At 45.6% G+C, this 122,075-nt stretch overlaps 4 protein-coding genes across 7 annotated transcripts in view; 3 read left to right on the top strand and 1 right to left on the bottom strand.

Annotated features, from left to right (window-relative positions):
- Positions 1-2,284: 2,284 nt before the first annotated feature.
- Positions 2,285-95,747, bottom strand: LOC135903178 (3-beta-hydroxysteroid sulfotransferase-like). The gene is made up of 3 exons (XM_065433580.2): positions 95,327-95,747; positions 9,717-9,826; positions 2,285-3,259 (listed from the first exon to the last, which is right to left on the bottom strand). Exon 3 carries the CDS (start codon positions 3,257-3,259, stop codon positions 2,285-2,287), a length of 975 nt encoding a protein of 324 aa, XP_065289652.1. The 5' UTR covers positions 9,717-9,826; positions 95,327-95,747.
- On the top strand, positions 48,708-49,667 carry LOC135903180 (3-beta-hydroxysteroid sulfotransferase-like). The gene has a single exon (XM_065433582.1). It carries the CDS (start codon positions 48,708-48,710, stop codon positions 49,665-49,667), a length of 960 nt encoding a protein of 319 aa, XP_065289654.1.
- Positions 53,073-89,727, top strand: LOC135903245 (3-alpha-hydroxysteroid sulfotransferase-like). Of its 3 annotated transcripts, none has more exons than XM_070532896.1 (3): positions 53,073-53,371; positions 88,182-88,367; positions 88,519-89,727. In XM_070532896.1, the coding sequence occupies exons 2-3, from the start codon at positions 88,294-88,296 to the stop codon at positions 89,483-89,485; spliced, it is 1,041 nt and encodes a 346-aa protein (XP_070388997.1). In that variant the 5' UTR covers positions 53,073-53,371; positions 88,182-88,293; the 3' UTR covers positions 89,486-89,727. The 3 variants fall into 3 exon arrangements, with proteins under 3 accessions (XP_070388997.1, XP_065289735.1, XP_065289736.1); XM_065433663.2 differs by lacking the exon at positions 53,073-53,371 and adding an exon at positions 85,439-85,604; XM_065433664.2 differs by lacking the exons at positions 53,073-53,371; positions 88,182-88,367 and adding an exon at positions 85,441-85,604 and having other exon boundaries at positions 88,519-89,725.
- A 23,080-nt stretch (positions 95,748-118,827) lies between the features above and the next one.
- LOC135903246 (3-beta-hydroxysteroid sulfotransferase-like) overlaps positions 118,828-122,075 on the top strand; it is a 4,271-nt gene continuing 1,023 nt past the window's right edge. Inside the window, exons 1-2 of one of the 2 annotated variants that reach the window (XM_065433667.2) lie at positions 118,828-119,002; positions 121,920-122,075. The exon at positions 121,920-122,075 is cut by the window's right edge and continues 1,023 nt beyond it. In XM_065433667.2, coding sequence (XP_065289739.1) covers positions 118,959-119,002; positions 121,920-122,075 — 200 coding nt within the window. In that variant the 5' untranslated portion in view covers positions 118,828-118,958. Of the gene's footprint in view, positions 119,003-121,598; positions 121,769-121,919 lie in introns of those variants that run through there. The other variant, XM_065433666.2, reaches the window with a different exon arrangement.

Here is a 122,075-nt window from a genome sequence, read left to right as displayed (position 1 = left end):
GAGCTAAATCTCACAATCCAACCTTTGGACATAAAACGGACCCACCAGCTTGGTAATTTCAATACTGAAAAGAACAGCCCTATTATTGTAGAGTTCGCGCACGTCAAAACCAAGGAACAGGTTCTTTCAAACACAAAACACTTTACGGGTACAATTCACAGCGTATCGGAAGACTACTCCCGTAACACTCGTATTGGCCGTAAAAACCTCATAGATTACGCTAAAAGTCAACAACAAAAAATTTACCCTTCGACATTACCGGATGGCAATCGGTACCATGACGTACACAATCGATCACGTATCGCAATCAGTGTTACCTCGAACGCCGTTGCTATCATCAAAACACACCCAAAAAACACTCCCAACTTGCTCTCAGTCCTTTACACTAACATTAGAAGCCTCCTGCCTAAACGCGATGCTCTATCTAGCCTAATCAACACCACCGAAAGCAATGTAGTCGTACTAACAGATACCTGGTTAAATGAGAACATAACGGATAGCGAAGTACAGACCGCATTCCGCAACTGTGATGTCTTGCGCTGCGATCGCATGGGTCAACGAGGCGGTGGCGTTCTCATAGCAACACACCGCAGCCTGAAATTTCATGTTATTGACTCTCCCATCGAAATATTATTCACCTGTTCTAAAGCCTCATTTCGGCCGACAGTAATCTGCGCTTGCTATCGTGCTCCAGACAATGATGCTTCGTTTATCCTTCCTTCCACAATGCATTCCACAATGCACAATCCACAAAAACAACTTGCCGCAGGTGGGGAACGATCCCAAATTCAGCGGCAAGTTGTTTTCTCATGCGCTCTCATTTCCATTAATTTATTGTTTCTGTATTTCATTTATTAAGCACAAATAATTTCCCCTATGCTGTCCTTGGTGTCAGTGGTGGTTGGCTTCTTATGATATGTCTAATAAAAATCGAGCCCCTCGGTTAACCCACTTTATTCACGTTTTTACCCGGTCTATGCCATAATTCAAACATCAAACACTTGCGCGCTTTGCTGAGATTTTGCCAACTTAAAATACATGCTCTAGCAGTGCCCCGCCTTACGGGCCGACGAAGACGTTACGTCGTCCAAGTGGGAGGCTGCGCTACGCAGTCCCGATTTTGAAGCTCAACTATAGGCAGTCCAACGGGACCGCGCCATGGTGGAAAGGCTAGGCCTTTCTGTCCTGACGTGGCAGCGGCCCGCTACGTGCTAGTGCACGTTCCGATGGACCTGAATAATGTTTTCTGTTCTGTGCCATTCTCTTAAGAGGAAGCTTTAGCTCGGGCCCAACTCCGATGCGGCCTATTGAAACACATGTAAAATGCAAAAACGCTCTTCTTATATAACTCCTCGACAGATTTTGATGAAATTTGTTGCATTTGAGAGACGAAGTTAAATTCTAGTGACGGTTGGAAGCGGAATTGACATTTAGGTCCTCAATTCTGTAAAAGAAAACATTTTAGACGCACGTAGTTTATAAACTAACAGCTCTGCATCAAGAACAAATATTGCAGTTTTGTAATTTTGTAACCGGTATTCAGTCGATCACTCAAAGCGGACAAATTCGATTTGTCAATTTATAGGTTACGTGAATTTGTTACGTTGTGTAGAATGGTTCTGCAAAAGTCGCATTTATGTATTACTGAACTTTTTTATATTAATGTGTAACATATCAACTTTGTCCGCTTTGATGTAGTATCAAATGCAATTCATAGAATTGTGATAAAATTTTTTCTTGCTGAGCTACAGTTGTACACTTTCTAGTTTCGTTTGCTGAAACTTTTCGTTTTTTTGCCAATTTTTTATCAAGAATTGGAAACCTAAGTGAAAAATTCGAAACCAACAGTCACTAGATTTTAACTTTGTTTTTCTTTTAAATGCAGCAAACCTCGTCAAATTTGGTGCAGCGATTGCTGAGAAAAAGGAATTCTACTTTTATATGTATTTAGATAGGAGCACCCGAGCTAAAGCTTCCTTTTAATGTATTCTCCCTTCTTCCTTTCCTCAGTGCTACTTACCTACCTGAATTTAGCCCTGGTTTGACATTCCTTCCTTTGATTTGGGCCATTTTCTCTGTCTTCGCCACTGCACAATACTCACAAAAAATAAACACTACATACGACATAAAGTTCCCAATGTGTGCCAATCATTCGAGGTAGACACAGCTATCTTCATTCCTTAAGAACCGAATGACTTTGCCCATCAAAATGAACTTGAGCAGCGAAATGAATTATTTATTTCTACTTCAAATTCCTCACCATGTGATTGAATAGTTTCTTTACTCAGTTCCAACTTGAAGACACCCTACAAGCTTCGGCACGGAAGTCTTTCCACAGGTCCATGAAGCAAGACGTCTTCTCTAGCTCAATAATTCTCGCTTCCATTCGTCGAAGTAATTCGGGTGTGAAGTACTCTTTCCAGCCACCAACCTTCGCGCTTCTGACGTAGGCGAACTGAGTTTTATCGCCCCCGCAGCCCTCCTCGCAAGTGACCTTCCCTCGCAACGGAGACAGTCTCAACTCAGGGTGCCAATCGCTGCCGAGGTCAACCACTACTACGCTCCTCATATGCGCCGGCGTTGAGCTCTGAAGCACCTTCTTCAGCAGCTCTTCGTCTTGCTCTAGGACCCGTCCGTAGCCTTCACCCACGAAATACGCCAGCCTGAGCACGACGTCTCGAGTGTTTTTCTTGAGTTCCTCGTAGGTAAGGAATAGTAAGTTCGGTTGATTGCGCAACGCATATCCCGCCGCCACATGCTCGAAGTAGTCACCGTACCCAAAGTTCCCGCTGAGAAAAGCGTCTACTAATTCTTCGAAGGTGCCATCTTGAAAATCATAGTAGCTTATTCTGGTCGCCATATTGTAGAACGACACGCACACGTCCCAAGGGTTGCGAGCCAAGTAAACGTACTTGCCTTCATCGTTGACACGTTCCATGGGCAAGGGCAAATGCGTCGAGAATGATCTTAGTGGGTAGGGCGACTTCCAGTTTTTGTTGTTCATATAGTCGATGAAACGCCAGCCGTCGCAGAATTCCCGGCAGTCATTCATTGGCTCGCCTCGCCTTAAAATCAGCTGGGTGATGTACTGAATCCAGCTGGTTCCACTCTTGGGGAACGTGCATTGCACGATATCTCCTTCTTTAGCTCGGAACTTCAAGTTTTCTCTGAGGGTGCCGGGGTCTACATCGATGCACCTTGGCACACCGTCTATCATCTGAAAAGCTGGTGTTCGACGTTGCGTTGTCCTGACAGACATCTGGAAAACAGAGCATAATATGTTTGCAGACGACCGGATGCAGCTTTTGTTTTGCGGAAGTTAAAGAGATAGTTGCAGACGTTGAGAACTGAGTTATACTATCACAATAATTTGCACCATTTGGGGCCTATGTTGCCCTAGAACGATAGTCTTAATCATTATGCGTGCATTCATGTTTATTTAGCTTTGCGTTGTGACTACTTTAGGATCAGTAACGGTATGTCAGTATCGGCATAACATAAAGCATTCCTGATAGAAACGTTTGAAATACAGGCAGTGCATGCACGATTGATAACAATATTTTTTTGGAACCAGACAATCCCCAATGTCCGCATAGAAAACTTAGTGTCGTGGGAACATTCAGTATATTCGTATACCTCTGATACCAGAAAAAAAATTTCGTCATAATCCACCTCACGATGACTGTCGACTTTATTATGATTAACATTTAAGCACTGCAGCGACACACTGCGTTGATTAAAACATCATTATTTCGAATCTGTGGAGGGCGGAGATAGTATGCTAGGAATGCTAATCTCATAACGCGCACGTGCCCAGGAGACCCTCACAGACCGAATTATGTACACCTGCAGACACTAAACAGAAAGCACCAGTAAACGTGGCATCCCAATCGCAACCAGTTCTGTCTCACTGACACTGTAAATTTGCGGTTCAGCCTATCTGACTTCGATCGAACTACTACGCCACTGCATAAGTGTCGATTAGAGCGCAGCTCTTAAGCGCCATTTCCTGCGGCGAGCATCGGCGTCGGCGTAACCGAGCGAACGAGTACAGCGAAAGGTGAAAGCGAACGTGGAGCGCAGCGGGAGGACGAAAGAGGCGAGGAGAAAATCCGAAAGGAGAGTACAGCACAATCAGGAGGCGGAAAGCTGAGGGGGGTATGGCAAAAAGGGCGATGAGGAATTTGTACTGCCGGCACGATTAGGCATGCAGACAACGCAGAAACGAAGCCCCGGCGTCGCTTCAGACCCCGCGCGCATACTCTACTTAGCTTGCGGTGCCGCCACCGCCGTCGCCACCGCTCTCAGAGAATGCGCTCCGCACGAGCGACGCGTTCCTGTGTAGACGCTTCCTTTATGAATAATGAGCGATGTAACCGCTGGAAATGCTTCGTCTCAGACTGATGCTAAACGAGCTGTCCAAACAGAGGCTCAGCGCCACCGCCGAGAGCACATTGTCCTTCAGAAGCAAATTTCTTGCCGTAATTTTTCGCGAATTCGAAACGCCTAAACAGCTGCTCTCGAAATTCGGGTTAGGGAGTAGCGTAATCGTAGGCCAAATTTTTTTCAATCCCCAAAGTTGTTCTTAAACTGATGCGTCTGGCAACAGCGCTGCAGCAAGGGATACGAGTAGGGGAGAAGGAATGAGTGTGGCGACCGTGCTGCAGCAATGGAGACAGATAGGGAGATTGTGAAAGAGTGTGGCAACGGTGCGTGTGCCATGGCTTGCGTTTCCATTGTTATAACGTCACGCGTACCTGAGGAGGCGCTGCGGCTGCATCAGCGCTTGCGGAAGGCACACGGGTGATACTGCGATCGCGGCGGCGCTTGTGTCGCCGTTATGTGAAGTCATATGAAAAAAGAAATGAATAGCACAACGCATGCAGCCCATGTATGCACGTTAAACAGCTTCGCTGGTAATCCGTCCCCATATGAATGTTGTCTTCCCACGACTCTTTTCTTTGTCAGCTGGAAGAACACGCGTTCCCACTTTCATCACTTGAATATGTATACGGTCGCAGCAAGTCGCTAGAGCTTAGGAAGGAAGAAAAACAGCAATACAAAATTGGGGGGCCATGAGGCTAACAATTATATCACATTGAAATCTTGCTGAATTAATTTTATGTTTAGAGCAGCGCTGCTGCCATTGTGGCGTCATGTGCAAGCAAGTACTCTCAGACTGTGAGGAAATGTTTACACCTTGTGCGGATTATTTTGTCCCTCAACAAGAAGCGACACTGTGCGTGTATTACAGTTCACACTTTGCGCATTGAACGCTTTGTCAGCGGTTCGCGGCGTGTAATTATGGCGACCGCATCATTAAAGCAAGGAAACACACGAAATACACACACACACACGCGCGCACACACACACACACACACACACACACACACACACACACACACACATATATATATATATATATATATATATATATATATATATATATATATATATCGTCACAGGTGGTTTTAGTTAGGCCAAAAGATACGCTCCAACAGGTGTATATATTTCTAAGGGTGTACGCAAGGACAACATTTTCAGACTTTGCGTCTTACCATGTGCCGGAATACATTTAACACGAAAGTATATTTATTACTGCGGGCTAGTCTGGAAAATCATATAATCTACGTGAGTCGCGTTTTAATCACACCATGCGAATTCCCAACCATCCTCCGCATATTGCGCTACTTTGCTGTTTTGTGAAGGGCTTGGAGCATCAAGGGCGACGGTCACAACGTCCCACCAGCTGGTGATGTCACCCGCGCATCATATCACGGGCGGGCGCCCTGGACAGCGGCCAGCGCGCGCTTTCTAGTTCGGACTCACGCGCACCGTGCGATGAAGCAACTACACCTGACTCCCTAGTTCGCTCCCCCAATGATATATCGACAAATTGACAAATTACACAACAATCTACCGCAAACAGCATGCTATAGTCATCACCTCCCTCCCCCCCCCCCACCCGCCTGTATTTCACAATATCAGAGGTAGGATCAGAGGTCAGACGCCTTTGACAACTCCAGGCAAACACCTTTCCCCCACCTCATCTACCCCACTCGGTTCACGGACACCACCGAGGTTTACAACCTCACCGATGACGTTTCACGCCGCAGTGGAGTGTTCTGTTGCCATCTTCTCTCACTCCCCACCCTCGCCGTGGAGCAGTGGTAAACTCACTTAGTGGCAAATACATCGAGGGTAGAGCATACCACATATTTGAAGCTGCTTGATGATTCTGAGCCACAATGATTTGTAACTTTACCGAAAGAAGTAGCCCTAGACCACGTATCACCACGTGAGTGATCGCTAAAGAGAAACACTATTTATTTATTTATTTTATTTATTTATTTACCCTCAGGGCCTTTCGGCATTAGAGAGGGGAGTGGGTTATACAACAAATAAGGAGGAAACAAATCATGAGCTTATACACAATATTTGCTAATTATACAATGTTAGCTGTAAGTATGATAAATGCAGTAATAGAGCTTGACATATAAAAGTAACATTAAACAAGAAAAAGGAAAACACCAGGAGCAGTTCGTACAAATGTTTGCTATTATATATTGTTAGCTAGTGCTTTTCGAAAATGATCATTGTTATTAATGGAAACAATGTCAGAAGGAAGTTCATTCCAATCTTTCGACGTAAGTGGCAAAAATGAGTGTAAAAAGTGTGTCGTATTACATGTACCAATTCTAACTTTATGATGATGATCTGTACGGTGAGATAAGTAGTATGGTTGCGATACGAATTTTGGGTGAAGTGTAGGGTGGTGATATAGCTTATGAAAAAATGAAAGGCGGGAAATTTTTCGACGTGTTGCTAGCGGTTGAAGACCCAGATTCGATTTCATAGAAGAAACGCTCGCACCACGGTAGTAATTCCATAGAATAAAAGGAGTGGCGTTGTTTTGGATGAGTTCAAGGGAATGTATTAGGTTTTCGTGGTAGGGGTCCCATATAGCTCCAGCGTACTCTAATTTTGGCCGTAACAGGGTTTTATAAAGTAGTAATTTTAAAGGAGTGGGAGCATGAGAAAAGTTACGGCGTAAGTATCCCATCAAGCGGTTAGCTTGAATAATTATGTATTCGACATGATGATTCCATGTTAATTTAGATGTTATATGTAGGCCTAAATACTTATATGAGTTAGTAGATTCTAAAGCAACGTTATTCAAGTAGTACACAGGCAGATTATCGTTAGATCGGGATACTCTCAGAAATTTGCATTTGTTAATGTTCGGTTCCATTCGCCACAATCGGCACCATTTGCTGACGTTATTGAGATCGGCCTGAAGCAGGGAGATGTCGTGTTCGTTAGTTATTTCTCTGAGGATTACACAGTTATCTGCAAATAAATGTACGTCAGAGGTTATTGCTGAAGGTAAGTCATTAATGTAGATAAGGAATAATAGAGGGCCCAGGACGGAACCTTCGGGCACACCGGACTGAACGTCGCTATGAGATGAGTCATGGCCATTAGCTGTTACGAACTGAGAACGGTTAGCGAGAAATGACGCAATCCATTTGAGAACTTTATGATCGAGGTTTAATTTGCTTAGTTTATAAAGTAAAAGTTTATGACACACTTTGTCAAAGGCTTTCGAAAAATCTAAAAAGATGCAATCGGCAAGAGAAGAACAGTCGAGTATTTGGTGTAGTTTGTGAGTAAATGTTAATAATTGTGATTCACATGAAAATGATTTTCGAAAACCATGTTGTGATGACGAAAAAAATGAATTAGATTCAAGAAAATCCGCAATTTTAGCAAAAATAATGTGTTCTAGCAGTTTGCAGCAGGTACTGGTTAATGATATCGGGCGATAATTTGTAGGTGATGTTTTGCTGCCAGATTTGTGCAAAGGAATTATTTTTCCTATTTTCCATTCTGATGGAACAGTAGATGTGTTGAGTGATTGTTGAAATATTTTGGGTAGTTTAATGGAACTATAAGTGCAGGTGTTTTTCAGAAATTTAGCACTGATGTTATCAAAGCCGGGTGACGAATCCATCTTCAATGAGTCTATTAGTCGCATTACTCCGGGAACTTCAACAGTCACTGGAGGCATAGTTAAGAAATTATAGTCATTCAAGATAGGTATTTCAATATCAACTGTGCACGAGAAATTTTTAACAAAGTTATTATTCAGGAGAGTTGCGCATAGGTTTTTCGGAACAGGGTTACAGAGCCAGTGTTAAGAGTGATAGAATCATCGGAAGGTGGATGTATGACACGCCAAAATTTTTTTACGTTAGTTATCAGCATAGATGGTAATGTGGTTGATAAGAATGTTTCTTTAGCGCTTTTGAGTGGGGCTACATAGGTGTTAGATGCTAATGTGTAGGCTTTCCAACGTGAGTCAGTGGGTGATTGCTTCGCGGAACGATACAGTCGTCTTTTTTTGTTGGATAGTCGTTTTAAATGATTATTGTACCAAGGCGCGCGCGGATTGCATGTTATAGTACGGGTTGGGATGTGTTTATTGATTAAGCGATTTACCTCTGCCGAAAACATGTTCCAGTTTGACTGCACACTACGATTTTCAAAATAACTCATGAATATGTTAAGAAATAGACTGAGTTCATTATTTATTGCTTCGAAGTTAGCTCTCTTATAGTCTCTAATTATTTTTTTAGTCCTCGGAAGTTTCACAAACGCAGTATTAAAATGAATATTTAGCAATAAGTGGTCACTGAGACCCGGTAAGTAATGGATGGCAGAGGCATAATCGGGACGATTGGTTAGGGTCAAATCGAGAATGTTTGCGGAAGTGGATGTTAATCTCGTGCTTGTGTGACTAATTGAGTTAATGAAAATGTAGTACAAATACCTAAGAAATCTTTTGAATCAGAAGAAGAAGATAATAAGTTAGGTAGATCACTGTTCCAAACTATATTAGGAAAATTAAATTGACCAAATAAGAAAAGAGGTGCAGAAGGAAACATTGTCGTAATGGTACTAATGATATCATGCAATTCATTGGTAAATGCGGGTGACGAGGAAGGTGGACGATAGCAAACGCCTAAAATTACCTTTTGATGGTTCAGAGTTGCTGTAGCCCACACTGATTCTAGATTGGTGCTGATGTGAATGGGTGACGATGGGATGCATTTCGAAAGGGCAAGAAGTACGCCGCCACCACGGCGCTTTGTTCGGTCACAGCGGTATATCGTGAATTGTTTGTTATCATGAAACAGTTCTGAGTCTTGAATGTCATTCGAGAGCCATGTTTCAGTTAAAGCTATTATATGGGCTGAACACGTGCCAATTGCGGATGATAATGAGTCACGGTTTTTCAGAACACTTCTGATGTTAGTATAAAGGATGCTGACTTGATTATTTTGCACATGCCCACTGCCCCTCACGTGTCCCTAAGTAGGAGCGTGTTGCGAGGCAGCTGAAACATGGTTTAGGCCGACGTTGCGTCTTGGCATTTCCTGAATACTATTCGAGTTAGAGTGGTACATGTAGCATTTGTTGTTTAGTAGCAGTTTCTTGTGGCTGAATTTAAACTGTGGCGAGTCTGGTTGTGATTTCGCAAACTCAATTAGTTTTTTACGGGCAAGTCGAGTTGCGGGTGAAAAGTCCTCATTAACTGCAATGTTGTTAGGTCTTAACTGCGGGCGTGATGAAAGTACCGATTCTTTCGCTTTGTAGTTAGATTAAACTAGATTAGTTTCGACTGACAAAATAGTAATCCAATCTTTACTTACAATGACGCTGGTTCAGCAGTTCTTCTGCGGCAGTGAAGGATGACGTGTGACGGCCTCATCGATTTCAAATATAAATGCAACGCAAGTTCTCTCGGAGCCGAGAATTGGATCTGAAACATAGTGATCAATGCTTATAATCAGAAGTTGGTTTGCATAAATGCTTTCGAATAGAACAGCTGATATATATTAGACACTAATTCGTGTTTATGTTGTATTTTTTTTACGTCGTGGTATAGCGGCTCGATTTTAGAATTAAGCTACGAGTTAGTGCGGCTGTAGCGGTGAAAGCTGACACGGTGATGCTGCAATGCCTCTGCGTGGGCGTCATCACTGATATGTTTATTTAGAACCTAATTATTACTTATTGATCCTAAAATAAAATTCACCTGGTGTATACCCAATTGAAATGTGCAACTTATTACCACGAATATTTAGCCAATAATTATTCATTGTTGTTTCTTATTTCGCATTGTACCGCCAACGTTGGAGGCTTGCCAGAGGTTCGTATGGCTGTGGCATTGAAAGCTGATGGTATTGTCTGGCAATGACACTAGCGTGAAAGTCCCGCAGTAGCCGCAGAGCAGAACGTCATTGATTAATTATCAAAAGAACCACATACATACACATATTAAACACTTCCAAAGTGCCTGAGAAATCGCTTTAAAGCTCGCTCCCTTTGAGACATCAGTTAATCAGTCTTCTTGACTGTCTTCACATATATTGATAGACATTGATAGACATTGATAGATTCGAGTGCCTGTGTCCACCTCGCCCTCTGTCATGCTGCCGCCAATCGCTATCCATGGTCTCCACTTGAATCGGCACTCTCCCCAGCAAGACCAGTTTGGGTTCCTTAGTGTGAGGTTTTATGAGACGTTTTAGCATGGAAACGATATCGAAATGCGGCTGCCGAGGCCGGGATTTGATCGTGAGTCCTCGAGCTTAGCAGCGCTACGCCCCAGCCACCACGCCGGGTCTAGGCAGACTTGTCATCTTTCTATGCCAAACGCGATTTCGCTTGCCTCAACTTAGACGCTTCTTAAAGGGCATCGCGAACGCGGAACTTTTCCTACAAGATATAATAACCCTTCGCTAGGCTATGTAAAGTGCCGCTGATGTCATCGTAGATAGGCAAAATGAACGAAAGCCACTCAGAAACAGTCATAAATAAAGGTTGCGTAGCATTCATTGGCTACGTACGCGGGTTCATCTACTGCTGCGTTGCGTTCGTCCTCTCCTTTCGTATCCCGAAAGCCCGCAACACCCTCTAGCTTTGAATACGTAAATATTCTGGGAAGACACAAACTTCTGTCCCCTACTTGTGTGCGCACAAACATCACGTACCGTATTTTGACAGAAAGAACCCAGGTACCGACAAACATCCGCCTAAAGCCCACAGAGTTACCAAAGCCCAAACTGTTAGTTAGTTAGTTAGTTAGTTAGTTAGTTAGTTAATTAGTTAGGTAAATGGGGTTTAATGGCGCAAAAGCAGCTAAGGCTATGCTGCGCCAAACACGCGGTGTTTTAAAATCCAGTTTGTGAAGGAAAAGGCTGGGTTAGTAATCTATATTTTATGTAAAAACCCAGTGTCGTGTAGAAATTTGTGGACGTCACATAATGGGACTAGCGGATCATCACCTAAAATCTGAGCAGGGTGTAAAGGTATGTGTAGTTGATATCATTTGTGCAAAAGTGTTCGTCTGTGTGTTTCAGTCTGCGTACATGTGAGTAATATGTGCATAACTGTTAGTGGCTGTTGACATTTCTCGCATGTTGGCGTGTCTTCTTTCGTAAGTAAGTAGTTGTGTGTGAGGTGTGTGTGCCCAATGCATGGCCGGCATAAAACTACTTCGATGAACCGCTCTTGATGATAACACGACTTCCACTCGCCAACTATGGGTTTCGTGAGATGTAGCTTGTCGGCACAACGGTCCCATTCGCGTTGCCATTTTACCGTGAAGGCTTTTCTAATTGCATGGATGCTATCATTATATGGGAGTGTCGTGTTTGTAATATCTTTGTGCGCTGCCATCAATGTACATCTATCAGCTGCTTCGTTAGCTGGTATCCCAACATGGCTTGGGACCCAGCAGAAACGAATTGACCTCCCGTATTCGTTAAGCACCAACATGTTTAAAATGTCTCCTATCAGGAGTTCACACTCAGATTTCAGATGTAGAGCTTTCAGTGTACTTAAGGAATAGGTGTATATGACTGTGTTTTTGTGCTTGCCAGTGACAATCTTTTTAACTGCAACCCATACAGCATAAACTTCAGCAGTGAAAACAGAAGCATGTGTTGGTAGACGGACACTTGTTTCCCAATTTTCTGTTACGGCCCCTACACCCACGTGTTCTTTTGTTTTGGAGCCATCCGTGTAGATTTCCATGTGATTTTGATACTTGTCTTGAAGAGCACGGAATTCTTGCATGATGTGTTCGTGTGGAGTGTTTCTTTTCTTTAAATGTGTTAATGTCCCGTCGCACAACTGCGTGAAATTGTACCATGGCGCCAACCGTTGTGGTTTCTTGGCGACCTGGAGGACTTCGTGGGGGATGTCATAATCCTGACAGTATTTCTCATACCGCAGGAGAAGTGGTCTAATCATGTTTGGTATATTTGTGTAGTGTAAGCGTGAGTTGCACTGTGTGACGAAGTTGTAGCATATGTGTTGCGGTGATGACTGAATTCTGAGAAGGTAAGAGAATGTTAATAATGCTCTGCGCTGCTGTAATGATGGTTCGTTACACTCAACATATAAACTTTGAATGGGTGACGTTCTGTAGGCACCACTTGCCAGTCGCAATCCAAGGTTATGTACTGGATCAAGGAGTTGGACGTAGGACTGCCTGGCTGAGCCGTAAACCACGGAGCCGTAGTCTAAAAGGCTACGCACAAGAGACCGGTAAATACGTAAAAGACAGGTTCGGTCGGAACCCCAGTGCTTATGAGACAGAACTTTTAGGATATTCAATGCTTTATTTTTAGTGTTTTAATGTGGGCTAGGAAGTTTAGTTTTTTATCAAAGATTACTCCCAAGAATTTATATTCCTGTTTTACCGGCAGTGCGACATTATTCAATTTTAGAAGCGGGTCTAAGTACAATCCTCGTTTTTGCGAGAATAGCACTGTAACGGTTTTTTGAGTAGAGAAGCGGAAGCCATTTTTCTCAGCACACTCGGTTAGTTTATTTATTGTTATCTGGAGCTGTCTTTCACATGTTTGTAAGGTTGATGCGTGGCACGCTATTTGCAGATCATCCACATATATGGAGTGCATAACAGAGGGGGGGATGACTGTTAACAGAGTGTTGTACTTAGTACGCATCCTTGTGGCACTCCATTTTCCTGGATGAATATACGTGACAGCGTCGTTCCTAACCGCACCTGGAATGTTCGATCCGACATGAAATCGGCTAGACATTTGAGCATTTTACCTCGGATTCCTAAATCTGCTAAGTCCCTTAAGATACCAAACCTCCAAGTTGTGTCGTAGGCCTTTTCTAAATCAAAGAAAACAGTGAGACAATATTGTTTGTGTAGAAAGGCCGCACGTATTTCGTCTTCGAGCCGGACTAGGTGATCTGCTGTGGAGCAACCTTTCTTGTATCCACATTGATGGTTATCTAGCATGTTCTCTGTTTCAAGGAGGTATGTCAGTCTTATGTTGATGATGGCTTCATAGGACTTTGCAAGACAACTTGTGAGTGCTATGGGTCTATAACTGGTTGCTGTTGTGGGAGGTTTTCCAGCTTTCAAGAACGGAATTATGATAGCTTTCTTCCACTCTTTCGGCATTTTTCCCGTTTCCCAGATTTTATTAAAAAAACGAAGCAAGGATTCAACTGCATTAGGAGATAGATGAGCTCAGAGTAGCCAAAAGAAAATATTATGAATTAAGAATAGCTGAAGCCGGCACAGATACAAAACGGCAGTGGAATGTAATAAATTCCTTCTTGAACCGAAGCCATAAGGCTAAACCAATAAATACGCTTCATTCATCAGACGGCACGTATGAACAAGCAGATGAAATCGCGAACGCATTTAATGAGTTCTTTTGTGACCATTCCTCTGATCATACCACTGATAATCAACTATCATTTCAACGATGCTTACAATCATTGTACCTATTTCCAACTGGCCCAGATGAAATAATTAATATCATACAAGATTTAAAGGTTACAGGAGCAGGTCTGGACGAAATCAGCTCTATTAATATTAAATTAGTAGCTCATCTTATCGCTCGCCCGTTATCACATGTTATCAATTTAATCTTTAAGACTGGAGTATTTCCTAGTCAACTGAAAAAAGCAAAAATTATTCCAGTATTTAAAAAGGGTGACCGCTCCTACATTTCTAATTATCGCCCTATTGCAATTCTTCCTTTCTGTAGCAAGATTATCGAAAAAGGTCTTGAAAAACGCTTAACTAAGTACTTCTCAAAATTTAACATTCTTTCGCCAAATCAATTCGACTTCAGTGTAGGATCCTCGACTGATTGTGCTATACTTTCTTTCACGGATAAAATAAAAGGCGCTATAGATGCCGGTTTCTACGCAGGATCAATTTTTATCGACTTATCCAAAGCATTTGAATCAATAAACCACGTCATCTTACTTACTAAACTACGAGCAGTAGGCATCGATGGCCCAGCATTAGCACTTATAAAAAGTTACCTAACAGATAGAAAACAAGCTGTGTATTTTAGTTCCTCACTTTCTAATTTCAGAATAACCAATAAAGGGGTTCCGCAGGGGTCTGTACTTGGCCCGCTACTATTCCTGCTTTATATAAATGATTTACCCGGTTGTTTAACAGAAACTGAGGCCTTTCTTTACGCCGATGACACTACATTACTTGCTACCGATCGTTCACTAACTTCCCTGACTATTAAGCTAAACACTGATCTGAAAAATATTTTAACGTGGTGCCAGCTTAACTCGCTAAGCATAAATCCTACCAAAACGTCTTTTATGCTTTTTCATTCGAATCACAGGACACCAGAGTTCATTCCCACTGTCAACCTAAACTCTCTTAACATCAGTGCAGTTAATGAATGCTCATTTCTTGGAATAATTCTTGACTCAAACTTAAAATTTACGAAGCATATCGCCTATTTAAAGCGCAAAATTTCTCCCGGTATTAGAATTTTACTTAAATCTAGATATTATTTTAGCAAACCAACATTGCTGACCTTGTATTATTCTTTTATTCACAGCCATCTTAATTATTGCATTACAGCATGGGGTAACACATATCCAACTCATATAGCACCACTACAGCATTTGCAGAATCAAGCCATCCGGATATTGTCATTCAGCTCATTCAACTGCAGTGCTTCTGATATGCTTTTCAACCACAGAATACTTTCAGTAAAAAATATTGTTAAATATAAATTAGCCATAACGTTATTTAAGGTAATACGTAATTCTTCTCCAGTAAATATATTTTCTACGGCTACTTTGGTTAACTTGAACCGCACAAGGTTTGCAGCTAACAACAATTTCTTATTACCACTAATACATACTAATTATGGAAAACAATCTGGATACTTCGCAGCAGTATCCACTTGGAACAGCCTCCCATTAAATGTCAAGGACTCTTCTTCTTTGAGTTCCTTCAAGAAAACATTATTCACTTTCCTACTAGATAGCCAAAATAATCCACATATCTAAGCTATTCACCTCACTCCTGCTCATTTCCTTGCCGGTTTTTTTCTTTTTTCTTTAGTTTTCTTATTCTCTCATTTATAGCCTTTATAAGTATTTTGGTTTGTTATGTTGCGAATGCCCTAAACTACTGTTTTATTTGTACGACTAGCTATTGACTTCATGTTACTTTACAGTTTGTACTTATACTTTGAATATTCTTCATCACTGTGACTACTGTATTGCTGTTTTATGCCTTGTATTTTCTTTAATGTATATATTTTCTGTCAGGAGGTCCCCTTTCAGCCACATGCTCTGGGACCTCCTTCTGTATACTTATGTAAACATGTATGTCTCCTCCTTATTAAAGAAATAAACTGAACTGAACTGAGCATCGCGTAATGTACTCTGTCCGGACCGGGTGCTGTTTTCTTGTCAGTTGTTAGTACTATATTGATTTCCGCTAGTGTTAAAGCGGCATTATACGGTCTTTCTGAACTTCCTGTGGTCGGAAGCTTTAGTTTTCCTGCTTATTGCTTATGTTTTAGAAATTCAGCTGAATAGTTTACCGAGCTTGATATATTATGGAAGTGTTGTCCTAATATGTCTGCTTGTTCGTCTATATTTGTTTGCGTGCCTGGAGGTGATAGTATGGGGATAGTGTAAGAAGCGTAGTCGCCTCTAAACTTGCGAACCTGATCCCACATTCGTTTGGATGTTATTGAACTATTTATAGACGAGACGTAATTTTTTCAGGACTGTCTTTCGGCTTGTCTGCGTGTGTACCTGGCTTTCGCTTTTGCTTTTTTGAAGGAGAGTAGATTGTCTTGTGTTGGGTATCGCCGAAAGATACCCCACGCTTTGTTTTGTTGTTTTTTTGTTTGTGTACATTCCTTCGTCCACCAGGATTTCAGGTTTTTTCTTAATAAGCCAGAGGATTGTGGGATTGTTTCCGCTGTTGCAGCAAGTATACAGGCGGTGATCTTATCATTCATTTCATCTATGGTTAGCTCATCTGATATGTTATCCAGACTGGCCTTTTCACTAAAGACAGGCCAGTCTGCTAGGTGGAGTTTCTAACGGGGTGGTCTTAATGGTATGGTAGGAGAAGGAGATTTTTTTTAATAATAGCAGGCATATGGTCACTACCGTAGGGGTTGTCAATAACACTCCATTGGAAATCGTCAAAGAGAGATGGAGAGCATAGTGCCAGATCTAAGCAACTCATAGCGCCTGTGCTTGGGGAGTAGTAAGTTGCCGCACCGGTGTTTAAAAGGCATATGTTATTTGTTAGAATAAAATCTTCAAGCGTTTGACCCCTGGTGTCAGTTGGTTGACTACCCCGCAACGTGTTATGTGAATTAAAATCACCGGCTAATAAAAATGGTTCGGGTAGCTGGTTTAAAATTAACTCTAGGTCTCTTACGGTAAAATGTAAATGCGGCGGAATGTATACTGAGCAAATGGTGATGGTTTTGTGAGCTAAAACGGTGACAGCAACGGCTTCTATGTGAGTGTTAATGGGAACTTCTCTGGCTGCTATACCAACTGGCAGGACAATGGCTACACCACCTGACAGCCGGTTCGCCTGAGTACGGTCGCGCCGTACAACAGTAAAACCTTTCAAAATGTTTTTGTGTTTTTCGCCTAGGTTTGTTTCCTGTATGATGATGATGATGTGTGGTTTTTTGTGGCGCAAGGGCCAGATTTGGCCAAAGAGCGCCATGACAAGTGGTAGTGTTAACGATGTATTATGGGAGATGTGACTTGGCTGTAAAGTGGCCTAAAAATAGTCGCTGTAAAGTGCTTAAAATCTGAGTGCTATAAAATTATGGTGATGACTAATGACGGATACTATGTACATTAAAATCCATCGTAAAAGAATGATGCAAAATAGAAAATATATAAGATTCTAAAATTCACTAGAGCACCACTGCCTCGTTAGAGCCCTTGAGACACAAGGGCCTAGAGGCATGTGCTACATAAAAGAAATTATCACAGCGGCATCCTCTGGAAAGAGGAGACGCTATGAGTGTGTGGGGCTTATAACATGTAATACAACATCTTTCAGGAAGCCCAGGACTGCGCTGGAGTCAAACAGCGGTTCTGGGCCTAGTAACATTACTGGATGAAGGGGGATGCGCTGCCGATATGCTAAGGGAAAATGCTTCTTTCTTTCATGTTCGGCTTCCCGACACTCCAGGAGGACGTGGAGGACGGTCAGCCTCTCCCCGCATCTACCACAGGTTGGAGGCTCATTTCCGGTGAGTAAAAAGTTATGTGTGCCAAATGTGTGTCCTATTCTTAGACGACAGAATAGGACATCTGTCCGGCGTGATTTTGTTACTGAAGGCCAGAATCCTAACTGTGGCTTTATCACGTGGAGCTTATTATTTGTTTCCGCGTCCCATAGCCGTTGCCACTGGTTCCGTAGTTTCCTCCGTAAGAAGGGCTTCAGGTCTGTGACAGGAACTGCAGCGGTGGGATTAGCAGAATGCGATGTAACTGACGTGGCCATCTGGTCCGCAAGAACGTTACCTTCGATGCCCCTATGACCTGGCACCCAGCATATGATGACATGCTGATTACCTATATACGCTTTACACAGAGCAGAATAAAGTTCGTTAAAACTGGATTTTTGTGGTTAGAGAAAGCCATCAAGGCCTTCACAACACTAAGGGAATCCGTATATATGACTGCTTTCTGGAGTTTTGATTTCCTTATATGCTTCACAGCCGACAGTAGTGCGTAAGCCTCAGCCGTAAAGATACTAGTTTCCGCATGCAGTACATCGGTTTCCGAGAAGGATGGCCCGACGGCTGCATAGGACACCCCGTCGTGTGACTTCGATGCGTCTGTGTAGAACTCCGTGCAGGAGTGTTTGTGCTGGAGTTCCCGGAAATGCATCTGGATTTCAATCTCTGGAGCGTTTTTTGTAACTTCCATGAAAGATGTATCGCATTGTATCAACTGCCACTCCCAAGGAGGTAGCAGCTTGGCTGGATGCATTAGGCGAAGTTCGAGGATTGGAACATGCATTTCATGACTAAGCTCCCTCACACGCAGCGAGAAAGGCTGTCTTACGGAAGGACGATGACGAAATAGTGTAGCATATGTCATATCATTAATTGTGTTAAAACAGAGATGTTCGGGATTAGAGTGGACTTTCAAAAAATATGTTTGGCTGATGTATGTTCTCTGGATATGAAGTGACCACTCATTCGATTCTGCATATAAACTTTGTACGGGACTCGTTCTGAAAGCTCCTGTGGCTAACCGGATGCCCAGATGGTGAACAGGGTCTAGCATCTTTAGTGCGCTCGGGGCGGCAGAGTGATAAATGACGGCACCGTAGTCGAGTCGTGATCGAATGAGGCTTTTATATAGATTCATTAAACACTTCCTGTCACTACCCCACGTAGTCTGGGAAAGAAGTTTCATTATGTTCATTGTTTTCAGACATTTTTCTTTAAGATGTTTAATGTGGGGGACGAAAGTGAGTCTGTAGTCAAGTATGACACCTAGAAATTTATGTTCTTTGTTTACAGGTATCTGTTGTCCACAGACTTCCAAGCAGGGATCCGGAACTAGGCCTCTCTTCCTTGTGAACAAAACACAAGAACTCTTATGAGGATTGATTTTGAATCCATTTTTCTCAGCCCACCCTGACACCTTGTTCAAACCATGCTGTACCTGTCTCTCGCACACTGCGAGATTACAGGATTTGAAACCGATTTGAATGTCGTCCACATAGACTGAATACAAAATGGCCGGTGGTAAGGAAGCATGAAGTGTTGTCATCTTAACAATAAAGAGTGTGCAACTGAGCACGCCACCCTGGGGTACACCGGTTTCTTGTGCAAAAGGACGTGACAGCACATTGCCTACTTTCACCCGGAAGGTACGATTGGACAAGTAGCTTTTTATTATGTTTAGCATATTACCATGAATGCCGATTTCTGACAAATCTTTCAAGATTCCGTAGCGCCAGGTCGTATCGTACGCCTTCTCCATATCGAGGAATATCGATAAGAAGAACTGTTTGTGTACAAACGCGTCACGAATATGTCCTTCAATACGTACAAGATGGTCGGTTGTGCAGCGCCCTTCTCGGAAGCCACACTGAAAGGGATCAAGCATTTTGTTTTGTTCAAGGGAATGGATGAGTCGCCGATTTATCATTTTTTCAAATACCTTACACATGCAGCTTGTGAGGGCTATCGGGCGGTAACTTGCCACTGAAGAAGGGTCTTTCCCTTGTTTCAAAACAGGGACCACAACAGCTTCTTTCCATGCTGTTGGAAGGTACCCTGCGTCCCACATAGTGTTGAAAAGTGTAAGTAGTGTTTCTTGCGTGTCATTGTGTAAGTTTTTGAGCATTTCATACATGATTCTATCGGATCCCGGTGAGGAGCTTTTGCATGCGCTCAAGGCAGCTTTCAATTCGGCAATACTAAAAGGGCAATTGTACGGTTGATTCTGTCGGTATTTATTGATGAGGGGCTTGCATTCTTCTATTTGTTTATATTTTAGGAAGGATTGCGAATAATGTTTTGAGCTTGATACACTCTCAAAGTGCTCCCCAAGTGAGTCGGCCTGATCTTTCAGTGTATCGCCCTGTGTATTTACTAGAGGGAGTGAATATGTTTGTCGCCCTCGAATCCTATTAACCCTGTTCCAGGCTTTGGCCTCATCTCTGAACGAGTTAATACTCGATAAAAATTTGTGCCAGCTTTCTCTTCTGGCCTGCCGGCGGGTTCTCCTACCTTGGGATTTTATTTTTTTAAAGTTGATAAGATTCTCAGCGGTGGGAGAAGCTCGCAGCAACCCCCACGCCCTGTTCTGATTCTTACGGGCGGTTCGACACTCGCTGTTCCACCACGGTACACGTGGTTTGCATGCCAAACCACTTACTTCGGGTATGCAATGTGATGCGGCATCTATTATGAATGCTGTAAGATAATCCACAGCAGCATCAATTTCTAAAGAAGACAGGTCAGCCCATGTGATGCTAGAGAGAGTTCGAAATTTCTGCCAGTCGGCTGTGTCTATCTTCCACCTAGGAGCTTGTGGAGGATATTCGTTTTCTTTGGATGTTCTTATTAGTATGGGGAAGTGGTCGCTCCCGTAAGGATTTTCCATAACTTCCCATTCGAGTTCAGGCAATATACACGGGGAAACTAGACTGAGGTCAATGGATGAAAATGTTCGGTTGGCGAGAGAATAATATGTGGGTGCCTTCTTATTCAGCAGGCATGTACCAGAAGAGAAGAGGAACTGTTCAACAAGACGACCTCGCGCATCTATACGAGAGTCGCCCCAAAGGCTGTTGTGCGCATTGAAATCCCCAAGTACAACGTACGGTTCTGGCAATTCATCTATGAAGGACTGAAATTCATGTTTGCTTAGTTTGTAGTGTGGAGGTATATAAATCGAGCAAATAGTGATAAGTTTGTTTAGCAAAACAATTCGAACCGCCACTGCTTCAAGGGCCGTTCGTAGCTGTAAATGTTGACATGCTATGCTCTTTTGGATTACAATTGCAACACCTCCCGATGATGCGATTGCATCATCGCGATCTTTGCGAAAAGTAACATGCTGTCGGAGAAAGTTTGTGTGTTGTGATTTGAGGTGTGTTTCCTGTAGACACAGCACTTTTGGATTGTGTTTGTGTATAATCTCTTGCACATCATCAAGGTTCCTAAGAAGACCTCTGACGTTCCACTGTATGATTTGTGTATCCATATTTAAAGTAAGTTGGTGCTGTGTGTACGGAAACTGAAAGATGTCTTAGATTACAGAGCTCTTTCGAGGCCCTGTAATCGGGGTTTTGCCCTTTCTGGAGCGTTCGAGGGAGCCTCGCCGCTCCTTAGGCGCTTGGCGCGCCGTGAGGAAAGGTGTAGTGTCCATTGCCTCGTGTGAGGCGCCGGACACGTGCTCTTGCGAGCGAGAAGTTACTAGAGAGGGTCCCGCCTTGGAGGGCAAGACCCCTGCGCCCACCAGCCCGGAGGTCGATGAGGCTCCCTGAGGGATTTGGCTGCGCCGGCTGTTGCCAGCGCAGGAAGGGGCCGGGGAGGCCGGGGCAACCTCGGCTGCGCCAACCTTCGGGGTCGATGATCCCTCATTCAGGGTTGACGGAGCAGCGCTAGCTGCAACCGCCGTGGGGGCAGATGGCGTAGCTGCCGACTCACTGCCTGTGGGTCGGACAGCCGCCGGAGGCCGTTGTGACGCTGCCCCCTGACGCGCCACTTCGGCAAAGCTTTTCTTTGGCAAGTATGCTACCCGCCTGCGTGCCTCTTTGAATGATATGTTTTCCTTTACTTTGATTGTGACTATGTCTTTCTCTTTTTTCCAGGACGGGCACGACCGCGAGTATGCGGCGTGCTCGCCTTCACAGTTTACACAATGGAGAGTGTTCACGCAAGCTTCAGAAGTATGTTCGTGTGCACTGCACTTCGCACAGGTTTGACGGCCTCGGCAGCTCTGCGAACTGTGACCGAAGCGTTGGCATTTGAAACATCTAAGCGGATTTGGCACATATGGCCTAACACGGAGCTTGATGTACCCGGCCTCTACAGACTCGGGCAGAATACTTGAGCCGAAAGTCAATATAAGGTGTTTGGTCTTGATTTCTTTGCTGTCACGCCTGATCTTAATTCTTTTAACATTGATAACGTTCTGGTCACTGAAGCCCTCCAAGAGTTCATCCTCCGTGAGCTCCAGCAAGTCATCGTCCGAGACAACACCGCGGCTTGTGTTCATGGTACGGTGCGGGGTTACTGTTATTTGGGTCTCGCCAAATGCGACAAGTTTCGGCAGCTTTTCATACTGCTTCTGGTTTTGGAGCTCCAAAAGGAGATCGCCACTTGACATTCTCGACACCTTATATCCTGTACCGAAAACTTCGGTCAAAGACTTGGATACAAGGAACGGTGAAATGGATCGCACTAGTTTGTCTGGCTTTTCTGAGTGAATGACGTGAAATCGAGGAAAGTTGTGGACTTGTCGTCCGAAAAATTGAAAGAGCTCTTCGGTGCGCCCTCGTTTCTGAGGGCGATCAGGAAGTTTGGGAAAAGAGGTTTCCATGAAAATGTATAAAAATTCGGCAACAGCGCCGACCACCCACCACGGAGCCCAACGAGGGGACGCGGCAGAGCTTGCACGCAAGTCTGCACGACGCCAGCCGTACGCCGCCACTATAACCAAATATGGTGTACCCAAGGTTGGATAACCACACAGGGTTAACCCTTGCCGCCGAGGAGAATGAAGTAAATGGAAGAGAGGAGAAGACAGGAAAGGTAAAAAAGTAAGAGATAAAGACAAAGATTCGAGAGGAAGAGATAGGAAGAGGCGACTGCCGATTTCCCCCGGGTGGGTCAGTCCGGGGGTGCCGTCTATGTGAAGCAGAGGCCAAAGGGGTGTGTTGCCTCCGCCGGGGGGCCTTAAAGGTCCAAACACCCGGCATCGGCTCAACCCCCAGGATCCCCTTTTCCCCAGACACGGCTAAGCCGCGCACGGCTACACGCGGGAGGGTCCAACCCTCGTGTGCTCGGGTCCGTGGTGTCGCCACACACCAAACGCCTGCTGACGCAGACGCCCCTGCGGGGTTGTTTCCTGTAAGCACAGGGCTACAGGAGAGAAGTTTATTAATATGTCTTTAATGTCACATAAGTTGTGTAAAAGCCCTCTACAATTCCAGTGGATACTAAAAGCCATTTTAAAATGGAAAGATAAGAAATAGCATTACGGAAAAATAAAGAGGTGTGGTATAAGTGACATGGATCTAAAAAGGCTAATACAAATGAGCGATAACCTTTAGGTTAACGCTTTCTTATTTTGAGTTGTAATCAAAGAAGTAATCAGAAGTAATCAGAAGAATAAGAATGGGCTGGGGTGCGTTTGGCAGGCATTCTCAGATTATGAACAGCAGGTTGCCATTATCCCTCAAGAGAAAAGTGTACATTAGCTGTGTCTTACCAGTACTCACCTACGGGGCAAAAACCTGGAGGCTTACGAAAAGGGTTATACTCAATTTGAGGACGACGCAACGAGCTATGGAAAGAAGAATGATAGGTGTAACGTTAAGGGATAAGAAAAGAGCAGATTGGGTGAGGGAACAAACGCGAGTTAATGACATCTTAGTTGAAATCAAGAAAAAGAAATGGACATGGGCAGGACATGTAATGAGGAGGGAAGATAACCAATGGTCATTAAGGGTTAAAGACTGGATCCCAAGGGAAGGGAAGCGTAGCAGGGGACGGCAGAAAGTTAGGTGGGCGGATGAGATTAAGAAATTTGCAGGGACGGCATGGCCACAATTAGTACATGACCGGGGTTGCTGGAGAAATATGGGAGAGGCCTTTGCCCTGTAGTGGGCGTAACCAGGCTGATGATGATGATGATGATTTTGAGTTGTTATTGGGATTTTGTCCCTCTTACCGCGCTCGAGAGAGCGCCTATCCTACGGTGTCAATGACACCGGAGTTTTTGTGTCGACTTCCATCGCTCTCTCTGAGGCGCTGGAGGACCGAGAGTTAGGCGCCGAGACACGTGCCTCGGGCCATGCGGTTCGTTTGATTTTAGGGCCCTGCGGGGCTGGTGTCTGCAGGGCCGTCGAAGAGGTTGGAGCAGTACTGACTGCTTCCACCACGGGGGCGGGAGGAGTCACTGCGGCACCACTGCGCGTGGGCTCGGAGGACTCCGGAGGCCTCTGTGACGCTGCCCCCGCCTGCGTCACTTCGGCATAACTTCTTCGGGGAAGGTACGACAGTCTTTTTCTGGCTTCGGAGAACGAGATTTTTTCTTTAACAGTTAGTGCAATGACTTGTTTTTCTTTTTTCCAGCAAGGGGTGAACTCCCTTGCAGTTAACACAATGTGGCGAAGAAGTGGAATTCTCTGATTGGTAGTCGTTGGAGCTGCATTTAGCACAACTTGTTTGTCCTCAGCATGCATGTGAAGCATGTCCAAATCTTTGGCACTTAAAACACCGTCTGGGATTCGGGATATACGGTCTCACATTGACTTTGACATAACCTGCATCGAGTGAAGTAGGCATTACGCTTGTTGCGAAGGTGAGTATAACATGTTTAGTGGGGATTTCTTGATCGTTTCTTCGGATTACTATTCTTTGTACTTTGGTGACATTTTGTTCCTGGAAACCTTCCAGCAGTTCCTCGTCGTTTAAACCAATAATGTCTTCTTCAGATATTACTCCCTTGCTTGTATTAAGTGTTCTGTGGGCTGAAACAGTTACTGTCGCTTCGCCAATACTGGTAAGTTCAGAGAGCTTATCTGCTTGATCTTTGTTATTCAGTTCTAGGAAGAGATCCCCGCTAGACATTTTGGATGCTTTGTATGTTGGTCCGATTTTGTCTTTCAGACACTTCGCCACCAGGAAAGGAGAGAGTTTCATTACCGGAATGTTGCTTTCACTATGCACTACATAGTACTTTGGAAATGTTGAGGCGTTGCTTTGAAAGGAAAATTGAAATGGTACTTCGGTGCGGCATCTCTTCAAACGCCGATCATAAACAACAGAGGCTTGCGCTGCCATAGGAAAAGGTGTATGTTCGGCAACAGCGCCGACCACCCGCCACGGAGCGCAAAGAGGGGCTCCGTGGTGGGCGCCTGCACGACGCCTGCAAGCCTGCACGACGCCAGCCGTACGGCATCACTATAACCCAATATGGTGTACCCAAGGTAGGATATCCACACAAGGTTAACCCTTGCCGCCGTGGAGAAAGGAAGTAAATGGAAGAGAGAAGAAGACAGGAAAGATGTAAAGTGAGAGATAAAGACTAAGGTTTGAGAAGAGAGAGACAGGAAAAGGCGACTGCCGATTTCCCCCGGGTGGGTCTAGTGTTCCTGTATATGTTCCCGCAGGGAGCAGAGTTGCGCATAGGTCCGCCGTCGTGATCCAGCTCTGCAGCGAAGCCCCTCCTCGGGCGCGCAGGAGCCAAATGCCGCGCGGTGTTCCGCCTTTTTCTCTAGTGGTCGCGAGCTACAAGCGCCACTTGTTCGCAGGCGCTTAGCAAAGGGCACTTCTTAATACAGGCTACGCTCGAATGAGTCATTCATGCAGTCGGAGGGGGTGGGATTCCAACCAACCGAAACTTTGTATGTACCTATGTAAACACGCATTACAAACACACACATGAACGTACAAATAGGGGGTATGACCGCCTTCGATTCCCCCAAATAAGATACTCCCGTGGCTCGAACAGCTCCAACGTTCGCTCGCAAACGCGCAGTACGTTGCCACAAAAGGCGGTGCAATGATTTTCAGCATGCATATCAAGTTGTCTTATTATTGTCAGAAAGCAAGAAATGTTTTAAAGAGTGTTTAAAACTTCACACACGTAAGCTGGACACTTAGCGAATTTCGGCTACCGAAACCAGTCGATTAATGACCGTCGCCAAGAGAGCAGAGCTATCGTGCCTGCAGTTATGTCAGTGACCGTTAACTGAGCGTCATTTATCACTAACCATCGTTCACAACAGTTGCGCGTTTTCGATACATGCGGTGCAGACACAGATTTAAGCGCATTTCAAATGTTCACATGCGTACATTTTAAGCAAAGCTTACTTTTACGATTCATTCATACCGCAGACTAATCAGCTATATAGTAGCAGCAAATCTGCAAGTAGAAAAAGATTCAAGATGCAAGAGCTTCTAGATTAAATTTATTTCATACAAGGGAATGCATGAACGGCTGCTGGCAGCAGGCCAAGTGTGCTGGTTCTTGGAACCTTGGGGGCAGAATTCAAAGAAAATGGAAAGGCAACAAGCTATTAAGAGTAATAACAGGTTATTTTTATTGCACTAATCACATCAAGATAGCAAACTTGCACAGTAATTATTCACACAGTGCAGACTGTAATCTGACAACACATTTTTGGCATCGTACTGACACAATACAAGTGCCAGTACGATGTGTTTCGTATCACTTCACCAAGGTCCTTGACTTCACATCGTCGAATACCGTACCTGAAACCCGCAGCTGCTCCTCTCAACGCCCGATCGACGGTCCGCTGATTGCAATGGCGATGGCACTGACGGAAACGACTAGTTCGCATGAGTCGGCGATGCGCCCGTAAAGTTGTCTTCGCAGCGGCGCGGATCATTTGACGTCATTTTTCGCGCTCGGCCAATAGCTGTGCGAGCGGCGCCGGAAAAGGTATGCGCAACTCTGCTCCCTGCGGGAGCGTATACAGGAACACTAGGTGGGTCAGTCCGGGGGTGCCATCTATGTGAAGCCGAGGCCGAAGAGGTGTGTTGCCTCCGGCGGGGGGCCTTAAAGGTCCAAACACCCAGCTTCGGCTCAACCACCAGGATCCCCTTTCCCCCAGACACGGCTAAGCCGCGCACGGCGACACGCGGGAGGGTCCAACCCTCGTGTGCTCGGGTACGTGGTGGCGCAACACACCAAACGCCTGCTGACGCAGACGCCCCTGCGGGGAAAGCCCAAACTATTGTTAAAAATTTCTCTATGCGCAACCGGCGCACTTGACATCCATGGACAATACGCAGCGCTTACAGAATCGCAGTTAGAATGGAGGTGACAGCCAGCGCAGGCATGGTACGTGCGGAAGACGCAAGCAGTCATAAAATAATGTTTGCAAAATAGAGAAGCTTCTGAACAAAACGCGCTGGAACGCAGACGCGGGCGTCGGCGGGTCCCTTATACGAGAGAAAAGGCACTAGAACAACCGGAACCCCTTACGAAGGAGGGGAGTCCCTCAGAGTGTGCGTGAGGTTTTTGGTGTTGCTTATCTCTTAAAATATGGTAGTCCTGGTCTCAAGGGAACAGTATAGACTTCATATGGAATTATTGCAAAAAATGTTACCCACTAGATGAGAGTTCTCCAGTGGGGAGATGGTGCTCCAATTTTTTTCTTAGGGCTTCACACAGGGTCAGACACAGCGAATTCTACTCAGCCGGGCTCATTAAGACTCCTACTCACTAAAGTTCTGCTCAACCGGCCGCACTCTGACCCAGGCGCCCGAGAATTGTAATCAGCAGAGTTTACTCGAACTCACTCCCAACAATATAGTATCTAGTTTGAGTCTGAGTGTGTCAGCCCATGAGTGTTTTGCCGTCCTATGGCTTTCAGCACGCAAAGGTGAGTGTCAGGGGCGTCAGTATAAAAACATGAGCGACTAAGAACTGTAAATTTAATACAGACAATAATTAGCCAGCCGCGCCGCCAACATCTTACGAGAAGGCGAGTACCGGGACCATCCTGAGACGCGTATAGTCATCTGGACTCCAGCACATACGGGTTTAGAAGGAAAGGAGGCCGCTGATGCCTCAGCCCGCGCGCTCCACCACCGGGCGTCGCTTCCACACCCACCGTCTCAGGATCTAGAACCAAATCTGTACATTGCTTTCCGCGTAATCACTCAGCTCTACCTATCCACTCACGGTCGCTTTAAACCCCCCGCTAAAGCTTTGACCAAGGCAGAGGAGCGCTGGTTCCTCCGTCTCTATACTAACATGGTACTGTGCCCGGCAGTACTACAGTACTTTAACCCTGCTTTCTCTGGGGAGTGCCCACTCTGTGGTTACGCGTTCAAGGACGTTTTCCACATGGTGTGTGCTTGCCCCTCTAACCCAGCTTACCCTCATCTTTCCCGCCACCCACACGAGAGAGGTGGGAGGCTGCCCTCCTCGGCTGCTCTAGCTTAGAGAGCCAAACAGCTCTCGTGCCCAGGGCCCGAGCCACCACGGAGGCCTCAGGAGACACGGACTAGGGACCCCTCCTGGATTTTGTAAGGGGCCGGCTCTTAAGGTCGTCCTCAACTCTCTCTGTAAATAAGTGAAATAGATGTTTACCACCACCACCACCATCCCTACGCATCCGGGCGGCAGCAACGTGTATCTTGTTTTGAGCGCTGAGGAGAGCCCGCTTGGTGTCGAGTTGCAACTTGCAGTGCGCGCCGTAGATAGAGGCGCGGTGCGCATGTGGAGATCGCGTTCGGAGAACGTCGTCTTAAGAACATCGAGTCTGCAAGCCGCCATCGGTCATTATTTTTGCACGAGGAAAAAAATTAAAGGGTGCTGCGGTACGCGGTGTTGGGACACCAGCACCCGAGCCTCCTGCTGGCTAGAAACGCCGCTGAGGTTCGAGATAGCCTCAATAAATCGTGCGTGCTTGGCGTGTTTGCTGAGGCCACCACTGACCACTTGGAAATAGGAGGGGGAGACGAAGCTGTTAGAAGAGGGAAAACAGGGTTGTTTTCCGATGCATTTACTTTTGAGAGTAAGGCCAACCCTTTGGGTTACGGCTTAAGCGGACTTTCAACTCTCATTGACAACTGCTTCTGTGGGATGGGCTAACGGTCCTACCGCCCTTTTAATTGTCTCTTTTATCTATAACAATTGAGACGAGTCTATAGGCTGTAGGGTGCTATAACGTAAAACTATTCGAATTCTGTAATCAGCCCTCTGCAATTGTCCAAAAACTTTTTTGGACCATCCCTACTTCACCTGTCTGTCACGCGACGTCGCGAAAACCGCAATAGCTCCCCATCTGATATGCATTGATTATGACACACTGATTATGCATGATTTCACCGAAAAAAGAAAAATAGTTATTTCTGAGTCGACGCAATTTTGCCATTAGCCCCCAGCTATTCGTCAAAAGTTTTCGAACTGCAGCCATTTCACCTGCCTGTCACGCGACGTCATAAAACCGCAAAAGCTCATGGCCTCAAAGTGACGTGTACGCATTAAAGATGCGTTGATATGCCGAACGAAATTAATTTTCCTTCTGAATAGCCGCAGGCTGCCCCGTTCCGAAAGGAACAAAAGATGGCTGCCGCCGGTCGCTCAGGCGCTGGCTACTCGCACCTGCCGGAGAGCATGGATTTATTTGCTTAGAATAAAACTGCTTGCGTGGCCGTGTAACATTTTCGGGAAATTTCGGCAGGTTTACGACCTCAATCTGTCAACTCGTCTTTGATGAGGATCCGTTTTAGCGTCATTCTTAGGCTTCCTTTGCATGCCGTAGGGATTCTCGCCCAGCCACCGCAAGCAAAGTAAGGAAAAACGGACCAATAGCCGGCGCCGGCGCCACCTTCTTCATTCGGTTATCGACTTTTAGCGCAGTGGCTCGGCCCTGTCGAATTCCTCTGCACTTCAGCGTGCTCCTCGCCTCTCCTCAGCCAATTAGATAAGAGAAGCCGCTCAGTGTAGGCAATGTTATTCATTTTTCAGGCAAACAAAAGTGACCTCCTATGAACAAGGAGAGCATTTCATTGGTCTGTTCAGACAACCCTGGGGATGACTGCCCGGTGCTTACGTTGGCGGTTACGCGAGTTTGACGTCAGGGGATTGAAATAAAAACATAATGGAATAGTTTTACGTTATAGAGCCCGTAATCATTAACTAAACCTGATGTACCAGTAAGATTCCCTGCGACGCAACGCTAGTCTGAGCCGTAACCACTTAGTGGTAGAAGACTGAGACTTGGTGGGTCGTATGTAGTGACAGTTGTCCTAGGCTCTAACTTAAGAAAAATAGAAGAGTAAGGCGCTGTTTACTTGTGTGTTTTGAATCAGTGTTCTTTTGCTAACTCTGCATTTGACTATGCAAATATTTTCGTTGCAATATATTTTCAAGTTTTTTTGCTTCCAACCTTCCTCATTCTTCTTCAACGCCGATAATCACCTTGAAGAGGCTTTGCTCGACTTCAAGGAGAAAAGAACAAACTTAACTTTCCGTAGCAGTCCCATGTGCCGTGTTGTTAGCATAGAAGTGTCCCTGGGTGTTTCCTTCGTGCGTCTGGCTAACCTGCCCCACATTTCAGCCATACAATGCACATTGCTCGTTCTATGTCCGATAGATAAATTGAGTGTTGTGCAATACTGGTGAATCCTCAGCCCTATTGCGAAACATCAAACGATATACACACAGAACAAGAGCGAACTTTAGGCCCTTTCCACTTTTGTTTGCATGCGGAACTTTTCGTAGAACTGAAACTGAAGTTAGCAAATCAGAAACGAAAGCGCTAGGCGACAGAAGCAGCCTATAGCGTTGCCATTTTCAACGCTCGAAACTAAGACATGTCCATCTTCGCGGTTACCGACCCGTCTTTCTATGCCAAGCATTCCTCGGGTCTACCCACTTCTTAGCGCGTATCTCAGCCTATCATTGTTACATGTGACGCAGTTCGTGGATGCTGTGCGTTCCTCAGTCCTAAGTCGGGAGACTCTAGGTGTACGTGGGACGTTTGTGGTAAGCACAAAGCAATCCACGCCTCCCAGATAGCGACGAAAATGTAGGATGGCGGCATAAATGGCAAGCAGTTCTCGGTCGTAAGTGCTGTAGCGCTCTTCTGAAAGGATGATGATGATGATGATGTGTGGTGTTTTGTGGCGCAAGGGCCAAGTTTGGCCAAAGAGCGCCATCACACGTGGTAATGGTGATGATGTATTATGGAAGATGTGACGTGGCTGTAAAGTGGCCTAAAAATATTCGCTGTAAACTGCGTAAAATCTACGTACTATAAAATTATGGCGATGACTAATGACGAATACTATGAACATTAAAATCCATCGTACAAGAATGATGCAAAATATAAAATGTATAAGATGGTACAATTACTTGGAGCACTGCTGCCTCGCCAGAGCCCTTGAAAACAAGGGTCTAGAGGCATGTGCTATACCAAGGAGCTATCACAGCGGCGTCCTCTGAAGAGAGGACCCGCTATGAACATGTAGGGCTAAAAACATGCAAGACAACATCTTTCAGAAAATTTAGGACTGCGTTGGTGTCAAATAAAGGTTCTTGGCCGAGTAACATAACAGGATGAAGTGGGATGCGCTGCCGGTAGGTTAAGGGAAAATGTTTCTTTCTTTCATATTCGGCTTCCCGACACTCCAGGAGGACGTGGAGGACGGTCAGCCTCTCCCCGCGTCTACCGCAGGTTGGAGGATCATTTTCAGTGAGTAAATAGTTATGCGTGCCAAATGTGTGTCCTATTCTCAGACGACAGAATAGGACATCCGTTCGGCGTGATTTTGTTACAGAGGGCCAGAATCCTAACTGTGGCTTTATCACGTGGAGCTTATTATTTGTTTCCGCGTCCCATAGACGTTGCCAGTGGTTGCGTAGTTTCCTCCGTAAGAAGGGCTTCAGATCTGTGACAGGAACTGCAGCGGTGGGATTAGCAGAATGACATGCAACTGACGTGGCCATCTGGTCTGCCAGAACATTACCTTCGATGGCCCTATGACCTGGCACCCAGCATATAATCACATACTGGTTAGATGCATATGCTTCACATAAGACGGAATAGAGTTCAATTATAACAGGATTTTTGTGCTTGCAGAACGATATCAAAGCCTTCACAACACTTAGGGAGTCCGTATATATAACTGATTTTTTGAGTTTTGATTTCCTTATATGCTTCACGGTCGACAATATTGCGTAGGCCTCAGCCGTGAAGATACTAGTTTCCGGATGCAGTACGTCGGATTCCGAGAAGGATGGCCCGACGGCTGCATAGGACACCCCGTCATGTGACTTCGATGCGTCTGTGTAGAACTCCGTGCAGGAGTGTTTGTGCTGGAGTTCCCGAAGATGCATTTGGATTTCAATATCTGGAGCGTGCTTTGTAACTTGAACGAAAGATGTGTCGCATTGTATCAGCTGCCACTCTCAAGGAGGTAGCAGCTTGGCTGGATGCATTAGGGGGAGCTCTAGGAGTGGGACATGCATTTGATCACTAAGCTCCCTCACACGCAGCGAGAAAGGCTGTCTTACGGAGGGACGATTGCGAAAGAGTGTAGCATATGTCATGTGATTAATGGTATTAAAACAGGGATGTTGTGGATTTGAGTGGACTTTCAGAAAATATGTTTGGCTAATGTATGTTCTCTGCAGATGAAGTGACCACTCATTTGATTCTACATATAAACTTTGTATGGGACTCGTTCTGAAAGCGCCTGTGGCCAGTCGGATTCCTAGATGGTGGACCGGATCTAGCATCTTTAGCGCGCTCGGGGCTGCAGAATGATAGATCACGGCACCATAGTCTAATCGTGATCGAATGAGGCTCTTATAGATATTCATTAGACACTTCCTGTCACTACCCCACGTAGTCTGGGATAGAAGTTTCATTAGATTCATTGTTTTCAGACATTTTTGTTTAAGATATTTAATGTGGGGGACGAAAGTGAGTCTGTAGTCAAGCATGACACCCAGAAATTTGTGTTCTTTGTTTACAGGTATCTGCTGTCCACGCAGTTCTATGCAAGGATCTGGGATAAGTCCTCTCTTTCTTGTAAAAAGAACACAAGAGCTTTTGTTAGGATTGATCCTAAATCCATTCCTGTCTGCCCACGTTGACAATTTGTTCAGGCCATGCTGTACCTGTCTCTCGCAGACTGCGAGGTTACAAGATTTGAAAGTTATTTGAATGTCGTCTACGTAGACAGAGTAAAAGATGGCGGGTGGTAGTGAAGCACGAAGCGTGTTCATCTTCACGATAAAGAGGGTGCAGCTGAGCACGCCTCCTTGGGGTACACCCGTTTCTTGCGTAAAAGGACGTCAGAGTGTATTGCCGACTTTTACCCGGAAGATACGATTTGACAGATAGCTTTTGATTATATTAAACATATTACCGTGGATGCCCATTTCTGACAGGTCTCTTAGGATTCCGTAACGCCACGTTGTGTCATACGCCTTTTCCATATCGAGAAATATCGATAGGAAGAACTGTTTATGTACAAATGCGTCCCGGATATTCCCTTCAACACGCACGAGATGATCGGTTGTGGAGCGCCCTTCTCGGAAGCCGCACTGATAAGGATCAAGCATTTTGCTCTGTTCAAGGAAATGAATGAGTCGCCGATTTATCATTTTTTTCGAACACCTTACAAATGCAGCTTGTGAGGGCTATCGGGCGGTAACTTGCCACCGAGGAAGGATCTTTGCCTTGTTTCAAAACAGGGACTACAATGGCTTCCTTCCACGCGGTTGGAAGGTACCCTGCATCCCAGATGGTGTTGAAAAGTGTAAGTAGTGTAAGTTGCGTGTCATTATGTAAGTTTTTGAGCATTTCATATAAGATTCTATCAGATCCTGGTGCGGAACTCTTGCATGCGCTCAAGGCCGCTTTCAACTCGGCAGCACTAAATTGGCAATTATAGGGTTCATTCTGTCGACATTTATTGATGAGTGGCTTGCATTCTTCTATTTCTTTATATTTCAGGAATGATTGCGAATAATGGTTGGAGCTTGATACACTCTCAAAGTGCTCCCCAAGTGAGTCTGCTTGTTCAAGCAGGGTATCGCCTTGTGGGTTTACCAGGGGGAGTGAATAAGTTTGTCGTCCTCTTATCCTGTTAACCCTGTTCCAGACTTTCGATTCCTCTGTATAAGAGTTGATGCCCGATAAAAACTTTTGCCAGCTTTCTCTTCTGGCCTGCCGGCGGGTTCGCCTGCCTTGTGATTTTACTTTTTTAAAGTTAATAAGATTCTCCGCAGTGGGGGAGGCGCGTAGCAACCCCCACGCTTTGTTCTGATTTTTACGTGCGATCCTACAATCGTCGTTCCACCACGGGACACGCCGTTTGCAGGACAGACCATTTACTTGTGATATACATTTAGATGCGGCATCTATTATGAAGGCTGTAAAATATTCGACAGCAGCGTCAATTTCTAGCGAGGACATGTCATCCCACGAAATACAAGATAGAGTTCGAAATTTTTCCCAGTCGGCAGTGTCAATTTTCCACCTAGGAGCCTGTGGTGGATATTCCTTTTCTTCGGGTGTTCTAAGCAGTATTGGGAAGTGGTCGCTTCCGTAAGGATTGTTGTTAACTTGCCATTCGAGTTCAGACAGTAGTGACGGGGAGACTAGGCTAAGATCTATTGAAGAAAATGTTCTGTTTGCAAGAGAATAGTATGTCGCTTCCTTCTTATTCAGTAGACAAGCGCCAGAAGAGAAAAGGAACTGTTCAACAAGACGTCCTCGCGCATCTATACGAGGGTCGCCCCAAAGGTCGTTGTGTGCATTGAAGTCGCCAAGAACCAGATAAGGTTCTGGCAATTCATCTATAAAGGACTTAAATTCATGTTTAGTTAATTTGTAATGTGGGGGTATATAAAGCGAGCAAATAGTGATGAGTTTGTTTAGCAGAACAGCTCGCACCGCCACTGCCTCAAGGGGCGTACGTAGCTGTAAAGATTGACATGCTATACTTTTATGAGTGAGAATCGCCACACCACCCGATGATGCAACGGCATCATCGCGATCTTTGCGAAACGTAACATACGTACGGAGAAAGTTTGTGTGTTTGGATTTTAAGTGTGTTTCCTGTAAACACAGCACTTTTGGATTGTGTTTATGGATAAGTTCTTGAACATCATCAAGATTCCTAAGTAGACCTCTGACGTTCCATTGAATTATTTGTGTATCCATATTGGGAGTTAATAGGTGCTGTGTATACAGAAACAGAAGTGGTGATTATGGAAATTACAGTGATTAAATTACAGAGCCCTTTCGAGGCCCTGTAACGGGAGTTTTGCTCTTTCTGGAGCGTTCGAGGGAGCCTCGCCGCTCCTTAGGCGCTTGGCGCGCCGTGGGGATAGTTGTAGTGTCCATTGCCTCTTGTGAGGCGCCGGACACGTGCTCTTGCGAGCGAGAGGTTATCAGGGAGAGTCCCGCCTTGGAGGGCAAGACTGCTGCGCCCACCAGCCCGGAGGTCGTTGGGGCTCCCTGGGGGATTTGGCTGCGCCGGCCGTTGCCAGCGCTGGAAGGGACCTGGGAGGTTGAGGCAGCCTCCGCTGCGCCCACCTTCGGGATCGATGGTCCCTTCTCCACGGTTGACGGAGCAGCGCTAGCTGCAACCGCCGTAGGGGCAGACGGCGTAACTGCCGACTCACTGCATGTGGGTCGGACAGCCGCCGGAAGCCGTTGTGACGCTGCCCCCTGACGCGCCACTTCGGCAAAGCTTTTCTTGGGCAGGTATGAAACCCGCCTGCGTGCCTCTTTGAAAGTGATAGTTTCCTTGACTTTGATTGTAACAATTTCCTTTTCCTTCTTCCAGGATGGGCACGATCGCGAGTACGCGGCGTGCTCCCCATCGCAGTTTACACAGCGGAGAGCGTTCTCACAGGTTTCGGTGGTGTGTTCTTTGGCACTGCATTTAGCACAAGTTTGGCGGCCTCGGCAGCTCTGCGAGCTGTGGCCGAAGCGCTGGCATTTGAAACATCGGAGCGGATTAGGCACGTAAGGCCTGACACGGAGCTTTATGTACCCGGCCTCGATCGAGTCGGGCAGGACACTTGAATTGAAAGTGAGAATTAGGTGTTTGGTTGATATTTCTTTACCATCGCGCCTCATCTTTATTCTTTTCACATTAACCACATTTTGCTCATTGAAGCCCTCTAGGAGCTCTGCCTCCGTCAGCTGAAGCAGGTCATCATCTGAGACAACGCCGCGTGAAGTGTTCATAGTGCGGTGCGGAGTCACTGTCACTTGGACGTCCCCAAATGACACGAGACTGGATAACTTCTCAAATTGTTTCAGATTCTGGAGCTCCAAGAGGAGATCTCCACTTGCCATCCTTGTTGCCTTGTAACCTTGACCAAGAGCCTCAGTTAAGGACTTTGAAACTAGAAATGGGGAGATTGTGCGTACTTGTGTGTCTGACTTTTCCGAGTGAATAACATGAAATCGTGGGAAGTTGGGTCTTTCACGACCAAAGAACTTGAAAACATCTTCGGTGCGCCCTCTTTTCTGAGGGCGATCAAGGAGGGGTGGGAAGGAATTTGCCATAGGAGAACTTAGTTTTCGGCAATAACGCCAGCCACCCACCATGGAGTCCTACAAGGGGACGCTACAGGGACTGTAAGAACAGGTCCTGTAAACGCCAGCCGTACGTCATCACTATAACCAAATATGAAATAACCTAGATTGGCTAATCACACAAGGTTAACCCTTGCTGCCTGGAAAATTTAGAAGTAAGCGGAAGGAAGGAGAAGACAGGAAAGATGAAAAGTGAGAGAAAGACGAAGGCTCGAGGGAGAGAGAGACAGGAAAAGGCAACTACCGATTTCCCCCGGGTGGGTCAGTCCGGAGGTGCCGTCTATGTGAAGCAGAGGCCAAAGGGGTGTGTTGCCTCCGCCGGGGGGCCATAAAGGTCCAATCACCCAGCATCAGCTCAACCCCCAGGATCCCCCTTTCCCCAGACACGGCTAAGCCGCGCACGGCTACACGCGGGAGGGTCCAACCCTCGTGTGCTCGGGTCCGTGGTGTCGCAACACACCAAACGCCTGCTGACGCAGACGCCCCTGCGGGGTCTTCTGAAAGGGTCAGCTTTCACGAGAACTAAGTTGCCAGGCACAAGACTCCATTGCTCAGCTGCTGTAGAACTGCGTCGTAGGGCACGTTTCAGGCATTGATAATGATGCACAGAGGTACGCTTGACTGCGAATACACAATCGAAGCAACGTTTGCCAAAGCCTCCTTGACTTGATGGAAAGCGTTGCATTCTTCGTCAGTCCAAGTAAGAGCTCCCGCTACTCCCTCCGCAGTTGCTAATAGCCTGCGTAGAGGGTGCAAAATAGCCGCGCACTGAGGTACAGAACCGGGTAGAAGGTCACAGGTCCAAGGAACTCGCGGAGCTACCGCATAATGTTAGCTCGCGGGATATGCCGCACAGCTTTCAGCTTTCCGGGGTGTGGTGCGAATTTGGGCAATCGGTATGGTATGGCCTAGGAAGGTCAGCTCGCGCAGTCCAAGCTTGGACTTTGCTGCATTAACTACAATGTCATGTGCACAGAGACGTCAAAAAACGGTTCGCATGTGTTCCTCGATTTCGTATGGAGTGGCGATACAAATACGATCATTCAGGTTTATTAAGGATTATTTAAGTCTGCCTAGTCAATAATACTGCGTAATTTATACATACGTCAACATACATTCTCGCATCGACCACTCAAATTCCTCTGTCTCCTCTGTCTCCTCTATCTCCTCATTCTCCCTTCCAACCTGGGTTGGGCCGTTGCCTTGGGAGGCGAAAGCTCGAACCTGTTATTGGGTGGCCTCATTGCCGGGGAGCGAGAAATGGGTTGTAGCCCAATGTATTTGGTATTTGGTCAAGAATGTTATTAGCAAGTTGGAAATGCGCCCTTTAATCTATTTGCGAATAGCGGATTTACAGTCGCTTATAATGAATGCACTGGGAGCGTTGGTTATTGGCCAAGGAGATGGCCACCTCTTCCGCATCCTCCCTATTAGTAGTTTTGAGAGAAACTCCCGGTATTGTTTGCCCTGCATAGTTTACCACCCCAACTGAAAATCCATCGGGCTCTTAAACGTACGCTGCTTTCCTATTAGTTGCAGGGAAATCCACAGCTTAGCTAAGCTCAATACTTGAGTAATATCGCATATAAATTAAAAGGCCAGTCGTAGCTCAGGCAGAGGTCCCGTACTGTACGTTGATCCTGGCAAATGAATGTTGATATAAAGGCGGGCCTTATATTGGTGTAAAAAAGTGACAGAACTGCCATAGCGGTTGTGTGCAGCTGTCTGGCCTGCTGGTTACCATCGACCAAGAAAGGGCACTGCGCAGCACGATGTCAGGTTACAATCCTCTCATGCCATGTCGTACGAAGTAGTCTCTTGCTAGAATGCACTTTGAATGGAGGAAGGAAAATTCGAATACAGTAATATAATGCATATCGTGATTTTTTTTACAAAGGGGGTAATTGTAAGTAGTGGTTAACAGCGAAATAGCAAAACCCATGAGGTTCATTGGGTACCTGCAAGATGGCCGCACGCTGGATACCCCGACATGATAAAAACATAGCTGTGATCATTGCCAGCTTGCCGTGTCGGTAACTTCTAGCTATTTCGTGTAATGAAGTCTGTTTACCATAGATATTTACTTGTGTGTGGCATAAATAAGCGTGTCGTTTTTGTTTATTAGGGGTCATGCTGCCTACTTTCATAGGGAAAGCTGTTTCCATAGAGCATGATTGCCATGAAAGCAAAACACATAGAAACAAACTGCGCATTTGGCTTTCGTAAATGAAGCGGTTCTTGTATAAATTTGATTGACTAAACGCGAGGATACGCAACGCCTGAAAAAAAAATTTCGCGTTGAATCTCCTAAGGGAGTTATCTGACTGATGCTCAAGCATTTCATTGTACCTACATGGTGTTGAGTGGTCGTGGGCTGGTGTGTTTGGCGTGATTGCGAGAACGGCCGTGAAAGAATCGTGAAATGGAGGAGCGTGGTTTGAACCCCGAAAGGTTAAGTGCGATCTGCATGGGAGGGCATAGAAAAGGCGACTAGAAATAATGTTCACTGGTGTTATAGAGAGCACACAGCCGATGTGTAGGTGGGGTGAAAGGATGAGGGAAAAATAGGAAACTAAGGAAATGTATGCAGCTTTCCCTGGAACGTTGATATCGGGCGGCGTCTGCACTGCCTCGTTCCTCTCGTTTGTGTCATTCTGAAGCCTGTTGCTGCAGTTCGCCGTTCTGTCCAGCGTGGTTCAATTGTTTCTCGTGTAATCTGTATTCACGCTGATACTCTTCATTTATGTGTTTCCGTTCTTCTCTAAGCGACTGCTGTCGTTTTGGCGCCATTAGGCTAAACGAGACAGCTGCTGCCGATGGCAGCCCAACTTGACCTGATGAGGCAAGCTAACTACTGCAGGTCGCGCCGCCAGGTGCGCTGATGACGTTCCGATTCGCAAACCACAGCTGCTTCACAGATCTGGGGTATGCCTGATTGTGCACGTTTGGTGCTCACAGAGACGCACTCACGCCAGTGCTCGCGCGATCGTCATCGTCTTCTTCCACAGCTGGCTCGCGCTATCGTGAAAGCTATCGTCTTACGTGGAGGAGGAACGGACGGACTCTTTTCTCTTTGGGTAACCATCTAAATGCTTGCGCAATCAACATTGCATAACTTTCCGTAATATTTCATGAAACGTAGAACGCGACTGCCGCAGTATACTTAATATAGAAGGCAGGAGTTTACCGACTTATGATGATGGCATTTGGGATTTTTATGGCGCATCAGCCGTGCAGACTACGATGTCCCAAGCACACGTTTTTTGAATGCGGTGAAATGGTGCAGATGGCAAGTTGTAAATATTCGAACATGAACTGTGGCACAGTTCTTGCAGGGTTCCTGTAGCTTTTAAATAGTTAAAGGTATCTTCATATGGCACGAGTCGTTAATTATTAAATAAGAGCATAGGATGGAAAGGGGTTCTTTTTTCGTAAATAAATTTTTAAATACCTTCCTCTCCATTTTGCTAAGATGGGACATGTTATTAAAATGTGTAGCATGTTTAAAAATTCACCGCAGTGTTGGTATGTTCGTTGTCGTTTGTTATGTATTAGGTAACTATTGGTCAGCCTTGTTTGACCAATTCTTAAGCGACATAGGATTACCTCGTGAAATTTTGTCTGTGGCAACAACTGTGCCATTCTCGTAAAATTGGTTTTATGCAATGAAGCTTATGTTCGTGCTGATCCCATATGCACTGAAGCTTGTTATGTTCGTGCTGATCCCATATGCACTGAAACTTATGTTCATGCTGATCCCATATGCACTGAAGCTTGTTATGTTCATGCTGATCCCATGGCTGTCGTTTGTAATGTATTAGGTAACTATTGGTCAGCCTTGTTTGACCAATTCTTAAGTGACATAGGATTACCTCGTGAAATATTTTTCTGTGGCAGCAACTCCGCCGTTCTCGCAAAATTGGTTTTATGCACTGAAGCTTGTTATGTTCGTGCTGATCCCATATGCACTGAAGCTTGTTATGTTTGTGCTGATCCCATATGCACTGAAGCTTATGTTCATGCTGATCCCATATGCACTGAAGCTTGTTTGAGTGGACACGGGGACAGTAGCCTTGACAGAGCGCTGAACTGCTTTCCGTTTGCTATGCAGGCCCTGCTTGCGTTCCTCATGCCCTGGCTATCGGCCCCGTCATGTGACCTGATATGCCAGCTTCCGTCACCCGTAACCATGGATCATCGCTACGCCTGCGCGATTGACGAGGTGCCTTCATCGCATCTTGCGTTCGCACCCTTCGTCGACTCATTCTGCCCGGTACAACTCGACCTTAAAGCAACCTTCGGATCGACAGCAACACCATCCTCGGCCCAGTACTTAAGAACCCGGCCCTGCAACAGCTGCTTCAGTGGACACGGGGACAGTAGCCTTGACAGAGCGCTGAACTGCTTTCCGTTTGCTATGCAGGCCCTGCTTGCGTTCCTCATGCCCTGGCTATCGGCCCCGTCATGTGACCTGATATGCCAGCTTCCGTCACCCGTAACCATGGATCATCGCTACGCCTGCGCGATTGACGAGGTGCCTTCATCGCATCTTGCTTTCGCACCCTTCGTCGACTCATTCTGCCCGGTACAACTCGACCTTAAAGCAACCTTCGGATCGACAGCAACACCATCCTCGGCCCAGTACTTAAGAACCCGGCCCTGCAACAGCTGCTTCAGTGGACACGGGGACAGTAGCCTTGACAGAGCGCTGAACTGCTTTCCGGTTGCTATGCAGGTGCGTACAAACCTTCCCTTGTATGCTAAAAAGAGCAATAACGTCTGCTTATTACGGTTCCCGTGTCCACAAGTGTTGAGCGAAATTTGTTGTGAATGTTTCTCTATGACCCTTTTATTGTTGCGCGCGGGTGATGTTGAGAGCAACCCTGGGCCCAAAACCACCCGCTCGGAAGCCTTTTTAGACATTGAATCTTTACCTACAGACCCCACTGAACAGATGAAAGTTATTTTTCACTTGCTAAAGGACGTACACACCCGTTCGCTGCATAGTTCTAAAACACAAACGGAATTGGCAACTGACGTTAAAGCTATTAAAACCGGACAGAAATCAATTGAAACCAAAATCACAGCGATTCAAAACCGTTTAGATGAGCTAGAGGAAAATTATAAAAGGTTAGATGAACTCAGCCAGGATATTGCCACCATTCACACTCAAATAGACGAACTTTCTGCACTGGCCACCACTTTGCAATCACGGCAGGATGATCTTGACGACCGGTCACGGCGTAACAATTTAATTTTCTATGGCATCCCAGATTCCGATGAAACCTGGCAGGCGACTGAGGAAAAACTGACTTCTATCCTTAGTGCGTGCCTAACTGACCCCCTTTCCCCTCACGAAATTGAACGCGCACACCGTTTAGGAAGATTCGCACCTAACCAGTGTCGCCCTATCATTGCAAAATTTTTGAACTTCAAAACTAAAGACCTAATACTCGCCAAACGCAACAGCCTGAAGGAATGTAAGGTCACCATTAGTGAAGATTACTCGGTCGCAACACGTCTAGCACGAAAAAAGTTGCTCGACTTAGCGAAAATCCAACCTGGATCCCCAACCCATAAGTTGCGCCACAACAAGTTAATTATGAACAAGAAATCTTACATGTACGACCCTATCACTGCCACTGTCATTTCCACTGATACGAAAAGCGCACACGCCAGCTCACCCTCTGCTACTATCTCTGCTAATACTTCCTAGGGACGAGTGAGGGGTAGTGGCCAGACATCTTCGGCTTCAGTATCGCTTCTTTTTACTAATATCAGAAGCGTCCTTAACAAGTACAACTCACTCACATCAGCAATCGATACATGTTCCGCTAAAATAATCGCGCTAACCGAAACATGGCTCACTGCGCATGTCTGCGACGCTAATATAATCGTCAATGCTCACCGCTTCTCATTCTATCGCTGTGATCGTAGCACGCAGAGAGGCGGCGGTGTGCTTCTCGCAATTTCCAATGATATACCATCATCATGTATACACGTGCAGACTGAACTAGAATTAGTATGGTCAGCAATAACACTTAATCATCAAACAGCTGTAATAGGGGTATGCTACCATCCACCTTCGTCGTCACCAAGCTTTAGTAACGAACTTTATGACGCTGTTAACACCGTTGCAACACGGTTTCCTTCATCACCGCTGTTCCTACTTGGCGATTTTAATCTACCAAACATCACATGGAATACCGACCCCCCTTTAATATCCCCACTCACACCACAAGCTCGTGACTTTTTAGATGTGTGTTCAGTATTCTCGCTCGTGCAGATCTGCGTTCAGGCAACTAGAATAACAGCTTCCACGGCGAATACACTAGGTTTAGTCTTTACTAATCAACCCGATATAGTATCGCCTGTAACGTACCTACCAGGAATTAGCGACCACTTACTTCTACAGTTCGATATTAAATTAGACCATCCGAAAACTAAAAAGAAGAAAAAATAATGCGAGACTACTACAGAGCAAATTATCAGGCCATAAATAATGCACTATCTTCGTTTATTGGCGTTTTCCTTAATGGCTTTGAACACCGTAGTGTACAAACTAATTGGAATATGTTCACATCTATGGTCAACCATCTAACTGAACAGTACATTCCTCAACGCACCATTACAGCTCACACAAATTCTCCCTGGTACAATAATTTCATTAAGCGTTTATCAAATAAAAAGAAGCGTCTCTACCGCATTGCAAAGCTTTCACCCACCGCACAGCGAGTATAACTAACATGAAATCTAATCTTTGCCTCCCGTCGCTGGCATCTCGCAGAAGAGTGTCTCGTATTGCCCCCTTCCACAAGTTGTACCATCACCATACTCTACGAGATCACCTCATCCCCCATCCAATTTATGTATCCCGTCGCATTGATCATCAGTACAAAGTGCGGCGTCAAACACATATGTGCAAGCGCTCAAAAACGCCAAAAAGCACTTCGAATCGCAGGTTCTCCCTTCAACGCTTACTACTAAGGTTAAAAAATTTTGGCGTGCAATTATTCCTTCGACTGACAACAGCCTTGCCTTAACAGACTCTTCCGGCGTTCCAATTCCCTCCGACCTTTCTGCCACCATACTAAAACATACATTTTCGAAAAATTTTACAGCCACATCCAGCACACATATGCCTAGTACACAGCACCGTAACTATGTTACCATGCCCTCCATAATTGTTGCTCCATCGCGTGCCGTTAAGCTTATTGATGGACTAAGCATTCATTCTGCTCCCGGATACGACTGTATTAACTCGAAATTCTTAAAAAACACTTCATATTATTCTTCCATCATACTATCCAAACTTTTCCAGCAATCCCTTGACCATTGTACGCTACCTAATGAGTGGAAAATAGGCAAAGTGATTCCAGTGTATAAATCCGGCAGCAAAGCATCCCCTAATAATTATCGTCCCATTTCTCTCACCAGTGCATGCTGTAAAATGCTCGAACAGATTATTTTTACTAACCTGGTTAATTTCCTTGAATTGAACTCATTTTTTACGTCAGCACAGCACGGTTTTCGGAAATCTTACTCCTGTGAAACCCAATTAATATCATTTACACATGCACTACACCATATTCTTGACAAATCATCACTAGCTGATTGTATATTCTTGGATTTTTCAAAAGCATTCGACAAGGTGTGTCACAAACTATTACTTCATAAACTAAAAGAACTTAACATAGACGGTAACCTTTTGAAATGGATTGAATGTTTTCTGCTCAACCGCTCGCAATTTGTTTGTGCTAACGACATTAACTCCGATTTTACAGAGGTCCGTTCAGGTGTTCCACAGGGTTCCGTCCTTGGACCCCTACTGTTCCTAATTTACATTAATGATCTTCCCTCGCTTATCAACTCCCATATCCATCTATTCGCTGATGATTGCGTCATCTTCAGAGAAATTACCAATGCTAACGATATTGAATTACTTCAGTCGGACCTTACCACGATAGGAGACTGGTGCAATGAATGGTTAATGGAGCTCAATATTAACAAATGCAAAGTCATGCGTGTTTCTCGGAAAACATCTACAATACCATCATACTACATTAACAACATGTCGTTGGAATCAGTTTCTTCATATAAATATCTTGGTGTTTACATCACTTCTAACCTAAACTGGTCTCTTCATACTGAAAACTTAATCAAAAACGCTAATCGCATGCTAGGCTACCTACGTCGCAACTTTTTCAACGTACCTACTAATTTGAAACTCTTGTTATATAAAACATTAATACCACCGAAACTCGAATACGCGACTCCGGTATGGGACCCTGCTCATGAAAACCTAATCACTGACCTCGACATGGTTCAAAATAACTCTGTACGTTTTATTCTTGCTAACTACAACCGCACAGCGAGTATAACTAACATGAAATCTAATCTTTGCCTCCCATCGCTGGCATCTCGCAGAAAAGTGTCTCGTATTGCCCTCTTCCACAAGTTGTACCATCACCATACTCTACGAGATCACCTCATCCCCCATCCAATTTATGTATCCCGTCGCATTGATCATCAGTACAAAGTGGGTATTTTGTCATGCAACACTAAAAGTTTTTCACAATCATTACTGCCGCGAACCTCGCGGGACTGGAACCATCTTCCCGCCGAAGTTGTAGGCCTTATTAAGTATGAACAGTTCCGTGAAGCCTTAGCTAATATTGTATATACAGGTGCCATTTAAACGCTCATGTAACCAACTGTCTTTGTCCTCTTTTTGTATTTACCACTCACCCTCTGTAATGCCCTTGGCCCTGAGGGGTATAATAAATAAAATGAAATGTTCCTGCGGATCCCACAGTTTCTGACAGCATTTTACTACTGCTATTTTTACAGTGCCTTCATAATCTTACCAAGGTAGACCAACATCACATAGCTCCAGATCTTTGATGCCGACTGCCATCAAACCTGCTCTTTCGTTACCGGGGATTCCTGCATGACTAGGAACCCCGCAGAAATTGACGTTTGAAGCTCTCTGATGACATTTGGTGTTTTGATTTTGTATTTTACTAAGTAGAATATTTATACATCGTACCCTAGATGCCAGAGGTTGAAAAGATCTCAAGGATGCACTAAATATCACATATTGGTTTACCGAGTGCGAGAGGTGTTTGAGGACATAATGATGACTCGAAGGCCAGCCCCTCAATGCATTCATTCATTCATTCATTCATTCATTCATTCATTCATTCATTCATTCATTCATTATTTCCTATTCTATATGATGGAAGAAGTCGCGGTAGAAGCGGCATGCAAGCAGCTTGAGGAGCCCTCAAACCTCGTACAAGCACCAACAATTAAAGGCATACGCACAGGCTTACATATCCTGAAGCACGTTCACAGGGCAACAGATGCATATGTTTTACTGTGCGCATAAAACCGAAAAGTATGTAATGAGAAGCCTGCCATTATATTTTACCTTCGAAACCAATCAATTCACACATAAATTCCACCTATTTTGTACAGAACGCCACGTATTCGCTTCATATTTTGCATGCATTTTTTTTCTTCGCATTTCGCTGAGACTTTAATCATGCTACCTTCACCTCAATTATTCATTGAACTGGGATTTGATAATGGCTACCTGCTGGCATAAGATAGTGGATGAAGATGTTAAACAGCGCTTACTGAATATTAGCCTTTCCCTAGTATTCAGCTAACTGCTGTTTGCTAATGTCCTTCTTTTTGATACTCGACACATACTGCGGCTTACGTATTGCTATATTGTAAACTAGGATGCCGCATTGAGGGTGATGTGGCCTCGTAAGTACACAACCAGACACCCTGGCGTTGTGCAGATGCTATGGAAATAGTGAACGAATTTATCGTGCACCTCAACATATGCAATTACGTCGTGCAAAAAAAGGTTGACTGCTTACGCGGCCACCTCAAGCTACTCGGTAGTGGCTATAGTCTGCTTTTCAGTGTTCTAACTCATCGTGGCCTTCACATGCTTAGCAACTCAACCGCCTAAATGACATCCCACAACGGTTAACACTCATTTGTCTTTGTCATAGATAATAATCATCCACGAATCTTTGTCTCACTGCTAAAACCATGTGTGCAAAATTGACACAGGTAATGAGACAAAAATGAACACCACAGCGCCCTACTTTCTCGAACATTCATTTGAAAAGGAGGCACACATTACACGACATGTCATTATTAAGGCGAGAGCATCAGACGGCTCATAGAACGAAAATTCGTTGTCCAGTGTTATGGCGCAAAGTTTATGGCACCAAAATTAATACAGAGTTGAACCCTCGACCTTTCGTGGGAGCTGAACTTTTGGTGTTATTTAGCTATTGATAGACAGATGATGTTAAAATGCCTTTGGGGCGCCACGAAAATGCTTCGCACTTAAAAGATGCGCAATTAATATGTGTATTGGGGAATCCGAGACCCTTATCACATGCAGGCGCCCTAATACGGCGGTTTCGCTGCAGCGCACTTCTACAAAAGTACCTGTCTACCCTCAGAAACTTTACCGACATAAGCCAAACCTTACAGGTATGAGGACTTTGTTATTGAGATTAAATCATTTCAGTGATTCTAGCGGTTGTAGGTGCATTCTTCTTGTATAAAATTGTAAACACTCCCCCTATGGAGTTCTCAATAGAGCATAAAAGTAGTTTTGTAACCGAGGAATGTTATCGCAATAAAAAAAAAACATTTTGCGTATGGTGAGACAACGATCGCGACATTATACATATGATGTAATTTAGGCGAACATTGAATCGTTGCACTATGGCATACTTTTGAAACTCTCTTCCCATAGAGTGATGCAGTCGCGCAGAAGCATCAGCCGACAGATGACGCTAGAAATGGATGCCCCGAATTCCTGGACAGGAGAGTCGGTGAAGGAGTACGTCTACGTGGTTAAATTAGTCACAGGGGACACTGATGAAGCGAAGAAAATTTACAGAATAATAAAATTGCTTGGAAGGAATACCGCAGACATTGTGAAATCCGGACTGAAAGCTTACCATGACCATTAAAAAGAAAAACGTACAATCAGTACACTCAGTGTTCTACCGGCACTAACTTATTGGGCGGAAATGTAGAGACTGACAACGAAGCTCGAAAACAAGTTAAAGTCGGCGCAAAGAGTGATGGAACGAAGAATGGTATACGAAACGTTAAGAGACAGGAAGAGAGCGATGTAGATAAGAGAGCAAACGAGAATAGCCGATATGCTAATTGACATAGACAGAAAGAATAGTGCGTGGCAGGTCAGGTAATGCGTAGGTTAGATACTCGGTTGTCAATAAGGGTTACAGAATGGGTGCCAAGAGAACAGAAGTGCAGTCGAGAACGCCAGAAGACTTGAAATTAAGTGATGAAATTAAGAAATTCACAAACGCTAGTGGGAATCGGTTGGCGCAGTAGACTGTAACTTCGAGATGGCAGGTGGCAGAAGCCTACGTCCTGCAGTTGACATAAAATAGGTTTACGATGAGGGTGATGAAAGTTATTGTCAACTTTTGCTCCTTTAGAATAGATTCCGACACCATCAAGAAAACGGTGAGGTCCAAGTCGCAATGATTGGTATGTAAGGCGACTACAACATAAATGTTCATATCTAGCTTCAGAGAGAAAGTTGCTACCTTGCAATAAATCTGCTTAATAGGTGACAGAGATGTTGGTGTAGGAGTTTAGCGCCAGAAAGACCTGTCCAATAAAATGATCAATCTATAATTTTTTGATGCACTGTAGTTAGAACAGAGCTAAAGTACTAAAGCTTCAAACAAACGTATCGCGGCAATTGCAAACTGAGGCGCATTCTGGCATAAGAGTATAGAGAGCGCCATAAATTTCAGAGCTTAGAGTTCGTTGCATGCTCTTTTTTTTGCGGATAGGAGACAACAGAATGTCATAATCTCGCTCTTGGTGAAATACCGATGCGAAACAACACAATACGAAAGGCATTAGCATGTTTCAAGAGCGAAGTAGCCGAGTAATGCCAAGACGATCACTCAGTTTAAGGTAACCGGCACGCCTCCCGTTTCAAGAAGTGCTTGTTTCCCATGTAAAATACTTAGGAACAAATCGGAACTGAGAAACAACGGTGTATTTAAAGTATTGTAGGCTGTTTCACGGAATGCCCATGCACAAATATTTTTGAGTCTTGTAGGGGTGACATTGCGGCAACAGTATTTATTGCAGCATTTCGCGAAAGATTTCGCATTCAGAGTACTGATCTACAGCATCACGCACTGACTGCGTGCGATGACTGTGATAGATTAAAAACGTTTTTTGATAATGGCAAGAATGACGATCGTGTGGAATGCGAAGTTTTATAACTGCTCCAAACATATAAACGTTTCTGTCTTTACGCGTGTTGCGGTCAGTGGATATGTTGGAAAACTTCAAACGTGTGGATTACACCTCATTCCTGTCTGAATTCTTACAAATAGACATCCCAAGTAAACCTAAATGTTTCATATAAAATGGAAACCCACTCTTATATTTACAATTACACAATCCTCTTTCGCAGAGTATACCAAGAATGGAGCCTCGAAAGCCATTGCACCAAGTAATAGATGGAGTGCCTAGATGCAGGGGCATAGTTCCAGAGATTCTACGAGAAAACCTCAGGTTCCGAGCTCAAATAGGAGATGTGGTGCAGTCAACATTTCCCAAGGCTGGTACACATTGGATGATGTACATTGTCCAGCTTATTCTGAGAGACGGCGAGCCAGTGACTACGCACGAAGAGCTGGCTAAGGACTGCCGCTTTATTGAGTATGTGGATATAAAGGGCTGGAAGTCATCGCTGGGAATGAGAACATTTGCTACGCACTTGCCCTTGAGTGAGGACATCATCAGCGAAGAAGGAAAGTACATTTACGTTGCCCGCAATCCGTGGGACGTCTGCGTTTCAATGTACCACATGGTGACCAACGTGAGTTCATTTCAATACCAGGACGCCGCGTTCGAAGAATTTGTTAACGTGTTTATCAGCGGGAACTTTGGTTACGGTGACTACTTTGAACACGTGGCGTCGGCTTACAACATTAGGCACAAACCCAACGTACTCTTCGTGACATACGAAGAAATGAAGAAAGACACGCGTGACGTAATCATCAAGGTGGCGCACTTTCTGGGAGAGCGCTATGAACGAGCTTTATTAGAGGATGAAACATTGCTTTACAAGATGTTGGAGAGCTCCAAGGCCGAGCACATGCGAAGTGTCGTAGTCGTTGACTTTCGCAAAAGACACAGCCCTCAGGGGAAAAAGGTAACCTGCAAGCAGGGCTACGAAGGAGATCAAATGAAATACAGCCTAGTGCGAACAGCGAAAGTCGGAGGGTGGAAAGAACACTTCACACCAGAGCTGCTCCGACTCATGGAAGCTAGGATAATTGAGGCAGAGACGGTGTCATCGTTTATTGATCTCTGGAAGGACATCCGAGCTGAGGCATTCAAATTATCGCAAGGTGTCGATAAGGGCCGCCTCTTTGACTGAGCCGAAAGAAATTTTATGGATTTATGGATATGCAATTTTCAGCTTGCGAAAAATATACTTGGACATCCAAATGAGCATCCGGGATGCCGAAAATGGTACAGTGCGTTATTTAAACTCACAAACTATTAGAAGCATGCGCTTTGGATTAGGAGCGATGTCATCATTGCGATATATTTCCAAACGTGTGCATTCTCTAGCAAAAATGTTTCCTCAGTGTTAATATAAGCTGATTTATGTTGGCCATTCCGCTGCTAAAATATGAATGCTCTGTCAAACGCAACTTGGACGTAAAGTTCAGTGTGCATGTTAACTTGTGTTCATGCAAAACCTATAAGATACTTGCAACAAAATAAGCCCACGACTCCACAACTTCCTGTAATGAAGGGACGCTCAACCACAAGGCTCACAACTGCTGTATCTCCTTTAATGACTAACCAATAATATGAAGCCAAAACATCTGTACTATTCATCTGCAGATTTCAGTGCGTGCTTAGCAAGGTGCCATTCTTGATAAGGTACTTGTTAGTAAAGCATAGCAGGCAAACTGATTGGAGTACAAGGCGTGCAGTGCTTTCAACAGTTCTTGTTGTTTAGTGGAGATTGCCAAGTGTAGGTGCGGATGTACAGGGAAGCCAATAATACTGTGATATCAGGGCAAGGTTAAAGTAGAACATTGCTCATAAGTAACTGTGCATGAACCATTTCACAATTGTAATGTAAATAATTTGACAAATTAACGCCGGTTACCAAGACACCTGTACACAGTACTAACAATAATTCGCCCCCTCTAAAACACAGAGCGCGCTTAAACCACAGTGCTAGTGTACAGCTTTATAAAACGCGCCTTGATGGTTTTCAATACTCGTTCTTTCCTTCGTGTATTAATATATGGAATGGCCTTCGGGACTGCACTGTAACCGCCCAAAATGTTAAAGAATTTAATACCCAACTATAATTGTATTACAGGCAACGGGACCATTCAGAATTGATCATGCTTATGTTATTCTGTGTACACTTGCTCATCCTCCCTGTAATTTCTATTAATACAACGACCGACACCGACAATACAACGTATAATACGTTGTATTGTTGGTGCTGGAATTTATCTTTTCATTTTCACAATTCCTCTCCTGTGATGGCCCTTATTGAGGGCTACAGTATTCCCTAATTAAAAATAATAATCGCAGTGAACAATAGTGGTATTAACAAAGTCAAATTTGAATGTATCAGCATCTTTCACATGACGAAATAGTCTGAATTAGGAACCTACCCAGTAGATGTCAAAAATGATAGCAAAGTACATATATTGTACCTTTGTGCACTGTGTACTCCACTTCAAGAAGACAAATGCAATGCTAATGGCAAAAGAACAGGTATTGTGATTGTCAACCATGCACGAGTCTCCATCAAAAGTTCCTTTGTTCAGATCACTTGAAGCTCCTTCACAGTAGGCCGACACGACACCGATTTTGGTGTGCCCACTGTTTTCCCAGTGTTTTCCCAGTGTTTTCCCAGTCCCACTGTTTGCCCACTTTCCGTGCCGCGGGAGCGTTACCGGGAATGCACTCGTCAGCAAAGAGGGAGTGATTTTCTTTTCACATGGCAACCACACGACGAGACGACCCTACACGACTGAACATGGCAGCAGAACATGGCAGAAGAACCGAACAAGCGGCCGGCTTTCGCCCGAGGCGAAAGCCGGCCGCTTCGGATTAATGTAGTCGTCTTCCTATACTGCTTGGTACTATCGCTCCCAAAAGGTACCGGTATTGCTTTCGTTTTGGGTAATGATTATTCTACAACAAACTATTAGCGCCAACGTGGCGCTCTTCAGGGGATCCATTTTTTCGTTTCTTAGCCAATTAACCTGGGCGCAGCCTCTGAGATTACAAACGCTGTAAGATCTCGGAACATTATAAATGCTTGCGCGTTTTTTGCTCAATAGCTGGCGCCACAACGCACATTTGTTTATATTTGCCGTCGTTCGCAGCTCGCTTTCAAGTACAATGGATATCAACATTCTTGTGGAAACCACTGGAAAACATACAGCGGCGACCTGAAATACTGACGACCTACTGCAAAACAGTGATTTGCACTTACAATCAGGGTTTCATCACCTGTAGACAAGCTAATAGGAGCGGCCGCGCTTTGCAGACGGCCTACACTGCTGATCTACGCAGAAAGTTCTCGCTTTCCGTTGCGCGTTGGTCGCTTCGCGCTTCTTGTGTGCGGGCTGTACGAAGTCGAGACCGGTCCATTTGATGTTGCTAGGGGTACTACACTGAACTCAAGAAGACAAAATCAACGTCGTATTGGTGTAGTGCGACCGGGTCGTTAGTTCAGGCCTGCAGTTATGGGTACACGTCCATGGACGCCTCAGCTGCAGGTAAGTTCTCCGCTGAACAAAATTGACACCGGCTCTAGCTTTACACGAGACTGTTCGCTAGGGCTGACAATCATGCGCTTAAACTTCGGAAGTATGTTTCCATTAAATTTGATCACGATCAAGAAAAATTGGAGGCTTATCAAGGTTAAGCCCAGTGGATGCGAAGCATGTATCACGTGATGCAGCGACGGTGGCGCCGCCACTGCGTCGCGCGCGACGGCGCGAACCGAAGCGTGGAGGCCTCCGCCGGGCGACGTCCGACGGCGCGACATGAGGCCCCATCTGCAGCAGGTGTGACGTCATCACGTGACGTCACATCATGTGATCTCACTTAAGGGTCAACGGTGGCCACCGCCGGGAGGTGACCGACGGCGCGATATGAGGCCCCATCTGCAGCCGGTGTGACGTCATCACGTGACGTCATGTCACGTGACCCCACTTCAGGGTCAATGGTGGCCACCGCCGGGCGTCGCGCGAAGGCCCGAAACCTACGTTAATTTGCTTCGCATAATATCTAAAAGCACAGCTGTAGGACCAACCTCTTATTCGGTGTGATGTTTTATTCTCTGCGACCGATTTTTCGAAGACTGGCCGAACAACAGTCCGTATACTGGCTTTATCTCCGGGGACGTCGCGAACTACCGTCCCACTGCGACGCCTCGCTGTCGTTGGTGGCCTTGTCGGCTCAATGTGACCGAATGCCTCTCAGTGTGAAAGCCTGCTGTCTAGTCGGCCAATAACCGGTGTCGGTGTCTCTTTGACGTCGGTGTGGCGTCGCCCTAGCGTGAACGAGCCTATAGTTATCTCCAAGTGCTCATTGGGATCCCGATCATGAGAAGGCAAGTTACAGAAGAATAAAAATGCGTTAAAATGCATAGGAGTATATTTCACAGAAAGTCTGAGTCATTGCATTGTACTGGCAATATACATATGGGGCAGAAACTTGTAAGTTAACAAAGAATCTTGCGAACGAAGTAAGGACGGCGCAGCGAGTGATGGAAGAACAATGTTAGCTTAGCCATAAGAGCCAGGGAAACAGCGTTGTGGTTAGAAAGCAAACGGGGGTAGCGGATATTCTAGTTTACATTAGGATACAAAATTGGAACTGGGCAGGACGTGTGACGCCTAATGCAGATAAACAGTGGTCTTTTGGAGTTACAATACTAGGGCCAAGGCAAAAGAAGCGCAGTCAAGCACTGCAGATATACAAATGGTTTCATGAAGCTTGCCCGCAGTGCTACTAATGAACTAGTGCAAGACCAAGCCCTAGTAATTATGCATCGCAAGGAGAGTCCTTCGTCCTGCAGTGGACAAAAAGGTAGGCTGATGTTCTTTTTTAAATTTTGTTTTCATTTACAAAACTCGCAATGCCTAGTGGTGGCACGGGGAAAAAACGGCGAGTTCTGTTGCAAAATTCTAGAGGTGGTGGCTTAGTCGACGATGGAACAGCTAACGTTCCATTCGGCGGTCCTCGTGTCCTTGTTATATTTGCGCTGGTTAACCTCAGTTCGAATTAAAATAAATCTTGGCACGACAGTTGTGTACATGGCCTTTAAACTGTTTAAAGCCGCCTCGAGCCGAATGACGATGCTCTTATTCTTTCATCAGCTTGAGTCGCCAAAATGGCTCTCCTTCGCCGCCGAGGTTACTCTAATGAAGAAAAACAACAATGAAGAAAAGCAAGGAGTAATAGGCCCTTATCATCGATGTAGGGCGCCATGGGAAACGCAAGCTGTTCGCGCGGAGACTGTCATTCCCTTGTGATAGTGATAGCTTTCGCTTGTCGCTTGCCGTGAATAATTCACTTCTAAGTCTGAATACATCTAATCCACGCTGTCACGCAGCACGACACCAAATGTAGGATGTAGAAGAATTCTCGAAAAAAAATGATAATTGAAGTATCATATGCAGCACAAACGCCATGAAAAGTTCGCAGAATAGCTACCAACAGAATGGCCATGTGAAGGCTCTACTAGTGCCTAATGCCTCTAGATCAAGCTTGGGGTGCGCATGTGAGCACCGAAAGGTAATGCTTCATCTTAGGGTACACGGGTATCTGTTTTGACGACTAACGAATCAATACAGCATGCAGATTCAACCACAGTAAATCTCTCTTAGTCTTTAGCGCGGAACAGTGCAGCTGTACACCACCAGGGGAGACAGGTAAGTACCATGGCTGTGTTCTTTTGTGTGTGTGATTACGCATTACTTTGGGCTAATAAGTTTACAGATTCACAAATGCGTGTCTCTACGGGCGTTTATACACGTGAAATAAGGAATTACTTGTAGCTAGCAAGTTAATTGTTTTCATTGAAGTCATGTGGGGGAGAAGCAATACATATAAAGCATGGCCACTTCTTTTTTTCGCTCATGAATTGGCACGAGGAGGAGTAGCCCAGCAGACGGATCACATGCGATGAAAGAAAAGCAAAAAGAAGTGCTGCGAAGAGCGTAATTTCATTTATTAAAAAGCAGACGTGCCGGGCGAAAATATTCAAGCAAAAATGCCCACCAGTTTCACATCACATCACATCACTTTATTACCTTAAAGACCCCGGTTAGGGGGTATTACATAAGGGGTGGGTTTACAAATCAAAGTTACAGAGAGTGATCTTCATGAGAAACAAATGTAGTTAAGTTGTCCGCAAAAGTTGATGAACACGTGATGGCTGCAATGTTCCGGGGAAGGCCATTCCAGTCCACTGCTGTGCGAAGAAAAAATGAGGCAGCAAAAGTAGTCGTGCGAGCACGTGCGCGTGCGATTGAGTAAGGATGGGACGTACGGGGGGATATGCGCACCGGTGGTATGATATACGGTGCTTGATTGAGTGGACTGTGAAATAATTTGTGGAACAAACAAAGACTGGTGATGCGGCGACGCACAGAAAGATTAGCAAGATCAGTTTTACGTTTTAGGGATGATATGCTTACGTCGTATGAATATGAAGAATGGATGAACCTAGTGGCACGATTTTGTACAGATTCTAGTTCGTTTCTTAAGTATGCTTGATGCGGGCTCCAGATGGGTGTTGCATATTCTAGTTTCGATCTGATGAGTGATTTGTACGCGAGAAGTTTTATGTCTGATGGTGCGTGACGCAAATGACGCTTTAAAAAACCGAGGGATCTGTTCGCGGATGATATGATATTGCTGATGTGTGCGTTCCATGAAAGGTCAGAGGATAAGGTGACGCCTAGATATTTGTATGTTTGAACTTGTTCGACAGTGGAGTGGGAGATTAGGTATGAGAATGATAGGGGACCAAGTTTGCGATGAAAGGAAACCAGCTTGCATTTAGTAGGATTAAGCTTCATTAACCGAAGATCACACCACTGTTGTACAAGGTTAAGGTCATGTTGGAGTGTGGTTTGATCAGAAATCTTTGTAATTGTGCGATAGATGACACAGTCATCGGCAAATAAACGGATATGGGAGGATACATGTACAAACAGGTCGTTAATATATGAGGAATAGGAGGGGTGCGAGTACAGATCCTTGGGGGACGCCGGATGTTACAGGGAGGCCCCTGTTGAAATTTTTGTCGCTGGCATTTCATCCCTCATTGACAAATTAAAGCTTTCATCATCGGCTGGTGTCGACGACATTAACTGAAAACTGTTAAAAATACTAAAAATACTACTAAATACTACGAGGTCATGCAGCTATAGCAATATGTGGCACCGCTATGGCAAATAAGGTCATTATGGAGCGGCTTACCAAAGCTGAAACAATAATAGTGGTGATAAAAGTTGCAGAGCTGGAACTCGTTCAGCAGCGTTTTGACCACGGCGTTTCCTTTACTGCAACAACAGTTACTTGATCGATATTGCGTCAGCCTTGCCTGTTCGACTCAAATTTAATACACTCGCTTGGCACACGACGGCGACTTCGGCCATTGTTAGGGCATTTCATAATCTCCATCTTCGCCATTTCGGCATCGTAAATAACAACAGATATACCAACACAGCAGCTCCCCCACTGGGATTTGAATACATGTCAATTTAGCAGTGTTCTTTCGAAAGGCGAGTGCGCTAAGTACTGAGTTATGGGGCAACAGCAGTGCTTGGATGTTAGTGCAAAGCGTTGTGCTCCACACAGACACAGAGAGTTGGGGCGTCTCTGCGTGTATTTCGAGGACCGAAAGAACCTTGTAACGTAGAGTACGGGGATCACATAAGGGGGCGTTACGTATAAGTTATTGTGGACATGATGGTGGTGTGTTGGCGTGCAATGATCCGTTGTCATGCTCGTGAAAACAGCGTTGGCAGCAGAAAAAAGAAGCACATGAAATGTTGACGATAAGCCTAAAACATGGAAAAAAGCCGCAAGTGAGAATGCTTTGGGAACATGGTGGTTGGGGCAAAACAACGTCGAAAGCACAGAACGTTATTTCGTACAGCAACGAAGCCGCGGAGTTTACATAGTAGCTCACACGATTCACAGGCGCCATCGGCCTTGTGCAGTATCACTGCGAATGTACAAAGACGATGAAAACTTTCAAGCCTCGTAGCTGGTGCACTGTCGTTTCGCTGGTGCCCAATTGTAGCAGAAGCCTGGGCTTTAGAGCTGAGTAGACCCCAGGAGGAAACTTCGAATAGAGTCATAAATTCTGAACAGCGAGAAGCGATTCAACAACAAGCGCATGCTCACCTGCGTCCGAAACACAAATTTACTTAAAAACTGAATTTTAAAAACTTTTCTCTAAGAAAGCCGCAGATTTCAAGGTCATCTTAAAGGGCACGCTGCATTCTTAACCATGTCAGCGATTGGACGTTGATGTACTCAACGATGGAAGAAAGTAACCATTTTTAACAAGTTCTCGAAACTTTTTACACTGACCACAGCGCCACCTCACCTACACACAAAATAAACGAAACTAAAGATGGCACAGGCAAGATTATCTGAATCAAATATTTTTAAATATTACCTTGTTGAACAATAGCGAACAAAAAATATTAGCACAAGTCTTTTCCAGAAACAATTTCTTCGCAGCTGTTTGCGAAATCTATATATAGTTAATTAATATATCCACCTCACTTAAATATGGGAATTCTTTGAGTGCGAACGCCTGTGCAGCTATATTGTACGAATTCCACAACATGCATTCCTGTGCCATAGAAAAATAAAGTTGTGTACATGACAGAAGAACACGTTAGAACTGCTTTATAAAATCTGCACTGTGAGTATTGTATTGTCACAAGCTGTCATGAACCACGCCTGCCGCGCAGATAATCAGAAGAAAGAAGAGAACGACGTGAGCCAAGTTGCCGCGAGACCGCTCTTCAACAACCGCGCCTATAAACCAGATTCATCTGGTTCTGCGTTAAACACCTCGTGTGTAACATTTGGTGGAGCTGTGCGGGGTAACTCCCACGACCTACAACGGAGCCACCAGCACAAGAGCTATGCCGAAGCCGTCGCCTCGCCGGACTTTCGCCGTCGCGCTCAATCATGGCCACAGAGCAAAATACCCTCACCAGCAGTGCCTCGCTGAGCCCAGTCCCTATTCAGCACTACCGAGAGCCACGCACGTTCTCGGCGAAGGCAGAGGAAGATGTGGATGAGTGGCTAACCCATTACGAAAGGGTAAGCCAATACAATAACTGGAATGCTGCCAGTCAGCTTAGGAACGTTGTTTTCTTCTTGGCCGGCACGGCGTTGGTATGGTATGACAGCCACGCGGACATGCTAACTACATGGACACGCTTCGTTGAAGAGATCAAGAAGTGTTTCGGAGACTCCGACGCAAAGAAGAAACGTGCGGAATCCACATTAGCCCAGAGAGCTCAGGTACCCGGCGAGACTTGCACTACCTATATAGAAGAAAGTTTGAAGCTGTGCCGAACCGTGAACCCTCACATAACAGAGCAAGATAAAGTGGGGCACTTGGTAAAAGGAATCGCGGAAGAAGTGTACAACTTCCTTATTGGTAAAGAGAACTTGCACACTGTATCAGAACTGATACGGCACTGCCATGCGTTCGAGGCGCTGAAGACTCGCCGAACTACACCAAAGTTTGGACGGCTGGCCAAAGTGACAACTGTAGCAAGTGTTGACACGAGTCCTCCGCTCCCAGACCTTTCGTCCGCCATCCGTCAGATAGTCCGCGAGGAGCTACAGCGACATGACGAACAGGCACGTTATGCGGCGCCACGTTGCGGCTCCTCCGTTTTCCGAGACACTCTTTGGGAACCGCCTTCGGCTACTTGGAACCACTCGGTGAACGTCGCGGATCTTAACGGCTCCAGAGACGAACCGCATCACAATACGACCGAACCACCACGCAATGATTCGTCCCATCAAAGTTTTGATCCACTCCCACGCAACGTTCGTCCACGAAGACTCGCTGCTACCTACGACTTTCAAGGGGAAGAGCCTCGTTACCCTCAACCGATGTCTTCGGCAGAATTCTTCAATCTGCATACTGAAGTTCGCCCTTCGCCAGTGTGTTACTGGTGCGGCATGCCTGGCCATGTAGCTCGGTACTGTAGCCGACGCCTAGCATCGAACTATGGATCGTCAGCGCCGACTATGCGGTCTAGCGGTCGTCCACTGCGCACGCAGTGGCCAGGAGACTCCACTTCAGGTAGCCACTTTCGAGAGGACCGATGCAGCGCCCAGGAGACCTACCTTGGAGAAGAAAGAACCCGCAACCGCTACCACTCCCCTGCCTCCGACCGTACTCTGACGCCACCACCAGCCTTCCGAGCCTCCCGATCACCATCCCCTCGGCCGCGATTCACGTCACCATCGCCTCGGCGCCGTTTCGTGTCACCCCCGCCGGGAAACTAGCCAGTGCGGCCGATGGAGGTGAGGTCGCTGGAAAATGTGTGCTGCCGACTCAACTGCCTCCAACTGTTTTCATGCTAAAGAATAAGGTTCATGTACTGATTGATGGGGTCTCTACAATGGCTTTAGTCGACACGGGAGCAACTGTCTCGGTCATGAGTGTGAGGTTTAAAGGCCTTCTGGGACGCAAGGTTATGTGTCGTTGGGACCAGTGCACAAGTTTCCATGGAGCCAGTGGTGAATCATTATACCCGGTTGGTGTGTGTAACGTGGATGTGTCATTGGGTGGGAAAGTTTTTAATGCAGAGTTTACTGTTCTTCCTCGCTCCTCGCATGACGTGATTCTGGGGATTGACTTTCTGCAATTGTGGGGTGCGAATGTTGACTGCCGGACGGGTGAACTCAGTGTCGACACCAGTGTTTTACCTGTGCTCTTTGAAGGTGAAGCTTGCCCGGAGAGTGTGTTGTGCGTGTCTGTGGATACAGTCATGCCCGCATTATCCGCGATGCGTATTGCCGTCGCCTGTTCATTTGCGACTCCTATCTCGTTCGATGTTGCACTGGAACCTGTACATCAGAACTGCCTCAAGGAAAAAGTGTTAGTTCCGCACTGCGTGGTCTCAGTGACCAATGGATGCGCGGGGCTGTGGGCGCTAAACTGTTCCACTGAAGAGGCAGTGCTACCTCAAGGCCTAAAGATTGCCACGTTTCAGGAAGATTCGCCCCTATTGGTGGCGGTACTTACAGAGCTCCCCCATGGAGGAGCAACCAGTGTCTCGAGCCCCGGGAGCTCGAAGATACTTTCCATGATTGACAAGTCACTCAGCGATCACGAGCGTTGAGTTTTCATGGCCCTGCTTACGAAACATACCTCGGTATTCTACTTTGAGCAGCATGATGGCCCGCCATCAATTCCTGCGTCCTGAACTCGTCACCGCATCAACGCAGGAGCCGCCCAGCCAATCCGACAAAAACCCTATCGTGTATGCCCGTCAGAACGCAAGATAATCAGCGATCAGGTCCAAGAAATGCTTTGCAAAGGCGTCATTCGAGAATCATCTAGTCCTTGGGCAGCCGCCGTGATATTAGTGAAGAAGACAGACGGTACGTGGCGGTTCTGTGTTGATTACCGTCGCCTAAAGCCATTACTAAGAGAGATGTATATCCACTCCCACGAATTGACGACGCCATAGACTGTCTCATTGCGGCATCTTACTTTTCCTCAATCGATTTACGGTCAGGTTACTGGCAAATTCCTATACACAAGGACGACAGAGAAAAGACAGCATTTTTAACACCCGACGGACTATTCGAGTTTAACGTGATGCCTTTCGGGTTGTGTAACGCACCCGCAACGTTCGAAAGGTTCATGGACACGATATTACGCGGCTTAAAATGGGAAGTTTGCATGTGCTACTTAGACGAAGTTGTGAGCTTCGGGCCAACGTTTAGTGAGCACAACAAACGTTTGGATTTGGTCTTGAACTGCTTGGAGAAAGCGGGCCTTGTGCTCAATTAAAAAAATATGCCGTTTTGGGGAACGACAAACTCTTGTGCTAGGCCATCTGGTCGCTAAAGAAGGCATCCGACCAGATCCACAAAAGACTGCGGCCGTAGAAGCATTTAGAGTGCCCAACTTTGTCAAGCAGTTAAGAAGTTTCTTGGGCTTGTGCTCCTATTTTCGCCGATTCATTCCCCGGTATACTGACATGGCTCATGCCCTTACATGCCTTCTCCAAAAAGGCGTTCCCTTTGAGTGGACTGCAGATTGCAACTCATCGTTTCGCCAGCTCAAGTTCCTGTTGACATCCCAACCAATTCTACGGCACTTTGATCCTTCATCACCAACTGAGATTCACACCGATGCCGGCGGCGTAGGCTTCGGTGCTGTGCTAGTTCAGTGTGTTGACGACAGTGAGCACGTGATCTCTTACGCTAGCCGGTCCTTGAGCCGCTCCGAGCTAAACTACACAGTCACCGAACAGGAGTGTCTGGCGGTCATCTTCGCCGTGCAACGGTTTTGTTCGTATCTCTATGGGCACTCCTTCACTGTGATAACAGATCATCATTCGCTATGCTGGCTTGTGAATCTGCGGGATCCCTCAGGACGACTAGCGCGCTGGGCCCTCCGTCTACAGGAATACGATTTCGTTATTTGCTACAAAAGTGGCCGGCGACATGCTGACGCTGATTGTCTCTCTCGGATGCCACTTCAAATAACTGAATGTGATGCGGACAATTTTGATGAATACATCGCTTTTGTGTCCCCGGAATTTCCGGATATGGGTACCGTCATATCCGAGCAGCACAAGGACGAGAGCTTACAACCACTCTTCGCGGCAGCACAGGAGTCACCTGCAGGCAGTCGCTTTCGCCTACGTGATGGTGGCGCGCTGTATAAGAAGAGCTACTCGACCACCGGTGCACGCTGCCTTTTAGTTGTCCCCAAGAACCTTTGCCACCAAGTATTACACGCCATGCACGACGACCCAACTACCGGTCATCTTGGTTCCACGCGTACACTCTGCCGGGCTCAAGAACGTTTTTACTGGCCAAAGATGCGGAAAGATATCGAACGGTACGTCGCCAGCTGCTCTCAATGCCAGCGCTACAAGCGTCCGCTAAAAGCGCCACATGGCCTGCTTCAACCAGTTCCCCCTTCTGGCGTCCCCTTTGAGCAAGTAGGTATAGATCTTCTGGGCCCTTTCCCGCGATCCTCCAACGGTAATCGTTGGGTTATCGTTTGCGTAGATCACCTTACCCGCTATTGTGAGACCACCGCATTGCCATCGGCCACAGCTACAGAAGTTTCTATCTTCTTGCTGGCTAACGTTATACTCCGACATGGACCTCCTCGCATATTATTCAGCGATCGTGGGCGACAGTTTACCGCGGACGTGGTTGAAGAAACCCTTCGTCTGTGTTCATGTACCTTCCGCCATTCAACGCCCTACCATCCACAAACTAATGGTCTAGTCGAGCGCACAAACAGAACGCTTGCCAACATGCTGTCCATGTACGTCGATTCAGCACACAAGAATTGGGACAGTATCTTGCCTTTCATTACCTATGCCTTCAATACCGCGAGACACAAGGCCACTGGTTACTCACCATTTTTCCTTCTCTATGCTCGTCCGCCGCGCTGCACCCTCGACACCATATTTCCCTACTTCACTCATGACATCGAATCAATTGATGAGATCCTATGTCGAGCAGAAGAAGCGCGAAGCCTCCCTAGGCTACGCACCCTAGCATCGCAGGACTGGTCCAAGACCCGCTATGACGGGCGTCACCGCCACGTTTACTTCGATCCTGGTGACCTTGTGCGGCCCTGGACGCCGTTGCGGAAGCGTGGCTTGTGTCAGAAGTTTCTCGCCCACTACGTCGGCCCTTACGTTATTCTGGAGCACCTCAGCGAAGTAAACTACCGCATTGCGCGTCTCACGAGCAGTGGACAACGCTCGGCCAAGGCTGAAGTGACGCACGTCGCGCGTCTGAGGCGTTACAACCCACGAGATGACTGACTCGCCCGGCGGGCTTCGTCTGCCAGCGGGGAATTGTCACAAGCGGTCATGAACCACGCCTGCCGCGCAGATAACCAGAAGAAAGAAGAGAACGACGTGAGCCAAGTTGCCGCGAGACCGCTCTTCAACAACCGCGCCTATCAACCAGATTCATCTGGTTCTGCGTTAAACACCTCATGTGTAACAGAATTATTACAACAATGAAATAAATTTCTAAATATAGAATGAATATTTAATGGTATTTCCGCATTCATAATAACGTGCTCATCCATCCTAATAAACCACCCTATAACGGCTAGCTTCTTCTCCGTTCCCCCGTAATCATTGAGCTCACTTATGTCTAGAAAGAACAGGCAAATGAAAATAACATGCTGCACCGCACTATAAAAGAATGCGGCTGTCGAGGCAAGCGTCTTAAGAGCCGAAGAAATCGCTGAAGCTTGCCATGCTTGAGCGCCAGGGGAGTCGGTGAAACATTGAATAATATTGCTTGTTGCGTAGGATGAAGATAAACTCAGTAGTATGCAGCGCGTTTAGCTGTGTGACGTCTGTTAAGGCGCTTCACTAAATCGACGTTTCACATTGGTTCTCGAATAGGGGTTACATCTGCACATTTCCTTAATAATATATATGTTAGCGCAAGATCACAGTTTTGTGGGGCATCCTTCGACAAAACGTTGTAACCAACAGAAACCATCCGTGTTACTTCGTTTCCGGAAGGCACGGAAGTGACGGCGCAGGCTAGTTCAATTCAAATAACTTTTCGAGAATAAATGGTCGCCTGCAATTTTTTAGCTTTCCCGGCACTTCAGAGTCCTGCCTCGCCCTTGTGTTGATTACATTACTCGATGTATTATCTCGATCCTCTGTTTTTTAAGGGTTGTGAACAAAACGAATGAAGCTTAAATCAACGAGAAAAGCTTGCATAGTCGGCAGATGACGAAAATGGCTCATAGCTTTTTGAGTTTCACATAGGGCTTAGCAACGTCGAAATACAATATTGAAGCGTGAGTGGGCAATCGACAAAACCGTGCTGTGAGGAATGAAATGCCACACCCCCATAACATCAGTGTTTGAAAGGTTCAATTCTTTCTGACTTTGCTTACATATAACAACATCCCGCTGAGCATTGTTTCCTAATATTGTTTACTAAAGGAAGCTGTTAAAAAACTGTCAGAATTGCCGTCTAGCTTCTCTATTAGCAGGTCAGAAGTTGAGAATGACAATATGGAAGAACATATTGAATTGTGGCACGCGCATGCGCAGTGAAAACCTTCCTCTGAAACACTCGATTGTATTATTAATGTTATTATTTAGTGTCGCTAGGGCAGTTTACGTTTCATGCTGCGAAAGTGTACCGTAGTTTCAGGTCAGAGGTACATTCAGTACACGTTTACAATTATGGTGCTAAAAGTCTCATGAATGTTTTTGAATTAGCGTGCTCATTTCAAAAGCAGCTATATTTTCACACAGGTATAGACAGTATGTTCACTGCAGCGGAGTTTCGCACTGCATATGATGCACTGCAGCTGGTAAAAGTAGGTCATGCCGAATGTGTTCTTCATATTTTTTCTGTTGCACAAACGGGCTGTCGGAACGCATGCGGGTTCCAACACACCGCTACAACCATACGAGTGCATAAGAAAGCGGCAAATGATAGTCGTCCTTGTATTTTTTTCCTTTTATGCCACGTCAGTGTACATAATGGGATCACTGCAGCTGGTAAACGTAGGTCATGCCCAATGTGTTCTTCATATTTTTTCTGTTGCACAAACGGGACTGTCGGAACGCATGCTGGTTCCAACACAACGCTACAACCATACGAGTGCATAAGAGAGCGGCAAATGATAGTCGTCCTTGTATTTTTCCTTTTATGCCGCGTCAGTGTGCATAATGGATTCAAGTAACCTGATTGTTTTTATTGTTTATATATGTGTTATCAACTATTTGTGTGCCGTGTAAGCCACGTGCGTTTCGGTCCCAGAAAGTTTTGCAGGCGCGGCGCTTTTACGGGCAGCATAGTGGCGCCTGTGCGATGCCGTTACACACCCTACACTGTATGGTAAAGCTTTAGAGGGTGCCCAAAATTCTGGTGCACCCGCACATGTCATGTGGCGTTGGTCGGAGCCGCCCACACTTAGAGCACAATACGAAGAAACTGGCAATTTCTCAGGCTGTTTCTGCATAACATTCACAGACACGTGTTCCCTGGCAGCGAAAAGAACAGCAGCGATTTTTATTGGCAGGAAATGGGGACTACTTCGGGGTAATGCTTAAGGAATGTTAGGACTTTTTAGGTTGGGCTTATGTGCGTTGAAAGCAATTATTGAAAAATGGCTTTCGCTAAATATTTTATGCGAAGTAGGAAATATATTCTACGTGACAAGTGCAAATATTTAATCTGTGTAGGTTGACTGCAGCTTTTCTAGAAGGTTAGTTATTCAAAGCATATGGGGTCTCATACTGTCGTTAGGGGAAATGTCTCCCAAACTCTTCAAACTACCCTTTCAAGAGATGAACATGAAAGCCAGCGAGATTAAGGAGGACTTTATGTGTAATGCGTTGCAGAATTTTCACGTTAGTGCTTGAAATGCAAGCATTACACATATTTATTGAACCCTTGTTGTTTTCCTATTTTCAGATTATATACCAGGCTCGTGGAATCTTTTATTCTTCTCGCTGTACTAAACAAGGAGTCTTGTTCCTTTCTTAAAATTTAGGTGCACCGTAGTCGTATTGTGTAGTCAATGTTCCAAAAAGATACATTAAATGTACCGTTTTCATACGACAATGTATGATAGTGGTCCGAAGGGTTATTAGTGTTTCTACGAGCGGCGGGAAACTTGTATCGCTGGCTTAGCATAATCATCGCTACAACGAAGGTCAGATTTTGTCAACATAAGGCAAACGCTTCGAGAACATATTGTGCGCTGTTAAATGCGGCTGGAGCAATACACCTTTTCCAGAAGGTATTCGTAACGAAATGTTAGAAAGTGTCACGTTGCCATCATTACCTACGCTTCCATAAGGCAGAAGAGAACTCTCTGTCTTGAAAGGACCTCGCTACTACTCGTACGGCAGTTTTTAGTATGTGGGCTTCCTTACAGATTTTGGAAAAATTTCCTGGACGATTACGATACTCCCTAATGTGCATTTCGAGCGGTAGTGTTTAGGTCTTTTGAATTCGCCACATATTCTAGCAAAGCACATGATTGTGAACGAAAAGGTTCTCTCAGGAGCGGCGTTAAATCTCAGCTCGGGCAGCTCGTTTGGAGGCAGCTGCGAAAAGGAGTGAACCAAGAACGCGCAGCAAGTGCGGTCATCGCGTCACTCTAGCTGCGTTGATGCCGGCGAAGTAGCGCATGCGCAGTGGGTCCGATGCTCGTTCCAAAGGTGGACGCGCCCACCGCTTGCTTCGTCAACGCCTTGGAGCATGTATCCTCCGGCACTCCGCTTTCCTCCTCACCATATTGCCATAGTCCCTCCGCTTTCATGTTCGCGTTGCTTCGCTCTCGCCCGTTTTCATCACCCGCTGCATTCTGCGTTAGTTCTTTCCTCCTTCGCTGTGCTCATTCCCTCGGTTACGCTGGCACTCAAGGTAGGAATGGGCGTCTATGAGCTGCGCTGTAAAAACATTCCTGTTAGACGTATTGTGCAACATAAAGCTCGATCGAGAGTTTTTCAGGATGGACTACAATTTTGGCATTGGCGATGTTGCTCTGAATATAATATTCGAGCAGAATGTAAATATAAAATAAATGAAATTCGGCGAGACACACACTATACTCTGACTTGCAGCAAGGGACGGCCAACAACCGCGCTTTAGTTCTTTTTAGCTACATGACACTTACATATTTTTAAGGGTTGGGACAATTTGCATGGGACACTAAGTATACATGACACCACCGCGCGAAAAGCATGTTCCACATACTTCCGTCATGGCCCTGAGGAAGGCAGGCTATGACACACAGGGTTTCATCTAGTACACTTAAGTACCCCATATCGTTGTTGCTCAAAATAAATAAGAATCCCACAGCTGTAGTAGCGCCTACGGTACAAAAGTCACGAGCAGGAATGAGGTGCCACAGAAAGGATGGCCAATGTTTCGATAGGTAGATCTATCTGCGGAGGGCCTAAGTTGCCTTTGACGAAGATAGTTCCTCTTATGCAAACGCTGGTCGCATTACGCGCGCGATGCTCATAACACTCACAGGATTAGTTCTAACAGGTAAATATAAGTGCCTCAGAAAGTCGACAGTAAAAGAGCGCCCCCGTATGTCAAATGGAAGGAGCATCGCACACGAAATGTGAAGACGTGGGTTCGAATGTAAACTATGGCCAGTTGTTCTTCAATCCACCTATTCTTTCATTAATTCACAATTTCCTTAATTGAAAGAATAACTACAACTGGTTCCACATTTCACTCGTAATAATACAGTGATGACACTGTTCTGCGGGAAACAAACTTAGTGTAACACTGTATTGAAGACGCAAACTGTATGCATTATGAAGAAATGTACAAAGTGTCAGAGCTAGCCTTCTACGATGTAAAGGAAAACTATACACGCTGTATGTACGAGAGCTTGTACTCAGAGTTTCGTCTAAGAATATTGTATTGAAGACGAAAACTGTATGCATTATGAAGAGGCGTGCAAAGTGTCAGAGCTAGCCTTCTACGGAATGCTCCAATAACGGACCGTATAAATACATGTACGCACTTTCTATTACGATCGCAGCTGGCCGCGTACACACACGCCTTGTGAGGCTGATCATAAGTGCGAATATATGCGTATTTCCAATGTTTTCACATCAGTGCTGTCAGGGCTTTGCAGTACAGCATAAAACATAGGGCACATATGTTTAGGCGAAAGAAGAGCGGTGCAAATGCACACAAGCTTGCGCCGGTAGGGTGCTAGGGGATTTGTGCTCTGCGTAAAAACGTTCTGCAACCTTTAAATTACTACCCAAACGCAGGGAGTGGTCCAATGACGATAATGTGGGTACATTTAGCAACAGATGTCCCCGATGATAATTTATGACGTATAGATCAAATAAGTATGGCCAGATGAGATTTTAGAATGCGAGAAACAATCAAAGCTTGCGTGAAATCGCTTTACTTAACTCTAGAGTATTGGTCTAAATCACCCCGTAACAGCCCGCAATGGTTCATCCATGTGAATAACTTTCCATTCATTCCACATCACGATTACGCATAATGTGCACTGTTCGCGTGCTGAAAACGCGCATGGTACGATGTAATCGCTTTCTTTATGGAGGACTATGGTGGCTTTGGAGCCGCTGTAGATATTTTTCAGTATTTTTCCATATGGCTCGTTTACACCCTGATTCGATAATGCCTCCATGACTGCAGAGGTTTCGACAAAATCAAACGCTTTCTGGTATTCAATGTAAGGTATATATAAGAGTTGCTATATTCCGCACATTTCTCTATCGCCTGATTGATAGTGTGAAAATGGTCTATTGTTGAGTAGCCTTTACGCAATCCTGCCTGGTCCTCTGCTTGACAGAAGTCTAAGGTGTTCCTGATTCTTTTTGCGATTACCTTAGTAAATAGTTTGTAGGCAACGAACAATAACCTCATCGTTCTATAGTTTTTCATGTGTTTGGCGTCCACTTTCTTGTGGATTAAGATTATGTTGGTGTTCTTCCATGATTCTGGTACGCTCGAGGTCATGAGGCATTGCGTATACAAACAAGGTCGCCAGTTTTTCTAGAACAATCTGCCCACCATCCTTCAACAAATTTGCTGTTACCTATCCTCCCCAGCTGCCTTCCCCCTTTGCATAGCCCCGAAGGCTTTCTTTGCTTCTTCTGGCGCTACTTGTGGGACATCAAATACATCTTCACTATTCTTTCTTCCATTATGGTCGTGGGTGCCACTGGTACTGTATAAATCTCTATAGAACTCCTCAGCCACTTGAGCTATCTCATTCATATTAGTAATGATATTGCCGGCTTTGTCTCTTAACGCATACATCTGATTCTTGCCAATTCCTAGTTTCTTTTTCACTGCTTTTAGGCTTCCTCCGTTCCTGAGAGCATGTTCAATTCTATCCGTGTTATACTTCCTTATCTCAGCTGTCTTACGCTTGTTGATTAACTTGGAAAGTTCTGCCAGTTCTATTCTAACTGTAGGGTTAGTGGCTTCCATAGATGGGCGTTTGTTGTTTGTTGATCAGATATTTCGTCTCCTGCGATAGCTTACTGGCATGCTGTGTAACGGAGTTACCACCGACTTCTATTGCACACTCCCTAACGATGCCCATAAGATTGCCATTCATTTGTTCAACACTAAGGTCGTCTTCCTGACCTAAGGCCGAATACCTGTTCTGTAGCTTGATCCGGAATTCCTATATTTTCGCTCTTACCGCTAACTCATTGATCGGCTTCTTATGTACCAGTTTCTTCCGTTCCCTTCTCAGGTCTAGGCTAATTCGAGTTCTTACCTACCTATGGTCACGGCAGCGCACTTTGACGAGCACATCCACATCTTGTATGATGCCAGGGTTAGCGCAGAGTATAAAGTCCATTTCATTTCTAGTCTCGCCATTCGGGCTCCTCCACGTCCACTTTCGGCTATCCCGCTTGCGGAAGAAGGTATTCATTATCCGCATACTATTCTGTTCCGCAAACTCTACTAATAACTCTCCCCTGCTATTCCTAGTGCCTATGCCCTATTCCTCCACGGCCTTGTCTCCAGCCTGCTTCTTGCCTACCTTGGCATTGAAGACGCGCATCAATATAGCGTATTTTGTTTACACTGTACCCATCGCTGATTCCACGTCTTCATAGAAGTTTTCGACTTCCTTGTCATCATGACTGGATGTAGGGGCGTAGGCCTGTACATTATGCTTGTATTTTTTTTCCGCGAAGCTCATGAATAAGGCATTTAATGTCAATACGTGTACGCACTCAGATAATAATAATATTTGGGGTTTTACGTGCCAAAACCACTTTCTGATTATGAGGCACGCCGTAGTGGAGGACTCCGGAAATTTTGACCACCTGGGGTTCTTTAACGTGCACCTAAATCTAAGCACACGGGTGTTTTCGCATTTCGCCTCCATCGAAATTCGGCCGCCGTGGCCGGGATTCGATCCCGCGACCTCGTGCTCAACAGCCCGACACCATAGCCACTGAGCAAACACGGTGGGTGCACTCAGATAGGTTGTAAATAAAACACACGCGTTTTAACTTGCGTGGCAAGTTTCTATTCTGTTTTTAATGAATGAATGAATGAATGAATGGTCAGTTTTTGTTCATATCCTTACACAGCGACATAGGAAGTTCACTTTGGTTCTTTGTAATACTACTAGTTCTGGTCCCACGCAATTATTTGACATTTTTACAACTCAGACTGAAAGGTAATATGAATTGAAAGTTCAGATTCCGAAATCAAGCAAAAGTGCAATTGCTTGCGTTGCGTTTGACGACGCCACCATTTAGCAAAGTATGACCAGCAACGGCAAGGATAGCATAAGGAGTGCGCAAAAAGGGGGAGTTTTCGCAATACCATTTCAAAGAAATTGCATGACTTCGGTTTTTGCATGAAGGGAGCCACTTTTTTTAAAAATAAAGGCTGCTAGTGATATAGCATCCCATAGACAAATGGCTTCGTTCGTCCTTCAAGGATCATTGGTAGCTTTCGTACCACAAAAAGTTCCATTTCAGCACTGACTATATCGGGTGGAACGGGATGGTAGGAGCACCGCCTTCGTGCCTTGTAGCGGTTGTCGGATGGCTGTACAAAGATTTATGACCACCAGGACGGTGCGAGTGGAACAGCGGTAAGGAACAGCACTAAGTGAGCTGACACATTTGCGTGATGCTCAGGAGCAAGATTACTTCCGCGTAAATTTACAAAATAAAGTTCTGAATATTACTGAGAGTTCATGATGCAATTCGAAGGGAGTTTGTTGCATAGGAAATGAAAATCGAAGTCAGCCCTCCTCTTGTCGCAAAAAATGTCATGGGAAGAGAAATATTTGGAATCAGCTATCCTCCATATCGGCGCTGTACGGAAGCCCTCGTTGGCCTTGCCATGTGGGTGAACATGATCTCCTCGGAGCCATAATGCCAAGTCTGTGACCAGTATTCACCATATACTTCAAATTCCAGATACCACAAATAGCGCTGCGACAAAGCAACATCAGTCAGTTATGCACAAGAGCATCCAATAGAATTGGTTAAATAGCTTTTTTCTTAGATGTTCAAGGCTGGTGAATTCATCCTCTTATTGAAGTGGTTAACAGGTAATGACTCATTATCTGTAGAGCAAGTAAGTTACTATAATGTTCTGGATTCGCTATCTGACAGTCGTGGCAGATTGTCCTGTATTTGCACAATTGCATTGCTTATGAAAGCTCGAAAGCTCTATTCTGAGTAGTAGGGACGCTATAATGTTGCTATAAAAACAAGCTGAACTTCATAGGAGATTCCTTAGCAGGGGAATACCAGTCAATAAAAATAAACCCAGCAACACTACAAGGAAAAGATATTTGTGCTGGTGAGCTAGATTTATTCCACTAACGTTCTTTGCCTACTTCTCACGTTTTTAGCCTATATAGTGGTCAGTGAAAGGAAAACCACGAATGTTTTTAGAGGGAAGCTCTATATGGCTAGCAGATTTGTCCGCCCGTCTGTCTGGTCCTCTGTAGGTCGCCTGTACGCCGAAACCTCCTCCGGTAGAACCCCATGCGCATCCGCGAAAAAAAGAAGAGAGAGAGAAAGAGAGGCGTGCGATTACCCAACACCACCCAGATAGCAAAAGGCCTGTTTACTCCGATCCGTGACCTCACACAATCTAGTCCAAAATTTCTATTGACAACCACTCTGTTACTAAATTTGGAACATCCCCGTTAGATTTTAAGGCAATCGGGCCAGGTAAATTGACCCCACGGATTGGAGTGGAAACGCCTCGTGTTACATAGGTGGTGTTGGATTAGCTGCGCCAGTAGTGACTTCGTTGCTCTCTGTCGCAGCCAAGCGAGCGCGAATCAATTTCTCTCCGGCTCCGAAACGAATAGGTCAAGTGTCGTATGTACTCCTTGATAGCAGGCTTAATATAGGCTTAATAGCGGCTTTATAAGAAGATAACGTCTTGCCAATAAGGCCTTCTCTCACTTGTCCGAACATATGGAAGTCGCTCGGGGCAAGGTCGCGTGAGTATGGCAGTTGCGCAAGAAATTCGAATTTCACATTTGCTATTGTTGGACGGCCCATGTGTTGCCCTGCATTGTCATATTGCAACATAACGCCTACAGAGAGCTATCCATGGCGTTTCGATTTTCTCGCTGGCCGATGAATATTTTATAAAAGGCCAGAGTATGTTTATCTAGTGATTGTAGTCTTTCGCAATATGTAGTGCTTCCATATGGTGCCTTTTTTGTCCCAAAAGAGGCTCAGCGTAACGTTCCATGCTGATGGCTGTATTCGGAACTTCTTAGGGTGATGAGGAACCGTTTCTGTTGGGTGGGAGTGAACGCAGGTTTCGTCCCCGGATACAATTCTTGCAAGGGCGCCATACCCTTCTTGCTCAACGCGCTGCAGAAGCTCTTCACACGCATCAACACGTCGCTTTTCTAATTCACTCGTCAAGTTCCAGGTCATTCATCATGCAGACACTACAAGTTTGCGAAATAACGTTACAGATGGGATGGGCTTATTTATAAGATGATAGATGGTTAGCGTAGAGCAAGGGACAGGAGGGTCATGCAAGGCCAACTAGAATCCGCCAGCTCCTCGCGCATACCTCTACTTTCTCTTCCTTCGGCTGCGTCGCCCAGCGTAACTGTTTCTCCGGGTACAAGTGAAGCTCTCTGAATGAGTTACATAGGCTGGTGGTGGTACAGTATGAGTGGGGCGACGTGGACGACTTCCGTTTTACGTGATTGCGGGTTGTGGGAAGTTACTCTAGTCATGACGTATGTCACGTCACTCCAACGTTTCATTATGACGTATCGGCCTGGGTATCATGATAGAAATTTTGTCTACAGCCCTTTTTCCGTACATGTTTCCAAAGCCCCAGACTCCGGCAGCAGATGTGACGAGCATATAACAAGCATCCTTATGAGACTTGGCACGATCTTGAGAGGAGTGAGCCCGCAGGCGAGGCAGTCGACGGGCCTCTTCGGCACGACCTAAAGTTGGACCTATTGAAGAGCCGTCAAGTGGAGACCAGGGGAGGATGGCGTCGATGAAGTTTGGGTTTGCGAGCATACAGAACAAAGACGCATGACTTGTGACTTCATGCTTGACAGTATTGTAAGCGTACATAACAAATCGTAAAATATAATAAGAATTTTTGTGATTTGCGGAGACAATACGTGTCAAGCATGTTGGTCTGGGTATGAATCGTGCACTCAGTGAGGCCGTTTTTTTGCGGGTGGTAAGGGGTTGAGTGTCGGTAATCACATCTACAAAGACGTAGTAGTTTTTCAACAACGTGCGCAGTAAGCCTCCGCCCACGATCACGAATCACGACGCGTCGAGTACTGTGACAGAGAATCATGGAGTACAGCAGAAAAGATGGAGCATCAGCTGCTGTAGCCGAAGCAAGTGCCGTGGCCTCAGTATACCGGGTGAAATACTCCACACAAACAATAATACAGTGACGTCCCGGACTAAACTCGGGGAAGGGACCTAGCAAGTCGACACCAACTTTTTCAAACGGCAAAGTCGGTGACTTAACTGGCTGCAGGGCACCCGCACAAGGCGTAGTTAACTGCGCATGGCGTTGGCAAATGGCACAGTTGGAAACGTACCTCTTATCCATCCTTCAGAACTTGGGCCAATCGAAACGCTGGCGCAGCCGGTGGGGCGTCCGAGCAAGGTCAAGGTGGCCTGACGTAATATGATCGTGCATGCCGTGGGGGACGATAGGTTTGAGTGTCTCGGGAACCACGAGGACAGATGGAGCGCCGTGGCCTGATTAATTCGTCTTATACAATAAACCGTAAGCAATAATGAAAGATGAGTCCGGTGCTGATGACCGAGCGGCGTCAAGAATTGGTCTAACGGAAGGGTCATACTTTTGCTCACGCTTTAATGCGGTGGGATTGTTTATTATATATTTTTTCCAGAATACTGCAGGCCAACTTGTGACCCAGGAAGGAGGGAATTCGATCCTAGAGTAATGCAATTAAACACGTTCAAAGAAAAGAAGTGCATATGAAATATGAAATACACTGAATCATATGAGGTACATTGATGGATGACATAAATACATAAAAAACACATTCTACAAGCATACAATGCAAGGGATTGAATTGAAAGGCGAGAGATATTTACAGTACCAGTTTACACAGTCTTTACACAGTTTACACAGTTTTTTTTTCATGCTAACACGCATGAAAGTACTCATGCGGTCACACGTTTATTTGACATGCAGTTTTTCAATGGCATGTAATATGTTATTGGACATGAATGCATCGGTCGGCAGAGAGTTCTGATCCTTTATTGTTCTGGAAAGAAGGAATATTCAAAGCAATTTGTACTCGGGAAGATAGGCGTTATCTTGTCGGGGTGATAATTTCTGGTAGCTCTAGCTGGTAGCGGCTGGAGACAGGGTGAATGACCAAGTTGGAGTTCCCTTTCCCAAAGGCGGAGAAGCAATGTTAGGCATGCTACCTTTCTTCGGTATTCTAGGGTGGCAATATTATTTTCATTAATCAATTGAGAAGGGGAGTCATAACGTCCATAACTATTATATATGTAGCGGACGGCAAGCCTGTTTATGTTTTCCAGTTTTTAAATATTTTTTTCGTTAATGGGTCCCAGACGACGCAAGCATATCCTAATCGCGACCTTACGAGTGTGTTGAAAGCCAATTGTTTCACGAATGGAGGAGAATGTTTCAGTTTGTGTCTCAGTAGGCCGAGTTTACGTCGAGCAGACGCACAAAGATTATCAATGTGTTGCTACCAGGTTAGACGATTGTTGATGGTTACACCCAAATATTTAAAGGAGTCTGTTTCAGAGACCGCAGATTGATTAATAGTGTACTGATATGCTAGAGGGTGTTTTTTGTTGGTAATGCACATAAAAACCTTTTTTTCGCCATTAAGTTTCATTTCCCAGGTGTCGCACTAGTCAGAAATCGCAGGAACACTTTTATTCAGGAGCACTGGATAAATGGCATCTTTAATCTATTTGTAAAGTAAGCAGTCGTCCACGAACAATTTAATACTCACACTATCGTGTATGCATGCTGTTATGTTATTATTGTATACTAGGAAAAGTAGCGGTCCGAGCACGCTTCCCTGCGGCACTCCCGAATTTACGGGGAGTCATCCAGAGTAATGGCCCTCAACATCGACGAATTGTCTGCGCATGCTCAAATATGAATGGATACAGTTTACAATGTTAGGTTGAAACCCATAGTTGCTTAGTTTTGTTGTCAAACCAAAATGAGAGACCCTATCGAAGGGTTTGCTGAAATCGAGGAATATAACATCAACCGGGCCGGCTTTATCAAGAATGGAGGCAAAAGCGAAGACGCTATAGAGAAGCTGAATAGTGGTAGACAGCCCCTTACGAAAGCCGTGTTGGCACGGAGACAGAATACCACGTTTAATCAGGAAACTGTTCGGAGATGGAAAGGAGGTATTCGTATAAGTTATCATCTGTGCTTACTGGCGGCAGGCAAGATATAAAGTAAGCATCCGTGTGACAAACGACTACTCTTGTATGTGATAGAAAAGTCATATTCTTGAAGGAGTAATGACCACCGAACTAATCGGGTATATGGATCACGTAGTCGAATGAACCAGCAACGAGAATAGTGGTCTGTCACTATCGAGAAGTGGCAGCCGTACAAGTATGGTCTGAAACTTTTGGGTGGCGAAGAGTACCGCGAGGCATTCAAATTCGGTTAGGTACAATTACGCTCAGCCTTGGTAAAAATACGGCTTGTGTATGCGATGAATTATCGGCGTCCGCCATGTGCTTGAACGAGTACTGCCCCGACACGCGGTCTGCATCGGTGTGAAGTTCAGTGGGGGGCCTCAGGATCAAAATGGCGTAAAATAGGCGCGGAGGTGAGCAGAAATTGTAGTCGCAGAATGCACACTCACACTCAGTAGTTCCTGTAAACGTTGCGTCCTTGTGAATGTGAGCCTTGAGCGGAAGAGCTGCGCATGCAAAGCCATTAATCAAACGAAGAAAATACGAGCATAATCTTAGGAATCTGCGAAGCGCTGTCACCATCTTCGGCTGGTGCAAGTCACGTACGGCTGCAAGCTTCTGCGAGTCTCGCGCATGCCTTATTTGTCGATGACAGAACCCAAAACAAGTGTTTGACGCTCACCAAGGTGGCACTTTTCGGAGTTTAATATTAGTGCAGCTTGCAATATGCAGCGAAAGACAACTTTCAGGCATTGGTAGTACCCGTGAAATGCCTCGCGGTAAATGACAACTTCATCCAGGCAACACATGCATGTTTGGATCGAAGTCCACGCAGAATTAAGTTCATACATATATCAAATCTTGGTGGAGCATTACACAAACTGACAGACATTAGGTTAAACACAGAGTCCATCCAGCGTTATCAAGGCAGTCTTCTTGCCTGGGGGTGCATAGGTATATTCCAGTAGCCTGAGCGCGAAGCGACAGAGAACTAAGAGGCAGAATGTAAACAGTGAAAGGCGTCATCTATACTTGGGGGAGGATACACATCCTTCTTTGTAACTGCGTTCAGGCACGTGTAGTCGACGCAGAATCACAATAAGTCATCTGGGCATGGATGTTATCGTGAACGGGATGGTCGCTGTAGGCAGGTGGTGGCCAGTCTGCCGGTACATCACAGTAGCGCTCATGAATGGAGCATTGGTAGATCACGCGGTTGGCATCTGGGCCTTGAAAATGAGCCAGCTCATCTTTGACAACTCGTCTTGCTAAAACAGCGAGGTTGTTAGAGGCAGATACATCGACAATTGCTACGCTTGTCACGCTGTCCAGCCGAGCAAACTTGGAAAAGAATTCCGCGTGTTTTGAGAGTCTCGAACATACTGACAGCAACGCCTTAAGCAACAAGGGTAAGTTACTTCTTCTTTAGAGATCCGCAAATTGTGTACATCTTCGGCGATTTTCTTTAGTAGGTGTCCCACTTTGTCCTCGTCCGGCATACTTGCATTCACAATAGCGCAAAATTTCAGGATTTCCTCAATATTGGTAGTGCACGTCTTTCCCGGTAATTATGCTCGTCGAGAAAGCATCTCCTCAGCTCTTTTTTTTTTTCGCAAGCGAATCACAAAGCATTTCTTTATCTCTTCGATGAAGCTGCCGAAGTTGTGAACGCACCCTCGCTATTGTCGAAAGACATAAGGGCAGCTCCGACAAGGAAAAAGACAACGTTAGAGAGCTGCGCAGGCGCGCTTCATTCATTGTGGCGGATCACCCACTGATAGTGCCTAAACCAGACTTGGACGTCCTCATTCGCTTTGCCTGAGAATGTGCGTGCTTCTCGATCACGGGCTGTTAGGAATGACCGGCCGTGGTGGCAACGTGCCAGCTATTTCAGCCCGCTGCACGTGCTTCGACCAATCCGCGGTGGCGGGACCCTTCAGAGAACGAGCGAGGACAGCGCTAACAAACCGTGAACTCCCTTTGAAGAACTGCGGACTACGTCCGCTCTGGGCTTTAGAGGCGCTGGCTGGGGTCGGGCGTGACCACCTGACTACGGGGACGCAGGACAATGGATACCACGACGACTGCGCTGCAAAGGTCGTCTGCCCTCGAGAGAGCACTGAAACCTGCGCCGCACGTGTGTGTGCGCTCAACCCTTTCTCTCAAATGCGACCACGAGGACTTTCTACGATGACGTCGAACAATGACGTCGAACGGAGTGGTTATAAGCGGCTGTTGTCGGCTGCTAGGGTGTGCTCGTTGTCGTGCTCGAAATGTACTCGTGAGCTGTGTGCTCGTTTGCTGTATGCTTCGTCTTGCGGGCTCCATTTGGGAGTCACGCTAGACTGTCGATGTATGTCTTGTTTAAACTGTAAAAATTGTAAATTCATCCTGCTCGCCTAAGTCCCGGCGAAGAGTCAAGCTCCTTCCTACAACTGAATGGCAGCGGTGAGATCGGCCTACGGCTCCTAGATCGACCTACAGCTCATAGATCGGCCTACGGCTCGTAGATTGGCCTACGACTCGGAGACAGCAATGGCAGCTGACGGACGTTGGCACATGGTGACCGACCGGTATCCTGATCAAGTTGGAGGCGACTTGGGATTGACCACCTCTTGCAGCTGACTGGATACGGCGGAGAAGGACTGGCGATATGGTGCTGCTTCGGTGGGTAAGGGATTGGTTTTGGCTATAAGATTTACCAGGCTTCAATTTCTCTGTGTTTGTAGATTTGATTCGCTGGGATCTTTTACTTGTATTTTGATTTGCGTGGGTATCGCAGCAAGTATTGTGTGACAGGAGAGCCAAAGCTTAAAGTAGCGACCATGGTCCTAATGTGTTTGACGACAGCTGACCTGTTGTGTTTTTGTTAAGAGATCGAGGTAGACGTAGAGGAGAACTTGGCGGAATCAGAGATTCGTAAGACAATTCTAGAAATTGACAATGATTTGTAATTCATCTAACATATAGGTAACCGAATTCTAAGCAAAAACGGGAACAGGAAGCAATTAGGCAAGAAAAGGAAGAAATTAAACAAGAACAGGAAAAAGCTAGGCAGGAACTAAAAAGTATTTCGCAGGAAGAAGGCCTAACAGAAGTAACGAGGCAGTACATTGATGCATTGAACAAAGGGATTGAAGGTTTGGAGCATGAAATTGAGCGATGTCAACAGCGGCTTGAGAAATTTGTAGGCTGGACGCAGCGAAAGTGGAAGTCAATAGCAGATTTCAGTCGAATGACGAGAAAAGTAGTAGCACCTGCGAGACTAGCAGCACGTTCACAAGTAAACTCGAAGTGCTAGCAGCTAACAAAGCCTTAGTGGCAGCAGAGGCCGTTAAAGGCCGTAGTGAGAGCGACGAGGTGCTGTGCCAACAGAGCACTGCAGAGGCAGCTATGCCAGCTGCGAATGAATCGGCACAGTTACCGCGAGTGTGCGTCGCTTGTAATGTTAGCGAGGTTGCTTGCGAAGTAATGAGTACTGCTGACCCGACAGACGCGAGCACCCATCTCGAGTCAGGTCTGCGTGCCAAAGTGCAGTGCAAGCTAGACGATGCAGTTGAGAGCAGTTCGCAGGATTGCGAGCTCCGTAGCTCAAGGGAAGACAACTGCATTGTTCAGGGATCGGTGCGGCTCTCCGCCAGTCTAGTTAGCCAAGAGGGGGGTGATTTAGTTTGGAATCACGCTGACTGTGCTGGTAAGACACCGATCCGGACCGACGAAATGCTTACCGGTCAGCACGAGGCACGAGAAGGTGACATGAAAGAGAGTTCGAGGAAAAAGCGCCGCAGAAAGAAGCGCCGTAAGGATAGGAAAGCGGTAAATAAGGTAGCGTCGCCAAAGTCGGCGACAGGCGCAAAAAGGCAGGGCGCGAAGAAAAGTGCGGTCGTCGTTGACGATGTTGACGCATCCAACGCGTTTTAGCCACCGGTCCAAAGGAGGCCGAGAAGCATGTTCTGCAGGGACGCGGAAAAAGGGCATGGGGCAGTTATATTCCTCGTCGTTCCGTCGTGCTTTTCGAAGTTCAGCGTGCAGTACAAAGAAGTGCAAGGTGGCAAGACGAGATGAGGTGGTAGGGAGTCATGACGCGGTTAATAGGGTTCGTGTTGAAAGCGGTGCGCCAGGACGCAAATAGGCAGGAGACTGTAACGTCTTGGCCTTGGGGGAGCTTATAGTGAGTCAGCCCTTTTGTTGTTCCTCTGTAGCCAGAGTAGCTTTCGAACCGCGACCTCCTTGAGTATGGCTCAAAAGTATGAGCCAGATGTAAACATTAGAAACGGGAGGCGAAGGCAACTTCCATAGAAGTGAAACATGTTGTTTTATTTTGTTTTTGAGCAATGGAAAATTTTCGCGATTTGTGGTTGAGACTATTTTAATATGTAAGATGGGAGCTTTGTTAATGTTTTCGTTTGAAAAGCTCCGAGGTTTGAAAGGTGTTTTATGCAAACATTTAGTCCCGCGAGGAGGTGGTGAATGAGTATATAGGCTTTCTTCTTTTTGTGTGTTAGTAACCTGAGTGTCAAGGTTATCGTTGAGAGGCCTATCGTAACGCGCGTGTGTATTAGTTAACCTTCTTTTCTTATGTGTTTTTTTATTTTCTAACGTTAAGCGCGTAGATTTTCAGTAAGTGCGTGATTTGCACTAAGAGTTCGTAGTTCCATTTGCACATGTCCTGTGCGGGCGGAAGGAAGCAGAATTTTTATGACTGGGTTGCTCGTGTGTGTTTAGGGAAGCCGTATTCTGACTTCGCTAGTGAGCGTGCGTAGAACGAGTTATTAGCAGATGCGTTCTTTAAGGCCTCTGCGGAGTGCGTGAGTTACGCAAGTGTAGTTCGTTTAAGGAACATGTCCTATATGGACTAAAGGTACAAATGTGAGTAAGCGTGTTGAAATGCTTACGTACGACGCAAGTACGCGTTCGGAATAGGGACCACAAAGCTAGCGCGATTGTGATTACGTACCTGTGGAGTTCCCCAGTCTGTTCAGTGGCACCAGTACGTGCGATAAATATGCCACTGCGATATGGTAAGAACAGGCTGTTCGTGAAGTTGGGCTGCTTAAGTTATGTTCAGGTATAGGTGGTTGAGAGCCTTCGGTTTAGTTTGGCGTAAATCTTTACTCTTATGCAGCGCGACGGTCCGGTTTGGTCGAACTCAAAGGGGAACATGAACGCGCGCTTTGGCGGCACAAAATTTTGGGGCAAAATTTGGAGCTCCCAGTTTAGCGGCTTGCATGGAAATTTTGATGGGAAGCGTGGTGGATTAACAGCTAATTCCGGGCGTTTGCGCGCTGAGTGGTATTGTGTTGCCGGGGTCGACTCTTCTGTGCCAGTTGTCGTGAGATGGTTGAAGGCATTCCAAGTGCGCAGGGGTTGCAAAGAGCAAAGCCATCGTCTTGGTCGCCAGCCATTTTCTTCCTGCCCAGCGGTTGCCAGCACTGGCAAGGCGTGATTTCCCGGGCCATGGAGGAGCTGTTAGGAATGGCCGGCCGGGGTGGCAACCTGCCAGCTATTTCAGACCACTGCACGTGCTTCCACCGACCCGTGGTGGCGGCGCCCTTCAGAGAACGAGCGAGGACAGCGCTAACCAACCGTGAACTCCCTTTGGAGAACTGCGGACTACGTCCACTCCGCAATTTAGAGGCGCCGGCTGGGGACGGGCCTGACCACCTGACTATGGGGACGCAAGACAACGGGTACCACGACGACTGCGCTGCAAAGGTCCTCTTCTCTCAAAGGTGACCACGAGGGATTTCTACGATGACGTCGAACGATGTCGTCGAACGATGACATCGAACGGAGTGGTTATAAGCGGCTGTTGTCGGCTGCTAGGGTGTGCTCGTCGTCGCGCTCTGTGCTCGTCACTGTACTCGTGAGCTGTGTGCTCGTTTGCTGTATGCTTCGTCTTGCGGGCTCCATTTGGGAGTCACACTGGACTGTGTAAATGTATTCCATGTTCAAATGTAAATATTGTAAATAAATCTTGCTCGCCTAGTCCTGTCGTCCAAAGTTCCTCCGATCATCCTACAAGCCCGACTGCATATCTTGCAAATAGTGGCAGCGGCGAGATCGTCTCCAAATCTAACAGGGCCCAGTAGCCAGCTAGTCTTGGGCAAATGCTTTCTCCCGCGGTTTCCTCGCGAATGCCGCCTCCGTCAGAATCGCTCACATCAGCGTCTCGCGGTGGTAGCTCGGCCCACTGTTTGCTGCGTCGAAGGGATAGTATAGCTCATTAGTCCAGTGTGATGTACCCAGCACGACCAGCAAATCTGTTGCGGATGGGATGGGCTTGTCTAAAAGATGGTAAATGGTTAGCGTGGAGCAAGGATAGGACGTTCATGCAACGGAAAACAGGAAGCGGGCAGCTTCTTGCGCACACCTCTACAGTCGCTTCCTTCGGCTGTGTCGTGCAGCGTAACAACACGATCACATCATACACAATCTGGCTTATTGAACCGTGACTGTGGTTTCCATTCGATACAATATCATCCAGCGTCTCTGGGCGGTTTTGCATCACGATGGCTTCGGCGCCTGCAATGCTTTCTGGGCTCGAACCAAGGTGTATCTGACCAGGACGAGAAGCATGGGCCACGAACGACACACTCTTTGCGCTTTGGTAACTCCTTTTGTAGACCTGCCACTGCGACATACATTCTTCGCCATTTTGGAGCCTTATCTACTTCGAATTTCTCTAGACTTCCCGCCATCAGTACGCAGAACCCAATTACAGAAAACTGTTCCTCACTGGTGCAAGTTGCTAGCTCGGTGGTCATTCTCACAAGCTTCCTGTGCCCGCACATCTGCGCCTGCGTGATGCTGCCACCTAGTGAATGTCCAGCCCACTGTTAGGAACATGTCTGCCAAGGTACTGGCGCCACCTTTGGCTTTTTTTGCGATAGCAATCATATGGACACTCCAGACACATTTCCGCGGTCGGCGTCGCGTAAGAAAGTCCAAGGGCAATAACACCGTCGCCGCAGGCACTAGGCTGTATGTGCGAGTGAAGACGTGCGACGGGAGCCGACGATCGTGGCTCAATCTCAGCCTCGCGAAAGAGACGAAAGCGGGCAGGAAGCTCGCCGCCTGCCGTCGTGCACAAAGCACCCAAAGTTGCGAGGCACCGAAGGAGGGGAGAGAAGGGGGCGGCTTCTACTCAGGCTCTAGTGCCCATGTAGCGACTGCTCGCGGCCGCGTTGGGGCAGGGTGATCTGCGTTGGGGCAGGGTATAGGTGCGTCGGCAACTCGTAGGTTGGTGCGCGCTTTGCGTTCTCCTTTAAAAAAATGAGTTTAGTGTGTCTATAGAAAGTCTATAGACTTTTTATAGATGACCTTGACTTTCTATATATTGCTCTTGATACAGACTGTCTATAGACAAAAGCCCATAAGGTTTCTATTTCTTTTTGTGTAATCGCATTCTATAGGCGGTCTATAAAAAAATTCGATAAGATGTTTGTCTCTATTTGTCTACGTCCCCTCTATAGACTACTTATGGACGAAGGTCAATACAGCCTATTTATTTTTATCCATTCTTTGTTCTACGGACTGCCTATAGGCGAGAGTCGATAACGTTTATATTTGATTTTGTTACTCGCCTTCTATATAGGGTCTATGGAAAAAGTCCATAAGGTGTCTATTTCTTTTTGTGTACTTCCTCTGTAAAGACCATCTATTGACGAAACTAAATAAACTCTATTTTTCTTCATTCTTTGCCTATATACTGTCGCTAGACGAGAGTCAATAAGGTTTTTATTTATTTTTGTCTACACGCATTCTATAGACAATCTATAGAAAGTTTTCGATAAGGTGTTTGTTTTTGTCTGCGTCCGCTCTATAGACTACCTATAGTCAAAATAGATACTCTATTTATTGCTGTTCATTCTTGGTACTTAGGCTGTCTATAGATGAGAGTCGATAAAGTGTTGATCATATTTGTCTACTCCCGTTCTATGGTCGGTATAAAAAACAAGTGAATACGGTGTTTTTTTTTCTACTTCCGTCCTATAGATTACCTGTAGAAAAAATTTGAGAGTCTCCATTTATCCTTATTGATTCTTTGTCAGACAAGAGTCGTTGAAGTCGTTCATATTTTTGTCTACCCCTGGTTTGTAGATTGCCTACAGGGAAAAGTTGGTAAGATGTATATTTATTTTTGTCTATTACTAGTTTACTAGTTACTCCATCACTGCCATTTCTGAAGCCACCAACTTCAAGAATATTGTTAGTGAATTTGTTTGCAGTAATGACCACTCCTCTCTGTAATGCCTCCGGGCCTTGAGAGTATGACAATAAATAAATAAATACAATTTTCGCGCACACGCAATGCACACATTCACGTGCACACAAACACACACACATACACACACACACACACACACACACATATATATATATCTATATATATATATATATATATATATATATATATATATATATATATATATATAATGAGAAGCCAACAAACACTGACACCAAGTACAACATAGGGGAAATTGCATGTGCCTAATAAATGAAATAAAGTAATGATAAATTAATGGAAATTAAAGTGGATGAAAAAACAACTTGCCGCAGGTGGGAACCGAACCCACAACCTTCGCATGTCGCGTGCGATGCTCTACCAATTGAGCTACCGCGGCGGCGTTTCCCCATCCACTTTCTTGGGTATTTATGTGTACTAGTAGAACCCTGGGAGTGTTAGCCAGCGCCCCCACTCACAGACCTTGGCGGCGGACGTGGAACGTCTTTTTTGCCGCAGGCGTCACGAGAACGTGATCTTTTCGGGTGAAGGCAACTGGTGAATAAACCCCCATATGCTACCTGAAGGCATCAATGTTGCCGGATTCGAGACCCCCGTTATGTAATAAACGAGAAGAAAGGGGGTTAACCGAGGGGCCCGATATTTATTAGTCATATAATGAGAAGCCAACAAACACTGACACCAAGTACAACATAGGGGAAATTGCATGTGCCTAATAAATGAAATAAAGTAATGATAAATTAATGGAAATTAAAGTGGATGAAAAAACAACTTGCCGCAGGTGGGAACCGAACCCACAACCTTCGCATGTCGCCTATGTTGTACTTGGTGTCAGTGTTTGTTGGCTTCTCATTATATGACTAATAAATATCGGGCCCCTCGGTTAACCCCCTTTCTTCTCGTTTATTACATAACGAGGGTCTCGAATCCGGCAACATTGATGCCTTCAGGTAGCATATGTGGGTTTATTCACCAGTTGCCTTCACCCGAAAAGATCACGTTCTCGTGACGCCTGCGGCAAAAAAGACGTTCCACGTCCGCCGCCAAGGTCTGTGAGTGGGGGCGCTGGCTAACACTCCCAGGGTTCTACTAGTACACATAAATACCCAAGAAAGTGGATGGGGAAACGCCGCCGCGGTAGCTCAATTGGTAGAGCATCGCACGCGACATGCGAAGGTTGTGGGTTCGGTTCCCACCTGCGGCAAGTTGTTTTTTCATCCACTTTAATTTCCATTAATTTATCATTACTTTATTTCATTTATTAGGCACATGCAATTTCCCCTATGTTGTACTTGGTGTCAGTGTTTGTCGGCTTCTCATTATATGACTAATAAATATCGGGCCCCTCGGTTAACCCCCTTTCTTCTCGTTTATATATATATATATATATATATATATATATATATATATATATATGTGTGTGTGTGTGTGTGTGTGTGTGTGTGTGTGTGTGTGTGTGTGTGTGTGTGTGTGTGTGTATTGCTGCGCAACTGGCGCCTCGAGGAACATTGCGTGCATTCTCGGACTTCTCACGCTAGCAGAAAACACATTTGTAGAGGACGATGTCGCACATGCGGTGTGTGCGTTGGGTGTCGTCCGATTCTCAAATTCTTTTCACGTTGTCCTCATATCTCGGCTGCATTGCTAACATCGGGTGGTTTTTCTTTGACTGATATCCTGCACTATAAACTCATCAAAGTTTCTCATTCACTTATAATATGCGCCAAATCCTGTGAGCTCACCGACTCCTTCGCAGGCGGTATACCTGCGCGGCAATGTATACGCGTATATCATTGCTGTACTGATTGCTTTGACCCATCGGAACAGAAAATTTGCACTAACATGTGCGCGAGTATCCACATTTGGCGGTACGCTGGAAGGTATGCTAAAAATGGCACGGTATTTTTCATCGTCGTTCGCGATAATGCAAGCGTCTGACGGGCCCTGTAATGGCTTTTAGAAAGAGCGCATTCATCCAAGTGTGTTTCAGTTCCATACGATAGCCCACAGCATTTGCAATACAGCTTGCCAGCGCATTCCCTTTATCTATGAAAAAAAAACAACTGAAAAACGGAAAATAAGAGCAACCGGTTGCACGCGTATGGAGTGCAGAGAGACAGAGAAAGAGAGAGAGATGGCAAAAAAAATTGCAAAAGGAAAAGGCACTCGGACTTATCGGAGCGCGCATACTCTAGTCGCCTCGAGACCCTACGCATGCGCAATAGCAGCAGCGGCGGTGCACTATCTATCCGCGTCAATTTGCATTCTCGACGAGCACGCCAGTACCTCGGTGTCTGTGTATGCGCGTATTCTTTGTGGCTTTACACGCCAACTACACTCAACGGTAAGTTTTAGCAAAAATGTTTTCCGTCAATAGCACATGATTAGGTGCTGCGTGTATTGTAGCGCGAACCAGCTGCATGTAGCGTAGGCGAGTCGGGCATCGTGTCGGTTTGTCGTTTACATCATTTCATGGCACGCTCTTGTTCTCGCTTCTACTATATGGAACGTTTTACCGCAAGCGATCACTCACGCTTGTTGTTTTTAGAGTCATAGTTGATGTGCGTAAAGAAAAGAAAAAACACCATGTTTGACCTTAATAGTGAACAGCCACTAAGCGGATTTTGTGTGTTGCTCAGCCAGTTTCGGTAGATCTCATTTCTTGGCGCTCGATCGGGCCTCCATGAACGCTGCACCGTAGGTGTAGTGAAATTCTCGCGACATGCTTTACTTAATACCTCGAAATTGTGGTAGCGTGACAAATTTTCAAAGAGAGATGTATAGTTGAATAAATGCTAGGGTACTCGGCTGAAAGGCCGTGTTTGCGGGGCGTGCATCAGCAGTACGTACGCTGCGGTTTTCGTACATGGTAAAAGTAGCAGTATCTTTAAGGCTCGTGGCAACTAATCTAAATATATGCAACCGCAACAGCTATCGGACCACGAAAGCTGCGATGAGCTCAGTCACTCACAGCTTTGCAACTTAGCCGAAAAAATTAGAGAACAATAAATTAGCCGTTCTGGGAAGCACCCTTACACGTTTGACTTAGAAGCGTCTGTGTAGAACTCTGCGCACGAGTGCTTGTACTAAAGTTATCGGAAATGCATTCGTATTTTGACCTTTGGTGCGTGCTTTGTAACTTCTAGAAATGACATGTCACATTCTACCTCCTGCCTATCCCAAGGAGGTAATAGCTTGGTTGGATACATTAAGCGATGCTCGAGGAGTGGAACATGCACTTCTTCCCTAAGCTCCCTCACAGGCAGCGAGAAAGGCTGCCTTTCAGAGGGGCGATTACGGAAAATTGTAGCACACGTCACATTGTTACGGGTTTTAAAATATGGATGTTTGTGATTGGAGTGTACTTTAGGAAAAAAATATGGGGCTGATGGCAGTTCTCTGCAGATGGAGTGACCATTCATTTGATTCTGCGTATAAGCTTTCGACTCGTCGTAATAGCGCCAGTGGCTGCGTCGATCCCTAGATGGTGGAAAGAGATCCAGCATATTGTTGAGTTCAGGATACTTTATCAGTCTACGATTAATCGTAGACTGCTTGTCCGCTTCAGCAGCACTTGGGACGAGTTGCAAAAGGTGATTGAGGACCTTAACAGAGAAAGTGCAAGAGTGGGTTTGAAGAATGATATGCAGGAGATAAAGAAAATTATCAATATCGTGGCAAGGGAAGAGGAGTTCAGAATCGTCATTGAACCTATAGAGCCGGTGAAGCAGTACGTTTACCTTGGTAAATTACTCAGACGAAACCCTGAACGAAATTTACAGAATAAGAATGGGTTGGAGCGTATGCGGCAAACATTGTCAAATCTGGACTGGAAGATTGTCATTCTCATTGTTAAGAAAGGTGCGCAGTCCGTGCATTCTACCGGTGCTAACATATGGGGCAGAATCCTGGAGACGGACAAAAAAGCTCGAAAAGAAGTTAAGGGCCGCACAAATAGCGATGAACGAAGAATCATAGATAAATCGTTAAAAATAAATAAATAAATAAATAAACGTTAAATAAAGATAAACGATAAAAGATAAATCAGAGGACATACGAGAATAGCCGATGTCCTAATTGACATTGACAGAAAAAAAATGGAGCTTGGCAGGTCATGTAATGCGTAGGTTAGATAACTTGTAGACGGTTAGGGGGACAGAATGGGTGCCATGAGAAGGAAAGCGCAGTCGAGGACGGTAGAAGGCTGAGTGAGTTGATAAAAGTAATTCCCAGGAGGTAGTTGGAATCGGTCGGCGCAGGACAGCGTAAATTGGACAAGGAAACGAGAGGCCTTCGTCCTGCAGTGCACAGAAAATAGGCTGATGATGATGGTGATGAAAGTTACTGTCAAATTAGTTCGTGGAAAATAGAAGATTCCGACACCATAAAGAAAGCACTGAGGTCAAAGTCGGGATGATCGACATGTAGGGCGACTACAAAATAGAGGTTGATGTCCAGCCTCAGAGAGAATGTTGCTACGGTGTCATAAATCTGCTTGTCTAATCGCGGTACATTCCGCCAGCTCATCAGTTCATATACCACCACCTAACGTCAATAAAGTGCAAGATGCATGTTCTTCTGTCTTCGAGTTACGCGCTTTCTTGTTTATGACCTCAATATATCGGTTCTTATTCTTGTATCTTTAGTATTGTATATTATTTGTACTGGAGTGGTTACATATTTTTACATTGTTTATCAAAGGAACTGCATCGTTTGTCTTTTGTCTAATATTAACATTACCGACCGTTTTATTTTTGTACAATGCTTTAATGCTTGCACAAGATGAGTATACATTCTTCCACTGTCTATTAATAATGTAACTCTAATATGAATTGTCATATTAATCTTACATTACATTACGGAAAGCACGTGCACAAATTGTTTTGAGCCTTGTAACATTGACCCCCCCCCCCCATTACAGCAAAACTATACTGCAACACTTCGGCGAAGATTTGGCGTTTCAAGTGCTGATCTCGCACTGAGCAGCTGCCGTAATTGTAATGGATTAGAAGTGTTTATTGAAGGAGTCAATCATGACGGTAGTGAAAGAAGTGAACCTTTACTCCTGCGGCAAGCATGAAGAGTTTCTGTCTTTAGGTGTGTTGCGGTAAGTGAACATGTTGGAAAAATTTTAACTTATTGTTCACACCTTATTCCTGTTTGGCTTGGGAGGAATAGACGTCCCAACGAAGCCTAAAAGTTGCGTACAAAACATATATCCACTGCCTTGATTCTAATTGTACATTCCCTTTTCGCAGGAAACTACAAGGAATGGACCTTCGAAAGCCAATGCACCAAGTAATAGATGGGGTACCTAGGTGCCTATTCATAGTTCCAGAGACGCTACGAGAAAACCTCAAGTTCCGAGCGCAGAAGGGAGATGTGATTCAGTCAGCATTTCCTAAGAGCGGGACACATTGGATGATGTACATTGTGTTGCTTAATCTGAGAGAAGGAGAGGCAATGACTACGTATGAAGAGTTCGCTAAGGAATATCGCTTGATTGAGTATGCGGATATAAAGGGCTGGAAGTCATGTCTGCCCATGAGAACATTCGCCACGCACTTGCCCTTGAGTGAGACCATTAGTGAAGAAGGAAAGTACATTTACGTTGCCCGCAATCCGTGGGACGTGTGCGTTTCAATGTACCACATGGTTACCAACCTCAGCTCATACGAGTACCAGGATGCCACGTTCGAAGAATTTGTTAACGTGTTTGTCAGCGGGAACTTTGGCTACGGCGACTACTTCGAACACGTGGCGTTGGCTTACAACATTAGGCAGCAACCGAACGTGCTCTTCGTTACTTACGAAGAAATGAAGAAGGACACTCGTGACGTGATTATCAAGGTAGCGCACTTTTTGGGAGAGCGCTACGAACGAGCTTTATTAGAAGATGAAACAGTGCTTCACAAGATGCTGGAGAGCTCGAAGGCCGAGCGCATGCGAAATGTCGCAGTCGTCGATTTTCGCAAAAGCCGTAGCCCTCACGGGAAGAAGGTATTAGACCGAAGCTTGATAACCTGCAAGCAGGGCTACGAAGGAGATCAAAGGAAATACGGTCTAGTGCGAACAGCCAAAGTTGGAGGGTGGAAAGAACACTTCACGCCAGAGCTGCTCCGACGCATGGAAGCTAGGATCAGTGAGGCAGAGACGGTGTCATCCTTTATGGATCTCTGGAAGGACATCCGAGCCGAGGCATTCAAGTTATCGCAAGGTGTCTGATGAGGAGTGCCTGTTTCACTGAGCCGAATGAAATTTCATGAAATTATGAACATGTAATTTTCAACTTCCAAAAATATACTTGCATATCAAAATGAGCATCCTGGATGCCGATAATGGTACAGTTTGTTATTCAAACTCAGAAACTATTAGTAGCCTGCGCTTTGGTATTAAGAACGATGTGATCATTGCGAAATAAATCAAAACGTGCGCATTTTCACACAACTATGTTTCCTCATTTTCTCAGCTGATGATGCGCCATTTTGATGCGCAAAGTATGAATCCTCTGTCAAGCGCAACTTGAGTGTCACTTTGAATGTGCATGTTAACATGTATTTACGAGAAACCTGTAAGGTGCTTGCTACAAAAAGAGCCCACGAATCCACTACTTCCCGTAGTGGCCCGCACAAAAATAACTGTTGTTTTACCATTGATGTATTCTTGGGTAATTGTTGAATCAACTGACTTCAACAAAATTTCAAAAGCTATTGAGATTGGTCAACAGTTGCATAACAATATTACCATTGAGAATTTCCAGTAGTTAATTCATTGAGTAATTTGTGTTATTTTTGTCGCTGACCTTTTGTTGTGTAGCAGTTGAGTTCAGTATATAATAATTTGGCCTAAGATATGAAGGTGAGCCAAAATGTTTAGTACAAAGCATTCTTAGCGTACAGAAAACAAAGACAAAATTATGCTAACAAAGTGCAGCTAGAAAGAAACAAAACGTACAAGAAATGGGGTGATGGACAAAACAGGATATTATCCTAAAAGAATTACGCTGACATATTCAATATTCTATACTGCATAACCTCAAATATTTATAAGCAACTCAGAAGAGACAACAAGAGAAAACACAGCTGGGTTATGTAGATTCAAGCACTAGGTTTTCATGTAACCAGTACAGAAAGATTGAACCCGTGTTCACCAAGAAAATGCATTTTTCAGGCAGTTAGAATTTACAACACCTGTTACTGATAGGTTCAATCTCTACAAACTGCAAAAACTGATCATAGGGGAGGCCAGCGAACATTTTCCTTCTAACATGCAAGATTTCAACATTAACTTCGATAGTGCTGTTACCAATACATGTGCATGAATTGCCCTTCAAACAAACAATTCGCACAATGCGCCTAAAGATGCCGTTTCGAAGCACATACGAATTTTTCCTTCGGTACTCGTCAAGCCGAGAAACACAAAACGTGAGCGCCCCAATAGAAATCTTCTAGTACTCTGTTCCATCTTCTTTCACCACTCCTTTTCCAATCAGCAACACAGAACCCTCCTGTGAAACATTCTTCCTTAGTTTATAACCTCTGATGAGAGACTTAAATGCATTGTTTACACTGTAGTGTGCATTGTGCAGAGAATTTTCCGACGACAACTTTGAAAGGGACTGTAGTATGCAAAACTTTTGCACAATTTGGATGTTCGCATAGCGTGTTCCTTGAACAAACTTTCCTAGAGTTCCGTTCATTCCTTCGAAATGGAACAGAGAAAATCCCCACACTGGGCCCCAGTTTTTAGCAGTGTCCACAAGTTGCAGGCCAAGGTGCGAATTGTAGGTCATATTTTTAATTCCGTAGAGTTCTTCATGCTCTAAAAGGAATTGCAACTTGTCTTTTTGAATGGTAACCAACTGTTCCAAGGAAACCGAAGGTCCTCGAAGATAGTGCATAATGCAGACAAATCTCATCCAGTGACAGTACTCTTTTCCTGGAATGTAGTCTTTTAGTATAACAGGCGAATAGTAAAGTAGCCAATTCCTGCAATCAGAAGCTTTCCATTCCATTATTTCTTTAAAGGTTCTAGGAAGCCTTGAAAGTTCCCACGTGGGAGTGAGAGAAAGCAAGCAGCTGTCTGCATCTTGAAGTTTCTGGCGGAGCTGGAAATGGCGACAATGGTGGCAATTCAACCACAAGAATGTAGTTACCCGTACAAAACCAGAGCAGACCGAGGGCATGTAGTCCACCACAAAGTTTTTCCCAAGGGAGCAAAAGCTGATAAAGTGAGAACACTGGGTCCCTTTATTCCACAGCTGGGACATTGTTAGTGGTTTGATTTCTGAGCATGATGTCCAAAAGACTCTGATGTTCTTAGCTTCACTGCAGTCTTATGTGGTGGATATACACGAACATAGCCATTTCCCTTTTCTACTACTTCACCAGGGTTTTCACACCATGCACACCCATACATGCTGTTGAATTCGGTCATGTTCATTATACTGCACCTAGCCACGCTATCTACGGCACAAGGAACTGGAAACACTTTCGTCGTGTGCTCGTGGCCGTCTTTGTAACACCATGTTATACCATCGCATGAAAGCTCATTCATTGCCTTTACAAGTGGTAACATGAAGCTATTCATGCCAGGCTTTTCTTTATCAACCCAAAGACCAGCAAGAAGCAAGTTATGAATGCCCTTCTTATATGGAAGTTCATTTAGCATGACAAACAAGGGCCACATGCTGGTGTTAGAGTTTTCATACAATGGCACTCCATCTGTGTTGAACGTCAGTGTAATGTCCCCAGGTGATAGAGGCAGTTTATGGTGCTGCATGCTTTGAGTTGTGTTCGCTATGTCATAGCTCAAAGTAGACTCACTTCCTTGGAGAGCTCCTGATTCTAGTCACTCACGGAGCCGGCTTTTTAAGTCCAGCATCAGAAAATAAGAATATGATTTTGTAAGCTCCTCAACGGTTTTGTTGGTCTCACACTTTGAACAAAACACCTCTGTTGTCCCCGTGAGCGATTCCAAATACCCCATGCATGTTCCGCAGTAGAAATGTCGGGCGTATAGCTCCTCAGCTCCACAGAAGTGTCGGAAGAATGAATATTTTGAAGCAGGGTACGAGGTTCCCTCAGGCAAGTGAGCAGCAATGAGATGCACCAGGCTTTCTGTGGCTTCTTTTGTACAATCATGCCGTAGGCTGTGGGCCATAATCAGCAGAAAGCTTTCGGCCCGGGTAAGCTTCGCGCAAGGAAACAGAGGTTCATCCTAAAGAGAAAAAAAATGAACTGCGACATATTTTTAAGAAGTGTCTTCGCAACTTCGAAGGAAGGTGTACGTTTATTTTAAATCAAAGGTATCAGTTTCGACCGAAAGGCAACGCCCCACTTGCAATAGCAAATTAGTATAAGGAAGGATAGCAGTTTTGCCGCCCGTATATACTTCTCAACATTCACTTACTCACTTATGAACAAGCATGCATGCACATGCACACAGGCAAACATGAACATATTTCCCTCGATGACCGCGGAAACTCGCCGTCAAAACGCTGGGGTTCGGTAGCGCGGCAGCACTAGCGAGCCAATTGACATTCGCGCTGGCTCTGGCTTCGACGCGGACTATATATAAGCGGCCAGAACAAAGCACCCACGAAGAAACGCGCCTGCGGCGCACATAGGCTGTACTCATCGCAGATCGCTTTCAAAATGAGGCCCGCGTGGCCTAGATGGCCTGCAGAGCTTGTATGTAGGCTCCCTAGCGCAGCCGCGCACGCCACGTCTTGCGCAGTATACACCAGAACACCGTGAATTCAAAGGGCGCCGCCATATTGATGAGCGCCGGTCGCGCCATCTATCCCAAGCGCCGCGAAGTAGCAGGCCTGGGCTGCCACGGCGGGAGATGCGACCTGGCGCGAAAGCGAAACTTGGGCTTTTTAGCTCGGCAGAAGGCCTGTTTCGCGTTTTTTCTAACCTGTCATTTTCGCTGTCTGGATTCTATCAAACTTCAAGACCTCATGCAAGTCCGCAATGACCACACTGAGTGCTGTGCAGACTGCAGAAGCGAATACATCGGGTAGGTACGCTATTACGTTTGTACAAACCGCGCGCTATATGCTAGAACACGTGTGAGCTTTTTGGCACGTAACCTGTGAAGGAATTTACAGCACTGTGTTGGTGCCATATATTATTAAAGCACGCAGAACACTGTCATCTGCACTTTCAGTTTGGTCTTGTTTGCCATGGTCTCTACTGGGTTGGCCGCGTTTGGCAACCAACTGGCGAGGTCGTTTGACTGCCTGGTTAGCAGACGCCTGCCCTTCACCACCTGCACATTGAAAACAAAATAGATGTTATAGTAAGAAAGGCTGTAGTTCTTTCCCATGCCATCACTGTTGCGAAGATATAAAGTCCTCTCAAAATGAAATAGAAAATACACCAGGCCAATTGTATCCTGCAACCACTTAAGAGTACAACATTCAGAACAAAAGCCTACAGCACTCGAACAAGCAGCATATGATGCTAAACCTGTACTACAGTAGTTATATTGTTCAACTACATGTGCATTCAAAGCCCGTATAACAGGGCGAGCATGACAGATGCAGGTGTTGTACAGTTGCACAAACCATGACAGGGCACGTAAAATTACCATCCCTACTTAAAGCTGCATCATCAGGACCCCTTTGGTACAAGACAACAACCGCACCTGCATTCCAAGAAATTAGCCCCACCAACTGCAGCTACCTGGTACCAGACCTGTTTCGCTTGTGCGAGGCCATCGGATTGTTGGCGCTCCCTTAGAAAAGAAAACAGTAAAAAAAACTAGTAAGACGATCACAATTTTTTTACAAAATACAAGAATAATTAAGCACTTTATTTTCCTCGCCATATGAACGGAAATATTTTGTGCTTTGTCCCGCATAACAGCCCGCAAGCAGTTTAGAGCTCAGGAGGCTCAAATGAATTCGTTACGAATGACACCTGCAACACCAGCTCGTAAAGGTAGGTGCGCTGCAAGAACACCTTCGGCGACGAGTAGTCGTCGTTTACGTTTTTGTGGACGCATGCTTCGTGACGAGCAGACTTCGGTTTACTTTCACTAGCAATAACGCTCACCAGCAAGGCCTACAACTTGTTCACGCTTAATGGCCATTCCGTGCACCAGCTGCAAGTATCGCTAACCGCAAACTCAACTGTTCCGCTTAACCGTCGGGAGCTCTGCCCGAATGAAAACACGAAAAGGCTTGCCTTTTTGTTATAGCCAAGGCGAAGCACCGGCGCGGGATTCGGCTCTGTAGGCTTGTTGCCCAGAAAGTGCTCGGAGCAAACCTGCGTGTTAGACGTATTACGTTCGTAGGGCGCAAAGTTGAACGTAGCACCAAAATATACACAGATCGAATACTCACTCGTGCATTTTCACTGGGTTGGTAGTTCTTCCTATTCACTGCAGCTATCCACCGGTGGCGCAGCTTGGCATTCTTCGTTGCGGATGGAAATCGGCGCAGGCTGAAAACACCGCACCGGCACGATTCCCTACGTGTGTTGTGCTCTTCGCAAACAGCGCTAAGCGACCTGCTCCTTTCCCGCTGGTTGTTTTGGCATCCAAACACGACGCAATGATGCCCAGATGACTTCTTCTACTTTGGATCCGTGTGAACGGGCACATTTCCGCACTTTGGAGCCCTAGAGCTGGCGCTCGCAATGTCTACTGGTCGCCGGCGAACACACTTTGGCAGCCCAGTACAAAACGGCGCCGGTCGACCGGGCAACCCGGGTGCGAGAGTATGCGTTCGGTTAGTCTGGGTGCGAGACTAGCGTGTTCTGGTCTATAGACGGTGAAGTAGAATCTCCCCCCCTCCCCCTTCGCGGAGCCTCGCGCGCGCGAGATTGGGCAGGCATCGTCAACTCCCCTCACGCGTATTCTTCCAGGCTTGCACGCTTTCACTCACACACACAGCATACCGCGCGCAGTGACAATGTTATCGCCCTTGGAATTAATATGGAAGATCAAGGCGACGCCGACGTGGATGACGACAATATATATGCACCTGGAGTTCCATATATTTTCTGTGGCAATAAAAAGAAGTAAACAATTAAGTGATTAATTAAAACCGCTTACCAGCTCGCTGTTACAGTCGGACGCATCCCGCTGATGGCTCGGCGAGTCAGAATCCAACTCTGATTCCGATTCATGTATTTCATCAGATGACGTTTCGCTGCCAGGAATGTGCTCCCAAGGTTCAACAGTCCCTTGCTGATTTTCAACAGCATCAATGACGGACAACGGTACTGCGTCTCATCGATGGCCCTCACTGCTACTGTCGGAGCAGTTGTCATCGCCGGAGTCAACAGCGGTCAGACGCGGATGGTCCAGCAGTGGATGCAGATGCATGTGGTCCAGAGCGATGGTCTCGACGTTTAAATCGAGATTTCGAACGCAGAGGAATATCAGCAGAAGAGTCCCAAAGGTACTTGCTGTAATGCCTCTTCGGAGGCATCACGAATGACGAGACCACTAACCGGTCTCGTGTTGACGAGCGTATACCGTTCAACGATCCCAAATGCACACGTTTTGGGAACCAGAAGAATGCGAAATCTACTTGCAAACACCGTCGCTCAGCGAAGTAAACTACCGCATTGCGCGTCTCACGAGCAGTGGACAACGCTCGGCCAAGGCTGAAGTGACGCACGTCACGCGTCTGAGGCGTTACAACCCGCGAGATGACTGACTCGCCCGGCGGGCTTCGTCTGCCAGCGGGGAATTCTCACAAGCTGTCATGAACCACGCCTGCCGCGCAGATAACCAGAAGAAAGAAGAGAACGACGTGAGCCAAGTTGCCGCGAGACCGCTCTTCAACAACCGCGCCTATTAACCAGATTCATCTGGTTCTGCGTTAAACACCTCGTGTGTAACAGAATTATTACAACAATGAAATAAATTTCTAAATATAGAATGAATATTTATTGGTATTTCCGCATTCCTAATAACGTGCTCATCCATCCTAATAAACCACCCTATAACAGCTAGCTTCTTCTCCGTTCCCCCGTAATCATTGAGCTCACTTATGTCTAGAAAGAACAGGCAAATGAAAATAACATGCTGCACCGCACTATAAAAGAATGCGGCTGTCGAGGCAAGCGTCTTAAGAGCCGAAGAAATCGCTGAAGCTTGCCATGCTTGAGCGCCAGGGGAGTCGGTGAAACATTGAATAATATTGCTTGTTGCGTAGGATGAAGATAAACTCAGTAGTATGCAGCGCGTTTAGCTGTGTGACGTCTGTTAAGGCGCTTCACTAAATCGACGTTTCACATTGGTTCTCGAATAGGGGTTACATCTGCACATTTCCTTAATAATATATATGTTAGTGCAAGATCACAGTTTTCTGGGGCATCCTTCGACAAAACGTTGTAACCAACAGAAACCATCCGTGTTACTTCGTTTCCGGAAGGCACGGAAGTGACGGCGCAGGCTAGTTCAATTCAAATAACTTTTCGAGAATAAATGGTCGCCTGCAATTTTTTAGCTTTCCCGGCACTTCAGAGTCCTGCCTCGCCCTTGTGTTGATTACATTACTCGATGTATTATCTCGATCCTCTGTTTTTTAAGGGTTGTGAACAAAACGAATGAAGCTTAAATCAACGAGAAAAGCTTGCATAGTCGGCAGATGACGAAAATGGCTCATAGCTTTTTGAGTTTCACATAGGGCTTAGCAACGTCGAAATACAATATTGAAGCGTGAGTGGGCAATCGACAAAACCGTGCTGTGAGGAATGAAATGCCACACCCCCATAACATCAGTGTTTGAAAGGTTCAATGCTTTCTGACTTTGCTTACATATAACAACATCCCGCTGAGCTTTGTTTCCTAATATTGTTTACTAAAGGAAGCTGTTAAAAAACTGTCAGAATTGCCGTCTAGCTTCTCTATTAGCAGGTCAGAAGTTGAGAATGACAATATGGAAGAACATATTGAATTGTGGCACGCGCATGCGCAGTGAAAACCTTCCTCTGAAACACTCGATTGTATTATTAATGTTATTATTTAGTGTCGCTAGGGCAGTTTACGTTTCATGCTGCGAAAGTGTACCGTAGTTTCAGGTCAGAGGTACATTCAGTACACGTTTACAATTATGGTGCTAAAAGTCTCATGAATGTTTTTGAATTAGCGTGCTCATTTCAAAAGCAGCTATATTTTCACACAGGTATAGACAGTATGTTCACGGCTGCGGAGTTTCGCAGCCTTTCACAGCAGGAAAAAAGGCCCTTTCATTTTGCATGAAGGCAAACGGATATGATGCACTGCAGCTGGTAAAAGTAGGTCATGCCGAATGTGTTCTTCATATTTTTTCTGTTGCACAAACGGGCTGTCGGAACGCATGCTGGTTCCAACACAACGCTACAACCATACGAGTGCATAAGAGAGCGGCAAATGATAGTCGTCCTTGTATTTTTCCTTTTATGCCGCGTCAGTGTGCATAATGGATTCAAGTAAACTGATTGTTTTTATTGTTTATATATGTGTTATCAACTATTTGTGTGCCGTGTAAGCCACGTGCGTTTCGGTCCCAGAAAGTTTTGCAGGCGCGGCGCTTTTACGGGCAGCATAGTGGCGCCTGTGCGATGCCGTTACACACCCTACACTGTATGGTAAAGCTTTAGAGGGTGCCCAAAATTCTGGTGCACCCGCACATGTCATGTGGCGTTGGTCGGAGCCGCCCACACTTAGAGCACAATACGAAGAAACTGGCAATTTCTCAGGCTGTTTCTGCATAACATTCACAGACACGTGTTCCCTGGCAGCGAAAAGAACAGCAGCGATTTTTATTGGCAGGAAATGGGGACTACTTCGGGGTAATGCTTAAGGAATGTTAGGACTTTTTAGGTTGGGCTTATGTGCGTTGAAAGCAATTATTGAAAAATGGCTTTCGCTAAATATTTTATGCGAAGTAGGAAATATATTCTACGTGACAAGTGCAAATATTTAATCTGTGTAGGTTGACTGCAGCTTTTCTAGAAGGTTAGTTATTCAAAGCATATGGGGTCTCATACTGTCGTTAGGGGAAATGTCTCCCAAACTCTTCAAACTACCCTTTCAAGAGATGAACATGAAAGCCAGCGAGATTAAGGAGGACTTTATGTGTAATGCGTTGCAGAATTTTCACGTTAGTGCTTGAAATGCAAGCATTACACATATTTATTGAACCCTTGTTGTTTTCCTATTTTCAGATTATATACCAGGCTCGTGGAATCTTTTATTCTTCTCGCTGTACTAAACAAGGAGTCTTGTTCCTTTCTTAAAATTTAGGTGCACCGTAGTCGTATTGTGTAGTCAATGTTCCAAAAAGATACATTAAATGTACCGTTTTCATACGACAATGTATGATAGTGGTCCGAAGGGTTATTAGTGTTTCTACGAGCGGCGGGAAACTTGTATCGCTGGCTTAGCATAATCATCGCTACAACGAAGGTCAGATTTTGTCAACATAAGGCAAACGCTTCGAGAACATATTGTGCGCTGTTAAATGCGGCTGGAGCAATACACCTTTTCCAGAAGGTATTCGTAACGAAATGTTAGAAAGTGTCACGTTGCCATCATTACCTACGCTTCCATAAGGCAGAAGAGAACTCTCTGTCTTGAAAGGACCTCGCTACTACTCGTACGGCAGTTTTTAGTATGTGGGCTTCCTTACAGATTTTGGAAAAATTTCCTGGACGATTACGATACTCCCTAATGTGCATTTCGAGCGGTAGTGTTTAGGTCTTTTGAATTCGCCACATATTCTAGCAAAGCACATGATTGTGAACGAAAAGGTTCTCTCAGGAGCGGCGTTAAATCTCAGCTCGGGCAGCTCGTTTGGAGGCAGCTGCGAAAAGGAGTGAACCAAGAACGCGCAGCAAGTGCGGTCATCGCGTCACTCTAGCTGCGTTGATGCCGGCGAAGTAGCGCATGCGCAGTGGGTCCGATGCTCGTTCCAAAGGTGGACGCGCCCACCGCTTGCTTCGTCAACGCCTTGGAGCATGTATCCTCCGGCACTCCGCTTTCCTCCTCACCATATTGCCATAGTCCCTCCGCTTTCATGTTCGCGTTGCTTCGCTCTCGCCGGTTTTCATCACCCGCTGCATTCTGCGTTAGTTCTTTCCTCCTTCGCTGTGCTCATTCCCTCGGTTACGCTGGCACTCAAGGTAGGAATGGGCGTCTATGAGCTGCGCTGTAAAAACATTCCTGTTAGACGTATTGTGCAACATAAAGCTCGATCGAGAGTTTTTCAGGATGGACTACAATTTTGGCATTGGCGATGTTGCTCTGAATATAATATTCGAGCAGAATGTAAATATAAAATAAATGAAATTCGGCGAGACACACACTATACTCTGACTTGCAGCAAGGGACGGCCAACAACCGCGCTTTAGTTCTTTTTAGCTACATGACACTTACATATTTTTAAGGGTTGGGACAATTTGCATGGGACACTAAGTATACATGACACCACCGCGCGAAAAGCATGTTCCACATACTTCCGTCATGGCCCTGAGGAAGGCAGGCTATGACACACAGGGTTTCATCTAGTACACTTAAGTACCCCATATCGTTGTTGCTCAAAATAAATAAGAATCCCACAGCTGTAGTAGCGCCTACGGTACAAAAGTCACGAGCAGGAATGAGGTGCCACAGAAAGGATGGCCAATGTTTCGATAGGTAGATCTATCTGCGGAGGGCCTAAGTTGCCTTTGACGAAGATAGTTCCTCTTATGCAAACGCTGGTCGCATTACGCGCGCGATGCTCATAACACTCACAGGATTAGTTCTAACAGGTAAATATAAGTGCCTCAGAAAGTCGACAGTAAAAGAGCGCCCCCGTATGTCAAATGGAAGGAGCATCGCACACGAAATGTGAAGACGTGGGTTCGAATGTAAACTATGGCCAGTTGTTCTTCAATCCACCTATTCTTTCATTAATTCACAATTTCCTTAATTGAAAGAATAACTACAACTGGTTCCACATTTCACTCGTAATAATACAGTGATGACACTGTTCTGCGGGAAACAAACTTAGTGTAACACTGTATTGAAGACGCAAACTGTATGCATTATGAAGAAATGTACAAAGTGTCAGAGCTAGCCTTCTACGATGTAAAGGAAAACTATACACGCTGTATGTACGAGCGCTTGTACTCACAGAGTTTCGTCTAAGAATATTGTATTGAAGACGAAAACTGTATGCATTATGAAGAGGCGTGCAAAGTGTCAGAGCTAGCCTTCTACGGAATGCTCCAATAACGGACCGTATAAATACATGTACGCACTTTCTATTACGATCGCAGCTGGCCGCGTACACACACGCCTTGTGAGGCTGATCATAAGTGCGAATATATGCGTATTTCCAATGTTTTCACATCATTGCTGTCAGGGCTTTGCAGTACAGCATAAAACATAGGGCACATATGTTTAGGCGAAAGAAGAGCGGTGCAAATGCACACAAGCTTGCGCCGGTAGGGTGCTAGGGGATTTGTGCTCTGCGTAAAAACGTTCTGCAACCTTTAAATTACTACCCAAACGCAGGGAGTGGTCCAATGACGATAATGTGGGTACATTTAGCAACAGATGTCCCCGATGATAATTTATGACGTATAGATCAAATAACTATGGCCAGATGAGATTTTAGAATGCGAGAAACAATCAAAGCTTGCGTGAAATCGCTTTACTTAACTCTAGAGTATTGGTCTAAATCACCCCGTAACAGCCCGCAATGGTTCATCCATGTGAATAACTTTCCATTCATTCCACATCACGATTACGCATAATGTGCACTGTTCGCGTGCTGAAAACGCGCATGGTACGATGTAATCGCTTTCTTTATGGAGGACTATGGTGGCTTTGGAGCCGCTGTAGATATTTTTCAGTATTTTTCCATATGGCTCGTTTACACCCTGATTCGATAATGCCTCCATGACTGCAGAGGTTTCGACAAAATCAAACGCTTTCTGGTATTCAATGTAAGGTATATATAAGAGTTGCTATATTCCGCACATTTCTCTATCGCCTGATTGATAGTGTGAAAATGGTCTATTGTTGAGTAGCCTTTACGCAATCCTGCCTGGTCCTCTGCTTGACAGAAGTCTAAGGTGTTCCTGATTCTTTTTGCGATTACCTTAGTAAATAGTTTGTAGGCAACGAACAATAACCTCATCGTTCTATAGTTTTTCATGTGTTTGGCGTCCACTTTCTTGTGGATTAAGATTATGTTGGTGTTCTTCCATGATTCTGGTACGCTCGAGGTCATGAGGCATTGCGTATACAAACAAGGTCGCCAGTTTTTCTAGAACAATCTGCCCACCATCCTTCAACAAATTTGCTGTTACCTATCCTCCCCAGCTGCCTTCCCCCTTTGCATAGCCCCGAAGGCTTTCTTTGCTTCTTCTGGCGCTACTTGTGGGACATCAAATACATCTTCACTATTCTTTCTTCCATTATGGTCGTGGGTGCCACTGGTACTGTATAAATCTCTATAGAACTCCTCAGCCACTTGAGCTATCTCATTCATATTAGTAATGATATTGCCGGCTTTGTCTCTTAACGCATACATCTGATTCTTGCCAATTCCTAGTTTCTTTTTCACTGCTTTTAGGCTTCCTCCGTTCCTGAGAGCATGTTCAATTCTATCCGTGTTATACTTCCTTATCTCAGCTGTCTTACGCTTGTTGATTAACTTGGAAAGTTCTGCCAGTTCTATTCTAACTGTAGGGTTAGTGGCTTCCATAGATGGGCGTTTGTTGTTTGTTGATCAGATATTTCGTCTCCTGCGATAGCTTACTGGCATGCTGTGTAACGGAGTTACCACCGACTTCTATTGCACACTCCCTAACGATGCCCATAAGATTGTCATTCATTTGTTCAACACTAAGGTCGTCTTCCTGACCTAAGGCCGAATACCTGTTCTGTAGCTTGATCCGGAATTCCTATATTTTCGCTCTTACCGCTAACTCATTGATCGGCTTCTTATGTACCAGTTTCTTCCGTTCCCTTCTCAGGTCTAGGCTAATTCGAGTTCTTACCTACCTATGGTCACGGCAGCGCACTTTGACGAGCACATCCACATCTTGTATGATGCCAGGGTTAGCGCAGAGTATAAAGTCCATTTCATTTCTAGTCTCGCCATTCGGGCTCCTCCACGTCCACTTTCGGCTATCCCGCTTGCGGAAGAAGGTATTCATTATCCGCATACTATTCTGTTCCGCAAACTCTACTAATAACTCTCCCCTGCTATTCCTAGTGCCTATGCCCTATTCCTCCACGGCCTTGTCTCCAGCCTGCTTCTTGCCTACCTTGGCATTGAAGACGCGCATCAATATAGCGTATTTTGTTTACACTGTACCCATCGCTGATTCCACGTCTTCATAGAAGTTTTCGACTTCCTTGTCATCATGACTGGATGTAGGGGCGTAGGCCTGTACATTATGCTTGTATTTTTTTTCCGCGAAGCTCATGAATAAGGCATTTAATGTCAATACGTGTACGCACTCAGATAATAATAATATTTGGGGTTTTACGTGCCAAAACCACTTTCTGATTATGAGGCACGCCGTAGTGGAGGACTCCGGAAATTTTGACCACCTGGGGTTCTTTAACGTGCACCTAAATCTAAGCACACGGGTGTTTTCGCATTTCGCCTCCATCGAAATTCGGCCGCCGTGGCCGGGATTCGATCCCGCGACCTCGTGCTCAACAGCCCGACACCATAGCCACTGAGCAACCACGGTGGGTGCACTCAGATAGGTTGTAAATAAAACACACGCGTTTTAACTTGCGTGGCAAGTTTCTATTCTGTTTTTAATGAATGAATGAATGAATGAATGGTCAGTTTTTGTTCATATCCTTACACAGCGACATAGGAAGTTCACTTTGGTTCTTTGTAATACTACTAGTTCTGGTCCCACGCAATTATTTGACATTTTTACAACTCAGACTGAAAGGTAATATGAATTGAAAGTTCAGATTCCGAAATCAAGCAAAAGTGCAATTGCTTGCGTTGCGTTTGACGACGCCACCATTTAGCAAAGTATGACCAGCAACGGCAAGGATAGCATAAGGAGTGCGCAAAAAGGGGGAGTTTTCGCAATACCATTTCAAAGAAATTGCATGACTTCGGTTTTTGCATGAAGGGAGCCACTTTTTTTAAAAATAAAGGCTGCTAGTGATATAGCATCCCATAGACAAATGGCTTCGTTCGTCCTTCAAGGATCATTGGTAGCTTTCGTACCACAAAAAGTTCCATTTCAGCACTGACTATATCGGGTGGAACGGGATGGTAGGAGCACCGCCTTCGTGCCTTGTAGCGGTTGTCGGATGGCTGTACAAAGATTTATGACCACCAGGACGGTGCGAGTGGAACAGCGGTAAGGAACAGCACTAAGTGAGCTGACACATTTGCGTGATGCTCAGGAGCAAGATTACTTCCGCGTAAATTTACAAAATAAAGTTCTGAATATTACTGAGAGTTCATGATGCAATTCGAAGGGAGTTAGTTGCATAGGAAATGAAAATCGAAGTCAGCCCTCCTCTTGTCGCAAAAAATGTCATGGGAAGAGAAATATTTGGAATCAGCTATCCTCCATATCGGCGCTGTACGGAAGCCCTCGTTGGCCTTGCCATGTGGGTGAACATGATCTCCTCGGAGCCATAATGCCAAGTCTGTGACCAGTATTCACCATATACTTCAAATTCCAGATACCACAAATAGCGCTGCGACAAAGCAACATCAGTCAGTTATGCACAAGAGCATCCAATAGAATTGGTTAAATAGCTTTTTTCTTAGATGTTCAAGGCTGGTGAATTCATCCTCTTATTGAAGTGGTTAACAGGTAATGACTCATTATCTGTAGAGCAAGTAAGTTACTATAATGTTCTGGATTCGCTATCTGACAGTCGTGGCAGATTGTCCTGTATTTGCACAATTGCATTGCTTATGAAAGCTCGAAAGCTCTATTCTGAGTAGTAGGGACGCTATAATGTTGCTATAAAAACAAGCTGAACTTCATAGGAGATTCCTTAGCAGGGGAATACCAGTCAATAAAAATAAACCCAGCAACACTACAAGGAAAAGATATTTGTGCTGGTGAGCTAGATTTATTCCACTAACGTTCTTTGCCTACTTCTCACGTTTTTAGCCTATATAGTGGTCAGTGAAAGGAAAACCACGAATGTTTTTAGAGGGAAGCTCTATATGGCTAGCAGATTTGTCCGCCCGTCTGTCTGGTCCTCTGTAGGTCGCCTGTACGCCGAAACCTCCTCCGGTAGAACCCCATGCGCATCCGCGAAAAAAAGAAGAGAGAGAGAAAGAGAGGCGTGCGATTACCCAACACCACCCAGATAGCAAAAGGCCTGTTTACTCCGATCCGTGACCTCACACAATCTAGTCCAAAATTTCTATTGACAACCACTCTGTTACTAAATTTGGAACATCCCCGTTAGATTTTAAGGCAATCGGGCCAGGTAAATTGACCCCACGGATTGGAGTGGAAACGCCTCGTGTTACATAGGTGGTGTTGGATTAGCTGCGCCAGTAGTGACTTCGTTGCTCTCTGTCGCAGCCAAGCGAGCGCGAATCAATTTCTCTCCGGCTCCGAAACGAATAGGTCAAGTGTCGTATGTACTCCTTGATAGCAGGCTTAATATAGGCTTAATAGCGGCTTTATAAGAAGGAAACGTCTTGCCAATAAGGCCTTCTCTCACTTGTCCGAACATATGGAAGTCGCTCGGGGCAAGGTCGCGTGAGTATGGCAGTTGCGCAAGAAATTCGAATTTCACATTTGCTATTGTTGGACGGCCCATGTGTTGCCCTGCATTGTCATATTGCAACATAACGCCTACAGAGAGCTATCCATGGCGTTTCGATTTTCTCGCTGGCCGATAAATATTTTATAAAAGGCCAGAGTATGTTTATCTAGTGATTGTAGTCTTTCGCAATATGTAGTGCTTCCATATGGTGCCTTTTTTGTCCCAAAAGAGGCTCAGCGTAACGTTCCATGCTGATGGCTGTATTCGGAACTTCTTAGGGTGATGAGGAACCGTTTCTGTTGGGTGGGAGTGAACGCAGGTTTCGTCCCCGGATACAATTCTTGCAAGGGCGCCATACCCTTCTTGCTCAACGCGCTGCAGAAGCTCTTCACACGCATCAACACGTCGCTTTTCTAATTCACTCGTCAAGTTCCAGGTCATTCATCATGCAGACACTACAAGTTTGCGAAATAACGTTACAGATGGGATGGGCTTATTTATAAGATGATAGATGGTTAGCGTAGAGCAAGGGACAGGAGGGTCATGCAAGGCCAACTAGAATCCGCCAGCTCCTCGCGCATACCTCTACTTTCTCTTCCTTCGGCTGCGTCGCCCAGCGTAACTGTTTCTCCGGGTACAAGTGAAGCTCTCTGAATGAGTTACATAGGCTGGTGGTGGTACAGTATGAGTGGGGCGACGTGGACGACTTCCGTTTTACGTGATTGCGGGTTCTGGGAAGTTACTCTAGTCATGACGTATGTCACGTCACTCCAACGTTTCATTATGACGTATCGGCCTGGGTATCATGATAGAAATTTTGTCTACAGCCCTTTTTCCGTACATGTTTCCAAAGCCCCAGACTCCGGCAGCAGATGTGACGAGCATATAACAAGCATCCTTATGAGACTTGGCACGATCTTGAGAGGAGTGAGCCCGCAGGCGAGGCAGTCGACGGGCCTCTTCGGCACGACCTAAAGTTGGACCTATTGAAGAGCCGTCAAGTGGAGACCAGGGGAGGATGGCGTCGATGAAGTTTGGGTTTGCGAGCATACAGAACAAAGACGCATGACTTGTGACTTCATGCTTGACAGTATTGTAAGCGTACATAACAAATCGTAAAATATAATAAGAATTTTTGTGATTTGCGGAGACAATACGTGTCAAGCATGTTGGTCTGGGTATGAATCGTGCACTCAGTGAGGCCGTTTTTTTGCGGGTGGTAAGGGGTTGAGTGTCGGTAATCACATCTACAAAGACGTAGTAGTTTTTCAACAACGTGCGCAGTAAGCCTCCGCCCACGATCACGAATCACGACGCGTCGAGTACTGTGACAGAGAATCATGGAGTACAGCAGAAAAGATGGAGCATCAGCTGCTGTAGCCGAAGCAAGTGCCGTGGCCTCAGTATACCGGGTGAAATACTCCACACAAACAATAATACAGTGACGTCCCGGACTAAACTCGGGGAAGGGACCTAGCAAGTCGACACCAACTTTTTCAAACGGCAAAGTCGGTGGCTTAACTGGCTGCAGGGCACCCGCACAAGGCGTAGTTAACTGCGCATGGCGTTGGCAAATGGCACAGTTGGAAACGTACCTCTTATCCATCCTTCAGAACTTGGGCCAATCGAAACGCTGGCGCAGCCGGTGGGGCGTCCGAGCAAGGTCAAGGTGGCCTGACGTAATATGATCGTGCATGCCGTGGGGGACGATAGGTTTGAGTGTCTCGGGAACCACGAGGACAGATGGAGCGCCGTGGCCTGATTAATTCGTCTTATACAATAAACCGTAAGCAATAATGAAAGATGAGTCCGGTGCTGATGACCGAGCGGCGTCAAGAATTGGTCTAACGGAAGGGTCATACTTTTGCTCACGCTGTAATGCGGTGGGATTGTTTATTATATATTTTTTCCAGAATACTGCAGGCCAACTTGTGACCCAGGAAGGAGGGAATTCGATCCTAGAGTAATGCAATTAAACACGTTCAAAGAAAAGAAGTGCATATGAAATATGAAATACACTGAATCATATGAGGTACATTGATGGATGACATAAATACATAAAAAACACATTCTACAAGCATACAATGCAAGGGATTGAATTGAAAGGCGAGAGATATTTACAGTACCAGTTTACACAGTCTTTACACAGTTTACACAGTTTTTTTTTCATGCTAACACGCATGAAAGTACTCATGCGGTCACACGTTTATTTGACATGCAGTTTTTCAATGGCATGTAATATGTTATTGGACATGAATGCATCGGTCGGCAGAGAGTTCTGATCCTTTATTGTTCTGGAAAGAAGGAATATTCAAAGCAATTTGTACTCGGGAAGATAGGCGTTATCTTGTCGGGGTGATAATTTCTGGTAGCTCTAGCTGGTAGCGGCTGGAGACAGGGTGAATGACCAAGTTGGAGTTCCCTTTTCCAAAGGCGGAGAAGCAATGTTAGGCATGCTACCTTTCTTCGGTATTCTAGGGTGGCAATATTATTTTCATTAATCAATTGAGAAGGGGAGTCATAACGTCCATAACTATTATATATGTAGCGGACGGCAAGCCTGTTTATGTTTTCCAGTTTTTAAATATTTTTTTCGTTAATGGGTCCCAGACGACGCAAGCATATCCTAATCGCGACCTTACGAGTGTGTTGAAAGCCAATTGTTTCACGAATGGAGGAGAATGTTTCAGTTTGTGTCTCAGTAGGCCGAGTTTACGTCGAGCAGACGCACAAAGATTATCAATGTGTTGCTACCAGGTTAGACGATTGTTGATGGTTACACCCAAATATTTAAAGGAGTCTGTTTCAGAGACCGCAGATTGATTAATAGTGTACTGATATGCTAGAGGGTGTTTTTTGTTGGTAATGCACATAAAAACCTTTTTTTCGCCATTAAGTTTCATTTCCCAGGTGTCGCACTAGTCAGAAATCGCAGGAACACTTTTATTCAGGAGCACTGGATAAATGGCATCTTTAATCTATTTGTAAAGTAAGCAGTCGTCCACGAACAATTTAATACTCACACTATCGTGTATGCATGCTGTTATGTTATTATTGTATACTAGGAAAAGTAGCGGTCCGAGCACGCTTCCCTGCGGCACTCCCGAATTTACGGGGAGTCATCCAGAGTAATGGCCCTCAACATCGACGAATTGTCTGCGCATGCTCAAATATGAATGGATACAGTTTACAATGTTAGGTTGAAACCCATAGTTGCTTAGTTTTGTTGTCAAACCAAAATGAGAGACCCTATCGAAGGGTTTGCTGAAATCGAGGAATATAACATCAACCGAGCCGGCTTTATCAAGAATGGAGGCAAAAGCGAAGACGCTATAGAGAAGCTGAATAGTGGTAGACAGCCCCTTACGAAAGCCGTGTTGGCACGGAGACAGAATACCACGTTTAATCAGGAAACTGTTCGGAGATGGAAAGGAGGTATTCGTATAAGTTATCATCTGTGCTTACTGACGGCAGGCAAGATATAAAGTAAGCATCCGTGTGACAAACGACTACTCTTGTATGTGATAGAAAAGTCATATTCTTGAAGGAGTAATGACCACCGAACTAATCGGGTATATGGATCACGTAGTCGAATGAACCAGCAACGAGAATAGTGGTCTGTCACTATCGAGAAGTGGCAGCCGTACAAGTATGGTCTGAAACTTTTGGGTGGCGAAGAGTACCGCGAGGCATTCAAATTCGGTTAGGTACAATTACGCTCAGCCTTGGTAAAAATACGGCTTGTGTATGCGATGAATTATCGGCGTCCGCCATGTGCTTGAACGAGTACTGCCCCGACACGCGGTCTGCATCGGTGTGAAGTTCAGTGGGGGGCCTCAGGATCAAAATGGCGTAAAATAGGCGCGGAGGTGAGCAGAAATTGTAGTCGCAGAATGCACACTCACACTCAGTAGTTCCTGTAAACGTTGCGTCCTTGTGAATGTGAGCCTTGAGCGGAAGAGCTGCGCATGCAAAGCCATTAATCAAACGAAGAAAATACGAGCATAATCTTAGGAATCTGCGAAGCTCTGTCACCATCTTCGGCTGGTGCAAGTCACGTACGGCTGCAAGCTTCTGCGAGTCTCGCGCATGCCTTATTTGTCGATGACAGAACCCAAAACAAGTGTTTGACGCTCACCAAGGTGGCACTTTTCGGAGTTTAATATTAGTGCAGCTTGCAATATGCAGCGAAAGACAACTTTCAGGCATTGGTAGTACCCGTGAAATGCCTCGCGGTAAATGACAACTTCATCCAGGCAACACATGCATGTTTGGATCGAAGTCCACGCAGAATTAAGTTCATACATATATCGAATCTTGGTGGAGCATTACACAAACTGACAGACATTAGGTTAAACACAGAGTCCATCCAGCGTTATCAAGGCAGTCTTCTTGCCTGGGGGTGCATAGGTATATTCCAGTAGCCTGAGCGCGAAGCGACAGAGAACTAAGAGGCAGAATGTAAACAGTGAAAGGCGTCATCTATACTTGGGGGAGGATACACATCCTTCTTTGTAACTGCGTTCAGGCACGTGTAGTCGACGCAGAATCACAATAAGTCATCTGGGCATGGATGTTATCGTGAACGGGATGGTCGCTGTAGGCAGGTGGTGGCCAGTCTGCCGGTACATCACAGTAGCGCTCATGAATGGAGCATTGGTAGATCACGCGGTTGGCATCTGGGCCTTGAAAATGAGCCAGCTCATCTTTGACAACTCGTCTTGCTAAAACAGCGAGGTTGTTAGAGGCAGATACATCGACAATTGCTACGCTTGTCACGCTGTCCAGCCGAGCAAACTTGGAAAAGAATTCCGCGTGTTTTGAGAGTCTCGAACATACTGACAGCAACGCCTTAAGCAACAAGGGTAAGTTACTTCTTCTTTAGAGATCCGCAAATTGTGTACATCTTCGGCGATTTTCTTTAGTAGGTGTCCCACTTTGTCCTCGTCCGGCATACTTGCATTCACAATAGCGCAAAATTTCAGGATTTCCTCAATATTGGTAGTGCACGTCTTTCCCGGTAATTATGCTCGTCGAGAAAGCATCTCCTCAGCTCTTTTTTTTTTTCGCAAGCGAATCACAAAGCATTTCTTTATCTCTTCGATGAAGCTGCCGAAGTTGTGAACGCACCCTCGCTATTGTCGAAAGACATAAGGGCAGCTCCGACAAGGAAAAAGACAACGTTAGAGAGCTGCGCAGGCGCGCTTCATTCATTGTGGCGGATCACCCACTGATAGTGCCTAAACCAGACTTGGACGTCCTCATTCGCTTTGCCTGAGAATGTGCGTGCTTCTCGATCACGGGCTGTTAGGAATGACCGGCCGTGGTGGCAACGTGCCAGCTATTTCAGCCCGCTGCACGTGCTTCGACCAATCCGCGGTGGCGGGACCCTTCAGAGAACGAGCGAGGACAGCGCTAACAAACCGTGAACTCCCTTTGAAGAACTGCGGACTACGTCCGCTCTGGGCTTTAGAGGCGCTGGCTGGGGTCGGGCGTGACCACCTGACTACGGGGACGCAGGACAATGGATACCACGACGACTGCGCTGCAAAGGTCGTCTGCCCTCGAGAGAGCACTGAAACCTGCGCGGCACGTGTGTGTGCGCTCAACCCTTTCTCTCAAATGCGACCACGAGGACTTTCTACGATGACGTCGAACAATGACGTCGAACGGAGTGGTTATAAGCGGCTGTTGTCGGCTGCTAGGGTGTGCTCGTTGTCGTGCTCGAAATGTACTCGTGAGCTGTGTGCTCGTTTGCTGTATGCTTCGTCTTGCGGGCTCCATTTGGGAGTCACGCTAGACTGTCGATGTATGTCTTGTTTAAACTGTAAAAATTGTAAATTCATCCTGCTCGCCTAAGTCCCGGCGAAGAGTCAAGCTCCTTCCTACAACTGAATGGCAGCGGTGAGATCGGCCTACGGCTCCTAGATCGACCTACAGCTCATAGATCGGCCTACGGCTCGTAGATTGGCCTACGACTCGGAGACAGCAATGGCAGCTGACGGACGTTGGCACATGGTGACCGACCGGTATCCTGATCAAGTTGGAGGCGACTTGGGATTGACCACCTCTTGCAGCTGACTGGATACGGCGGAGAAGGACTGGCGATATGGTGCTGCTTCGGTGGGTAAGGGATTGGTTTTGGCTATAAGATTTACCAGGCTTCAATTTCTCTGTGTTTGTAGATTTGATTCGCTGGGATCTTTTACTTGTATTTTGATTTGCGTGGGTATCGCAGCAAGTATTGTGTGACAGGAGAGCCAAAGCTTAAAGTAGCGACCATGGTCCTAATGTGTTTGACGACAGCTGACCTGTTGTGTTTTTGTTAAGAGATCGAGGTAGACGTAGAGGAGAACTTGGCGGAATCAGAGATTCGTAAGACAATTCTAGAAATTGACAATGATTTGTAATTCATCTAACATATAGGTAACCGAATTCTAAGCAAAAACGGGAACAGGAAGCAATTAGGCAAGAAAAGGAAGAAATTAAACAAGAACAGGAAAAAGCTAGGCAGGAACTAAAAAGTATTTCGCAGGAAGAAGGCCTAACAGAAGTAACGAGGCAGTACATTGATGCATTGAACAAAGGGATTGAAGGTTTGGAGCATGAAATTGAGCGATGTCAACAGCGGCTTGAGAAATTTGTAGGCTGGACGCAGCGAAAGTGGAAGTCAATAGCAGATTTCAGTCGAATGACGAGAAAAGTAGTAGCACCTGCGAGACTAGCAGCACGTTCACAAGTAAACTCGAAGTGCTAGCAGCTAACAAAGCCTTAGTGGCAGCAGAGGCCGTTAAAGGCCGTAGTGAGAGCGACGAGGTGCTGTGCCAACAGAGCACTGCAGAGGCAGCTATGCCAGCTGCGAATGAATCGGCACAGTTACCGCGAGTGTGCGTCGCTTGTAATGTTAGCGAGGTTGCTTGCGAAGTAATGAGTACTGCTGACCCGACAGACGCGAGCACCCATCTCGAGTCAGGTCTGCGTGCCAAAGTGCAGTGCAAGCTAGACGATGCAGTTGAGAGCAGTTCGCAGGATTGCGAGCTCCGTAGCTCAAGGGAAGACAACTGCATTGTTCAGGGATCGGTGCGGCTCTCCGCCAGTCTAGTTAGCCAAGAGGGGGGTGATTTAGTTTGGAATCACGCTGACTGTGCTGGTAAGACACCGATCCGGACCGACGAAATGCTTACCGGTCAGCACGAGGCACGAGAAGGTGACATGAAAGAGAGTTCGAGGAAAAAGCGCCGCAGAAAGAAGCGCCGTAAGGATAGGAAAGCGGTAAATAAGGTAGCGTCGCCAAAGTCGGCGACAGGCGCAAAAAGGCAGGGCGCGAAGAAAAGTGCGGTCGTCGTTGACGATGTTGACGCATCCAACGCGTTTTAGCCACCGGTCCAAAGGAGGCCGAGAAGCATGTTCTGCAGGGACGCGGAAAAAGGGCATGGGGCAGTTATATTCCTCGTCGTTCCGTCGTGCTTTTCGAAGTTCAGCGTGCAGTACAAAGAAGTGCAAGGTGGCAAGGCGAGATGAGGTGGTAGGGAGTCATGACGCGGTTAATAGGGTTCGTGTTGAAAGCGGTGCGCCAGGACGCAAATAGGCAGGAGACTGTAACGTCTTGGCCTTGGGGGAGCTTATAGTGAGTCAGCCCTTTTGTTGTTCCTCTGTAGCCAGAGTAGCTTTCGAACCGCGACCTCCTTGAGTATGGCTCAAAAGTATGAGCCAGATGTAAACATTAGAAACGGGAGGCGAAGGCAACTTCCATAGAAGTGAAACATGTTGTTTTATTTTGTTTTTGAACAATGGAAAATTTTCGCGATTTGTGGTTGAGACTATTTTAATATGTAAGATGGGAGCTTTGTTAATGTTTTCGTTTGAAAAGCTCCGAGGTTTGAAAGGTGTTTTATGCAAACGTTTAGTCCCGCGAGGAGGTGGTGAATGAGTATATAGGCTTTCTTTTTTTTGTGTGTTAGTAACCTGAGTGTCAAGGTTATCGTTGAGAGGCCTATCGTAACGCGCGTGTGTATTAGTTAACCTTCTTTTCTTATGTGTTTTTTTATTTTCTAACGTTAAGCGCGTAGATTTTCAGTAAGTGCGTGATTTGCACTAAGAGTTCGTAGTTCCATTTGCACATGTCCTGTGCGGGCGGAAGGAAGCAGAATTTTTATGACTGCGTTGCTCGTGTGTGTTTAGGGAAGCCGTATTCTGACTTCGCTAGTGAGCGTGCGTAGAACGAGTTATTAGCAGATGAGTTCTTTAAGGCCTCTGCGGAGTGCGTGAGTTACGCAAGTGTAGTTCGTTTAAGGAACATGTCCTATATGGACTAAAGGTACAAATGTGAGTAAGCGTGTTGAAATGCTTACGTACGACGCAAGTACGCGTTCGGAATAGGGACCACAAAGCTAGCGCGATTGTGATTACGTACCTGTGGAGTTCCCCAGTCTGTTCAGTGGCACCAGTACGTGCGATAAATATGCCACTGCGAGATTGTAAGAACAGGCTGTTCGTGAAGTTGGGCTGCTTAAGTTATGTTCAGGTATAGGTGGTTGAGAGCCTTCGGTTTAGTTTGGCGTAAATCTTTACTCTTATGCAGCGCGACGGTCCGGTTTGGTCGAACTCAAAGGGGAACATGAACGCGCGCTTTGGCGGCACAAAATTTTGGGGCAAAATTTGGAGCTCCCAGTTTAGCGGCTTGCATGGAAATTTTGATGGGAAGCGTGGTGGATTAACAGCTAATTCCGGGCGTTTGCGCGCTGAGTGGTATTGTGTTGCCGGGGTCGACTCTTCTGTGCCAGTTGTCGTGAGATGGTTGAAGGAATTCCAAGTGCGCAGGGGTTGCAAAGAGCAAAGCCATCGTCTTGGTCGCCAGCCATTTTCTTCCTGCCCAGCGGTTGCCAGCACTGGCAAGGCGTGATTTCCCGGGCCATGGAGGAGCTGTTAGGAATGGCCGGCCGGGGTGGCAACCTGCCAGCTATTTCAGCCCACTGCACGTGCTTCCACCGACCCGTGGTGGCGGCGCCCTTCAGAGAACGAGCGAGGACAGCGCTAACCAACCGTGAACTCCCTTTGGAGAACTGCGGACTACGTCCACTCCGGAATTTAGAGGCGCCGGCTGGGGACGGGCCTGACCACCTGACTATGGGGACGCAAGAAAACGGGTACCACGACGACTGCGCTGCAAAGGTCCTCTTCTCTCAAAGGTGACCACGAGGGATTTCTACGATGACGTCGAACGATGTCGTCGAACGATGACATCGAACGGAGTGGTTATAAGCGGCTGTTGTCGGCTGCTAGGGTGTGCTCGTCGTCGCGCTCTGTGCTCGTCACTGTACTCGTGAGCTGTGTGCTCGTTTGCTGTATGCTTCGTCTTGCGGGCTCCATTTGGGAGTCACACTGGACTGTGTAAATGTATTCCATGTTCAAATGTAAATATTGTAAATAAATCTTGCTCGCCTAGTCCTGTCGTCCAAAGTTCCTCCGATCATCCTAGAAGCCCGACTGCATATCTTGCAAATAGTGGCAGCGGCGAGATCGTCTCCAAATCTAACAGGGCCCAGTAGCCAGCTAGTCTTGGGCAAATGCTTTCTCCCGCGGTTTCCTCGCGAATGCCGCCTCCGTCAGAATCGCTCACATCAGCGTCTCGCGGTGGTAGCTCGGCCCACTGTTTGCTGCGTCGAAGGGATAGTACAGCTCATTAGTCCAGTGTGATGTACCCAGCACGACCAGCAAATCTGTTGCGGATGGGATGGGCTTGTCTAACAGATGGTAAATGGTTAGCGTGGAGCAAGGATAGGACGTTCATGCAACGGAAAACAGGAAGCGGGCAGCTTCTTGCGCACACCTCTACAGTCGCTTCCTTCGGCTGTGTCGTGCAGCGTAACAATACGATCACATCATACACAATCTGGCTTGTTGAACCGTGACTGTGGTTTCCATTCGATACAATATCATCCAGCGTCTCTGGGCGGTTTTGCATCACGATGGCTTCGGCGCCTGCAATGCTTTCTGGGCTCGAACCAAGGTGTATCTGACCAGGACGAGAAGCATGGGCCACGAACGACACACTCTTTGCGCTTTGGTAACTCCTTTTGTAGACCTGCCACTGCGACATACATTCTTCGACATTTTGGAGCCTTATCTACTTCGAATTTCTCTAGACTTCCCGCCATCAGTACGCAGAACCCAATTACAGAAAACTGTTCCTCACTGGTGCAAGTTGCTAGCTCGGTGGTCATTCTCACAAGCTTCCTGTGCCCGCACATCTGCGCCTGCGTGATGCTGCCACCTAGTGAATGTCCAGCCCACTGTTAGGAACATGTCTGCCAAGGTACTGGCGCCACCTTTGGCTTTTTTTGCGATAGCAATCATATGGACACTCCAGACACATTTCCGCGGTCGGCGTCGCGTAAGAAAGTCCAAGGGCAATAACACCGTCGCCGCAGGCACTAGGCTGTATGTGCGAGTGAAGACGTGCGACGGGAGCCGACGATCGTGGCTCAATCTCAGCCTCGCGAAAGAGACGAAAGCGGGCAGGAAGCTCGCCGCCTGCCGTCGTGCACAAAGCACCCAAAGTTGCGAGGCACCGAAGGAGGGGAGAGGAGGGGGCGGCTTCTACTCAGGCTGCTAGTGCCCATGTAGCGACTGCTCGCGGCCGCGTTGGGGCAGGGTGATCTGCGTTGGGGCAGGGTATAGGTGCGTCGGCAACTCGTAGGTTGGTGCGCGTTTTGCGTTCTCCTTTAAAAAAATGAGTTTAGTGTGTCTATAGAAAGTCTATAGACTTTTTATAGATGACCTTGACTTTCTATATATTGCTCTTGATACAGACTGTCTATAGACAAAAGCCCATAAGGTTTCTATTTCTTTTTGTGTAATCGCATTCTATAGGCGGTCTATAAAAAATTCGATAAGATGTTTGTCTCTATTTGTCTACGTCCCCTCTGTAGACTACTTATGGACGAAGGTCAATACAGCCTATTTATTTTTATCCATTCTTTGTTCTACGGACTGCCTATAGGCGAGAGTCGATAACGTTTATATTTGATTTTGTTACTCGCCTTCTATATAGGGTCTATGGAAAAAGTCCATAAGGTGTCTATTTCTTTTTGTGTACTTCCTCTGTAAAGACCATCTATTGACGAAACTAAATAAACTCTATTTTTCTTCATTCTTTGCCTATATACTGTCGCTAGACGAGAGTCAATAAGGTTTTTATTTATTTTTGTCTACACGCATTCTATAGACAATCTATAGAAAATTTTCGATAAGGTGTTTGTTTTTGTCTGCGTCCGCTCTATAGACTACCTATAGTCAAAAGTAGATACTCTATTTATTGCTGTTCATTCTTGGTACTTAGGCTGTCTATAGATGAGAGTCGATAAAGTGTTGATCATATTTGTCTACTCCCATTCTATGGTCGGTATAAAAAAACAAGTGAATACGGTGTTTTTTTTCTACTTCCGTCCTATAGATTACCTGTAGAAAAAATTTGAGAGTCTCCATTTATCCTTATTGATTCTTTGTCAGACAAGAGTCGTTGAAGTCGTTCATATTTTTGTCTACCCCTGGTTTGTAGATTGCCTACAGGGAAAAGTTGGTAAGATGTATATTTATTTTTGTCTATTACTAGTTTACTAGTTACTCCATCACTGCCATTTCTGAAGCCACCAACTTCAAGAATATTGTTAGTGAATTTGTTTGCAGTAATCACCACTCCTCTCTGTAATGCCTCCGGGCCTTGAGAGTATGACAATAAATAAATAAATACAATTTTCGCGCACACGCAATGCACACATTCACGTGCACACAAACACACACACACACACACACACACACACACACACACACACACATATATATATATATATATATATATATATATATATATATATATATATATATATATATAATGAGAAGCCAACAAACACTGACACCAAGTACAACATAGGGGAAATTGCATGTGCCTAATAAATGAAATAAAGTAATGATAAATTATTGGAAATTAAAGTGGATGAAAACACAACTTGCCGCAGGTGGGAACCGAACCCACAACCTTCGCATGTCGCGTGCGATGCTCTACCAATTGAGCTACCGCGGCGGCGTTTCCCCATCCACTTTCTTGGGTATTTATGTGTACTAGTAGAACCCTGGGAGTGTTAGCCAGCGCCCCCACTCACAGACCTTGGCGGCGGACGTGGAACGTCTTTTTTGCCGCAGGCGTCACGAGAACGTGATCTTTTCGGGTGAAGGCAACTGGTGAATAAACCCACATATGCTACCTGAAGGCATCAATGTTGCCGGATTCGAGACCCTCGTTATGTAATAAACGAGAAGAAAGGGGGTTAACCGAGGGGCCCGATATTTATTAGTCATATAATGAGAAGGCAACAAACACTGACACCAAGTACAACATAGGGGAAATTGCATGTGCCTAATAAATGAAATAAAGTAATGATAAATTAATGGAAATTAAAGTGGATGAAAAAACAACTTGCCGCAGGTGGGAACCGAACCCACAACCTTCGCATGTCGCCTATGTTGTACTTGGTGTCAGTGTTTGTTGGCTTCTCATTATATGACTAATAAATATCGGGCCCCTCGGTTAACCCCCTTTCTTCTCGTTTATTACATAACGAGGGTCTCGAATCCGGCAACATTGATGCCTTCAGGTAGCATATGTGGGTTTATTCAGCAGTTGCTTTCACCCGAAAAGATCACGTTCTCGTGACGCCTGCGGCAAAAAAGACGTTCCACGTCCGCCGCCAAGATCTGTGAGTGGGGGCGCTGGCTAACACTCCCAGGGTTCTACTAGTACACATAAATACCCAAGAAAGTGGATGGGGAAACGCCGCCGCGGTAGCTCAATTGGTAGAGCATCGCACGCGACATGCGAAGGTTGTGGGTTCGGTTCCCACCTGCGGCAAGTTGTTTTTTCATCCACTTTAATTTCCATTAATTTATCATTACTTTATTTCATTTATTAGGCACATGCAATTTCCCCTATGTTGTACTTGGTGTCAGTGTTTGTTGGCTTCTCATTATATGACTAATAAATATCGGGCCCCTCGGTTAACCCCCTTTCTTCTCGTTTATATATATATATATATATATATATATATATATATATATATATATATATATATGTGTGTGTGTGTGTGTGTGTGTGTGTATTGCTGCGCGACTGGCGCCTCGAGGAACATTGCGGGCATTCTCGGACTTCTCACGCTAGCAGAAAACACATTTGTAGAGGACGATGTCGCACATGCGGTGTGTGCGTTGTGTGTCGTCCGATTCTCAAATTCTTTTCACGTTGTCCTCATATCTCGGCTGCATTTCTAACATCGGGTGGTTTTTCTTTGACTGATATCCTGCACTATAAACTCATCAAAGTTTCTCATTCACTTATAATATGCGCCAAATCCTGTGAGCTCACCGACTCCTTCGCAGGCGGTATGCCTGCGCGGCTATGTATACGCATATATCATTGCTGTACTGATTGCTTTGACCCATCGGAACAGAAAATTTGCACTAACATGTGCGCGAGTATCCACATTTGGCGGTACGCTGGAAGGTATGCTAAAAATGGCACGGTATTTTTCATCGTCGTTCGCGATAATGCAAGCGTCTGACGGGCCCTGTAATGGCTTTTAGAAAGAGCGCATTCATCCAAGTGTGTTTCAGTTCCATACGATAGCCCACAGCATTTGCATTACAGCTTGCCAGCGCATTCCCTTTATCTATGAAAAAAAAACAACTGAAAAACGGAAAATAAGAGCAACCGGTTGCACGCGTATGGAGTGCAGAGAGACAGAGAAAGAGAGAGAGATGGCAGAAAAAATTGCAAAAGGAAAAGGCACTCGGACTTATCGGAGCGCGCATACTCTAGTCGCCTCGAGACCCTACGCATGCGCAATAGCAGCAGCGGCGGTGCACTATCTATCCGCGTCAATTTGCATTCTCGACGAGCACGCCAGTACCTCGGTGTCTGTGTATGCGCGTATTCTTTGTGGCTTTACACGCCAACTACACTGAACGGTAAGTTTTAGCAAAAATGTTTTCCGTCAATAGCACATGATTAGGTGCCGCGTGTTTTCTAGCGCGAACCAGCTGCATGTAGCGTAGGCGAGTCGGGCATCGTGTCGGTTTGTCGTTTACATCATTTCATGGCACGCTCTTGTTCTCGCTTCTACTATATGGAACGTTTTACCGCAAGCGATCACTCACGCTTGTTGTTTTTAGAGTCATAGTTGATGTGCGTAAAGAAAAGAAAAAACACCATGTTTGACCTTTATAGTGAACAGCCACTAAGCGGATTTTGTGTGTTGCTCAGCCAGTTTCGGTAGATCTCATTTCTTGGCGCTCGATCGGGCCTCCATGAAGGCTGCACCGTATGTGTAGTGAAATTCTCGCGACATGCTTTACTTAATACCTCGAAATTGTGGTAGCGTGACAAATTTTCAAAGAGAGACGTATAGTTGAATAAATGCTAGGGTACTCGGCTGAAAGGCCGTGTTTGCGGGGCGTGCATCAGCAGTACGTACGCTGCGGTTTTCGTACATGGTAAAAGTAGCAGTATCTTTAAGGCTCGTGGCAACTAATCTAAATATATGCAACCGCAACAGCTATCGGAGCACGAAAGCTGCGATGAGCTCAGTCACTCACAGCTTTGCAACTTAGCCGAAAAAATTAGAGAACAATAAATTAGCCGTTCTGGGAAGCACCTTTACACGTTTGACTTAGAAGCGTCTGCGTAGAACTCTGCGCACGAGTGCTTTTACTAAAGTTATCGGAAATGCATTCGTATTTTGACCTTTGGTGCGTGCTTTGTAACTTCTAGAAATGACATGTCACATTCTACCTCCTGCCTATCCCAAGGAGGTAATAGCTTGGTTGGATACATTAAGCGATGCTCGAGGAGTGGAACATGCACTTCTTCCCTAAGCTCCCTCACAGGCAGCGAGAAAGGCTGCCTTTCAGAGGGGCGATTACGGAAAATTGTAGCACACGTCACATTGTTACGGGTTTTAAAATATGGATGTTTGTGATTGGAGTGTACTTTAGGAAAAAAATATGGGGCTGATGTCAGTTCTCTGCAGATGGAGTGACCATTCATTTGATTCTGCGTATAAGCTTTCAATACGACTCGTCGTAATAGCGCCAGTGGCTGCGTCGATCCCTAGATGGTGGAAAGAGATCCAGCATATTGTTGAGTTCAGGATACTTTATCAGTCTACGATTAATCGTAGACTGCTTGTCCGCTTCAGCAGCACTTGGGACGAGTTGCAAAAGGTGATTGAGGACCTTAACAGAGAAAGTGCAAGAGTGGGTTTGAAGAATGATATGCAGGAGATAAAGAAAATGATCAATATCGTGGCAAGGGAAGAGGAGTTCAGAATCGTCATTGAACCTATAGAGCCGGTGAAGCAGTACGTTTACCTTGGTAAATTACTCAGACGAAACCCTGAACGAAATTTACAGAATAAGAATGGGTTGGAGCGTATGCGGCAAGCATTGTCAAATCTGGACTGGAAGATTGTCATTCTCATTGTTAAGAAAGGTGCGCAGTCCGTGCATTCTACCGGTGCTAACATATGGGGCAGAATCCTGGAGACGGACAAAAAAGCTCGAAAAGAAGTTAAGGGCCGCACAAATAGCGATGAACGAAGAATCATAGATAAATCGTTAAAAATAAATAAATAAATAAATAAACGTTAAATAAAGATAAACGATAAAAGATAAATCAGAGGACATACGAGAATAGCCGATGTCCTAATTGACATTGACAGAAAAAAAATGGAGCTTGGCAGGTCATGTAATGCGTAGGTTAGATAACTTGTAGACGGTTAGGGGGACAGAATGGGTGCCAAGAGAAGGAAAGCGCAGTCGAGGACGGTAGAAGGCTGAGTGAGTTGATAAAAGTAATTCCCAGGAGGTAGTTGGAATCGGTCGGCGCAGGACAGCGTAAATTGGACAAGGAAAGAGAGGCCTTCGTCCTGCAGTGCACAGAAAATAGGCTGATGATGATGGTGATGAAAGTTACTGTCAAATTAGTTCGTAGAAAATAGAAGATTCCGACACCACAAAGAAAGCACTGAGGTCAAAGTCGGGATGATCGACATGTAGGGCGACTACAAAATAGAGGTTGATGTCCAGCCTCAGTGAGAATGTTGCTACGGTGTCATAAATCTGCTTGTCTAATCGCGGTACATTCCGCCAGCTCATCAGTTCATATACCACCACCTAACTTCAATAAAGTGCAAGATGCATGTTCTTCTGTCTTCGAGTTACGCGCTTTCTTGTTTATGAGCTCATTATATCGGTTCTTATTCTTGTATCTTTAGTATTGTATATTATTTGTACTGGAGTGGTTACATATTTTTACATTGTTTATCAAAGGAACTGCATCGTTTGTCTTTTTTCTAATATTAACATTACCGACCGTTTTATTTTTGTACAATGCTTTAATGCTTGCACAAGATGAGTATACATTCTTCCACTGTCTATTAATAATGTAACTCTAATATGAATTGTCATATTAATCTTACATTACATTACGGAAAGCACGTGCACAAATTGTTTTGAGCCTTGTAACATTGACCCCCCCCCCCATTACAGCAAAACTATACTGCAACACTTCGGCGAAGATTTGGCGTTTCAAGTGCTGATCTCGCACTGAGCAGCTGCCGTAATTGTAATGGATTAGAAGTGTTTATTGAAGGAGTCAATCATGACGGTAGTGAAAGAAGTGAACCTTTACTCCTGCGGCAAGCATGAAGAGTTTCTGTCTTTAGGTGTGTTGCGGTAAGTGAACATGTTGGAAAAATTTTAACTTATTGTTCACACCTTATTCCTGTTTGGCTTGGGAGGAATAGACGTCCCAACGAAGCCTAAAAGTTGCGTACAAAACATATATCCACTGCCTTGATTCTAATTGTACATTCCCTTTTCGCAGGAAACTACAAGGAATGGACCTTCGAAAGCCAATGCACCAAGTAATAGATGGGGTACCTAGGTGCCTATTCATAGTTCCAGAGACGCTACGAGAAAACCTCAAGTTCCGAGCGCAGAAGGGAGATGTGATTCAGTCAGCATTTCCTAAGAGCGGGAC

This window comes from Dermacentor albipictus, chromosome 2 (genome assembly GCF_038994185.2).
Source record: "Dermacentor albipictus isolate Rhodes 1998 colony chromosome 2, USDA_Dalb.pri_finalv2, whole genome shotgun sequence".
Lineage (NCBI taxonomy): Eukaryota > Metazoa > Arthropoda > Arachnida > Ixodida > Ixodidae > Dermacentor > Dermacentor albipictus.
Note: the sequence above shows the minus strand (reverse complement) of the source record. Positions and strands in the feature narration are given on the sequence as shown.

Excerpts from the sequence above, each read along its gene's own strand:
- LOC135903178 (XM_065433580.2), bottom strand. The coding sequence starts at position 3,259 with ATGTCTGTCAGGACAACGCAACGTCGAACACCAGCTTTTCAGATGATA.
- LOC135903180 (XM_065433582.1), top strand. The coding sequence starts at position 48,708 with ATGGAGCCTCGAAAGCCATTGCACCAAGTAATAGATGGAGTGCCTAGA.
- LOC135903245 (XM_070532896.1), top strand. The coding sequence starts at position 88,294 with ATGACGGTAGTGAAAGAAGTGAACCTTTACTCCTGCGGCAAGCATGAA. Across the intron at positions 88,368-88,518 it reads CTGTCTTTAGGTGTGTTGCG|GAAACTACAAGGAATGGACC; the intron begins GTAAGTGAACAT and ends CCCTTTTCGCAG.